Source organism: Vidua macroura, chromosome 2, assembly GCF_024509145.1.
Source record: "Vidua macroura isolate BioBank_ID:100142 chromosome 2, ASM2450914v1, whole genome shotgun sequence".
Taxonomy (NCBI): domain Eukaryota; kingdom Metazoa; phylum Chordata; class Aves; order Passeriformes; family Viduidae; genus Vidua; species Vidua macroura.
Genome location: NC_071572.1, coordinates 80,835,002 through 80,979,180, shown reverse-complemented (window position 1 = coordinate 80,979,180; position 144,179 = coordinate 80,835,002). Strand labels below are relative to the sequence as shown.

The 144,179-nt window shown below is 38.8% G+C and overlaps 2 protein-coding genes across 3 annotated transcripts; both read left to right on the top strand.

The window, feature by feature from the left end:
- The first annotated feature begins 39,116 nt into the window (after positions 1-39,116).
- Positions 39,117-55,523, top strand: CTSC (cathepsin C). Its single transcript, XM_053971685.1, has 7 exons — positions 39,117-39,292; positions 40,276-40,421; positions 48,274-48,440; positions 48,852-49,007; positions 51,031-51,146; positions 53,598-53,729; positions 54,482-55,523. Exons 1-7 carry the CDS (start codon positions 39,127-39,129, stop codon positions 54,982-54,984), a joined length of 1,386 nt encoding a protein of 461 aa, XP_053827660.1. The 5' UTR covers positions 39,117-39,126; the 3' UTR covers positions 54,985-55,523.
- Positions 55,524-70,484: 14,961 nt separating this feature from the next.
- On the top strand, positions 70,485-92,610 carry RAB38 (RAB38, member RAS oncogene family). Of its 2 annotated transcripts, XR_008436006.1 has the most exons (4): positions 70,485-70,689; positions 78,245-78,525; positions 88,247-89,552; positions 91,849-92,610. XR_008436006.1 is itself a non-coding variant. In XM_053971960.1 (3 exons), the coding sequence occupies exons 1-3, from the start codon at positions 70,485-70,487 to the stop codon at positions 88,397-88,399; spliced, it is 639 nt and encodes a 212-aa protein (XP_053827935.1). In that variant the 3' UTR covers positions 88,400-92,610. The 2 variants fall into 2 exon arrangements, 1 of the variants encoding a protein (XP_053827935.1); XM_053971960.1 differs by having other exon boundaries at positions 88,247-92,610.
- The last annotated feature ends 51,569 nt before the right edge of the window (positions 92,611-144,179 follow it).

Below are 144,179 nucleotides of genomic sequence, written 5' to 3'. Positions count from 1 at the left end.
GTAATCTATGTAGAAAGCATAAAAGCAGCATATAGCATATTGAGATAAATTGAGGAGAAAAAATAAGGAAAAGTACATCAAAATTAAAAACTCAAGACTGTATTATAAGTGAGATATTACTGGAGGAATAATTATGAATTTATGAAGTAATTAAAAGGCCAATGTAATTCTGGATCCCCACCTGAAAGCAAACCAGTGAAAAGTGCTAAGTATCACACTAGCATAAAGCAGACTTTATGGATGGGAGAGCAGTAAAGAGCAGGAAAGAAATGATGTAAAGATGTTATTGAGGTCACAGAATTTTCATGCTGGCATCATACAGAAATCCTATCATGGTTATAAACTGTGTTTATAAATGACATTATTTCCTAATAGATTATTTTGTCCCATTTTCTCTTCTGAGTCTTTGTTATTTGATGACCAGAAAGATGCTGAACAGTTAGATATTTAGCAAAGGAAAATCTGGCACCAAGTTAGCAGAATTGAAAAAACAAAGACTTGCCAGGCTCTTTGGTAAGAGGCTGGCCAGCACTGCCCATATGTGACTACCAAATATCAGAGAGTGCTCATCCAGACAGGCTTTACCAGGCTTTTGCTTCATCTTAAAGCAATATAACAGGGTGACTTGGCTTGTGCCACTTACAGTTCATCCCAGCTGCCTCACAAATAGCCCTGGGAGGCTTGGTCCATTAGGTCACAGAATACCAGGCTTCTTGATTGCACTGCTGCTCCAAAGCAAACTGCACCTGCTTAGGCTAGGGAAAAGCACAACAATAACCCAGTTATAATACAACATTCATGTCTCCAGTGAGTTAAAGCTCCCAACCACAAATGAAAACCCACAGCTGAACACAGCTACAGAGAACTCACATCTGATGCAAATACCCACAGAAATAAAGAGGAGCTCACTGGGCAATGACAGCTTGAATTCAGACAGAGGTGCACATTTCTTGTACCGTGCAGCAAAACTCTGCCTGTAGCTTTGTTAGAACAGTCTGAATGATAAAGGAAAGGAAAGAAATATAACATTGCATAGAAAAGTCCAGCACTACTGCTAAAGATTACATGAAAATATAGGAATTACCTTTGCCTCTATTATACCTCAGTTATCTGATAACAGACCATGGAACAGTGAGTTTTTAATTTCTTCTTGATCCTTTCAGTACCCCAATCATACAACAAATACATAACACAGTAACTGACAGGGAGTGCTTGATCATCTCACACTGCATCAACAGCAGATGTCTTCCAAATAGATTGGGAGATACAAGCAATGCATCGACACTGGCCCAGAGAGAACACAAAGCCATCTGAAGGAAGGAAAACATGTTCTACCAAACAAGGTAAAAAAGAGATTCAGATTACAGCAATATCAATCCTGAATAATTTCACTGAAAATACTGGTGATGAGTGTGAATGAGACTTATGAGTGTGTAGCAGATCAGGGTCTGAGGTTGTGTTCAGGATGGCTGGCAGTGTAATACTTCACGAATTTGTTTTTTCTTAGTATGTTTCCATAGCACAATTTTTCCAAAGAATTTGCATCTCTTGTTTACTAGAATTTTTTTCCCCAGCCTCTACATTTGATTATTTTCACTGTTTTCTTGGCTTTGAATTTCCTCAAAAAATTATCTACAAAAATCAGGGTACCTGAATTTCACTGAAAATCCCATTAAACCTTCTACTTGCATTATTTTAATCAATTCTTGGTAATTTTGTATTAGTACTGCCCATACTGGCTATTTTTTACTTAAGCAAAACCGCCGAAAAACAATTCCCAGTTCTAATTAAGTGAATGGGAATTCAGCCATAGAACTACTTAACCAGTGAATAAGCCTGGAGTTCATTGTTAAGCCCTCTCTGTGCTGGAGCTGGTAACAGCCCATGTGCATCAGCAGGGGCACTGTTCCTGGCCAATAACTGCTGAAGGGGGTAATTTTCTGCAGATTGCATGCTCACAAAAATACAGCTCCTGACTAGAGCTGGACTTCCTCCTGACTAATACACTGTTTTATTCTGCATCAATTACCTTTAATACTGCTTTCTGGGAGAATAAGTTCGCTAGGATAGTCAAAGATTACATCATGCCAGTCAATCTCAGTGTCAGGAAATGTTCCCATTAATCTTAAATTTACTAGAATAGAATAGATATAAAGCCATGCTCTCTGTTTCAGGACTTACATTTGAAACATGAATAGAATCAGGATAGAACACTAAGTGTTCACACAACTAGATCAAAAATGAATGATCACTGTCTTCTCAAAATCTTTCTCAATTAAACAAACTTCATGTCTCATTTCTTCTGTCCTGTGGGAAAGAGGGGAAGAGCTCCAATGCAGTATTCAAACCCATCCCCAAGGATTTTTTGCTGCAACTGCTGGGACATAAAACCACAGTCACCAGTACAACAGTTAAATTTCATTCTTGTCAGGGATGACAGTGTTTTCATTGCAGCTTTCAGGTTGTGGGAGGGTTAAAAATATGTTATTAATTCCTAATACCCCTGGCTCGCTCATAAACACATACTTCCCTATATTTTATATGCTTTTTTCACTGGGGATTTTGGCATACAGCTGGTCAAGATGGCATTTTATGCAGCCATCAGCAAATAACCAGGGCTGGTCTTCCTTACAGCACTTTGTGTTTTCCAAAGTTGCCATTTATGCAAACACTAGAATTGACTTCTTTAATTTATGATTTTTTTTTACACTAGACTGCTGTGAAAATATTCTATTTCTTCACTGCCTTTTGCTTTCCTGCCTTTTTTGACATCTTCTTAGCAGAGCAGACTGGTACCTCTTGAGGCTGTACTTCTACAGCCAGTCATCTCACACTGCACAGCACCCAACAGGCAAAGGATGTGACCTGCACTCAGAAACCCAGGGTTTTTTCCTCCACCCACACATCAAACTAAAAGACAGAATAGGTCAAATGTAATTATGGTTTGTGCGACGAAGTTACATTCTTCAAACATTTCTGTTTGTTAGTTCTTGATTCAGACTTGACAGATAAGATTTCTGGTATTCAAAGACACTGTGATATCATCTATGACAACAGAGTTTGGTATTTTCAGTGGCTGATTGTATCTGTATTCTCTGAATCGTTCTTTGTAATAAATATATTTGCATGAGAAGATAGATACAAAAAGTGGATTCCTTAAGTGGTAGAGCTTTTAAAAGGACTGTTTACTTGTTTTAGTAGTATTTTAATACTTTTGTCTTCAAAAAAGTTCCCTCAGTCATAAAGATGGAAAAGATAATGGGGTTTAGCTCATTTCTCTGCAAGATCACTTCCCCACTGACATCAATACACAGAGTTCCCAAGTGGCAAAATGTACTCTTCCAAACATTCTTCCCTGAACCTAAAGTTATATCACAAGTTTAAAACAGGTGTATGGTCTGCTATGCACCAGCCAAAATATAGTAATTCAGCAAGCTGATTGGTGCATGACAACCTCTCCAAAATGCAGAACAACCAAATTTCTTTCTTTCTAGCATTCCTTTTAACAAGAAAAAACTAATTCTCTCTTTAAATATTCAACATTATGGGAAGTCAAAAAATAAGCTGACAAGGAGTCACCAAGTTCCAAATTATTGTCTGCTAAAAGGAAGAGACTTCTGTTCCACTGTAAAAGAGACCAAAACATCAGGGGAAAGTATGACTAAAACGTGATATGTAACTTCTGCCTTTCTAATTCCATTAGCTGTGTTTCCACTTCTAAAAATGGTTACAAAATTTTGCTCTGCACTGATAGAGTTAGCACTGCAAAATCTGAGTGAAGACAAGGCAGTGATAACGCTTTATGCAGTGCAGCAAACTGAGGTCAACCCAGAGTGGATAATTGAAGGCTGACCCCAAACACATACTGTGAGCCACCCCTCATACCTCTCACTCAGTGGAATTTAGCTATTTAATTCTATGACTTGTAAAAAGACAGTCTTGTTCAGTAATTGGTGAGGATTTAATGGTCAGCCTAAAAGGTCTGAAACCATCTCATCCATCCTACTTCCTCAGCACAACTCTGTCCAGCTTCAGCTCCACTGGCAAAGTTTCTGACCCAGTGCAATAAATCTTACAGCTAAAACCTTAGCTTTGTCATTTCTACACTTCCTTTCTCAATTGCCACTTGGGTAAGTATTTGATAAAAAAAGAAAAAAAAAAGGGGCCTCTAAAGAAAAACATCTTGCAAAGCTCTTCCTGAGGGTTTTATTTCCAAATAGGGTTATTTAAGTACTATTTTTCCTCTGTCTAGCACAATCCTACTTCCAAATGTCAAAAATCCCTTTGGTGGAACAAGAATGGTGCTGGCTGTCAGCTCTGTGGATTTTACTGTCTTGTCACATCAGAGATAATCCTGTTATTTCTTCCTTGAAATTGCTTCATAAGGATGAAGAAAATGAAAAACTATAAACCAGGAAATATAAAAATTAAATAAAATGCACAACACATTACGGAGTAGAGAAACTTGCAAATATCAGCAAATTTTCAGGTGATACATTTCCTTCTAACCTGCTCAAGTCTTTTTATGCCTTATTACTTAATGGATGATCATTAGCTTCAGCACCTCCTCTCTGTTTCAATCAAACCTCTAATGAGATACAAGAGAGTAAGTTATTTCCCCCAATTCCTTTACAAAATCTCTGCAGAACAAAGAATTTAATTCATCCCAAATTTTAGGCAGCACACTTAACATATCTTCTCTAACCCAAATAAATCAATAACACTTTGGCTCTTTTGATTTGCTTGGAGCCAGTTAAAAATTATCACTGAATGCTCTACTAAAGCAACAGATTTTTTCCCATTACACACTTCTAGAGCTGCCAATTTAAACTTTACAAAGGAATACAGCAAAATCCTGTCAGAAATACTATATCCTGATCAGCAGCTATTATGTCTCCCTTTCATCCCCTTTTAGCTACTGTGATTGTTTTTTTTATATGAGAAATACTGCCATTACCATTTCACAATTGAATAAATACTCCAGTCTCAATGCAAACACATATATGGGTAGTTGAATCCTGGTAGATGTATTGTTTATTTATAGAATCATAGAAGGCTTTAGGTTGGAAAAAAACCCTAAAATTGTCAAGTCCTAACGTTAACCCAGCACTGCTAACCCCACCACTAAACCATGGTTTAAGTGACCCATACATCTGTTTTTTGAACACTTCCAGGCATGATGATTCTATCATTTCCCTGGCCAGCCTGTTCCAAACCCTGACTCACCCTTTCATTGAAGAAATTTTTCCTAACACCCAATCTAGACCACTCCTGGCACAACTTGAGGCCGTTTATTTCCTCTTGTCCTATCACACATTACTTGTGATAAGAGGCTGATCCCTACCTCACTACAACTTCCTTTCAGGTATTTGTAGAGAGCACCTACCATTATGCATCAATATCTACTCTTATTATGTCTCATATAAATGGTCCAGAAGTTCAAATTATAAAAATAAAACTTAAAAAAACTTTGTACATTGTCCTTTATGTCTATTGTGATCAAGATTATTCATCTCAGAAGACATTGCTAGCTATTATTCATTTTTCAGAGTGAATTAAAATACTTCTGCATTGTGCCCCTCTTTTTTTCCCCTGCATCTACAAAGTTATTATTGGCAAATGTAGACTGCTGTATGAACTGCTGCCCCTTATCAAATTGCATCAGCCACACTGAGTTAATGGACCATGTTTCAGCAGAGTGGGTGGGTGGCAAACCACACAGAGCTATTTGGCATTCAGGGAGCCTTTTCTTTCCTTCTTGTGTAAAACTGTTGCTTAAGCCTCTGCAGTGATCAAGAAGCAAGTGCCACTGGAACCTGTTTAGCCTACCTCTCTGGTACATCAGAAAAGACTTCAGGAAGGACAGTGTAACAAAAAGATTACTTCACAGTTCTCCACATTGCTGCTAATGCAGCAGAATGGGAGAAAGAAATCAAACAAAATTTAAAATGAAATAAAACTAAAAAGGACTGCTGAGAAGGAAAATACCCCCACTGAAGAAATACAGGATACAATGCTGTTCTGTTGACATTCTTTGTTCTCATCTACGACACTTATTGGGGGATACTGAATTGAGTTTACAACTAGAGGAAATGGCAGAAAGTACCACTTAATTCACCAGAATTGTATTGATTTACACCAGCTGGGTAATAGAAGAGGAAGTGAGATCAATTTTATTAACAACTCTAGTGAAAGACAGCTTGGTTTTCGTTTCTTTCAAGACAGCTTGGCCAAAAAGACCGTAATATATAAATAGGAAAGTCAGGAGGAGAAATAGAAAGCTCAGTCTGGGGAAGTGGTATATCCTCTGTTATGAAGCAGAGCTGCATTTAGCACTGTATCCTGCTGCTCACAGCACTGAGGTGTTTCTGTATCTGAGAAAGCTAAAACACCAGCCCAGAAACTGGCAGTAGTTCATCACAGGTACCACTGGATCTATCTGTGACCTTAGCAAACAGTTAAACCTCAGCTCATGCCATGTTTTTCATCATCACAGCTCATCTGGTATTGAAAAAGCCCTAGGTAGTTTATATCTAGGACAGATGTATCTGTGCCTCACTGCAGGTACACTGGTGATGCTGCCAAGGACTGCAGACACAACTCAGAAGATCAATTCCTTAAAATGGAGTTCTATCTCCCATTGCAAGCAACAAACACTGATGTCCAAGTAGCTTTTGAAATTGATTTATGAGCATGTGGGAAATTTTCTGCCTTTTCTGCATCCACATGGGGTCATCTGAAAGAGATTCTCCCTCATTTAACAAAACAAGATGCCTGAACCTCAGTACTGAACTCCTATCCTTATCACAGCAACAAATACTTCATCAAGAAGCAGACCTTTCTCTAACCTACTACATTTTCAGTTTCAAAATACTCCAAAAAATCTGCACAATATGAACAATCAAAACATTTTCAGTGGGAGATTTATTCACATTGTGGCTTTTTCCTGGATCAGAAGTACAGATGTTCATCCGTGATAATATGGTATCTCAGATCTTACTGCCTCCACCTGCTGTTTTGCATGTGTGCTATCACTTTCATCTCCAAAGCCTGAAAGAAAAAAAGTGTTTTGAAAAATAACATGGGTAAATCCCAGACCTCTAATAATAATGGGTATTAAAACTAACAGAGAAATTGAAAGAGCCCCATTTAACTTCCTTTGTCTTTTTTGGAATTTCCAGAAGACAGTATATCAACATCAAGCAAATTAAGGACCCTGTCACAACTCCTGCCACATCAGATACAGTGATACTGTTTTCTTGGCTTTGGAGAACATCTTGTGATGCATGAAACAAGCAGAACATGCTGATTCACATGTCTTTTATTGAGGTCATCCCATAGAGATCTGTCAGGAAATTTTCTAGGAGTGTTCAAATATTGTATCTAGTGATTATGATAAAATGTTAACTTATAATACTATGTAACTATGTACCTAATACTAAGTAACTCTGCAACTATCATGGGTATTGTATGAAAATCATCTTGTTTTGATAAAAAAGTATGGTAGTTGAGGTTCAAGTGGTCTTGAGGGTTCAATTCTCTTTTTTTTTTTTTTTAATTCCTTGAAATTAATGCCTTCCATCTAAGAAATGTTTCCTTATGTCATTACATTAATACTGTTGTATAGCAGAAGCAGAGAGACTTGACTGTGTCCATTCTCTTAAAAAGAAGATACTTATATCAGATTTCTGGTTCTGATTTTTTTTTTCCTACCATTAAAACAGAATGCAATTCTTCATTTCAGCTACTAGGCAACTAACAATTTTCACAACAGTTATCAAAATTATTCAGAGAGAGGAGGAAATCTAGTGAGGAGAGACATCAGATGTTTCTTAATGCTTTGCTTGCAAGTGAGGAGATAAAAAGTAATTGAAAAAAACACTGACTGTTTGTGATCATCCACTGCATAGCATATGCTGTCATAAAATAATTCATAGGTGTTAGGAGAATCAGCAAAGTAACTGCTTGATGGTTTAAATTGAAGGAATAGGGATGAGGAGCATGTTCTCCTGGGTTAAATATGTTTCACTGAGACTGTAAATCAAACATAATCAATAGAAAGAAACACTGGTGACAGGTTCTCAGGAGCCATAGAAGATTAATGTAAAAGAAGCAGTTTGGAAAGCCCTCCAGCTTAATACTTTAGAAGGTAGATTTCATGAACATGGATTTTTGGATCATTTTAATTGCTGAAAGTTACGCAAAACCACTTGGGTTTGCCAAGGACCAGATATGCAAACAGTAGTCCATCACAGAGATTGCTAACCTCATAAAATTAATTCTGTGACAAAATCAACAGTAAGTGGCACGATCAATTCTCTGCACAAAAGTACCAGCTTCAGGAAACCAAATTCTTCTTGCCTTCATTTCCAAATATAGGATGATCATGTATTTACCTTTCTACAAGATATTAGAAAGATGTTTGGAAAACATTCTGAATTACAAAAACACCTACATAAGCACTAAACATGCTTGAGAATATAATGGTGTAATGACTATTATTTTACCATTCTGTTCCTGTTACAGGCAACCTGATGTAGCATCCAACATTTTAAGACCACTTGAGATTATCTGATCATAAAATCTAACCTGACTGTTACAAGCAACACATTTTTTCTCAGATTTTCTTATATTGGGACTGGGAACTTATTTGAAGAAAAACTATTGTCACTGTTAAAACAACTCATCCAATTATCAGAACTTCAACTCTGGTGAATTACTTTCACAGACTCTGAATTATATGTAGGCCTGAAAAAACAATATTAATGATAAGGAATAAAATCCTTTCTCATTCTGCAGCTGAGAGTGTATTATAGTCCACTACTGGGAAAGTGAAAATATATAATAATTTTGGGATTTATCATATTCCACAGCAAGAATGAGTCTTAGAATACATTAGAATCAGGTGGTAGTCTGGTTTAATTGATCTTTATTTATTTGAGTTGGAAATTTAAACAATGCCTATATGATTTATATACAGTTGCTAACTCATTGTGTAACTGAGAATACCTCTGCCTGATGCCTCACTGGACATTTCAGTTAGTAGAAATGATCCATGGTTCATGGTTGTTGCTGGATAATTCTGAGCATCCCTTCAGTCCTCTATGCCTCATTACACCACTCTGCATGGAGATGGATCATACTATGGAAAGGTCTATTTATTTCTCTTAGAAAGAACCTAGGCAACTTGGTAGAGAGATTGTTTGGCATTTGAATTGACAAAATTGAGTGAATTCTCCAATTAAATCCCATATCTTGAGACTGACTGATTGAAGGCGAAGTAATGAAAGCTTGATAGCACTACCAAATATTTCAAAAAACGTCAAAGCTGTGCAAGAGACACTGACCTTGTGCCAAAGATTGTTTTACTGGGTGCCTTGTTTAGTCTGAAATGAGATTTGTTTTCAGTATGTGCTACAAAAAGTCATGGAATCACAGAATCATAAAATGGTTCAGGTTGGAAGGGACCCTCAAGATCTAGTTCCACCTCCCTGCCGTGAACAGGGACACCTTTCACTGGACCAGGTTTCTTAGAGTCCTGTACAATCTAGCTTTGAATACTTCCAGGGATGGGGACTTCACAAACCTGTTCTAGTGTCCCCACCGTCCTATTTTAATCTTGCTGAAATCCTGGTCTTCTTCTACTTCTTAGTTAATATTCTGTCTGAGAAAGTTTAAAATCTATCTTCAGATGGAAATCACAGTCTCCACTGTCACCTGATCTGTTTCTCCTTCATATGCTGTGCATTGCACAGTATTTGGATTTGGTTCTGCTTTGTGTTTTTATTTGATGTCATTCCCATTGCACAACTCTCCTTGGCAGCCATAGACTGTCCATCATGTGAAACAGACAACCACAAAACTTGTCTGTGTTTTCTGATCCAACAGATGAGTCAACACTGCCTCTTCACTCCTGTCTGTGTTGTCATTCCATCAGTCACTTTACTATCTATGCCATCTTCATGTTGTTTTGTGAGTACACATTTTGTGTTCATGTTCCTATGTGGTGTCAAGCTATTTAAATTTAGTGGCAGGTTCTATGACTCAGTGCTTCATTAGGATGGATGGGATATGCTGTCCTTGTTGTGCATGCCTTCAGCTTCTTGATGCCAGCTACAATCCACAGCAACAGATTTCTTTCTCATGGTAAAAATGCTACCAGTAAAAATTCCAGAACTCTGGATTTTCACTAGGTGAGAGTGTTCCTCCATTTACATTGACCACCTCCACAATCAAGATGAGATCACAGACTTTTTCATCCAGATGGTCTTGTTCAAAGATTAACAGAGGAATAGGAACGTTTGTCATTCAATATACTGTGTGACTTTTATTCTGGGTGAATTTAGTGGAATTTCTTTAGTCATTCATGATAAGCCCTGCTTTCATATTGTATGTTAACTGTCCTCCCACCAGAGTGACACACCTGTGCAATGTTACACTGCTATCATGCTCAGTGTTAAATTCTACAGGCATATTGTGACCCTTTGTAACCTTAAAGCTTCCCTTCAACTTGAAGGAATTGTTCTTGTGAGTGAGCCTAGGGACAGTTTGTGGAGTTTTAACTTTTGTTTGACCTCTGAATTTCCCCCTTGAAGCACACATTCTATTAAAATTTTGACCAAGCTTACTGTGATTTTTCCCTCTCTTCTCTGACATCAAGATTTTAGTTACACTAATAAACTAGTAACTAACCTGAAAGTTATTGAGTAATAAGCTTTATTGAAGATGCATTTTGCATGTGATGGTACTCTTCCATTTCATCCCTTATGAGCTTCAAGTTTTAATGTTTACTGCTCTTCCCCTTTGTTTCTTTTACTAACAGCTTCAGGCTGCTTGTATTTTGTATGCCCTTTACTTGGCTATATTTTCTCCAACCTAAAATCACCTTTTATCATTTTTGTGGGTTAATATTATGGCTAACTGCACAATCTATCAGCAAACAAATTGCTCTTTGATATAAAAACAAATCATAAAAAGCAGCATCCTTCTTCTTCAGTGTCAAGAGAACCTTGGGATCTGGCAAGCTTTTAACAAATGCTTTCTTCATACTGGTTAGTGAAGAAAGCAAGATTTCCTTCCTTCCTTCCTTCCTTCCTTCCTTCCTTCCTTCCTTCCTTCCTTCCTTCCTTCCTTCCTTCCTTCCTTCCTTCCTTCCTTCCTTCCTTCCTTCCTTCCTTCCTTCCTTCCTTCCTTCCTTCCTTCCTTCCTTCCTTCCTTCCTTCCTTCCGAACTTCCTTCCTTCCTTCCGAACTTCCTTCCGAACTTCCTTCCGAACTTCCTTCCGAACTTCCTTCCTTCCGAACTTCCTTCCTTCCTTCCCAGCTGAAGTACAAGACAGAAAAAAGCTTAGTAAAGCCAAGTAAGGAAAAATAAAAAAAAAAAAAGCCTGGATAATAAATACAAGTATACTGTATTTCTTGGCTTTAATTAGGAATATAAGTTCCTATAATGATCAATAGTGATGGCAATGATTTCACAGCAATTTTTTCCTAGGTTAACATCCATGTAAGAAAAGTTAAGTTTATATGGAAGTTGCAGTCCAGATAACAGCAAAGCATTCTCATCCCTCAGGGATGGCTGTTTCACTGTTTTGAACCATTTAAAGCTATTATAGCTACCAGTAACTGAGAAAATATATCATACACTCAGATCATCAGGCATTCAATATTCATCAATATCAAGATATACAAGAAGTACTGTGGTGCCAACAGAGTCTTGAAGTTGCTGTCAAAAAGGGACAGTCAAAACCTGGCAGATGACCATAATTATTTACAAGAATCCACAGAAAAACATTCATTACATGAATATGCATGTAATGTTTCAGGATAAATATAAAAAATGCCAGTGTGATGTTTGGGCCACCGTAAAGAGGAACGTAGTGAGTATGTGCTCTCAAAAGTAAGTGTGAGCCAAGTGTCTTCCTGGAAAAAAAATACCTTTAAATAGTTATGGAATTACAAATCCTACAATTACTTAAAATTAAGACAATAAGTCTGGTAATTGCAATATCAGAATCTGAAATCACTTCTGCTATGGGGTGGGGGCATTGCTGTGTGCTCTACCATTCAAACCCCACGCTTATGGAAAGTATCTACTGCATGACAATAAAGTCCAATATTCGGGAAAGAGGTTTCATTAATTTTTATATGGAAGACAGATTTCTGCAGCATATAGAAATACATTAGGTATTATAGCTTCTTTCATCTTTATGTATTATTGTGTTCCAGTCTTAGCTATTCCAGAATAATATATTCCAGATCTGTCATAGCCTTATTGCAATGGAGAAATTATCTACAATGCTGAACTATTATAACAGACGCTAGATGCAATCTCATGTATTTATGTAACATTTAAATGGATTTATTCAAATTGGTGAAAACCTTTCTTTAGTTCCTCCAAATAAAGAGCCATTAACTGTTATATTGACAAAAACTTATAGACTCTTCTGTGCTAATGCATTCCATTCTCAGTCTGCAGAGTGGGAACATTTTCATAGCATTTCTTCACAGATTAATTGTTCTAACTGCAATGAGGGCTCTTATCATTCCTCTGCCAGAGATGAATATTGCTGCTAATCATGATGCAATTGGTGCAATTGTGCTTCGCTATGAATAGCAGAGGAGAAATCATGTTTATGATGAGGTGGCCCTGAATTTAGTAAGGCCACTGTAAACAGAGGAGAAAAGAAGCAGCAGTAAGCCATTGTCATGGTTTAATCCCAGCTGACATTCAACCCCACATGGCCTCTTGTCCACTCTTCCACATCAGGATGGAAGAATAAAAGTAAAAAAATGTGTGGCTTGAGATAATTAATAGGGAAAGCAAAAGCCCTACAAGGAAGTCATTCATCTCTTTCCATGGGCAGGCAGGTGTTCAGTCATTCCCAGGAGAGCAGGGACCCACCATGTGTAACAGTGACTTGGGAAGACAAATGTCATCACCCTGAACCTCCCTCTTTTTCTTCTCCCTCCAGCTTTATCTGCTGAGCATGTCACCATGTGGTATGGAACGTCCCTTCAGTCAATTGGGCTGTGTTCCCTCTTTGTGTACCCCCAGCCTCCCTGCTGGTGGGATGGGGTGAGGAGCAGAAAAGGCCTTGACTCTGAGCACTGATCCACAGTAACTAAAACACCCTTGTATTATTAGCACTGTTTCCAACACAAGCTTGAAACACAGCTCCATACCAGCCACTATGGAAAAAATTAACTCCAACACAGCAGAAAAATAGGCAGATAAGAATCTAAAAGTATAGGCAGCATCTCTGGTAGATGAAGGCATTCTGATGTGTCTCTGTCAAGAAAGCAGCATCACCAGGGTACCACTTAGACTTCATTGGCAGCATCCCTGTTGCAGATGCTGTTAGTCAGCTCTGCAGGGAGACCTTTTGCTGTTGTTCCTTTGTTCCCATGCACTGCACAAGGTTGGACAAATATAAGTGGAGGGATTATTCTCCATATTGTCTGTCCTAGAGGAAAACTGTTCTACAGGATCAGAAGTCCGTGCCAATGGCAGGGATTAAGTCTCCAAGACTGATACTTTGTGCCTTTCTCCCTGTTTGCCACAGCTATGAGTAAAGCATAATGCCAACCAACATCAGTAGAACATTAAGGATATAAGAATGATTACAGCTTTTTTTTTATGTAAGGGAAAGGATAATTTCACTTATCTTCATAAAAACTAAAGGTGTTACTTCATTTGGATTCTACAGATCAGCAGTGTAAAGAGACAACCACTTCCAAGAGGAAATTAATCCCCTCACCTTAGAAATTTACATCAGGACAGGAAAAGTTGCTGTCCACAGATATCTCACACTCCTTTTTCCACATAACAGAGAAAATATATGACTTGAAGTAAAGTCTCCTCTTTAGACATTTAAAATCAAGTGAGGAGAATTACTTTTACTGTCAGTTTTCACTGGGAGGCAAATGTAGCCTTTCTGAAAATCTGACAGTAGCACCAATGGGAATGGAACTGATAACATATAAATCTGACTGCAATTCCTAAACCATTTAACTGTCAATTAGAAAGACTCAGTATGTTGCAGAGGGAAAAGAAATAACTCAGGTGACTGAATTGACTTCTTCAATAGTGAGGAGGACTCTTCAAAAGGAGAGAGCAGTGTCTCCCATTATTTCCTCACAGACAAACTAATGAAGTAAGGACTGCATAAGTAAACAGTGATGTGGATTGAAAATTGGCTGAATGCTGGACTCAAAGGGTTGTGATCAGCACTACAAAGTCCAACTGAAGAACAGTCACCAGTTGTGTACCCCAGCAGTCTGTACTCGAGTCAGCACTGCCTAACAGCTCTATTTAGGGATTGGGTGATGGGACAGGATGCACCCTCAGCAAGCCTGCAGGGAATATAATGTGGGAATAGGGCTTGATGCACCAGAGGATTGTGCTAACATTCGAAGGGACCTTACAGGCTGGAGGACTGGGACAAGAAGAACCTCCTGAAATCCAAGAAAGGAAAATGTCAACTCCTGCTCCTGGTGAGAAATAACCCCAAACACCACAGCAAAGTGTGGCTGACAGCTGGACAGCAGCTGTGCAGAGAAGGACCAGGGAGTCCTCATGAACACCAAACAGAATATAAGCTGGCAACCAACCCTCACAGCAAAGAAGGTCAACAGCCTTCTGGGCTGAATGGCACAGAGTGTTGCCAGCAGGTTGAGGGAGGTGATCCCTTCCCTCTGCTCAGCACTGATATCTGCAGTTCTGTGTTCATTTCTGGGCTTCCCAGTACAACAGATATGGACAAACTGGAGTGAGTTCAGGAAAGAGCCATGAAGATGTCTGAGACCTTTGGAAATCTGACATGTGAGGAGAGGCTGTGAGAACTGTGACTAATCGGCCCAAAAAGGAGAAAGCTCATGGGGAATCTTGACAATGTATAGAAGAACCAGGGATGGAGGAAAAAGAAACAGCCGAACCCTTCCCAATAACACTGAGTGATAGCACAAGACACAGAGGCCACAAACTGAAATACAAGAAATACTTAAATGGAAGACAAAACTCTTTCACAGTGAGTGTGTCAAACAATGGCACAGGTTGCACACAGAGATTGTGGTGTCTATTCTTGAAAATTTTTAAAACCCATCTAGGCAAGATGTTGGGAAACTAGTTTAGCTGACCCTACTTTGAACAGTGAGCCTAGGCAGTATCCAGACATGCCTTTCCATCTCAACTCTTCTGTGATTTGAAGTTTGTAGAATAGAAAAAAAACAAAGCCCTCTTTTGTCCTCAAACTATATGTTTTGAGGTAAAAAAGTGTCTTTAAAGACACAACTCAGAATTTCTAAGAAGAATTAGTTTGACTGTTTTTAACTGCACTTCTAAACACTGTTGCACACACTGAGCAGCCAAGCAAGAATAATTTAGCTTGTGTGGTTCTTCACATATTTAACTATTCACTAATGACTGCATCATTTGTGTGCTCTATTGTCTTAGTTTACCCTTAAGTCTTAGATATAGTAAAATGTTCTTTAAACTGAATGATTTGTCCAGGTTTTGCTTTCCTTTTCCCTTAAAAAGCTTTTTTAAAATCTCCATAACATGTTGTTCTTGGTCATAAAACGTCAGAGGAAAAAATGTTTTTGGGATTCTTGGTTATGAACTGTCTCTACTTTCCTACCTGTACCTTTGTTCTCTGTCTATCATGGATGTTTGCAGCACTAACACAATTGTTCCCACTGTCTTTTAATCACATAAGCTGTTTTGATCTGTTCTGGCTGTGGTGCACTTTGGACCTCATGGCTCTAGGAAGCCAACAGGACTGGATCTCTTACAGAAAGCAATTATTTTAACACCAATTATCCTCACTCTCAGTTTGATTTGATAGAGAAAACATTTTATTTTCTATAAATTTCCACTGTCTAAGTAGCTTGCTGATACTTCTCCAGAAGCCTATTTCTCTTTGTGTTTACTAGATCGAAGCAGTATATCCAAGTCACTCTCTGCTTTTTGTTACCTACAAGATCAGAAGTTTAGCTTTTCCAGCTGTCTTTGCTCGGCAACTGCAGTCAGGTGCAGTGGAAGGGAAGAGTTGTGTTTTGTCATTGCCTCCTCAAGGGTCTGAGCTATATCTAGTTCTTAGACAAAGGAAGAAGCAGTCAGTATTCTTCACAAAGGAAGAAGCAGTCAGTATTCTTCACAAACAAATTATGTGGGGGAAAAAACTCACCAAAAGTTTTTGGGTTCACTAATAATTTTGTTAAATTAGGTACCAGAGAATTTTGTCCCATAATGCCTAGGCTGTTTTGGTTCTTTGAAGTCATTTTACAGAGAAGCTCCAAACATCTGGAGCCTTTTGTTTTTATGACATTTCCTTTATTGACAGACCTGAAAATAGCTCATCAAGCTTAATGACAATGGGATAAGTTAAAATATAGTTTTAATGCCTCTTCTGAGATGCTTATGTCTATTTTGTAGCTGATAAATTCCCTGGGTTAAATTACACCCTTGGATAGGAAATGGCTATCACAAAAGCAATGGGAGTTTGACATGGCCATCAAGGGATTATAAATAGCCCTTGAGGAAAGCAATATAAACATATTGCTTCCTCTACTGCTTGAATCCACTAATTAGGAAATCAGAATGTGATATAAAAATGTTGATGGTGAGCAGATGCATTTGCTGAGTGATTATTGCAAGTCTGGTTACTAAAGCTAAAAAATATTGCAGAGCACTCAATATTTTGCCATGAACTTTAGAAGTCTATCAATTCTAAATCACCACAAGTGTGACAAACATTTTGCCAAAGGTCACCTTTATATATGAAACATTTTGTGTCTGACTTAGATGAAATATAGGTAATACATTGATCTCATTGGCACATTGCATTCTCCCCATCTGTCATGTCCACATGTTTTTCACAGTATATTGTAAATTTTTCAGGATGTTACAGAAGTGGCTGCAATTCCAGCAGACCTGCACACCATACATGAGATTCACTAATTTTAGGTATCTGTGGTATAAGACAACACTCCAACACATTAAATAGAACTGGGTTAGTCCTCCCAGACAACTGGTAACTGAGGCACATTAAAATTGAAGCTCATAATGAGCAGGAACTTGTCTCAATGTGAGAACAAAAAGATAAAGGTGATCTTTTTTTTCTCACATTGAGGTTGCTGAGAATTCTGAGTAAGCATTGAGTATCAGATCTGCCATAATGAAGTGTGTAAAAGAGATGAGCTTAAGTTAAGACACTTAGATTAGAAAACCCTGCTCTGCTGGGGCTCACCCCCAGACTGGGATGACTCCAAGAGATGGAAAAGTTTCTCATCTAACTTGTGTTTTTAAAGAAAGACTCAGTAGTCTTTAGTCGTCTGGTTTTAAGGTAGTTTATTGTATGTTATCTAAAAGATATTCTTCCTGAACTGCTGCGGTCCATTCAGCAGGTCAGACAAAGGCACACACACACACACTGACACTGTCTCTGACTCCGACTGCCCAGGGGGCTGGTGCCATCTTTTATATCATACATTATGTGTTAAATGTTTATAGTTTTTCTCTAATGCCTATTACTTATATTGAATGGTGATTTTCTACTCTAAACCAATCTGTGAGTGCCAACATCACCATGAACATGGAGATTAGGAAGGAGAAAGAAGGAGGACAGGGCACGCCCAAATCCCTCCATCTTAGCACTTCTGATCCCCATGTACAAAACTCAGACTCCTCTGTACAAGGCCTAAAACCCTCCTGTCCAGCACTCAAAGATTCTCCCTTTTACTTTGTGACTACTTCTACTATAATATCTAAACTTTTGTGATTTCTTGTTCTTCCTGCAAGGTTGGTAAATTGTTCCATGGGTCAGATTCAAAACCACAGGGATTTCCGCTGCATGCCAGGGTCTCAAATGCTTCTGACCTGGGCCCGGAACATCCAAGAGTGTCTGAGGAACACTTTGGGTTCCAACACTGCTCCAAAGCTAAAATCCCACCCATATTAATCAAATATGGCTTTGGGGTTTACTGCTTCTGAAGTCTTCTTGCTGTGTGCAATGACTCTTCAAAACTGCATAGGTCATCAAGCAATTTAAGAATACATGAGCAAGAGTGATATTTATTTTCTTGATCCAATAAAATTATGACAAATTGTCATTGGTTTTTATATTTATGCATTTCCTGATCTCTCGACAGGATACTACCCTTCAAGATGACCTGGATTCTCTTTATTCCAATTCTGTGTTTTCCTTTTAAACTGAGTGTATATAGAAGTATGATATGAATGGAAAATTTAAAAATATTTGCCTCCAGCTGAAACAGAATCAGAATCAGAGAGTGAGTGCCTTGTATTTCTTCCTTCCACTGGAACATGTCACTATCCAAATGGTCCGTGAACTTGACACATGTGAGATTACCTTGCTTTTATAAATTCTGTTGAATGGAAGTGATTGCTGTTGATGTTTGTTTTGCTGAAAGACATAATAACTGCAAACTTCCACATAAATATCTGTCAAAAACAATTGGAACATTTTGAACACCCATGTCCCAGACTGGTGCTGTAGTCACTGATATGAATTAGGAGCATCTTTACAAGGCTCTGAAACCAATTTTACAGTGAAGTAAATCTGGCCTGTGTGCTGGTAACAAAATATACTGCAACTGAATGTATTTCATGTCAAAAGTTGGACCCAATAATGAGTTAGGGTCAATGCTTAGAGTTCAGTCATAGTGAGTCACCTCCTCAAGGCTGAGAAATGAACTTCCCAAGCCAATAACAACCCACAGGTCCTGATCTTTCTCCAAAGAGTGCAAGGGCACAGGGAGCCTGTGAAATGTTCCACCTAACTGCATGCAGAGTGTAGTGGAAAATTCCACCTCTCACCATGAAGGTGAGGCTGGAATAACCCTAAAAGTCCTAAAACAGAAGTTAGTAAGGTATCACCTTTCAGGAAAGAGTGGTGATAAACAAGCACTCCTGTATACAAGTCTCTTCAACTGATAGTTTGTTTCTGCACATTTGAAACAGGCATATTTAAGACCCTTGATGACATTAACTTGTGGAGGAAAAAAATAGTTGATAAACCTTCTTTTCTTTAAGAAAAAGTAAGATACTGTCCTGGTAAAAAACTGATCTAGCATAGAAGCCCTGTGTCCTCACAGGGTTTATCTGTGATCTTTCATGCTTTCCTCTGCGCTTTTCTTTAGCTCAGGCCAGATTTAAAACTGAATATTCCCAAGGAAAAAAAGTAAATAAATTAATTGAACACTGTATAATGAGATAGATTATTGAATTTGTCTAAAAAAGTATTTAATCTCGAACTGAGATCCTTTCTTCTTTAAAATACTTTGTTCTGCATCCAGTGGTTTTTTTTTTTTTTTTATGGCCTGAAAGCTCATGTACTTTGTAGATCAGTCAGCTTCCTAGATCCCAGTGACTTGCAAAAGTTATTTGTTGGATCAGAATTGGATGAAGCATGGGAAACTGCAGACCTCCCTGAAAAAACAGACCTTGTCAGAAGTGGTTGGACTTTGAAGAATAGGTAGAGTTAAAAATTGGATCTTTAGTTGACTAGGGGTGTAGTAAATTATTCCTTAGGGACTCTAAATGGAGTCAGTGCCTACTCAATTCCAGAAAACAAGGTAAATGATCCGTGCTCCCTGGCTCCCTCTGCCCAATTGCAATATAAAGCCCATGTGCAACAGAAGCTGCCCTCTGACAGCAGTTTATAGGTCTTAAGTTATCTGTCTCACTTCCTTCATTTATTTAGGCTCACATCTTCACTTCCTTTAGAACTCTACAAGAGCCCTGTGCATTTCAACATCTCACACACAGAGATGAAAGTGAGCTCACCCAGAAAATTGAAACATATTTTAACAAGACAGGGTAACCTGCAAGATGGGGCAAAGGGTTTGGCCCAAGCTGTTAACCAGCCACTTGCTTATACATAACAAACTCCTTTTGTTCTCTTTTCTCCCCATTTTCCCAAGCTTGTTTTTTTCCAGCCCATTTTCATCTCCCTTTTCCTAGCTCCCTCTTCTCCCAAATAAACAATGCAACATGTTACTTTTCTACCTCTGTCCCATTTTTGCTACCTTTGTACCCAAATTTGGTACTTGTGATGCTGTTATCTCTATCATTTCAGCCATATGAGACACTGCTTGAAAGGGTTTTCCAGATGTTGCCACCTCAGCTCCCAGAGGTCCCTGTACCTCTCCAGAGATGTCAGTTGGATCTGGCTGCTTCTCAAACAATTCCCCCTTAAAAACCTGTAAAATTTGATTTTTAATCAATTTTTTAAAAATCCTTCATAGTGTTACCCATAGTTTTTGCCATCTCCTCTAACTATTAGTTGTTGCATCCACAGTTTCTCATGGTCTGTTTAGCTAAGCCTCAGGCTGGGGCCTAGCCTGCCCATCTTACCAGGGGCATTTTTATTGAAAAAAGTTAGCGTTGATCTTTAGAAATAAGACAGAGTCTGATGCAAAGTCATGAAGCTGTCTGATATCAGAATATTAGATTTTATCTGCACTTTGTCTTTCTTAGGAGCAAGATTTAGAACTGACAAAAACACATGATGGAAACTAGTAAAAAAAGAAACATGAGTGAACAATAAGATCACTTAAAATTTGACCCTAAAACCACTGATAAGTACTTCTGTTCTTTCATTGTGTGTCACTTCTTTGTTCCTCCTCCCTCTGAATTGCTGTTGAGGTCATGTGAAGACAGCTCTGAGACTCATTATCAGATAACCAGCACAGCCCCAGGCTTCAAAGTAAGGAAATTCTATCAACTTTATTTTGTCCTCAAATATTGATAGAGAAATTTTGTGTCAGTACGTTCTGAGTGATTTCTTTCTATGGCATCACTAATACCATGAACTGCGTGTCTTTCCCAGACTAAATTATTTTTTAAAAATTTAAAAATCCTCCAAGTGAGCTTTCAGTTAGATTTAGCAGAAGTATGATTGAGTGAAATGTTTTTATGTCTCATCCAATGGTAGTAGGTTCAATAACCAAGAAATCAGATCTTCTATACTGTTCATGGTTTGGCAACACAATTGCTGTAAAAACTCTGCATCAGCCACACAGGCTGCTAAAGAGCCTTTGGCCTCCTATTTCCTTATCTTAAATAACTGGTACTGTACCAAGGACATCAGAAAGACTTCTCCTAGAAACTCCCCGGGAATAGTCCTTGGAATAACTCTGACTGGGGGAGAAACATCCTGTGTTTATTAGCACCATTTGTAGAGTTCAGTGATAAGCAAAAAGCTCGTTGATGGAACAATTAGTAAACACCCTAGAAAAAGAAAGACACAGCCCCATAGGTTAATGAACATCCATCCCACCCATCTTGAGACTCTTAAGAGTAGATCTGTGAAGCTAAACAAGGAATGTGAAAAACCAAGCTGAAGTACTGGACCTATATGGTATGCACTGCTGGCTAACTCTCTCCTCCTGAGTTTCTTTTGTGCCATTCCAAATAGATGTCCCCATGAAATATCTGCAGCACAGAAAGCCAAATCCCAACAGTGTGAAGATGAGTTAGTAACAGGTGAATGATTTAGCAGTACAGTTTCATTTATGGGCTCAAGGTGATCACATGTTGACAACAGTCAAAAAAGAGCTCTCAATTCTAGGATCTGAGTTCCAATCTGATGGTTTCTTCTCCACTGACAAAGGATAGGAATGTGCTTTACAAACCTGTATTCCCAAGTACGGATTCTTTTTCCCACTGTATGAGAAGCCATTCCACACACAGATTTATTTGAACGCATTTAATATCTTTGCAGAGATGGGTGGTAGGTGATGAAGCCATAAAGTTGACACGTCTTCAGCATGCTAAGTGCTCATTTTTACACATTTCCACAATAAAAAAAAGTCATCTCCTCTTGTATATGCAACAACTTAAATCTACAGTCATTGGCTTGTCTTTCTCTGGTCTCTGTTTAAATATAAAGATAGAGTGTACACTGATTTTACTGTGCATGCCCTAAGAGGAAGGCACTTATGTAAATAAGGGGGAATGACAGCCTAGCAAATGGTTGTTCAGCAAAATTAAAGGCAGTAAATTACCTAGAGCAGGCAAGCAACAACCTGCCAGCAGTGCTACACAAGTTTTGTGTCCTGTAATAAGCATAAGAAAGAAGCTGCTCCATGTGAGTGTATGAGCCAAACCAGTGGTAAGGGCAGAAGAAAGCACTTGCAACATTTCTGTGAAAGCATGTAATAAGCACTTTCTGCTCGAAGCAGTGCACTGCACATCAGCACTCTTCCAGAGGAAGTGGCTGCTGGCTGCTGTCCCCAAAACCATGAATCAAGAGTTAATCACCCTCCTCACATCAGTCACAAGGCATTAAGCTGTGGTTTAAAAGTCTCAGCTCAGAGATCTTCTCTGAAACTTGGCTGCTAGGTAGCTTATTGCCTTTGCCTATTTTGAAGTCATTTAAATTGAGCAGCAATATTTCATGTAATAAGTACTACTAATTGTAAATGCAGGGTTTGGAGGATGCATGAATCACTTTTCTTTTTTTTTTGGACAAAATCTACAAAACTATCTGAAAAAGGAACACTAACATATTTATTACATTTGGTCTCTGTTTCAGTTGCCCTTCCTATTTTCATTTCTAAACCCTCATTTTGCAAAGCTACTTTAACAGACCTTCGCTCTTTATTTTCTTTTATTTCAAGTGTTCCTTTCTCTGGTTTCTGTTATTACACAGCAGCAATCACCAATGTGTATGAAGGCAGTCATCAGGTTCCAAGAAACACTTTATTTGCAGCTAAGCTTGTGTATATTGCACAAGCAATATACATTGAAGCACTGATGAATGAATAAATTTAATTATATTTTATGCTATCACTGTCAAATGACAGCCAAATGCTGCTTGAAAAACAAATAGGCAATAGGTCAGGAAAATCTATGACAGTATTGAGCAGAGCTGGCTAGTGCAGATGCCATGAATGCCTTCAGCTTGGCCATTCAGGTCTCACATTAAATGCTTGGTATTGTCTCTGCAAGGCAGAGGTAATGGCTTGGGCTCCAGCAGTGTCACTATGCTTTTGATAAATCCTTGTGGAAGATTCAGCTCTCAAGTAACAGGCAGAGATCACATTCCTCTATCTTTTCCCCCAGTTTGGGACCACCTATGAGAACATTTTTTGTTTCTCCCTTGATGAATTAAAATGTTAAAGCACTGTCCAGCTCCACCAATGGTGAACTTGCACAATTATATATGAGTTATACAAGGTCACATGAGGAGTTTGTGGCTTAGACAGATATCCTTCTCCCACTTCCTCCTCCCATCCAGACTAGGATGACTTCATGATACATGAGGTTTCCATGGAAGCTTTGCTCTGCTAAACACATAGAGCTGTGCGTGTGTAGCTCTCATTATTGTGAATGTGAATTGGCAGAGCACTCCAAAGGAGAATGAAATCCCCTGAGGTGTTACTCCAAATTGTTTTCCAAAAATGATTCTCTGTGCTATATCACCACACATTTTATCTTAAAAGAAAATAATTTTGTCATTACAGTCTTAGCTGGCAGCTCATTCTTTAGAAAAACCTGTGTTCATTATGATTTTTGAAATAAAACCAGTGACATCCCCAGCACCGGAAGCTGGAGCAAGGAGGGCCACCAAGATGATTAGAGGGATAGAGAACCTTTCCCAGAAGGAAAAGCTGATAGAATTGGGGCTGTTCAGCCTGAGAAAGAGAAGGATTAGGGGTGACCTAATTGCTGCCTTCCAGTACCTGAAGACATCCCACAGAAGAGAGGGTGATGAACTTTTTACAAGAGCATGCAGTGACAGAACAAGGGGGAATGGATTCAAACTGAAAGACGGTAGGTTTAGATTAGATATTAGGAAAGAATTCATTACTGTGAGGGTGGTGAGGCCCTGGTGTACATTGCCCAGGGAAGTTGTATATATCCCATCCCTGGAAGTGTTCAAGGCTAGATTGTATAGAACTCTGAAAACTGGTTCAGTGAAACATGTCCCTGTCCATGGCAGGGGGATTGGAACCAGATGATCTTGAAGGTCCCTTCCAATCCAGGCCATTTTGTGATTCCACAAAATATAGTTTAACTGAAAGCAATCTTTCACAGGGGTAGCCTGGGATCATGTTCTTGGTACCCTAGAAGTCAGCATGGCCCATAACTGTGATCTGGTTCCAGCTCCATGAGAAAAAGATCCAGTAGCAAATCAGGCACTGAGACCTTCTCAGCAAGGCACATGAACCATAAAACCACAGAGCTCTCTGTGATGCCAGTTAATCAGCAGAGCAGCAACCAGAAACTTCACACTTAATTGTTTGCACCAATACCCATGCTTCTGCAACAGGAATTTAAAAACTCACCGGATTGATGTTTCATATTCTCTGTGTACTGGTAAAAGTAAAAAGCAAGGGAACATCCAGACCAAGGGAATTTTACTGTACAAGCACTATTTTTAACTATAAAATAAATTTAAAAACACACTATCCAAAGAATCATCCACTGTTAACATTCATAACAGAAAAAGTGGAATCACTAGAAAGAAAAATAACAATTTAGGGAAGAGGTTAATAATGTGCTTTTATGTTCTACTAAAAAGAGTTCAGCTTTTCTAATGTAAATAGCCCAAATTCTTCTTTGAGTGCTTCATTTCTATGTTCACAATCTACCAAACACCCTGCCAAAATTCAGTCTGAAAGCCTTTTGTCAAGATTGTATGAAATCAGTTCTGAAGTTTTTAAGATTGTTGCAGAATTAATTTGGGTTTTTTTCTGCATGCAAAAGGTTCAGGCTTATTCCTCATAGTGAGATTATTTTTACTCTGTGTTAATGAACAATTCCAAGCCTCTGTGTTTTCTGCCCCACACACACTGAAAATGTTAACTTCAGGTTAACCTAATAGACTTTGTCCAATCTGGCTGCTGGGTAACTACAGCTGCTTCTGACAAGCCAAGAACACAAAAGAAGCACGTGCCACTGGATGAATTGTTGCTCTTTCAGCAGCAGCTCTCTCCATGACCAGGGAATGGTATTTTAAACCCCATGCACTCTGCTTTGCCCAAGACTTTGGAGCAGAGCTTAGCACTGCGCTCTGTTTTTGTGTTACTTATGCCAGGCTTTCCTTGCAAAGGAGGGAGCAACAGGAGAGCTCAGCCCAGGTGAGCAACTCTTCAGACAGAGCCATAGGGAATTCTCTGCTCACATAAATATCAGTGTGCTTCCCAAAGGCTGCTCAGCAATGTGCCTGGAAACTCAGATATCAAGTATCATTCAGTACCACTTCAGCATTTTAGTGCTACGCAATATTTTAAGGAGAGAAAAATACTAGCATTTTTATTGACTGCTTTAGGGAAACAAATCTCACATATGCACTTCTTTCTTGAGAAGGGCCATTATATTGAACATTAAATCCATGGAAATATATTTGAGTTCACATCTATCTGAAAGCTTTAAGCCATTCCTGAAGCTTGAGCTGCATGTTTTAATATGTAGTTGGATTATTTGAGCACTACAGCCACTTTCCTTGATGCCTGTGTCAAACCTTCTGTCCAGGTAAGCCACCCCTGCCACTCCAGCCTCAGCCTGAGCTCATATGCCAGGCTGTGGTCGAGCAAGCCTGTGATGTGTGTGTGTGCTGGGTGTATGTATCATACACGTCTGCCCTGCCAGCTCAGCTGAAACAGCAACAGTAACACCAGTGACATTCATCAGAGCACTAAGTTATACCTTTTTCATTTCTTCTCCCACCTATTATTTGTCCCAACTGTCTCTTTAGGTAATGAGATATCTGGGCATATCAGTTTGCCTGCAGCATCCAGATTCTGACAAGATATTAATAATCAATCTTCAAACTTCTTTGACGGCTATGTCTAAAAACAAAACACTGGTCTTTCTTGTTCTGCACTCACGGAATTTCCTGGTTTTCTTCATTTTGTGCATCATGAAACCAGTCTAACCAGGACTCAGGTGACTCTGTCCTGGACAGATGTAGTGAACTCTCTGCATGGGCAGCTTAGGCAGAGGATGCAACCCCTGCCTCAATTGTAAGCTAGTAGCCAGCAAAATTATAGATGACTGATAAAGAAGAAGTTAATCTAGTGTTGATAACACATGTATATGTCTTCTAATTTTGTTTTTCCATGCTTCCTTAAAAACAAAACTCAGGTCAAATCCAGTGACTGTAAAATAACTGCAGTGGAAACTGAAGTGAATGCCAATTCACTGAAGTGAATGCCATCCTGGAAAACAAAAACAAATACATTACAAAATTAGTCATGAGAAAGCCCTTAGTTTGCAATATGCATGTTTTACTAGACAAGATATTGCTTAATAAGTATGTGTCCAGATGACAAAAAAAATTCCTTATAATCTTCCTAAAATGAAGGCACATGCTGTGTTTCATGGACTTTAGCTTTTAATGCCAATGATTAACAAATACTTCCAACTAGGCAAGGAGCAATCATAGGATTGTAAAAGTAATCCTGATTGCTTAAATGCTCTAATACATTACACACACACACAAACTATATTTTTGGGCACCTATGCTAACCTCCAGATTGCAATAGGACTTGGGGGTTTCTTTCTTTGCTTTATAACTGTATCACATGGAGATTTAACCCTTCTGTTCTCACTCATACAAAGCTACGCTCACTGTCACAGGGAAAAATCCTTGCAGTATAGAACTTACAATGTCCCCTCCACACCAAAACTTCAGACCAACCAAAAAGCAAGGCATCACACACAGGGTAATCCCACTGGGTTGACAGGACACACCAGAAAACCTCCAAAGAGCTGTGCTTCAGAGGCCAGCTGGACACCTTGCTGGAGAGCAGTGCAGGAAGTTCATGTGTCTGCTCTTTCCATTCCCAGCACTGGAGAAAACACTCTCCTGTCCACAGAATGACAACAGTAAAAGAGACCTGATTGCTTTTCCATATCCTCAGGCAGATTCAGAACTGCTTAAAACTCACAGGCCTTCCTACAGTCTCCTTCTGCATCCAATCTGTCTCTGTCCCATGCATATAGGATAAAGAGATCACTGCAGCTGTAAATCAGGCAGGAATCATATGCCCCATGCCTTTGCAGCAGGCTAAGTAGAATGGTTTCATTGCCCCATTGCAGCAAGGTGATGGGCAAAGCTTTTCCTGTGGTGTCCTCATGAAAACAGAGCCATGGTCCCCATACGGGTACATGGTGGGAGAATGGCAGACAATATTCAGACTGAATATTAGGAACAGTTTTTTTCACCAAGAGGGCAGTCAGGCAGGGGAATATGGGCCCAGAGTTTCTGAACACTCTGTCCTTGCAGGTTTTTAAGACCCAACTGCCTAAAGCCATGAGCAACCTGACCTCATTTAGAGATGATTTTGCTTTGGCCAGGTTGTTAGGAGTGGAGATGCCCAAAGCCTTTCCCACCTTGAATCATTCCATGATCCCACATATTTTGGACATCTTCTTTTCCAAGGGAATGGAAGAGAAGTGTCCGAGTGCTGTTCATCAAAGCCTGCAATCTCCCTGTCCGTTCTGTGGCCCAGACAAGTTTCCCTGTGCATGGACATGGTCTCCTGCTCCTCCAGGAACCTATTGTCAGATTTTCATCCCTACCTGAAGAATGTTGAGAAGACCACAGTATTCAAGCAGAAAGCAGAGAAATCTCTGCTAAGATTTATTTTGTCTGATGTATTTGGGAAGTAAGAGAGAACAAAGAGAAGCCAACTTAGTCCAAGCGGTCACACTTGGTGGATGGTAGGTTAGAAGCCTAACTTCAGCAGAAGTTGGCAGGAGACAACACAACCTCTCTCCTTGCTTCCTTGCTATAGAAACTCACTCCTCCCACACACAGCAAGGACTTTGGGCCACAACTGCAAGAGGCACAGATGCATCCTTATGCAAATGAGAATGCAAGTATTGCTCTGAGGTGGTGAATATAAATATGTTTAGCAATCAAGTGCTTCCTCACATACACGTAAGTCCTGAGCAGAGCTTGACTGTTCTTTAAAATTATTTTATTCAAAAACTATGGCATCAAAGCAGTGCAAAACTCAGTGAGGAAAACCCAAACAAAGCTTCAAATAGCCGTTTCTGAAATATACTCTATCAGACATTATGTTAATTTAAGTGATAAATTACACTGTTTTTATGTGAACTAGCCATTGCCTTGAATTAGGACCATCAGGTAGCCTGGTCATCTTCTGGGGATATTCAACTTTTCTATCTTGTCTAGAAAAGGTTGGCCCATTCCTGTATTTGCGCTGTGCTGATAAATGGCAGACATCTGGTTTAAAAGCAAGATTAGATAACTGCAGTAAGATCATGGGAGCAGAGGCAAAAAGGCATCCTTCAGCTGCTGCAGAGCTGAGCAGGGTGATTGCAAGCCCTGTGCTTGGGCCAGCCCCTGTGTCCTCTGTGCATGTCCCTTGTGCTGGCTTGAGACTGCTGTTGAGCAGGACTTCAAGATGGTGACACCTCAGACTGCAAGTCCCAGAGCTCTGGCACAATGAGTATTGGTGCTATTTTGAAAGCATTGTTTTGTTGGTACCTCCTTGAAGAGATGTTGATACTGCCTTGAGGAAGTGCTAAAGACTACTGTGCAGATATGAGGAGACAAGAGGGTTTCTCTCTTGAACGGAGGTGTTACATTAATTCCAAATTATTCCAAATAACATTAAAATCTGAAAGTGCCATTTCAAGAGGCATTCAGCACACAAAAGAAAGTTGTTTTCATGTTCTGTGAGCTTTTTCAGCAAAGTTGGGAACTACCTGGAGAGAATGTCTGAATTCTTACTGCTTTGGTGACTAGGGGCATTTTAGTGTACACATTGTAAAACCAGAAATGAGGTCTGCATTATCTAAGCAAGATTTGGTTTCATCAGAACAAAAATCCCTATTCTTTGTTAAACGGTGTCAAGTGTTCTGAAAGAGAATCACCATATTCCTATATTAAAATCAGTCATGGCCTTGGAATTGCCATACTGAAATCATCAGTTGAGGTAACTATGAATCAAGTTATATTTGATACAAGCCTGAAAGATGTCCCTGACAGTGCCTTTCATAGGTTTCTGCGATGGGAAGTATTTCAGGATTGTGTTAATGTATTCTGCATTTTTAACTTCTCATGCAAGTATTCATGTACTGTGGGGCAGAGTGAAAATATGGATTTATACTGTCTCTTAAACAGATGGGCCAGACTCTGCTCCAGATTGCAGCTTCATGAATCTCTTTATACTAGTGTAAAATGGAAGTCAGATGCAAAAAAAATGTACCAGGGTATGGCTCAATGCTTCAGGCCTATTCCTCTTCTCCCACATCAACACTGCTGTTTTAGAAAATAAGGCAAGTGCAAATAAATGTAAATTCTCTATGAGATCATCACTGCACGTGTCTCCAGAGGCCACTGGGAGTTTCTAGTATGGGATGCCTTCTGAAGGTGTCTCTACTGAATGTGGATCAACACAAGAACATTATCACTATGAAAACAACCAGGTCTGCAGGGCTAAAGGCTGGAAAAGTTATGGATTTTCACTCTTACAGAAACCTCCTTTTCCTGTTTTGTGATTTTCAAACTTACATGTTATCCATTTTGAAAAACACATTAAAAAATGCATTGTTTATAGTGCAACAGTACCTAGGAGTTAATTGTTGGACTCTGTTGTGCAAGGTCCTGTACAAAAACAAAATCAAGTGACAACTCCTAATCTTTGTGCTCTGTACGTCTGTGATTGTTCATGTGCTAGACAAGATGAGAGGAAAGCCAATGTCTTTATAAATAATTTGATGGATGAAAGTGTGGATGTTAACATCTTTGAAATGGGTCTTAATGTCTCTATTGGCTTTGGGCAGCAGGTTCATTACAGAGCCCGACAGCTTGGCTCCTGAAACAACCAAGTGGGTCTGCACAAGCCTGAACTTCTGAACTTTGGGGTAAAATAGTAGGTTTAAGGGGGGATTATCTGGTAGGCAGTTCAGGAAGGTTGTACCCTCTGAGTACCTCAGCAATGGGGAAAGGAAGAGGGCAACATGTGGCCCGGAGTTTGGGATAAAAGGAGGCTGCGCCCTCCAAAACCTCAAAAGAGAAAACCCCGCAGATGTGTGCCCCAGAGGACTCTCTCCCTTTATTTAAATAAAATTGCAGGACTCCTCTGTCTCCCTTTTGGACATAAACCTCAGGTGTTTTTGGATTTTCCTGTCAAAGACAATAACTAGAGATAATAGATAGGGAGTACAAACAAAGATATAGTGGGAAACTGTCCCTCCATTTCTTACCGAGTGGTGTGAAGAAATCCTAAAGTTAATGCAAGCCCTGCAGCTCTGTAATAGGTCTGATATTGCTTCCAATAAGGCAAAAATTGCTTGCAAGAGGGAGCAATATAAGGAGAATCAAAGCAGAAATGAGAAGTGGAAAACTAGAACAACAAGATGAAGAAAAACCCACTAACCAAACCAACCAAACAAACAAAAAGGAAAAGAAAATGCACAAGGCAGAAAGGGAAAAAAACAGAAATGGTAGTTTTATAATTTTTAAGGTTCAAAATGATGCTGTGACATGTAACTCCAACTGCTGGAAAAAAAATTATATGTAAAATGCAAAATTTTGCATTTTTTTCTAAAAGAGTGAATAAAAAAAAGGCAGAGGTCTATCTCGGTGGGGATGGTACATCTGCTTTCTGGTGATTAACACATCTCTGCTGCATTACAGGTAAGTGAGGGTCTGCAGCACTTCCCTCGCTTTTGACATGGTACCAACTTCCACCCTCTGAACTGCCTCACACCTGACATGATTTGGAAAACAGGCTCAAATTTGGAGACCTGGAGCATCCTCTGCCCCATCCCTGCCTCCTCCTGCCCTGAATAATCAACCATGTTGATTTTAACACACAGGCTTCTTGTGCTTATGTGCTGTATTTTTTGTTTATGACAACTTCAGAGCAAATCACCTTTGAGTCAGGTTACCTCAAGCCATACAATGCAGATGTGATATTTCAGAATTTTGCAACTCAATGTATTTGCGTAATTTTGCATTTATAAATGCTAAAGCACCACTGTTCATAGGGGTATTGTCCAAAACCGTGTGTATTGTGATTGCCAAAAACCTTTGTGTGCGCTGATGTTCCAAAGACTTCTGTGGCACAAATTCAGAGCATTGGCATATATTAAGATGACTGGCACCTCAAAATAGGTGGAAATTCCTTTTAACTATCTCAGACATAACATTTTTGTTGATATTTTTGAAAATACATTTAGATAATATGGGACCATTTCCTTTTTTTATAAGAAAAAATGAATGAATATTCACTGAATGGCTTCCTGCAAGTGTATTTGAAGCTAAAAAAGCTCATGCTTAAAGATGAGATAGATTCATGACAACTGAGTGGCTTTACAGATTAGAAACAGAAGCAGCAGCTTCTGACACTCAATTGATTCTATTAAAACCAACACTATCTCAGTTAAGATTTTCCCTGAAGAGAAAATTTGGTCTCTTTAAAGGAAAAAAATATAATCTATTGAATAACAGAAATGAACAGCCTACCCTGATTTTCTTAGTTTAGCAGCATTCAGAAAATAGGCGATTTTAAACCCAGTGGCACAAGTTAGTGTGATTCTTTGGGTTCCCAGTTTGGGAAACAGTGGGAACAGAAAGAAAGAGGCTCTTTCAAAGGGTAATTCAAAACAGGAGCCTTAATTAGGCTATTTGCTCTTCATATGTTTTACATACTTACCGAGTTGAAAGCCTGGACATGTGCCTTTCAGTAACTGAGCTCAGACTGGGCTGTGGTAAACAGTCTTCTTGTAATCCTCCTAAAACAGGGCACTCCAAGTTTTCCCCCCTTCTTTAGGATAACCCAACAGCTTTCAGGTTAGGAACTGCTTTCTGATTTCCAAACTGAATTTTGACCTGGCCACTATGTGCCCATCTGCTGCTCTGCCAGTAGTCATTTGGCTTCAGGTTACACATGTCCTTGTCTCTGGTGTTACCTCCTCCAGTGCAGTAACAGCCAGCAATGTTGTGTCCTGCATTTCGTAATAGCCTAGATGCAAGGAGTGAATGGCAGAGCTGATAATTGACTCCTTTATCCCCTGTAAATGGAGACAAGCAAAGTGCACTTGCAAAACCTGCAATTTGGATTGAAGTCTGATTGCATCTGTGTCTCAAAAGAGCTAAGGAACAGTCTCAGATAAGAAGCTTTTTAATTTCATATGTAAAACAAGATGAAAGAGAAAGAGTAGAAGACAGACTGGGTTTTTTTTGTGGCCTGATAACAAAGGAGTGAAAAACAATTAGAAAATTAAGTTAGTGATAAACAGGAAGACAGCAACAAAAAGTTTTCTGGGAGAGGACATTATATCTCATTCCTGCCAGACTTCAGGTCTGATCAAAAATTGGAATATTTTCGGTTGCCAGCATTTCAGAAAAACATGCTACAAACTGACAAGCTCTTGACACATTTTTAAAATGCATTGATTGTATAATCCTCGGGCATATTGGAGTAACAAGGGAATAAGTAAAAAGAAAAAAAAAAGAAAAGAAAAACATTCAGTGTTTGTTTTCAAAACTCAGTGTGGAAAAGTAATACCAAATACTTGGCACAGTTCTTTGGTACACTTATAGTTTAACTGGCATTTAACTTGGACGTCACACCACAAAGTCACAACAGCCAGTTGCACATGTGTATTCACCCCCTGCAGATCTATTTCAAAACTAGGCAGGTCTTCAGCTGAATTATAGATAGTAATAATAGAAAGGATGGCTGCTAAGCATTTCTGATCACAAATATCTTTTGGTTTTCACTCTTCCTCCAATAGGAGCATACCTGATTCAGCTCTTGAAAGTTTCTCATGGCCTACAGGCAGCAATACATAGCAATTAACAGAGAATAGAGAGGTTTTGAGTGGGAGCTTACCTTGTTTCATCTCACTTTAGCAATTGATAGAGAAATTACACTTGACTGTCTGCTGTTCCCCAGCTCCTACTGGGCAGTAACAGCCTGTGGTGCATTGGAAATACCTTGTGGACCCACCTTGCTGCATTGAGAATGTCCTTGTCACTGACTTCTGCAGATGCTCAGCAGGGCAGAGAGAGCACTAAGTCAGCCTTCTGGGTGCTATGACCACACCTTGCATGGCCACAATTGAGGCAGCACTCAAACTCCATGGCACAAAACTGAATTGGTTTTGCAATGGACAGCAGAGCACCTCTCAAGAGCTGGGACATAAACCTCACCTCAAGGGTGAAGTGGATGGATGACCTTTTTACCTGGAATAGGAAGAACCATGTACCTAAATACCTAAATAAGTGATTTTAGCAAACTGCTGACTTGCATCTCAGAATAAAAAAACCTGCCAGAAGACTGGGAGAAATGGTTAGATCATTACTTAATTAGCCCTGTTATGGAGCGTAGTTCAATTCCACTACTGTTATGGTAGTGAAAGAAATGCTGCTGTTCCCCTCCTGCTTCTGCCTTCCATTGTGCTCAGAGATTGTTTAGACATGGGTTCAGTGATCTGATGCAATAGAAAAATACTTGGGTTTTTGTTGGGTTTTTTTGTTTTGTTTTGTTTTGTTTTATTTCGTTTTGTGAGAGCATGCTAGGGTTTTTTTTTTTTTTTTTTCTTTTTTTTTTCTTTTGTCTGGTCACCTTACTTGCCTGTGACTGCTCAGTCTCTGCCTTTGATGCCACAAAAGCACCTGCTGGGTCTGATGGAAGAGGTAGGAGGAGGCAGAGCAGGACTGTTTCTTGCTTTGGCAGCCTGCAATTACACCAGCTAAAGCCGAACATCAAACTGCAAACACACCCCAGGAAAGGGAAGTGAGTTACCATCTTAATTGTTTGACTATTTGAAAGTCGACTGGAAAGCCTATGTATAATGGATTTTCTTATTTTATTTCAACATGATACAGCTATATTGCTATCAGAATTTCTACTTTTTGTGGCCATTCAGTTTCCCATCTGATCTACACATTGTAAAATCAGCTTCCAAGACACTAAATTAATTTAACTTCTCTCTATTATTTTCCAGTTCCTAACAGTAGAAATAATAGTGTTTTGCTATGGGATGTGTAGATATTTAATTATTACAGGTTTGTAAAATCCTTTACCCTTTGAAGATTAAAATGCTGATAGGTACCAAGCATTCAGACAGAAAAACTGTTCATTTTTGAGATGAGATATTTCTGAAAATGGTATGTCTTTCAGATAAGACAACTCTAAGGTTGCTTACATTTTTTTGATCTTCTTCATCTTCTTTCAGTGAACCACAGGGCTGGAGGACTCTCCAAGAGGTCACCATCTATTCAATACCAGCTTATGTCTTCCAGTACATGCATGATGTGCTATGGGGTGATTGTGAACTCTCAGCACTTCACTTACATCTTTCTGTAAGTTATTACTCCAAAATCTTCCAGCTGACACCTTGATTTCTTGATGTCCTAATATTCCTCACATCTAAATACCTGAAGGAAAGAAATTTTTTAAAGTCAAGTTTCTTTATATTTAAACTTACTTATTACATTCCTGGAAGTTTTGAAGATAATAGGATTTTCATGTTGATTTTAATTACAGTGATATTTTCTGTTACTCTACCCAAATTGGAACATGATCTAGATATTTCAATAGTGTCTTAAACAACATGGAATTAACACTGTTATTTTAACAGTCATTACAATAACCAAAGCAATAGTTTCCAGGAAGCTTTCAATAAATTTCCTAAGTTTTTAAATAGGAGAAAAAAACCCCACCATTTAAATTATAACATGTTTTTCCAGGAACAAAGCACTTATATTTGTGCACACAAACACATACACACACAGGCCATGCAGACAAGTATTCTGTGTATCATCTTTCAGAAAAAAGTTGGCAGAAAAAATGTCCTCAGTGGACAAAAGCCAGGCAAACTAACTGAAAGGTGATATTTATGTTTGACTTATAGAATTGGATTCCACTAGGATTTTCAACTTTGCAGTGTGCTGTGGAAAAGAAGCCAAACTCTGCTGACATCCTTCTACAATTTGGGTGCTTCCACAGCAATTGCAGTGAACAGAGACTCTTTTCCCCTACATCCAAATTTTCCCAGCTCTGTGCTTCAGCAGGATGGTCTTCCAGGTGGACTAACACAACTGGTTTGGAGATGTGCTAAAGCCCAGCTTCATGAATTGATCTGCATTTAAGTTACCCTCCTATTATTCTTCTTTCTTTCCCTTTTGTTTTGTGGATTTTCTATTAAGCTGTATAATTTTCCTTGTGCATCTCACTATACTGCACTGCAGACAGGTATATTACAGTGCCTCAGAGGAATGATACTCTCAGTCAGAGAACTGATCAGATCATTAAACCATGTGTCTGTGCTTAAATCCCACCCCAATGCTATTTATTATTGCTAGGATTATTTTTAGTTAGGCTTTGGATAGCAACTTTTTGCCCACTGGAGCCAGTGAAGAAAATAATAAAAAACACCAAAAGAATATGAGGAACTATATGGTTTTTTCTAAAAAGAAAAAGTGAATGGAATTAATCAACACTCTTTTTGTTTGTTTTATTACTAATTCCTGCATCAAAATAAATAATGAATTCCCAGAAAAACCTTCAAAACCAACTTTCTGAAAAAAAACAAGTTTTTTTCCAGACAGCTGCAAACTTCAGTTGTTAATTTAGATCTCCTAGACAAAGTGCTGTACATCAAGTTGTACATGTACATCACGTTCATTCTGTTCACAAAATTAACTCACATAGCCGCTAGAAACTGCTTGATTTGTTCTGTAGAGCAAGTGTCTTCCCTTTAAACACGGTAAGTTTATAGTTGCAACAAATGAATACATATTATCTACCCACCTTCCAGAAACAGCCAGGAACAATTTCACTGCAAGGTAAACAGGATGTATAGAAGTATATAGTGCTAAACTGGTGTAAGTACTCTGCAGTAAAATAAAATGATCAAATTTTATAGTGAGATAATGATCATATATTAATTAATGCTCTGAAAAATAAGTCTTTGAGTACAGCTCTTCACTTTCTAAAGGCACATAAGTAGGACATTGCTCTTGCAAAGCCACCTGCAGAACAGCACCTACTGTCTCAGTAAGGAGTTAATTTCAGAGCCTGCACAGGACCATGCAAATGCTCATATTCTCACACCTTTCCAAAACAAGAAAAGGAAAAAGCAGTCCTCAGTTATGTTTAGGCTCTGAATTTTTTAAAATTACTCCCATTATACTATGCTAACCACTTCATCAGAGATAGGGATGATGACACACCAATGAAAGTGCAGCAGTGTTTTTAAGGAGATATCATTTTTTGGTTAGACAGATACCACTGAAATACATGGGTAGGTCTTACACACAAGGATTCTTTTTCTTTAATTTCGTTCACCCTAAAATCAGCTCTGTGAACCACTCCAGGCATGTAATCTTTGTGTTTTCCCCTGTAAAGTGGATAGCTGATTGCCACCAGGTCATGGTTAGCTCCCAGACTGGGGAACTGACTTGACTGAATAACAACCACCCCTGGGACTTTTGCTCCCAGGATTCTCTTCAGCCAGTTCATTTCCCACAGCACTTCACTATACAGTCACATACCACTTCTGCTTGTACAGACAGTGATAAGTCAAAGTGGCCAGGACTGAGTCTTGAAGTAAAAGGTTTATTTGTCATTATTTGTCAAAATTCTGTTTACAAGCAGTCGACATGTGGTGAGCCCATCCTCTCACATGTTGACACCGAAGGAAAATCTGCCTTTTCCCCATGCAATTATTGCTGATTGCTGTGAGCAAGGAGCCCTGGATCTTTTGTTGTGCTGATTCAACTCTCTAACCCAGCAGAAAGCTATTCACCTTTTGGAGGGAAGATTTTCACTGTTTATTTTTGAGGGGTTCCCCCCACCCTGTGATAGTGACTTCAATTACCTTACAAATAAGACTAGTGCATACCATAGCTATCAGGAGGTTAGTAGACCAACCACTCCCCTTGGGGACAATAAATCATCATACTGACCTGGTCACTCCTTGTCTAATTCTCCTTGGAAGTTTTGTAATATACTGATAAAACATATTTTTAGGGAGGTCTTATAAGTGATAAAATTTTGGCTTCAAGAAAGCAGTAACAGCATGACAAAGGACAAGCCTGCCACCAAACACAGATGTCCCATCTGATGTGTCTTACACACAGGGCGATACTAATTTAAGGCTGTGTTTCCCTGACAAATCCAGATATGTCAGCGCTTTTGACCCAGGAAGACTTTTTTTTCCCGTGGAAGTAATTAGCCTAGAATTACTATAGGAGAGAAGGCACAGGGAGTGCCTTTACCTTACACAGGTGAAATAAGTTACAGATGAAGAGTAGAACTGGAGTGAACTCAATAGGTCAGACTGAACCATCTCTGCCTGGTCACAATGACCATGGCACAACCTCATTATATAAAATACACCTCTGTTTTCTATAATCTATTGTTACTCTAAGGCAATTACAGAGAAACCCATATGGTTTTGTGCAATGACAGCCTGCAGTGGCTACAATTTGAAACTGAAAATTGAGACTCAAAGCACTGCAGAATGCAGAGGCAGGATCATACAACCAGAGGCATGGGGATGAGACAGAGATGCCACAGACCTTTTCTGCTCCTGCACATGAAACCAGAAGAACAGTAACAGAGGCTTCAAAAGGTCATTGGGAACTTTTGGATTGATCTCTGAAAATGTGGAGCCAGAAGAAAAAAAGTCATTGGTAAGGAAAAGAGACAGGATGATATAGCCACATCTCTTTAGAGAGGCTTGATCAGGAACAGTAAGGTGCATGCACTTGTATGCCATGACTAGAAAAATGTCCAGCTTGTATGTCATGTCCAGCTACCCTTGCAAAAAACTAACTAGAACTATTTTTTTAATACCATAGCACTACTGGACAACAGAATCTTAGTGAACAGAAACAGCATTTGTTTGGAACACGAGGAAATTCTGCTTTTCCAATTAAGTCAGTGCTTTAGAATCCTGAAAACACTGTATTAAACAAGAGATTTTATCTCTTTGTTGGTCTAAGTAAGAGCATCTGTCAGCTGGTTACTCTAAGAATCAGCAGCAAAATGTCAAGTTAATCCTTCCCCAAAAGGCTGAGAAGATGGCATAAAAAGAAAGTGATGGTCCTAAAATAATGTATTACTTAAAACAGTTTAAATTTACTGATGCAATTCCTAATCTCCTGATTTAAATCAATACAAAAATAGATTGGGATACTTACAGTTTTAACCTAGTTTAGCTCCTGAGTTATTTAAAGCTACACTTTTGAAATCTGTGATAAGCATCTACGTGCAGATTTATACCAGTTTTACAACATTTATTTTAAATTTATATCCATAGCCAAGCTAGTGCATCATTTTCATAGCCAAAATTTTCATACTATATGCACCTATTGTTCCCCAGAAAGGGATTATTTTTCATATAACTCTTTTTAAAATGAGGGTATATCTACTCATTAGCAAGCCCTTTAGCCTTCTAGATTGCACATATATCTTTGGGAATGTGAAATTAGGCACATTTTGCTTTTGGAGAGACAGATGGAAAAAGAGCCACTTCCCTGCACACCCAGCCATGCACCCAGGGTCTCACAGTTCGGTGGAGACATCTCTGTCCCCAACAGCATCTGTCCCCTGCAAACACTCCGCTTTTTGGACACGCAAGATTTTGCAGGTCACCAAAGCTTCCACTTTCAGGATGGCTTTTCTGTGCTTTTTGTCAACTGCTCATATGTGCAAGGGTCTCACAGGTGGTGCAGGGTTTTGGGGTTACACCCCGGGCAGGGTTCGTGCCGCATGGTTTCCTGGCTGTGATGCGTGGCTGCTGTGGAAACTCTGAGTCACTTTGTGCTGCTAAACCCCTGGCGAACAAGAGGCCCCGTCCTCCAGGGCAGCAAGACGTAGGTTTGCAGTGACACTGGGAACAAGCCCTGTTGGGGACTTGCCGGGGCTTCGGGTTGGGCAGAGGGGCTGAGCAGGAGGATGCCCCATGGGGTGTTAGGTGGGTTTTGGGAGCGGGGATGCCCTTTGGTGAGGTGTACGCGCTCTACAGAAGAGGACGACCTTCGGCAAGGACACCCTGTGGGGAGGAGGCCCGGCCGGGGCGGGCCCGGGCCCGGGGGCGGGGAGGCGGCGGCGGCCGGGCGCATTTGAGCGGCGCGGCGGCGGCGGGCGCGGTGCTATGGCGGGGTGGGCGCTGCGGGGCTTGGCGCTGGCGCTGCTGGCGGCGCTGCCCGCGGCCGTGCTGGGCGACACGCCGGCCAATTGCTCCTTCGCCGACCTGCTGGGCGCCTGGGAGCTCCGCGTCTGGCGGGCCGGCGGCCGCCACGGCAACTGCTCGCAGGCGGGTGAGAGCGCGGCGGGCCCCGGCCAGCTCCCGCCCCGCGGAGCTGCGGGCGGGCGAGAGGTGTTCCCGGGAGCGGGGCGGGGGGAGCGGCCGCTCCGTGCTCGGAGCCCCGGAGCCGGCATGGGCGGCGGCGAGGCGGCTTCCTGCGCTGTTGCAGTTCCGCCGTAGTGTGCGGTTTTCTCTGGTTTGTTCCGATGAGGACTCGACTAGGCCTCTCCATGGGCCCCATGGCTCATGCCGGCTCACTGCCCTTCTCTCACAGGTGCCTTCGTGCGAGGCTCTGCCTGCCCAGGCAGGGTGCTCCCAGCAGGAGAGGGTGGCAGTGCTGGTGACACCTGGGCACCTCCTGGGATGCTGTCAGAGCTGGCAGTCAGGGAAGCCTGACAGCATCCAGAGAGATAGAAATGCCACTTCCCTCGAGGGAATAATAGTAGTGGGTAGTTACTATTTAATGATTGTATGTCAGTGTCATTTTAAAAATAGTAGATGCTTTGCATTTTTCTGTGTCATCTGCTTTTTGATCAGAGGAGACAAGTGGCAGTGCCAGCAGTGGAAGTGAGGTGCGTGGTAGGGTTGGAGCACTGGTGTGAAGGAGTGTTGGATGAGTGGTGCCTTATCCCAGATGTTGTAGGGAAAGAGTTGTCATTGCAGACGCAGTGCCTAAATGACACAGCATCCAACACCTCTGTAGCTCTACAGCAAGTAGTGTTTAAATAAGCTGGTGTTTCCCAGTCAGCTGTTTGGTGCTGCTGGTAATAAAATGTACAGATATTGTCTAGCAGTGGAAAAAATGAGCATGTAGATCCACTAACAGGTAAGTAGAGGTCCTGAAGTGTCTCGATGCCCTTTTGCGGAAGACTGTACTCAACGAGTGTATTTTAGCATCCTGGGGAATAAAAGCAATGTTGCAACATCCTTTATACATTTGTTGTATTATTTTTCTCTTCCATACAGTAATCATGCCGTAATGTTTCTTTCTTTTAGGACCTGTGGAGAACAAGGTGGTTGTCAATCTTCAGAAGCTAGATGTGGCTCAGGATAGTCTGGGCAACTATGGTTTCTTCACTTTGATTTACAATCAAGGCTTTGAAATTGTGATAAATGACTACAAGTGGTTCGCATTTTTTAAGGTGAGTTAACCTGGTGTGTTCTACACCACTGGCTGTTGCCAGAATGGCCTGTAGTTAGGCTTCTCTTCAGTCTGTGGGTGCCACAGTGGGTCAGTTGGGACACTTGATTATCTTTGGCTCTAATGTTTGCCTGGATTATCAGATAAAGGATTTCTTCTTTTCATTTTTGAACATAAGGAAACAGCGATCAGTGGTTGGGTAGGGAGCAGAGAGAAGGAAGAGGTTTTCCACACTGGCTGTTATCTGAAAAAAATACAGATGGTGCTACTTTACCTTCTGAGCATGCTTAAAGCAATTGAAACTTCATGAAACTAACTTTCCTGGTAGCCTGGAATTTTTTTTCCTTTTTTTTTATTCTTTTTTGGCTCTGTGGACCCAAGTCAAATAGCAAATACCAGATTGCTTTTATCTTTCCTTACGGATGTTGTCAAATGCATGGACTCTTTAGAGCCATCTGTTCTCCTTGATGGAGGATTTCTGGGATCTATAAATTTTATTTCAGAATACTACTCTAATATCTAAGGAACCTTTCTCCTGCCTGTAATTATTCCTTTGGGGTAATACTGTTCTCTTCAGTCCCTGTTAATGCCTTCAGGTCAAGCTGAAAACAGTGATGGTAGGCAGGGATTAGACAGGAGAAAACACTCTTGTTAGGAGTGCTCTGCTGCTGTCCTGATGAGTGCATGATGAATCTGAAGGGTGGTTTGAAGTAATGTGTGCAGGATGGCTTTACTACCTGGAAGACAGATGCTTTGTGCAGCAGGGCTTCTCAGCTGGTGAGTGCAGCCCTGGGCAGGAACAATGAATGTGGTTTTGATTGTTTCAGGAAGCATGATCTTGTGAGTCAATAGTAATCATCCAGGCCTTGTCCAAGCATAAAATCTCTTAACTTTGGCTAGTACTAAGGAGGATGAAGAAATAAGTTTCGCTCTAAATTGTCTTTCTAGGAGCCATAGTAGGTGGTTTATTTTACAGCCACTATTTTAAAGTCAGTGTTTTCAGGTGTCAACAAAAGCAAGTGAGCCACTCTTTCAAGAGAACTGGAATCTTTACTGAACAAAAATTACATAGAAGGGTCCAGTTTAACTGCAAATGCCTTGCAGCTTCCATCTGTGCTGATTTGAGCTCATGTAAGGGAAAGGACTGTATAGACTTTTTAGCACAACTACTGGGGAAGTTATTTACATGCTCATTGTTTGTAGGTTAGTCCCAGTAAATAGCAAAGCACCACTCAGCCATCAGTGTGTTGGGGGAGTGAATTTTCTGTCAGAGCTGTCTGAAGGGTAGATGAGGCCTTGGTGCTGTGTTAGCACTGCTCAGCTAAACCAAAACATCCCTGCATTAACAACACTGTTTTCTTCACAAATCTGAAATGAGCCACTGTAAGTAAAATGAATTGTCAAGACCGAGTGCACTCTTATAACTGGAATTTTTTAAAATAAGAATGCAATCTTTTAAACAAGACAAGGTCTTGTACTTAAGCAGAAGCAAAGTATGAGAGAAACGCCTGATTGACATTCTCATCTATATAAGATAGTGAAATTATATTGCTGTGATGCGCATTCCGCATACATTTAGCAGGTGATACAGCAAAGACTGCACAGACACTGAAGGCTAATCTAACTGAGCAGAATTACTCTGAAACTTCTCAGTACACGTCAGGACACCTGTATGAGTTCACCTGCAATGGGAGGACCTGTCTCAAAAGTGGCAGGAATTGCTGCCTCTGTGAGGACAGCGGAGCACTGTATGCTGTAGTATTGTCCATGAACTTGGTTTTGAAGTGTCATCTCTGGCAGGGAAGATTTAGCAGTCATTGTTGGATTCATTTGAGGAGAATATAGTTGAACTAGCAGACTTTGGCCTGATATTTTGCACGGAAATATAGCGTTGCTTTACAAGCCAATATGCTAGGCAGTAAAAGAGTCACTGATTACCAAACAAATTCCTGAATGTGAGAAATTTAATCATAGAAACAGTGTGGCCTGCTCTAGGATATAAATGGATCTGTTAGTTGCTAACTGGAAGACAGCTGAGAGTCATTGAAGGCTGCTGCTCTCCATACCTTGTGAAATACATCCCCAGAAGATGAGCACTAAGTCAAGTGACTCATAAGCACTGATGTCATGTATTGCATTGATTTAATGTGTTGCACTGATTTGCAAAAGTACTCTTAAAACAGCATACCAAAACTGTTACAGAATAGTTTGTTGGTGGTCATGTGATTCATCTTGCTGCTCAAAACAAAGTAAGTCAAATATACACCTGAGCAGTCGTGTACACAATAGCTTGTATTTTGTGCTTATTAAATGTGTCTCAGCCCTTTGTAAGCTGATGGATTAATTCTTAGTTTTGAAGTTGCCTTCAGTATTAAGAAATAGCAAGCTTGTTTGGGTCATTTCTCAGTAATGAGGAATTCATCAGCAAGACATATTTAAGTTAAAGACTTCTTTGCTTAAACACCATAGGGAGGATTAGAGCCCAGGTCAGTTATCCTCTCTAATAATTTTGCTGCTGTAAAAAGAACAACAGATTACCAAGATGCAAGTCTATTGCTAAGAATCATGAGGAAATACCACAGCACTTACTAAATGCATTTTTTGCCACAGACAGCTACTTGCTGTTATTAGGCAACAACATGCAGTGTGTCTATCTGCAAAACTCCCAATTTCACAACTGTTAGTGGGCACTTGGAGGGTGGGAGTGGTTCCTTACAAAGTGCTTGTGACATATTTAACTGTGCATATCTGTTTACTTTTAATTCAGTAAATACTGCATTACATATGAAATAGAAATACAAGTCTGAGATTGATCAGAGGGAGGATTTGCCAGGTACAATGGGCAGCAGTGTTTAAGCCAATACAGTACTTTGTGAGTTTCAGGCATAGAAGTGCCACTTCTGCTAATTGAACCTCCAGTGTATTTTCTCCTAGTGTTAAAGAATTAAGCTGTTAATTACTGACAGGAATGCTGTGGGCTTGTCTAAGTGGTGACTTTATCAGAGATACTGTACTGTGTAGATATGGACACAGCCTGTTTGGCTGTGCATGTTTCAAGGAGTTTTTAATGGCTTTTTGTTCCTGTGGCTTACTAAACAGACACCCACTGAAACTTTTGTGGGGTCTCATTGCCTTTACAAGGTAGCTGTTCTTTCACTTGAGGCCTGTGGGGAAATGACTTTTAACATCAGAGGAATGGATTGAGTGAGCTTATCAATCCTATTTTTTCCTCTGTTTACTTTAGTATCTGAAATAAAGATGCTCTAACAGTGTTTTTTTTCTAATTATTGTTGTACATATAATTAGTTTGCCAAATTAAATGCAGCATCCTACTGCATTCTTGCGTTCTGCTTCTAGCACAAAATAAGTTGTTTAATGTGTGCTTCTGAAACATCTCTGTACTGAACTTGGATGTGACGTTAGTGTACTTACCCTGGCAGAAGCTTGATCATGTGCTTCTGCTGGATGATACAAGGATTCTTTAGGGTTATGCAATATATAAAGCTTTAACGATATTTTTTTTTTACCCCCAAGGGATGGCAAAAGAAATAGGAACAGCATAACATAAAAAGCTAGAGTGAGGCTGAAGGGAAAGTTGAGGCCAACTTGTTTCAATTACTTGATATCCTTGAGGTATTTATTTATTGTTAAGGCTACCACTTTGAGACAAGACAGTCTCATAAGTTTCTCACTGTTTGTCCCTTAAGCAAAGTGGTTCTACTTCAGACTCCTGAGATGCTCTTTAGCAAATACCAGAAGTCTGGCTTTTTTTTTCCATATTGAAACATTACAACTACTTCAGCAAGAAAAAAAAAAAAAAGATAGATTTTAGAATATTTCACCACTCAAGTTACTAATCTTTTCCAAACGGACTTGGTGACATCTTGTCATATCTTTTTCTCCCTTCACCAATGCTCCCAAATTTGGTTAAAATCAAGGACTGGTGTTCTGAAACAAACAGAAACAAGCTAGAAAAGTGACAGCAGTTAATGTTTAAGTTTTCAGGATATGGAAAAAAACCCCAAACCTGGATGCATTTTATTTCATGTTGCTAAAGTAAAAGTGCTAGAGTTGCTAATGCTATTTAATCATCCAGCAAATCAGTTGAAAGTCAGCTTTTAACCTGTCTAATTTGGGCTTGCTTAACTGGCAGTGAGCAACTTCTGCTTTCCCAAAGTGTAAATCTGAATGCACAAAACTCAGAATTGCAGTATGTTACCTAAAGTAAAGAAAATTCACCTGGAGTTGATATTTGCTTGCATTTTATATTGGGTAGCAAGATGCAGTAGTTTTTTCTGGTAACATCATCTACTGTATTTTTGTGTAGTAGGGCAGCTGCAAGTCTGCAGCTCTGTTCTCTTTCAATGTGTGCTTCCCATAGTAAAATGCATAGGCACTCTTGTAAACTTGAGAGATAAGTCTCTCCACCAGGTTTAATATGTAGGGTAGTCCTGCCTCCTGGAACTCAAGTTGTCTTATTACCTAGGCATTGCTTAAATTGAGAACAATAGATTTCAAAGAGGATGGGATGGCTGCCTCTCTATGTGGCACTGCTGAATTCTCATTAAAATGCTGTGACTAATAAGGTCTCCATCCTTTCTTGCTTTCCTCTTACTGAGATTAAAGATTTTAAAAAAGCTTTAAACAATTATCATTTTTACTGGGACTAGAATTGAACATGCAGTTAGATTGTCATGATGACCAACACAGGAAAGGTATTATTAAAAGTATACTTCAATGAAAAACTTACCTGGGTTCACATACCTAACAGCAAGCTTTGAAGTTTAGCTATGTGAAGGTTAGTGTTGGCATGGCTTGGCTAAATTTTGGCATTAGGCAAAACCACATGAGTTGTCAGGATTGAGAAAAATATGTATTTGAAATAGAATTAAATTTTACTGTTTTCAAAGCTCAGAATTGGAACTATGAATATAGTTTGGGTTCCTTTCTAAAGGAGTTTTCCTAGATTGGTCAGGTCTCTGGGTGGAGTTAATGCTGTAGATTTCATCAACTGATGAAATTATCATCAGCTGAGTGGTCTTAACTCAAAAATGAAAACCATCTTTAAAGTCTGCAGAGAAATGCGTGTAAGCAGTTGTCCAGCAATTGCTGGTGATCGCAGTTGTATGGCTCCATGAAAGATGCTGTTCTGGGGTGGGCTCTGTGGGTGTTCAGGTACTGTGCTGGCAGCTTCTGCTGAGTCTGATATTGTAATTCACATCCGCCTGAGTCAGTTGTTGCTTGTGCAGTGGTGCCATATCTCTGCCATATGACTTGCTGTTAGTTGGGCAGGTGTAGTCAGTCCTTTAAAACTGGTACAGTCGAATTTCCTAGATCTCGTCTGTCAGTCCTTCACTAGTAGAAATAAGAAATGCTGCATTTCTTAGGAAAGTTGTTTTAGCAATGATTTTATGGTGTACCTTCTGGTAAGCAGTGGATATCATTGTTATGGCACTAATGAGATTTTTTTGAAGGCTTGTCTGCCACTTGTCTACATCAGTGGTTCTCGATTAAAAGTCGGGGGGGAAGCAGTTGAGACCTTATGTAGGTATATTTTCATTTCCTAGATACGTTGTTTTTTGGAGTTGAAATTTCCTTTATCCAAATGTCAGTCATGTGTTATGGTCTCAAAGTATCCATGTCCACTTTTCAAAGTCATTTCAGTAGTAGCTTAGTCTGGCACTCTACAAAAAGATAGCTACAGAGGACTAGAATTGCCTAATTTTAGCTTTCTACACAGACTGTCTGAAGTTGGCTTTTATGTCTTGTTTATATTGAAGCATTGCTACTGGTTGTCCCTTCACCTCCTTTCTGATTTTGTTGATACATGTGAACTGAAAGAAGAGTGTAAGAAATTCGCTACATTCGCTTTTCTGAAAGATAAGTTGCACAAATGGTGTGAATGCTATTGTGATTATCTCTCTATGTCTTTAAAGAAGCAATGAATTTTGTCTCTGGAAAGAGAGAGAGATTTTTAGGAGAAAAACACTTTTTCTGTTGTTGTTTTAATTTGTTAGTTAGCAGATAACTCATTGCCTTTTTTTCCATGAAGATAAGCCCCAAATCTGTGTTATTTGTTTTGATTCAGATTAACACTTTGCAATGCAGGATTGTTGCAGGAAGCAGGCCTGTTCCTCTGATAATCTTCAGGTTTTCAAATTTAAGGCCTATGCTTATTGAGAATAGCTGTACTGTTTTAATCTGTGGCAGCATTTAGATAGGAAAGACCAGGTGTTAATTTCTATGGTCATGTAGAGCCAGAAAAGTGATCTCACAGTAACTTAGATGTGAAGTCACTACCTGTTGCTTTTGGAAGTGTGGATTTCTAGTTCTGCTGTTGTGAAAAGTGTGTGTCTCAAAAGTCATCTCTGGACCTTGCCCTTGGTATTTGGCCAAGTGTAGTTATTTCCCACATTGCACAATCTTGCACAGTAAGATAGGAAGAATAGAACAAGCTCAGCCTTCTAGTGCCCCTACCCTGCTCCAGCCAGCAAACACACTTGCTGGGTGTAGGTATGTTGTCTCTGCATCCTCCAGACTGGGGACAAAGCAAATTCCCATTGTTCCAAAACAGGCAGAGGATTAACCTTTAATTTTATTCTGCTGATCAATAAACCTAATTATTTCACTGTAAATTCTCCTCCAGATTTTTTCAAAAAACCTCAACATAGACACAAACCTCCCTGTCTCTTTAATTAATCTTTTTCATCTTGGGGCATTTCCATCACTGTAAGCCACCACCTTCTTCAGTAAAGAAGCTGAGCAAACATTTTGTTGAAACATAGTTACAGAATCCTGCTAGGATTGTACATGTGCAGCTCAAATAAGATGAGATTTAATGAAGTTTTCTTGGACTAAGAAACTTGAATTCTGTGTGATTTTTTTTTTTTTTTTTTTTGTGAATAGAAGAGTAAAATTAAAGCCTTTGTTGCATGGGGTTTTCAGGTGCCTTTGTAGTGTAACACAAAATACTAACCGTAAGAGATGAGTAATGAATAAAGAGCCACACACACCCCCATGGTGAGACATTCTGTTGTCAGAGAATTACTAATCCAGAAAATTTATGTAGCCGGGCAAAGTGTTAGTGGTACCTGTTGTATGAACACACATTTTGCTGAATATATTAAATTATTGCTCTTCAGTGGTAAAAGACTCATGTGGCTGAATTAGGACTCAGGCCTTGAGGCTTTAGTGGCAGTCTCTGCTACAATCTTTAAATGAGCTGTTCTCAAGAGATCATAATTTCTTACTGTCTCATTTTGCTAGTTCCTGTGAAATTGTTTCTTGATGCTTTGCCATGACAGCTCAAACCTAAAAAAGTGGCTGGGAGTTTCAACTTTGGTTTTGACTTGTGAAACAATAACAGTGCATAAATAGTACATAAATTTTAAAACAGAAATAGTGCATGTCTTCCTGTGAGGTTACTGGATGACAAACTTGCCATCCTCCCTGTCTTTGAGTCTTAGTTTCTCAAACTTCTGTGGCAATCCAGAGTTAACTTGACTGTCGTATGTTTGGCATAAGAAATCTCAGGGCCTTGAAGAGAAGGTTGAGTACTAAGAGGTGTTTTACATCTTACTGAGAAAGTAGCTGTTGAGCCCAAATAATTAGCCCAGGTTAGTTGATATTGATAGGAATGCACACTTTGTTTCTAAAAGTGCAAGTCACAACCCAATTGTCTTTTGCAGCTATTTGGTAAATAGCAGTTTCTTTCATCTTCTTAACATCTGGAGTGTGTTTGGCCACTTCCTGTGAAATACAGGCAGGAAGAAGCAGCAGTGAGTGGGTGGGGAGCTACGGCTGTGCTAACAAATGCATCTGCTCAACACAAGCACAACTTCTTCACATTGCAGTACAAAAAGGAAGGCCAGAATGTAACCAGCTATTGCAATGAGACCCTACCAGGATGGGTGCATGATGTACTTGGCCACAACTGGGCTTGTTTCGTAGGACACAAGATTTCTTCATCTGTATCCGATGTTCACATCAACGAGCTACCTCTCCAGAAGCCTAGGGGAAGGTAAGCAACAGATAAATGACCTTTTACTGGAATAAAATGTTTCATAACAGTGCTTGAGATTTTAGCTAAAATCATAAGAACCAGTTCCAGTACTGAGGACAAAGTTAATGCCAGCGATAATGTTGGAAATAAACCTGAATGCACAAGAACAGAGGAGGGTTTGCCTGTTGCATCACAGTTTCTCCTTCAGTCTGTGTTGAAGCCCTATTATAAAACTGGCATGTCTAAGGAAGATGGTTGTTATCTAGTCTGTCTCAAGTTTTAGAAACCTTGCCTTGATCCAGTAATTCCATTTCTTTATCAGTACCGACCAGAAAACATTTCCAGAGTTACATATTGAGTTTAGAGAACACCTTTCGTTTCAATCCCAGTCCTTTTCTTACTCCTTTACTTTGTTCCTTTTGTTTTCAGACTCTCTCACAGACGTTATGTGCACAACTTTGACTTCGTAAATGCTATCAATGCTCACCAGAAGTCATGGAGAGCGACAAGATACGAGGAGTATGAGAATTTTGCCCTGGAAGAACTAACTAAAAGAGCTGGGGGTCTCTATTCCAGAGCTTCAAGGTAATAATACACTTTGTTTTGCAACAAACCGCACTGCTGCCAAGAGTCTGCTTGTACTTGTCCTGTCTCTTAGCTGTGCTTAGTTCAGACGTTTAATCAAGTTTCAAGGACTTCCACTTCATGTTCATGGGGTGCAAACATATTTTTCAGTTGAATGATTATTCTGAGCATCTGTTGTCTCAAGCAGCTGGGACAAATAGAGTCACCTACCCTTGAGTCTTGCCCCGTAACTCACTGCTGAACTCATATGTACAGGGAAGAAGTTATCATCTCAGTGTAAGTCTCAGTTATCATCTCGCTGTCCTGTCTGCTCATCAGCTACTTGCCACAGTCAGAGTTTCTGCTTGTGCTTTATCTTGGTTCTGCTAGTTCATAATTGCAGTTGAAAAGCTGTGAAGTGCTCTTTGCTCCTAAACATGAGTATCAAAGATTTCTGAGGAAATTCCCTGGTTCCTTTGATAATTTGCCACGCCTGTAACAAAAGTCCTCCAGCAGAAGTGGAGTGTCTCAGTGAAGAAGGATGTAAGTAGCTCTGAGAATGCCTTCAGGGTCTTGCAGATCACTTAGCTGAGAGTGATAATGAGGATGGGTACATCATGCTCTACAAAATTTGAGAACTAGGGTTTGAAGATTCCCTTCTTTATAGCTGTCCTAGCATCTTCATAGTTTTGCTTTTTCAGCTCTTGCTATTTCTGTGACTAGGAATGCTACTTGCTTTTCCAAACTGCGGCAATCGTATGTTTGTTGAAGAAGGTCCTACTATAGAATAAAAATGCTGATGGGAATATCATGCAGATGTATAGACAGAAGTCACCTTGTAGATGATTTTAAATACAGTAACCCATTTGGAAGCTCTCTTCCACCCATGCACTACCATGACAGTATTTGTTTGGCCCTCTCCTGCTTTCAAAGAGACTCCAGAGTCTGGTGTTTGTGAATGGCACTGAGGACAAGCATCAGGTTATGTGAAAGTTGAATACAGGAAGCTCTTATTTTGCTGATAGGAGCATCACTTGCCTGGAGGTGGTAGATGAGGACAGGTAACATTCAATACTTCTTCAAAAGTCACAGTAAAAACTTGCTCCAGAGAAGTCTCCATGGCAAGCGAGACTGCAGTTAGTGAATTGTCAGTGTAAGCCATGCCTGTGCCTGAAATGAAACTGTAATTGCTGTCAGTGCAGGCTGCCAAGGCAAGATGGTTTCTGCAGTCAGATATTCTACATACTATGTGATTGCAGTAAAATAAGTGTTGTAGAACTGTGTTGCTATAGTTTCTGAGAGTTACCTCAGCACATAAGGTCTGTGTAAAAGTACTTGACCTCAGCAGCTCATGGATGTTAAAGAAACTCCCCTGTTGGACCACCCAGGAGCCGCTCTAGCAGTCACACTGGCACCACCTGAGCTGGGACCGAGGCCCCTTTGCAGCCACACCCCACACTTGCAGTCACACCAGCGTTCCTTATCTGCTTGACCCCCGGGTTCCCATGGCAGAGTCTCAGACATCCAGTTCTTTAAAATAATTTGATCTTGGTGCAATAACTAAATAAGAAAACAGCAGTTTGAACTGGGTCCCTCTGAGGAGGGACCACAAGCAAAGGAGCCCCTGGGCTTTTATACACCTAGTCTTAAGTGTGGGAAAGTCTGGGGTTCTTTCTGAGTGTCCTGTCACCTAGCTGGGTCACAGGTCCCTGCTCCCTTTGTTATACAAAAGGATTTTGCCACCCAGAGCTCTTTGAAGTTCACACTACAGTTTGCAAACTGAACTACCTGCGCTGAATGTATTCCTCAACAGTGGATAGTTAATAATATAGTTCCCTCAGGAAGCAATTTGAGTAGGTCTTGAATCCTGCTCAAGCTTATCTCTTCATATTGACACCCACTCAGTTTAGATGGAGACTATTTTAAATTGCATAGTGTGAAGCAAGTCCAACTAGTAGAAGCCAAAGATGAAAACTGAGTGTTATGTAATTGTTTCCTTGCCTGGAGTGTGATAAGTTTTTCAAAAGCATTTTCTTCTCTTTAGACCAAAGCCTGCACCTCTAACACCCGAGTTACTCAAGAAAGTTTCAAGCTTGCCAGAATCCTGGGACTGGAGAAATGTGAATGGTGTCAATTATGTCAGCCCTGTTCGGAATCAAGGTAAAAATGAATAAATAAAACCTCTGAATTCAAAGTTCTAAAGCTCCTTTGATGTAGTTTGTAATTTGCTGCTAACCAGAAGGTTTTGCCTAGTGTCTTGCAGCTGACAGGTTGCACCTTTACTGTGAATAATCTGTGGAAACTGGGTTGGAGTCCTAGCTAACAATGCTGTACCGAAATAGGTGGTGGTACTGGCTTGTCCAGACAGCGCTGACTTGCTGAAGTGAAAGCCTATTACCACCGTACCCTGCAAAAACACAGTTGTCAGGTTTTGTCCAAACAATCTTAGCCGTGATTTTCTGCACACTGACTGATGTACATTTAATTTTTTCCCTGATTTCTTTTGATGGAAAATTATCATGCAGCTTTAATGAATAAACCCATGAAAATTGTTTATACTGCCTCCAAATCTTATCACCCTGATAAATTCAGGTGTTACTTAACTGGCTAGTTACAAGAGGAGATATTAGTCACTATGAAAATTGCAGCCAATTTTAAAAATAAAATACTGGTAAGAACTTAGAAGGATACCATGCTGGTATGTGTTGATTCTGTAGGGAATGTTTGTAGCACTGTGGTGTGTGATGCCTAAATTATATGTTTATACAATGGGGGCTAGGAGTGAGCTCTGTTAATGTGTCCCCTGCCACCATAAACTTGCATCTATCTGGTGGCAGCTTTTGGGCGAAAGGAGCATAACATTAGCATGGTGGGAAAGGGATGGCTTAAATCACCAATCCCTCATTTATGACTTAGTTATTCTGACAAATTCTGCCAGCTGTACTCCTGGTAGCAGAAGCAGCATAGGAAGGCTTGTGGAATTTCTAGTTATGTGGAAGCGCTGGAAGATGGCAACAGGAAATTATATGGTCCTCTGTAATTGTGAGTCCTGTACTTTCTCCTGGTGTGAACTATGAATGTCCCAAGGTGTGAACTATGAATGTCTCTTTTATCTTCCAAACAATTGAACACTCAGTTCCAGACTTACCCTTTCTCTGCTGCTTCAAAGTTTCTCTAAATGAGAACTAGTCTGTTGTTTCCAATGAAATAGCTTCCTACACTTTTTATGTAATCTGAGGGTCCATGCTGAGTATGTTAAATGTCTGTGGAATATGCATTCTGCTCCATCAAATTAGAATTTTAGCTTTGAGGCTTTAAAAAAAAAACAAACAAAACTTACAAAAGAGGTCATTCTGTGGACTTAATAAATACCACTGAGGTAACAGAAAAGAAATTTAGCAGCCAATCCAGCAGACTTCAGACTGAAATGTTTGAGTGAATTGTATTTTTCATGTTTTTGCACACATAATGGAACAAAGTGTTCTACAATGCGGCCCATCTCAGATACTGCAACTGTACAGTGAGTGGGAGGCATCTTTCACTGCTTCACTTTGCCCTGCTGGGAAAAGAGTGTTGTTGTTCAGGCTGATTTTGTCCCTTCTCTTCAGAGGTGCATCTAACTGAGTGAAGGTGCAATTTCACAAAGTCTTGCTGTTGTAATAGCACTGCTTTTATACACCTACACAGTTCAAGAGAAAGTATTTTGTTTTGTTCCTCAAGGCTCTCACCTTTTCATAGCTCTGCAATATTTGACTTTCCCACCATCAGGAAACAAAAGGAAATCAGGTACCTTGATGACAATCAGTGGATAAAATAAGACCTCATCCAAGTAATCGTTCTTCCTGTGAGGCTTGTCATTCCATTTCCAAAGGCTTTTAATGAGTGAAAGGAAGGTCCTAGAGAGTGCAGAGGCCTAAAGCTAGAAGTGTTACTAAATTTTGATGCGAAAGTAAGGAGACTTAACTGTCTGCCAGAAAGCAGAAGGGAAATTAAGGTGCCTCTGAAAAGCCAGTGTACAATTACATGCCCTTAGGAAGCAAGGGGAGCGGGGATGAATCCATTATATTAAACATGCTATTTATACCACTATTCTCTTAAAAGTCAGTTATTTTAGAGGTAGCTGTAGAGGTGGAATATTTTTTCAACTGGAAATTATAGGACTAAATCCATTGGTAGGCTGAAATAAGAACAATATTGTCAGCATTCACTTCAAATAGTTAATTGCCCCATAGCATATGTGCTCCATAAAGGGTAGATAGAGCCTTCTCAGCCCTGCTAATGTGGTCCCTGAAGGTTCATTCTGGAGGAATAGGGTAATTGGATAGCTCTTAAGTGCTACTGCTGAAAAACACTGGAGCAGTACTTTGCCTCTTATTCTTGAATAAGCTCAGTGTTCCCTGAGAAGTTGTTAGAAGTGGGTTTGAATTACATGCATGAAAGCTAAATGAAGATTTAAAGTTTTTGCTCTATTGGTGTTCAAGTTCTAATCACTGGCTGGTATGTTTTAACTCCTTTCAGTGGACTTTAGGACTAGATATACCTTATGGTAGGTGACTAGCCTTTTTTATGTTAGTGACTGCTCCTTGTGGTTCCTTTTTCTCCCCTTCTCAGGCTCATGTGGCAGCTGTTACGCGTTTTCCTCCATGGCCATGCTGGAAGCGAGGATACGTATCCTCACAAACAACACTCAGAAACCAGTCTTCAGTCCCCAGCAGGTTGTGTCTTGCAGCCGGTATTCTCAGGGTAAGGATGATGGTGTATATAAAAACACCTTTCAAGTAATGATAATGTTGGAGAAGGAGACTAGTTTGAAAACTTCCATCCCTTCCCTATCACACACAAGTTACTTTTCGTAAAGTATTTGGTAAGATATACTTTAGTATTTTATTTGAAATTAAAAAATAACAAAAAACAGAGTGTCCAGCCCACCTCACTGGAGTAATGGGATTGAATAAGGAGAAGTCACCCTTATGCTCAGGATGTTACTGGATTTTACATCTATCTATGAGATGGGAAATATCTAACGAGTATGGCTCAAAAGGTAGCTGATTACAATGCTTACCTGGAAAGAATGGAACTAAATAGTAGCATATTCAGTAGCATATTCAGAGGGAGGGGGAAATGAGAGAAAGCAATGACTAAAGCTTTCTAGAGGACTGTATCCTTGTTAGAACGGATCCTTGTACTGCATGTAACTAGCTGTTCTTTCTGACAGGGATTGTCAGGAGCAATTGGATGAGAAAGGGTCCAAGTATTAGTGTGCCCAATATAGGTCCCACAGATGTGAGTTTTGCTGTGTGTTTCAGAAAGCTGACTGTAGCTAACTGGAGTTTCAGGATGATCTGGGTCACTGACGTGTGTTCAATACTGTATCTGAAAGAATTATGAAAGATTTAAGTGGGAGAGTCTCCCACCTCAAATAACAGAATTTCCAAGGGAAGGGAAGAAGCACTTTTTTTTGTTTGTTTTTTTTTTTATTTTTTTTTTTTGTTAAGGCTGTGATGGTGGCTTCCCATATCTCATTGGTGGAAAGTATGTCCAAGACTTTGGTGTGGTGGAAGAGGACTGCTTCCCTTACACAGCCCAAGACTCTCCGTGCCTTTTCAAGCGCAGCTGTTACCACTACTACACGTCTGAGTACCACTATGTTGGTGGTTTCTATGGAGGCTGCAATGAAGCCCTGATGAAACTTGAGCTTGTTCAGCATGGCCCAATGGCTGTTGCCTTTGAAGTTTATAATGATTTCATGCTTTATAAAGAGGGGATCTACCATCACACTGGGCTGCAGGATGATTTAAATCCTTTTGAATTGACCAATCATGCTGTCTTACTGGTGGGCTATGGTAAAGACCCAGAAAGTGGTGAGAAATTCTGGATTGTGAAGAACAGCTGGGGCACCTCATGGGGAGAAGATGGCTACTTCAGAATCCGCCGTGGCACTGATGAGTGTGCAATTGAAAGCATTGCAGTGGCTGCAACTCCTATTCCAAAGTTATAATGTAAAGGTCTTCATCCAGTGCCTTGTCCTGAGCCATAAGAATGCATTGATGGTTGAAGATTCTGGTTAAAATCTATTCCCTGGCTTGAAAAGGCAGCTTTAAGGAATTTTTCCACAATAGAGCAGTTTCCATATGTGAGAAGCTGTTAAATCTTCTCTGTGCACTGGAGGTTTCCTCTCAAGTCTGACAGTAGCTCACCCAGAAGGGCTGTTTTGGCGACAGTGGTGATTAGTTACTCATCATTGGATGTACCTTCAATTATCAGTTGCATTTTTTTCCTTGGGCAATCTTGACCTTCAGATCTCAGAGGGAAGTGTCTGCTATGATAATCTGTAACTGCTTTGAAGGGACGCTGTAGTGCCTTACTTCTCAGAAATCAGGAACTCACAGCAATTTGGAACATGAATATGTATTGGGGAGGAAATGAGCAATTATGCTGATGAAAATAAAATTCTAAAGCTTTAAGTGTCCTGCGAAAACTGCATGTGAAATTCTTATGACAATAAAAATCAATTCTATGTTTCAGGCTGTTACTAAATATTCTAGTCCTGGATTTTATTGCTGTGCTTCACTGTTGATCATTTCAGAGTTCAATAAAAAACACCCCACTCCTATAGGAGTTTGTATTTGTGGAAGAAGTTAGTTCTTTTGGTGACCTCTCTATAAGTTTTGAGCTTCCTGTCAAGAACTTTTTACTTCAGCAGAATCTAAACTGGTGGGAAAGAAGGATGAGAGGGTAGAAGAGCTAGTAATCTTGTGTCTGAAGCTAAGATCATCACAGCAGCATGAAGCAAGTTGTCCAGAAGTGCAGTAGCCTTTGCTGTGGATGTAGAACAATTCATTGAGTAAATTTGATAATTGCCCAGTAATCCTGTTTAAATCCTTTCTGTTATTCTGTTGCTCTATTTCTTTCAAATCTACTAGGTAGAAACATAGGGTTGGGAGGAGGGATTGCAACACTTGGAATTAACCATTTCTCAGCTGCAATACAGTACTTTGTTAGAGCAGCACTGGTCTTTGCTGTTCATCTGAGGAAGCAAAAATGACATAAAGGTGAGTGCCAGCTTCATACACAGAAGGTAAATTCGTTGGTAACCTTCTATTAAAATGTGACCGAAGTTACTTGGTATTTTTCTGTGTGAAATACAGTCTATTGGGTGGTTTTTCTAGGTGTAGGGAAATTCATAAAATGCAGAAAAACGAAACAGTTGTCTGTAATCAAACTATCCCATTTAACTTAGAAGGGAAAACTCACTTTTACTTCAGTAGCAGAATTCCACAAGAAATCCTGGATTTTAGTTTGCTCAAGTTGAGGGGCAGGGAAAGGATAGCTTCATGGTTTTTTCAGTCTCCTTTCAAAAAATATTAAGCCTGGTCCATGGCAAGTTGGACACAATTCTGCAATGCCCTTGTTGCCAGGAGGAGTTCTGGGGTGCATCAGGCACAGCATGGCCAGGCAGGCAAGGGAGGGGATTGTCCTGCTCTGCTCTGCACTGGGGTGGCCTCACCTTGAGTGCTGGGGCAGTTTTGAGTGCCAAAATATAAAAAAGACATTAGGCTATTAGAGAGTGCTCAAAGGATGGCCACAAAGGTGGTGAGGGGCCTTGAGGAGAAGCCATGTGAGGAGTGGCTGGGGTCGCTTGGTCTGTTCAGCCTGCAGGAAACTGAGGGGAGACCTCATTGCAGTCTGCAACTTCCTTGTGAGAGGAAGAGGAGGGGCAGGCACTGATCTCTTCTCTGGTGACCAGTGACAGGACCCAAGGGAATGGCCTGAAGCTGTGTCAGGGGAGGTTTAATGTTGGATATCAAGAAAAGGTTCTTCACCCAGAGGGTGCTTGGGCACTGGAACAGGCTCCCCAGGGCAGTGGTCACAGCACCAGCCTGACATTTTAAGAAGTGTTTGGACAGCACTCTCAGGCACATGGTGTATCTCTTGGGGTTGTCCTGTGCAGGGTTAAGAGTTGGACTCAATGATCCTTGTGGGTCCCTTCCAGCTTAACTTGTTCTATGGTTCTGTGCAGATGTGTTTGGAAATTTAGAACTTGTGTTTTGCCAGAAGTGGAACAAGGACTTCTGAAATAGGTTATAGTGTGCATTGAATTTAGCTTAGGGAGTTGGGGGGTGGGAGAGGAGCTAGATTCCTAGATTTTTTTAATAGCTGTAGTACATGAGATTAGCTTGAGAGTAAGAATATAAAAGCTAGATGTTTCTTTTTACTACCTTTCAGCCATTAGGAAATTGATTCCTTACCACCAAACTGTTGCTGACACTCATGACACTACAAAAACAAAACCACTTGCTGTTCACCATGCGTTGTATCATGTTAACTACATGTGTTTTAAATAGCATTGTGTTATTTTCTTAGCAATTCCTTCATCTGTCTGTCACTGCTTGTGTGTGGCAGCTGCACAGGTGCTAATAGGAAGATGGGAGTGTTCTCAGAGTGGTCTGTCACTGTCACTGCCCCCAGTGACTGTCATCAGATGTTTGCCTCTGGCTGACTGCGGTGTGTGAAGGTCCCCATTTCCTGTATTCCAGAGTTGCACAGAAGAATGTTAGTCAGCCTGATGGAGCTAGTATGTGGATGTAGATCTTTTATGTGGCTTCTTCCTATAAACAATGCATTAGCTGAAATGGAAAACATGCTATCACTCAGGAGAATAATTGTAGGGTTGGCAGGTATGTTTTGTAGTGAACATGTAAAGCCCTAATATATTAGACTTATCATGAAAGGTTAATAGATAATGTCATGACTGATAAATACTTTCATGGGAAATAAAGCTTATCATCAGCCTAGCAAACATAGATATTAAAAGTTTTGTGTTTTGAAAATTAGTACATACAGAAGACAAGAAAGATACATCTCTTTAGAAGTCAAAATCCTTAAAAATTTTTAAGAGCTGTGGTGGAGTCTCCATCACTGGAGTGGGATGATTTTTCAGTCTGAGGACTGCCCCTGACACTAGAATTGCTCAGAGACTCATCCAATTGGTTTATGAAGGAGACTTGGCAGGGTCATCATGACTCCTTGCTATGTGACCTGAGGACTTGAAACAAGGTTACAATTTAACTTACAAAGTTGTCAGTCTAACTTTGCAGTGTAAATAAAATTCATATGAAGCAAAAGCAGGGATTTTTTTTTTTTCTAGATTTGTTCAAAGTTATTAATTTAGGACTGAATAATTTTAAAGTTGTGTTGTTCCTGGGGTCTTGGGAAGACAGGAAAACCAGTGAACCAATGGAGTTTATTAAAACAGCAAGCTTAGGACAATATTATAACTTGATAGTGTCTTGCCTTTTTTTTTTTTTAATGAGTTACACTTTATCTATTGCTTTCTTATCCATTGCTAGAGCTTTAGAACTAGCTTTTAAAATGGAGTTAAGAACATTAGACTACTTTTGAGAGTTCTGCTAACATCAGGTTTCCTATGACCTCTGAAAATACTAAGATACATTTCTGAAGTACTTTGATTGAGATGTGATTAAAACAAGGCTGTAGGTGAGTCTGAAGGTATTGTTAATGGAATGTTTCCAGGGATGTCAAATGCAGAATTTTGAAAATCATTTTTCCTCAATTTTTGTATTTTAAAAAGGTCAAATGCTGAGGGAGGGGTGTTACTTATTTTAGAATACAAAAAGGAAGATGGACTAAAGAAGCATTTTTTCAGTGGTTTCTGTCTACAAAAGAGCATCTTTTACCAAGATTTTCAGTTTTCAGTTTTTCATTCTTCACTTTTAGGAAAAGAAAACCATCATAGCATGGGGCTTTTATCACCCATCAAATTATTAATTTCTTCAGAAAAGCCATTTCTGGTATGTGTTAAAAATCCTGTTAAAACATCAAAGCCATGACTGATTTTACTTTCACCTGAATGAGTGGGACTTATTTAACTCTGCTCTAGACAACCTGCAGGGATAGAGCTGCCTGATACCACTGGAACTGTCTCACTTTGTGTTAGTGTGGTCTCCACAATGCAATGAAGAGCATGATATAGTACCAGGAGCCTCTCAGGGATGTGGTGCAGCAGTGGGTGAGGAGGGGAGTTGAGGGGGAGTTTGCCCAGATCTGCTAGTGACTGTGGGAACTCCAGGGCATTGCAGGAGTGGGGAAGGGACATCTGGGGGGAATTCAGGCTGTGCAGAGGGGGTCTGTCCTGGGTGTCTGGCAACACAGCCTTACCAATGCTCTCATTTGCACCATGAGAGCAAAATAGCACTTGAGTTGTAAAATAAAATGTTAGTGAGGTCCAAAAGCCTGTGGGTGTGAACACTCTCTGGGTGTACCCAGACCAATTCATGGCTAACTCCCGTTTTCCTTACTGCTTTCTAACTCTTGCTTTCCTTACTAGTCCATAGATGTATCAAGTTACTTTAAAAGAAGTTTATTCAATTTGGACCTTGACTTTGAAATCTTGAGGAAGAGGCTAAGCATATTTAAAAGAAAACACAAGTCCTTTCCATATCCTGAGCAATATGGGGACAGCATGTCATAAACAAACAAAAGATGAAAGCTTTGACTGCAGTATGAGATAACGCAACATACTTGACTACCCCTTCTGAACAGTGAGTTTTTAGTGAAATGTCTTGCGTTCTCTAAGAGCCAGAGTATCTTATGTGCTGAGGAGAAGGTTTTGGAGACTGCAACTCAAGCAGGCTGAAATTTCTCTGCTGGTTACTATGGCTTCTGGATGTGCTGTTGGCTGAAGCAGTGTGAGCATGTGTATCTGTATGTTTAGGTTTCCAAAAAAGTATGAAGCATTTAATGGCAGTAAAATTATATTAGTAACCTGCAACTTTAGGAGGTGGTCAGGTTCAGGACATTAACAGAGCATCACTTTTTATCAGTTCCCTCTGAATGACAGGTGGTGCAGGAGGAGGAGAGGTTGAAGCCTTTCTTTACAGCCTATGTGCATAAGCAAAATTTTTCTATGTCTGTAATAGGAAAGGCACTGACACGTACTCCTGCCAATTACTCCTAATTGTTTCATTTGGATCAGCTGGATTGATCCAACAGATGCTATTTAGCATGAGATGCACAAGCTAAATTAAACTCTCATTTCATCTCTCTAACATTTCACTAGGCTCATAGTTTAGCTCACTCCTCTTCAAGCACATTTTGCTATTTGCACTGTAAGATATTTGTGCATGTTTATGCTTGAAGTGATCCTTGGGACCTCTGACTTACCTCATTAATTTAAGGGCTGTGTAGAAGGGCTGATATCACTTTAGCAATATGACAGGTGATAAATTGTAAGTACTGTCATAACCAGCAAAGATATTAAAAGGGATGTCTTTGCCCTACGAGGATTTCAGAATCTTGAAAAACATTGAATATTCTTAAATGCCCAGCAGTTCCAAACTTGACATTCTTTGTGTTAGATTGGAAAAACTTACCAAAACCATTAACTAACTGTACAGAACCCTTATAATTATATTTAGCAAAGGATACATAAGGATACAGTATGTGGATTTTTTAAAACTTCATTTAATTAACTTTTCTATTACTCTCTTATTTAACACTTGTAACACTAATATAAAATAATGGCCCCTTCTATCATTCTGTTTAGCATTTGCTGGAATTAATAGGATTTTTGGTCTGGTATACAGTGGGATTCCTTAAGGTTTTTTTTCTCATTAGCACTCATGACTGAAGGAAGCTGAATATCTCAGAAGGCAAATCTTCCTGAAAGCACACAGTCCATGACCTCTGAGAGACCATTACTTCACCTGGGAACAGTGATGCCCAAACCAACTGTCTCTTGACTTTTGACTCTGTACTCTGCTCTTGGTCTGAATGTGCCACTTCTTGCTCCCAGACAGTCCAGGAAACTCTGGAGTCTGGTTAAAATCCTGATCCTATTTTGGGACTCTCTCACTTCTCCCTGTGGGTGTTTAGGCATAAACAGGAATACTCCAAAAGTTTGACATTTGGGTGACTAAGTCTGTAGTCTGTACTATATTTTGCTTTCATAAAGATTTCCTTCTAAATCTCATATGTTAATAAAGCTGCTGAGTTTCATCACTCAGTTACATTTCTCTCTGCTTTTCTGAAACCCTCTGTTAACCTTGGGATTATATTTAAATTTAATTTTCAGGTTTAAATTTCAGCAGGATAATACCTGTATCCAGTTGTGGGAGGGGGTAAAAAATCAATTACAACAAAGACGAAAATGCCAAATCTAATACATAAAACTCAGCAGTGTGATGATGAAATATAAGCGATGAAATGGTCTTTTAACAGAATGTACTTATTTCCTATATTTGCTGCCTTGAGGAGAAGTGGAAATAGGGTGATTGCATTTTCATGATTGTTGGGGGCTGATTTTTAAGCTGTAACATTGAAAGGATAACTTTCTTTTTCTCTTTTTAATTAAAAAGGCTGGCAAACCAGAACTTGAGCTCCATCTTATCCTTTAGGATTATAGAAGTTTGTAATAGCAGCATTAAAACTTCTCCAAATGGAAAATGAATGGGACCATCAGGGTGTGGAAGAACCAGGAGGGATAACAGGAGATGAGCTATAGGAAAAGCAGGTGCTGATTATGGACACCCATAACAGGAAACAAGATTAAACAAAATAAACCAAGGGACATCCTGAAAAACAGACAATCTAAAGAAGAAAAAAGAAAAAAAAACATTCAGTGGTTTGGTGTGGTAGGGACCTTAAAGATCCAACTCCCTCTCCTCCCCCCTTAAGCATGTATGCCACAAGCTATCCCAGGTTGCACATCCAACCTGGCCTTGAACATTTCCAGGGATGGGACATCCACAACTTCCCTGGACAAGATGTGCCAGTGCCTCACCACTCTCACAGGAAAGAATGTCCAATCTAAATCTCTTTTTTTAATTTAAAACCCTATTGCTATCTACCCATGAAAAAGCCCCTCTCCCTCTTTTTTATAAGACCGCTTTAAGTACTGGAAGGCTGCAGTAAAGTCTCCCCAAAGTTTTCTCTTCCCCAGGCTGAACAACCCCAGCTCTCTCAGCCTGTCTTCATAGGAGGTGCTCCAGGCCCCAATCATTTCTGTGGCCTCCTCTGGGCTCGCTTCAAGACATCATCCTTGTGTTGAGGACTCCAGAACTGGACACAGTGATCCAGGTGGAGTCTCTCAAGGGCAGAGTAGAGAGACAGAATCCTCTCCCTTGCCTTGCTGGCCATGCAGCCCTGGATGTGGTTGGCTTTCTGCACTGTGAGCACACGTAGCCAGGTTATGTCCAGCTTTTCATACATGGGAACCCCTAAATGCCAGTTAAGAGGACAAACCCTCTTCAGCAGCTTCCAGGTAAAAAGACTAGATAAGCAAAACTTTATGCTTCATGGAAGTGGAACAGATATGAAGCAGTACAAGACTCTCCAAAAGCAGAACCTGAAGGCTAACCTAGGGATGAGGAGATGGTGGGGGCTGAGAAGCTGGCATCCATTTCAGTCCTGTTGCTGCAAGAAAACTTGGCCAAAGCACTGTGATATATGTGGGTATAGGTAAGTAGGATAATTTAACACAGAGCATGGCACTTGTGAGAAGGTGGGTGTCAGAGTGTTGATGTATGTTTTAAAATAGAATTGCTTTCCCCTTCTATAGGTGTTGGATTGAATTTTGCTGCACTGCTGCTAGAGAGAAGCAATGTTAATTACCACAAAATCTCTGGCTTAAGAGTTCAACTACAGGTCTCCAAGTACAGTTCCTTTCCTCAGTGTTAATTTGTGTGCTGTCTTGAACCCATGAACAATCACATATGTCAAAGCTCATGTTTACCCTCTGATTTGTTTACACCCTTCCCTGCTATCCCACTTCCACAAAGAAAAGAAATTCTGTCTCTACCAGGAGAGGTGATCAGCCTCTTCTGTTCTGTATCAGGTAAAAAAATCATTGCTGGGAGTCTGGTGACCAGTTGAGAAGGCAGCTGTCTCACTGCTAAGATAATTTCCAGAATGGGAGGGTTGTTTGGGTTTTTTTTTGTTTGTTTGTTTGTTTGGGTATTTTTTCTTTTTTTTGTTTGAAAAGAGTTCTAAAACCAGGATAAAAGTGTTCAAAAAATGTGAGAAAACTAAACCTTCCTGGTATTTCTGAATTACTTAGGGATTTTTTCTTATTTTGAAATGTATTCATAAAAAAGCTACAAAATGGGAAGACTTGAGAAAAATGCAAAGCTTCAGCCCTGACATTCCTTTTATATGTATATAGAAGAAATATATTCTGTGTATGCATATATACACAAACAGAAAGGATTGGAGTTTTTTTATTTTCTTGTAGCTGAGAACATTGACAAAAATCCCAGTCTGGAAACCTTTCACCAGATGAACTGAGATCCACACAGTGTTACTTATCCTCCTTATCTCTAATTGTCTTTCCTGCTCAGATAAGGCTTCCAGGAGCAGGCCTGGCCACCATCCAGGGTTGGAGCAGTATTCAGCACACAAGAGCCTTTCTTGCTGAGCCCTGAAGCGCTACTCTGATAGCAGGCTAAATAACAACTAGTAAAAGGTGGAAGGAACCCAAGCCCAGCACTGTCTTTATAAACACCTTTATTGTGTCACATTTCTGGAGTGTGTTGGTGACGCCCTCCTGTACAGATGAATTGGCTGATGAGGGAAGATGCTCTGCTGGACCACATACTTCCAGACTTACCACATACATACTTACCACATACTTACAAACAAGGCAGTACTGTACAGATGTGTGATAACTGGGGGCAGCTTTGGCTGGCAATCCTGAGAGAGTGGAGTTCAGGATTCTGAGAAGAGGGAAAAAAGCAAAAGTCAAGGTTCAAGCCTTGATTTCAGGAGAACAGATTCCAGCGTGTTCCTGCTTGGAAAAATCTTCTGGAAGGCCCTGGACTGAAGACGCATCAAGGAGAGCCAACTGATTTTCAAGAATAACCTCCTCCAAGTTCAAGAATGGTCCGTCTCCACATGTAGCAAATCAAGCAAAGGCAGCAGGAGGCCTGCAAGGATGCATAAGGAGCTTCTGACTAAACTCAAAAATAAAAAAGAAATATAGAAAAGAGATGGAAGGGACAGGTGACTGGGGATGGATATATATACAGTGTCTGAGCCTTGGTAAGATCTGATTATCAGAATTATTAGAGAGATGCCTCTGCCCAAATTATGGTGCAAATAAAACCATATGCTGAAATGAATAGTATTAATTCTATTTAACAGTAAATGTGAGGCAGAGAAAGAAAGAAGTATAAAAAAAGATGAGAAGGGAAAGAGAGTGTCAGAGAGACAGATTAAATAGAAAAATGTCACCACTCCGTGGATTCCAACAGCATCCCATTGGTCCTCTTCCTGTCTTTTCGATCACAGGGTCCCGCAAAACTCAGATTCAATGGACTAATGTATGTTCAGCCCAGGTAGGGGGTATCTTCAGATGCCAGGTATCTCCTGGTATCTTCAGGAAGAGAAAGAAGGAGAATCCATGGAACTACAGGCTGGTAAGCATCACCTTCATCACAGGAAAGATGATGGAGCAAATCCTCCTGGGAGTAGTTTCAAAACACAGGAAAGATGTGAATGTGACTTGGAGTAGTCAGTGTAGGTTTATCAAGGATATATCATACCTTACCAAACAGATGGCCACCTATGATGAATTCACACTGAGTGTGAATAAAGGGAGAACAGTGGATGATGAGTGCTCTGTCCAGTTCTGGGCTCCCCAGTAAAACAATTGAGGATAACTGAGTCCAGCAAAGGAATACAAAGATTATTAAGAATTTGGACCACCAAGGAGAGACAAGAGAGCTGGGACAGTTCATCTGGAGTAGAGAAGGCTCATGGAGATCTTAAAGAATCTGTAAAGAATACAGAAAAAAACCCTAAAATTCCACTTAAATATTAAGAAAATGCTTTTCATTGTTTGTGTGGTCAAACACTGAAACACATTGCCCAGAGATTGTGAAGTCTTTATGCCTGTTTTTACCTGCCCTGCTTTGAGGAGGGTATTGGGTTCAGTAATCTCCAGAAGTACTTTCCTGCCTCAGTGCCTTTGTGATATTTGAAATGACAATGAATACAAAAGAAACTCCTGATGAGCTTTTATCAGGTAAAGGTAGCATCTTTTGTTTTGTTCCATAGTTTCAATTTACAGTTACAATTATATAAGCCAATGCATATTAATTTTACCACATGATGTTGGTACTTCTGCATGAGCACCATTAAATATTGATAATCTTAAAAAAAATATTGATAATCTTAAATATTGATAATCTTAAATCTACATGAATTGGACAAAAGTTTCACTAATGTGATTCAGCCTGTTCTTAAAGATTTTCTCTGTGGAGGATAGGGTAGGCTATTCACTAAATTCCTCCTGTGGGGGTTTAAAATTGACCCTCATGAGAGGGGCATAATGCAGGTTATTGATTATCAGAACTATTCTAGCTTGACTTAGACGTGCCCGTGTGTAGCACTGTAACTGACTCTCATCACACAAGTACTCTTCAGTGCCTGAAAAGTGTTAAAACTGCTGCACTGTCAGTTTGGTCCAGGCTTTTGTGCAGCTCCATAGCAGCATTCCTGCAATGAGTGTAATGCTTCCATCTGCAGCCTCAGTGAGTGCTCTTACACTTCATTTATTGAATCTGAGGTACAACAAATTTCCTTTGGAACTGGCACATTTCAAACTAAATCTGTGCTGTATGATGCTTTCACTGCTGTCTGGCCTCGGGGACAAGCCGTTTTACTTTTCCCAGAGTATTACTGACCCCCCTGTTATTAGATTTTTATCTTTGGCAGACATTCTGGTCCTTGCTTTATTGCTTTTTGAGTTGCACTGTGTTCATGTATTCCCAGGTGACTGTTCAAATACACTTGGTGTAAAATGCACTGCAGTCCATCTAAGATTTTTGCTGCAGACTCCAAAGGATAGACTTTAACTTGGATTTTATTAGGCTGTATAATCTATATAAAAAATATCCTTGAGAGAGGGAATTATATCAAATTATTCATTTCTGAGCTTGTTGGAGTAGAAACATGCATCTGAGCATTGTCTGTGTTCACACAGGGCTGATGGATATGGAAGCTATGGTGGAATATGCAATAACTAGTAAAACTCGGTCACTTTATCAGACTAAGAGTTGCAATCCTGAGAGAGCCACAAACTCTCACTCTTAACACAATTCATGCACCAGTTAACTGTGTAGCTAACAACTCTGTATTTATTCCAGAGTTAATTAACCCCAGAGTTAATTGGAATACAAAGGTCTGGCAAAAAACTCTGTGCAGAATGTCAGTGTTTTGTATTTTTTTGAAGTAGGATACAAAATTATCTTATGGTCTGTGATATTGATTTGTATGTATATGTGTGTATATATATATGCATACACACAGATGTGTATTAGCATGTCTCTGGATTATGCTGTCATTTATATCATATTAGGTAAGATGAATATGATGGTGTAGGTCACTCCCTTCAAGACATTCAAAGCTGCTAGGTATAACATTAATAGCTGTGAAAACTCTACATAATTTTATATGGAAATCTTTGAATACATACATTTCTAATAATCTGAATTTTGGTCATGAAAATATAAGAAAATATATAAAACTATTAGAGACTATCCAAAAGAGGGCAGCAAAGATGGTGCAGGGCCTTGAGGGGAAGCCATATGAGGAGCAGCTGAGGTCACTTGTTCTGTTCAGCCTGGAGAAGAGACTGGGGAGACCTCAACGCAGTCTGCAACTTCCTTGTGAGGGAAAGAGTTAGGGCAAGTACTGATTTCTCTCTGGTGACTAGCGACAGGACTGGAGAGAATGGCCTGAAGTTGTGTCAAGGAAAGTTTAGGCTGCATATTAGGAAAAGGTTCTTCACCCAGAGGGTGGTTGGGCACTGAACAGGCTCCTGAGGGAAGTGGTCACAGCACCATCCTGACAGGGTTCAAGAAGCATTTGGACAATACTCTCAGGCACATGGTGTGACTCTTGGGGATGTCCTGTGCAGGGCCAGGAGTTGGACTCAATGATCCTTGTGGGTCCCTTCTGACTCAGCATCTCCCATGATTCTGTGAATGTCTTTTTTTTTTTTGCAAAAACTATTGCCTTGTAGTTTCATTATCTTAGACAATATTGTCATTTTAAAAGGTATGTTGTTAACAAATCTGGTGCTCAAGGTTGACATACTTTGCTGTGGTGTATGCCATGAGTGGAAGAATCCAGGATGCAGTTATGCTTTCCTTGATTATTGTCAATGTAATTGCATCTTCGATTTTATCTCTTCTCTCAGAGAAAAAGGTCTCTACTAATGACAGAGAAATTGTGAGGAATTTCTGAAAATTATCACTGTAAAATGTGTTTAATTTTTATCTAGAGCACAACACAGCCTGTAATACCTTAATTCGATGGAATTTTTAAAAATGTTATTATTTACAACTGAGATGTATAGATTTATCATAAATTCTGCCAATTAAAATAGAATTTTAATAGACTCTATTAATATTAATGTAGTATTAAAATACAATAATGGATAGGCAGAAAATACAAAAATAAAACAGCATAGATATACATAATGTCACATGGAATTTCAATTTTTTTTTTTTGCAATTATTTTATAAAGTTTAAAATATACATATACCAGAGAATACAGATAAATGAAATATAAACACAGAAATCTCAACCAGATTGCTGGCATGCTTTCATGTTCTTATTGCCTGGACAGCAGCAGAGTAAGGGCTCAGGGGCAACATCTGGTTCACCCAGCCAAACAAGTTACTTGGTGTCAGCTGAGTCCAGCTAACCACCTACCTGTGGGTGGCAAATGCAAGCTGGTATGGTTTATATTACCTGTCCTTAAGTATGGTCTCAGCTAAGACAGATTTCATTGCATCATCTCCAGGCTCAGTGTGCTTCCCTGGCCATCTCTGCCGGCAGGAGATTGTTGAGTTGCAGCAATCACCTGTTTGCAGGTTGCAAACAATTGCAGCAGGCACCTGTTTGTGTGCATGAAGGGATCAGCTGGCATCATCCAAATCTTGCAGTGATCCTCTAAGCCATAACCAGCCCAAATCATCTGCCTTCTCCTATGACAGTGCTGCAGCAGGGCTGCAAATTAATGATAGGTCCACACCTCCCCACCCCAGTGCCTTCAGATGGCAAGGAGGCCAAACCAGTACAGATACATGGTTCCAAAAAGGTGGAGCAAGGCAGGACATTTCAGGAGCATTTTAGCAGATGGTGCCTATAAAAGTTGGGAGGTCTGGGTACAGCTTTCACTCAGCAAGATGCTTCAGTCCATATTTCCCTTTAGGTCAGCAAATCATCCATCTAACTGCAACAATCCCTCCTCCATGCTCACCCCACAACTGAACACCTCACTGAACATCTCACTGGTAGCCCTACTGCCAGCCCAGGGTGACCTTGATTAAGGTTGTGAGGAGATCATTGTACCAGGGTACTGCTGGGGCCAAGAATTTAGCCACATTCAGAGAAGAATTGGAGATTTAAACAAGTAACACGATTATCCAGTGCTATTATAGCTAATTCTAACAAAAACTTTGGAAAAGAGATAAAGCCTCATGCTTCTGGGTATAGGCCAGCCTCTAACTACACTTACAAATAGCCTAAGACCTCCAGTTACCAAACATCTGCTTTCAGGGACCTTCCAAGCACTGTTCTCTGAGCAATGGCCATCATCAAAGAAGGATGAAACATCAGATATAATTTAAACCTTATCCAAAACACCAATTTCATTATTTCTGAAGTTGCTAAATCCTCTCAGCCTGTTCTTTGTTTAAGCTCTAAAAGGGGAAATCCTCAACTTTAGAGGGTAATGGTGAATGCTTAGAAGTACTCAAGTATTGGATCCTCTCAGGAAACAGAGGTGCTGTAAAGGCAAGAATTGAAATAGCACACACTACTAATAATAACAATAATAAGCTCAAATCATGCAAATTTACTAACTGATCAAACTGGTTGGCCTGTCAAGTTGTTGTCCATACCTAACAAGGCAAAGCCCTTTAAAATTTGTCTCCAAATGGGATACAAATGACAATTTGTTTTTGGAAAGACAATTTTTCTTACTGAAAAAAAAAATCCTCTTATTAAAAAAGGTTCTAGGAAAATAAGACATTTTTCGTCTCAAGTTACCTATTTCCACTTTGTGTGTTTGTATATATACACACACAAACACAAAATTAAAATTTGAGTTTAAGGACCGATTATAAAAGAATGCATAATATGAATGTTCTGGATTCTTTGTCTACTAAAATCCAGCTTTTTGGATAGATGAAAAAATTCTAATGCCATTTCAGTCCACGCTTGGATAAGAACTCCATCAAATAATATTACAATAAGTAAAAAATATGTTTTCATTTTCAAGAACATCAATAAATATAAAAATTATTCACTGATAAGTTGTACACAATATTAAAATTCTATAGGTTTTCTATCAAAGCTGTTAAAAGAATCAAACACCTCTAGGTAATGGGTAGAGTTTTCCAGCTAAACTGCCTAGGTAAAAGTCAAAATTAAGGGACAGGCACGTCAGTGGATTGATATACTCAAATGGGTTCAGTTGTTTGCAAGTTTGGTATCACTTGTTTTGGAAAACAGATGACTGTTGAGACTCTGGCATTCATATGCTCAAATGCTGTTATGCTTTCATAACTTCTGATTATCAGAGTCACGAGATAAACCTGGATTTTTTGCATTTTATAGTCCAGTTGTATGAAAAAAACAAAGCACAAGCTGCATGCTGCATTCAGATGGGATCATGCTTATAGGTATAGAGAGACAATTACAATTATGGTAACAAAATTTAAAAATATGTATCTGCTGTAATTAAATTTGTACAGCCCTCCTAGTAAGGACACAAGTAGAGCTGCTGTATATTGCTATAACTGCCACTTCTACTGATGTAACTGCATTCACACTAACTTACACAGATTAGAACCAAATTTCATCCAAAGCTGAAGTCACACTGATTTAATTTTTGCACTTTAGTGAAAAAATGAAGCCTCTGAAGGGAATTTTCAGGGTTTGTTTTTTTTTTTTTTTTTTGTTTTTTTTTTTGTTTTTGTTTTTTTTTTTTTTGTTTTTTTTTTCAGTGACTGGCATCTTAAAGACATCTGGAAACAAGCATTGGGTGATACATTATCACCAAGGCAGTGATTCAAAATGTACTGTGTGTAAAACTAGTACACAACAGAAACACTGTCCTTTCAGCAAGGAGCCAAACAGCATACAGGACTGTTGCATGAATTTTCCTGCAAAGTCTTTAGCAGCCACACTAATCCCAGACACAGCTCGTGCTGACCTTTATACACATACGCACAAAACTTTCTGGGAGACTTCCTTCCCCCAGTCCCTCCTTACTTCATCTCCCAGCAGGGCTGTCTGCTGGACCTGGTGATCCTGCTTCCGTAGGAAGGGAAAGAGCCTCCACCTACCTTGCTTTCCTTCCTTCCCTCCCCAGTTCCTCACCCCCTCTCTTCCCCTCTGGCTGGCAGGATTCCTCGGGCAGAGCATGCAATCAGTTTGCAGGGAGCAGCCGCAGCCACAGGAAGGATGCAGAAGCACAGCCAGAAGGAGCACCTCTACAAGCTGCTGGTGATCGGGGACCTGGGAGTGGGAAAAACCAGCATCATCAAGCGTTATGTCCACCAGAACTTCTCCCCCCACTACCGGGCCACCATCGGGGTGGACTTTGCTTTGAAGGTGCTGAACTGGGATGCTGAGACTGTGGTACGGCTGCAGCTCTGGGATATTGCGGGTAAGTAAAGAGGAGAGCCCTTTGCCCAATAAATCTATCAAAAAAACAATACAAAATATAGACCCCAATTCATTTGTACTGATCTGAAAACTGAAAACTTTAAGGACAGCTTGACATTTTGGACATTCCTTAAAATCAACAGACTCCGAAACTAGGGAAGTCAGAGCATCAGAGTGGAACCTGTGCTAGCTGATTTTTCTCCCCAGCCCTTGGACATCTTCAGGGACTCAGGCACCTCTCTCCAAATGCCCCAGTTGTTTCCCTGCAGCTGGCAATGTTCAGTTTTGCCTCCTTGGACTAAAAGATCTTCATGACAGGAGGAAGAATAACAAGAATGTTGTGTTAAATCTTTTTAATTTGGTGGAATAGATGAGGCATTCAGTAAGATGATTAAACTTTCTTTTATAGTTTAAAAAATCAAGATAATGTATATCTGTGTTAGTTTATCAAATACCTTCCTTCTTCCTCTCTCTCATACCTGCCCTCCTTCAGTCCAATGAAAGCAACTTCTTATGTGTTTTGGGAAGAGAATTTTTCTATTTGGTAATCATTCTGGTTGTTAAAAATATAATTACTCATATTTAAATACCCTTGTTCCAACATCAAGCAAAACAAAAGACGATTTACCCTCTGAAAGGAGAAAAAGAGTAAGGTAGTCCAGATATCCCCACATGCTTACATCATTAAAACCCACAGAATTTGACATTGTTGCTGTCAGTACTTCAGACATTTTTGATTTGGATTCAAATTAAACACACAACTTTTTTTTGCCACCCCCTTTCTGAAAATCAATCATTTTTGTTTCTGTCCATAAAATAAGTTTATCTTGACAGCATATATCCCATGTTGTAAGTAATCATTTTTCATTTAGTGAATGCAGGAATCAAATACATCTGTAACAATAGATTACAGCATAAAGGACGGAATTTAAAACTCAATTAAATTAAGAAATTACTTTCATTAAATAGGGAATAAAGGTGAACATCATATTAGCTGTTAGACAGCTGCACCAGCCTGTGGCCTGAGTTGTGAGCCCACTCAGGCTCATTGATCTAGTCTGGAACAGCACCGGGTAAAACTGGTGAAATGAAAAAATTCTTGACATTCTTATCAGTGGAGGGAGTGCTTTTCTGCTGCACTGAGCTGTCTCATGTCTGAGCTCTGAATTTGGCACTGAGGTACTAAAACTTATGCAACAACACTGCTTTATGTAAAACATATAAACACTGCTTTTCCACATGCTAATACAGTCTTGTGGTTTTATGGTTTTAAATACATATATGTTCAGTTTTCTTTATTAAAAGATAGAATAATGGGGAAAACATTTCTTTTACTGTTCACCAGTGGCTGATTGTAACAACAAATACATACACTGCCAGAAAAACATTTCTGCATGAGAAAAAAGCTTTTAATAGTAAATTCTGAATGTATCAAGGCCTTAAAGAATGTATTTTGCATGCCTTGTTTCAGAGATTTATTACACTACTAATCATGTGCTGGCAGATCATATGATGTAGCTTTCAGTCAGGCTGCAAAAGCAATTACACCTAGTTGTAGTACTGAATGACTAGCATGCTTTCTGAGTTATCACACATGACAGAGAGAATTACAGCACAGTACTAAATTTCATATGAATTGTCCAATTCAAAACATCATTGTGAAGGTCAAGACAGTGGTCAGTAATAAAAAGAGCTGCTGTCTTAGCTTTAATGACTTCTGATTAAGGAGCTTTAGCTGTTGCTGGCTGTACATAGAGAGCAAGTTCTGCAAGCAACACGCTGAATTTAGGTGATCGTGGTGCAGGCATAAAAGTTATCACGCATAAGGCATGTGGCTGGTGAGAGAAAAATAGGTTCAAAAATGAAAGAGAAGTAAAACTGATTGGAAATACGGAGAGAATGGAATTGGTTTCTCCTGACTGTGGCTGGTCATGTAACATCATTTGCAAAATACAAATGGGCAATGAGAAGAGGGAGGAAAATAAAATCTCTGGTCTAAGAACCTTTCTCTTTTGATGGACTCTCTGTTATCAGGTCAGTTTTATCTTTTGGGGTAAAAATAAAATTTCAGTCTCTGACCAAGCTGAAAGATGCTGGCTTAGCATGCAGAACACCTTGAATTGAAGCAGATTCTGCAAACACATAGACAATATTTTATATCAGTAATTATATATGAATACATATTTATATATGTATATATATACACATATCAGGTATTATTTTAGCTCTTATATCCTCTTCCCTCTCCATTATACAGGCAGTGAACCCCATACTAAGCATATGTGTACTCCTTCTTGCTTTTCATGGGTAGTAAATTGTTTAACAATCTAGAAATAATTTTCTTTAAAATATTGTGAGTAAAACTAGTGTCAAGCTTATCTACATTATTAGTAGGGTTTATGTACTTGGTGACTTCATCTGAGAAGTGATATTCCAACTGTGGTAGGACCAAGCAGTTTGGCCTGCTTTACCCTTACCTCACATAAGAAGAAAAAGTAAATTTGGTTCATCTGGTGCCATCTAATTAAATGTAATTAATATTTTTTGGTGTTTTTTAATTTTGTAAACAAAACTGTAATACAATTTAACAGCTAAATGCTGAAATTGCATTTATTTAGATGATAGAGAAATGCCAAAAAAACCAAGGATAACTAAGTATTACAAAAATTAATTCAGGGATAATGTAGGCTCTGCATCACACGTTGTTACTTTAAGGCAGTGATTTTAACACATACTCTATTCCTGAAACTGTGGGTGTTAGGCAGGAACAGTAGGATTAACCTTAATGCTATATGATGTTATGGTGTTTGTAACAACATGCTGTCATTAAAATCTATGAACTTATGTCTGATTCAGTGAAGTGCCTAAGCTTGAGGTGATTGAATGTTTAGTATTGAGTGTGGGAGGAGATATACATGATAAAATTTTCCTTTTCTTTAATTTCTTCACAACAATTCCATTTTGTTTCACCTTATGTCACAAATTATTAATTTTGGTGTTCCTGTTAAAGTGTGCCATCACCTCTACTGCTGTGTCATACAACATTAAATCTTGCTCCTCAATCAGTTTCTGTCTTTATCTTTTTATCTTTTCTGCTGCCTTTGTGTGCATATCTTTTAAAATCGTTAGCAAATTGTTAGAATAAAAGCTTTAAAGAAACTCTGAATCATATTTTGCACAAGGTTACTGTGGATGGGGTTGACCCTGTAGATGCAGGCTGGCACACCGCTTCTGAAGAAAACAGCTGTTGCAGACAGCAGATCTGGGTGTATTTGCTATTCCCTTCTCTGCAAGGCTGCTCTCTGTGCTACTGTCTATGTTTTGTGCCCAAACAGCCCAGAGATTTCTCTGAAGACCAGCTTTATCCATAGATTTGCTGCAGGGAGGAGCTTTGAACATCAGAGAGCAGAGAGCAGCACATCAGAGCCTGCTCCCTGCTCCTTTTCCACAGCCATGTCAGCATCCTCTTTATCACTCCTTCTGCATTTGAGTGGGCTGGGTTATTTACTGCTACTAAAAAGATATTGGTTTGTGTTTAAAAATCTGGTTCTCATCTCATAAATAGTTGGACCAATGCTCTGGGGAAAGACCAGTTCCATTTCCTTTCCCAGTCACTTTCACCTTCAGAAGCAGCAGTCTTCCCACAGATATAGACAAGTATCTGCAGTTGTAAAGTTTTTAGGATTGTTATGCTGCAGGGGGAGTAAGCGGAAACCTGTTCACTAATGCCAGGCACAGCACGTCCTCTGCATTTCAGGCTTTGGGCAGCTGCTAAGCATTGCAGCACATATGCATAAATAAGATAGTCATGGTGATTTCTAGGCTAAGTTACCTTGAAATTACTGTTCTGCAAACATAAATAAGTCTCTTGCTGTGAGGGTTTTATTTCCGTAGAGATTGGTGCTGGAATCTGTGGGCCAGATCCTGCTGACAGCCTGCTTTTCCTCATTCTGGGGTGGTGAACATCAGCTCAAGGGTTGCTTAAGCTTCAGTCCATAAAGACAATTATTTGAAGTCAAGTGTGAATATTCTGAAAGATATTTTGAAGTGAAAGGTAAAAGATGTTTAAATCCTCTCCACAGTTTCCAGCTTCTCAGTGTTGGCTAAAGGCTGTCTGTAAAGCAAGGTGGCTCCCAAAAGCATTTTCTCTTAAGACAGTGGCAAGAAGTAGAATGCATGATAAAATTCAGCACTGGGCAATTTCAATCAGTTTTTAATTTAAATTTTTGTGCCACATTTCAGATGCTGTGGTCAAGATTGTGGAAATTATCTGAGTTTCAGCACTTTATCATTACTTTTTGTACCTTTATTAGAGATGATAGTGGTTAGTGAAAATTGTAGATTACTGTACAAATTTATTTGGGGTAAATTTTTATAAGCTATGAAAGTCCAGCTGATGGTTGCTTTAAACCCATGAACTGATAGCTTTGCCTGCTGCAGAGGTGCCACTGAGATTAGGATACATGTGCAGGCAGCTGCCCTTCAGACAGGGAATGCTTCCCTTTAGTAGAAATCTTGCTGCTTTATCACCTTGTTCTCACTGGGTTCGCTTCCAAGTAGAGTAAGATTCATCTAAATTAACAATCAGACATTTCTTCTCAGTCTCCAACTACAAAGGGATCCTAACATTCAGTACTCCCAGTTAATTTAGTTAATTTTTTAAATCTAGGGCTGATAATCCCAGCATAAAGGACCATCTCAGTGGGCAAAGGCCATTGGAATTTTGGGGTTAGATGCCAAATGCCAGTGGTCTTGTAAGGGATGCAGTAAAGTACTATGGGCCAGATCAAATATTTCCCAAGCTTCTGACCCTTCCAGTAAAAAGCAAAACCAATCTTTCCCAGTCGGTGTTGCAGTAAAGCAGATTCTAATGTTCAAGGCTGCCTGTGAGATACAACTGAATACCTAATGGTTGATCTATTTTCTAGCCTAATTCCTGCCTAAGATTGCTGAAAACCTAAGGCAAGATTTTGACATCTTTAATACATCAAGCAGTGCCTATTATTACAAGCAATTCTGCTAAACAAAAAGGTTTTAGGAACCTCATCTATTAATATAGGATTTTGTCCACGTAAGCAAGAATCTGTGGAGAAAAAGCGTACTTCTGCAACCTTAGACATATTATTTAGTTCTCCAAGCTCAATGCAAATACTAGAGATCACTTTTTCCACAGTTTAAATGAAATAAAAGTCATTATGCAAAGGTCATAAAACTAAAACTCTGATTTATAAAGCACCTCTTTTTCCATTCAAACTGGCCTAACGCCTTTCTGTCAAGTATATTGATACATTAATTATAACTGATGGAGAAAAAGACCACTTCAAAAATAGTTTAGACAGTTAATCATGCAGCTCCATTCTTTCTCTTTCTTTGAAGTGGTTGGTGATGGAAATTGGTTATCCCCGTCTTTCTGCAAAATGCTGCTTTTACAAACATACTGGCTTTTCTGTGCAGTGAAAATCCCGTGTATCTGAAAAAGCAGCTGGAAGCCAGAGGAAGAATCAGTGTCATACAATTTGTCGGAAATTTGTGGGCCACCACAAGGCAGAAGATCACAATTTAGGAGCATTTTATTCCTTTAGTAACTTCCTTCATGGTGAATTATTTCATGCTGCAAATGAATAATTTAGTTGATGTTCTGTGACACTGTCCCACCTATCTCAACGATCTGTGTCCTAATAAATATGTGTGGGGCCTGAGTTGAAGTGCTCTTGTATCACCCACAGTGTAAGCATCTCAAGAACTTTGTATGAGAAGTATAAAGTATCAATGAAATACAATATCCATCAGAAACTATTTGAATATGTTGCTGCTTACCTCAGTGCCATGTTTCTAATCAGACCTTGGCTTTTGGTGGAAGGCACCTTCTTGCAGATGAAAAAAGAATTTCTCAACAAGGAGATTATTGAATAGCACATGACTTAGCCATTCATCTGATTAGCCCACTGACAGGAATCATAAGACATTTGAATAAAAATATAGATGAAAGAAATTTTGAATATGACCTCTTCTTTCCCAGAAATAATCTATTTCTATCTTGCTTTATCAATAGAACACAGTGTTTCTTTAAGATAAAAAAATTTGACATGAATTTGGAGAAGACAAGCTTCTTCTTTGGTTTCTGTATCATGTGAAGGACTGTCTCCTTGCTGCCACAGTGCTTAAAACCAAAGATAAACATCACAAACTGATAGTGTTGACCCCCTAAATGGGTTCATTGCTATTTCCATTAAGTGAAAGTGCATGGTCTAGAAGCCCAGCAATTGGTACTTTTCCCTTCTCAGCCCTCCCTTATATTTGACAGCAAAATTTCCATCAGACAAATTCTCCACAGATAACCTTCCTGGGGTCAGGGGCAGACTGCCAATCTTCTTGTCTTCCTAACCTACTCAAAATTGCTCACGTTGAGAAAATAAGGCTAGAAACAGGTTTGCATTCAATGCTTCTATTTCCGTAGCACATTTCCCAGCTATGGAAGCACGTACAGGAGTTGTCTTGCTTAAAAACTGCTATTGTTGTGAAATGTTTCTTCTTTGGATCACAGCTCTGCTGCAGACATTAGTATAAAATCTATTTTTTATTTTCAAGAAAAGTTTTGTGTAATATATTTTTTCAGAGTTCCCATGAAAACAGCAGATATATTAACAAACCCACAGCTGATCAATATACCATATCCTGATGTCATGTGTTAATTTGTTCATACTTTTAGTCATATAAAATGATAGATATTTACAAACGTCTCTGTTTGACTATACTAATGTACTGTTAACTCCCAAAAAATTCTGTCCTTTCCCAGAAAGCACTTTGAATATCAGCAAATAAAACCATGATGCTTCTGAACAGATCAAGTATGAAACTCTCCTCACAGATCTTTTCACTGGAGCAATGCAGCTCTTCATATTGCTACTGATGTGCTATTTCTTAGAGAACTTTCCATGTTTGTAAGGTTTTAAATTCACCTTCCTCACCTCTGTGCTTTAAAAATAAAAATAAACTTGTAATTACTCTGGTGGCTGGTATGGCTCCAGAACTATATTATGGTACTGCTGGTTATTATAATTTGCATGAGAATATGTAGGATCCTCTTTCATGCGTGAGGAGTTCAGTTGTGGTAGATGTTTTAGACAAAATACCATAGTACCAAGGAGTTTCCAGTCTGGTACCTATATTTTTTATGACTTTTTTTGAAAGTCCTGTAATGTACCCAAAGACTCTTGGTACTGTCCACAGACTGAGAAATCTGCAGCCTAATAAGACCATACACTTATTATTCACTTACTGCACTTATTATCCACTTGTAATGAACTTCATTAAATTTCCTTGGGTGTTGGCTTGAAAATTCTTTTTTCATGCAATACTCTCCTGCATCTTCATACAAATTATTCTAGCATGGTACTTATTTAGGCAAAGAGTAGTTTCCCAGGGATTCATAAAATGAAGTCCTGCCTTCAGGAATGTTATCTTAGAAAACCTGCTGTGTGAAATACTAACCTAAACTGGAAGCCCTAATTTTTACAAGGTAATGCTTTTTTCCCCTCCTACTTTCTTCATTACAGGACAGGAAAGATTTGGAAACATGACCAGGGTGTATTACAGAGAGGCTATGGGGGCGTTTATTGTCTTTGATGTTACAAGACCTGCGACGTTTGAAGCAGTGACAAAATGGAAAGAGGATTTGGACTCTAAGTTGGTTCTTCCAAATGGCAAACCTGTGCCAGCAGTCCTATTAGCAAACAAATGTGACCAGGGAATAGATGTTCTTATGAACAACGGCATCAAGATGGATCAGTTCTGCAAAGAGAATGGGTTCGTGGGCTGGTTTGAAACATCAGCCAAGGTAATGTTTCCATTTCTTCTCAAACATTTCTAAGGACAGAGAAATCAGCTCCTAAAATAGATCATTTGGTCTAAATGCGCACCTTGAAAAGCTCCTCTCTTGGTGGTATTGGTTAAAGATAGATTTGTAAATATATAGTATACATTTCTATTTATTTTAGGTCTTTTATTGCAACATTTTGAAATGCGGCTGCTGGGATATGATAGGCCAGCAGTAAAGTATGTACCCAGTCAACAGGTTACTGCACAATAGTCTGGGGAGGAGGATGACCTCAGGCAAGGCATAAAAGCTACGTCTTGTGAATGATATGAGGATGTTTTTCGTCATTCTTAACATTCAATATTATCTCTAAATATTTATATAACCACTTTGCCTGAGAAATGCTGATTTGAGACAATAGCTTCATTGCCTTAGATTCCAGAAATGAAGTCAGTCTATTGTAGTGCTTGTACAATGTTCACTGTTATAAGCTCTCATTCTCAATAGCCTTTTCAAAAAAATCACTTGTCTGGGGAGGAAGGAAATATCAGTGGTCAAAGTGCTGAATGAGCTGTTCTGAGGTTCAATTCTTTGCCTTGGTACAGATTTCCTGAGTGCATGGAATGGTGAGATAAAAATCAGAAAGGGCACCCAGACTTTCAAATTACAAAGGCTGAAAGTACATTGGTACTGTAGATCAATTTGAGATGTCTCAGATAATTTCAGTTCATGCAGGATTTGGAGAGCTGGCATGTGAAATATTGATTTGAACACAACAATTCAGTGGCTATTGTGTTGATTGTACCCACCTATTAGGAAAGCTTGTGTCATCATTGACAACTCTGGGGAACTTTTGGATGTTTGAAATGTAAACAGTTTGGTTCTGGTTTAACCTATTTCTAGTAGTCTGGAAGCGAAAATGCTACATTTGATTGTTTAATTTCTTTTAAACACTTTATGTAAGGTACATAAGAACTTTTAGGGTGTATATTTGTGTTTTACTTTTCTGGTCTTGACACATTCTTTAAGCATTAATATTTAAAAGATGTTCCACTAGTAATCAGCAGAAGTAACAGCAGAGGAATAGCAGCATATCCCAGACTGCCTTAAGCATTGCTTGAACTCTGGGCTGAGATTGCAGCTTTTCAGTACTTAAGGGTGCTTATAACAAAGATGGGGACAAATCTGTCATGAAAGCCTGTTGTCCTAGGGGTAGTGGTTTTAAGAGGTAGTGGTTTTAAACTAAAAGAAGGTAGATTTACACTAGAGATAAGAAATAATTTTTTCTGACAAGGATGGTGAAACACTGGAACAAGTCGCCCAGACATGGTGGATGCTCCATCCCTGGAAACATTCAAGGCTAAATTGGATTTGGTTCTGAGCAACCCAGTCTAGCTGATGAAGTCCCTGCCCTGGAAGGCAGGTTAGACAAGATGACTTGAAGAGGTCCGTTCCAACCCAAATCATTCTATGATTCTGTGTCTTTGTAATTAATGTCTTTGCTTCTCTACTGAATGGGTCTCAAATCTAGCCACTGTTAAGATGCAATTTACAGGGAGAAATGTTGGTCTAGGTAAGTGTGTGAACTATCTTGCTCCACAACAGGGTACTTCCTATTCCTTCCTTTGTATTTAGGTCTGTGGTTCATCTGCTGATTTATGTTGGGTGAGGCCATGAGAATCCAGTGTTCCTCTTTATGATAAACTACATTTTACTATAAGAATGGAATCTGTACCATGAAGTCCATACATTAGTCCCCAGTAAGCACATGTCCACCACTCAAAAAGGTCAACCACATTTATTGTGCTAAGGGCCATTGCAAGTCATGAGAGAAAATTAATATGCAAACAATTTCAAAGATCACAGAGAGGTTTTATGATGATGATGGAGCCAGTCTGGGGCAGAACTATGGAAGTAAAAAAGACGTATAGAGAACATAATTTTTTTTTAAAGTCATAACAGAGGAAATTTTTCCAAGTTTCTCTAAACTGCATAGAATTAAGAATTTCTGTTATTTTATACATGGTAAATATCTAGATTCTTCTTAGGTTCTTTAACTCCAAAACCCAAGCAATCCCCAGATTGACAATGCAATCATGTAGGAACAGAGAAAAAATCCAGCTATGACAAGACTTGCTTTCAAAAGCCACTCTGAAGAGAATGATAAGAGTTGAGGGCACAGAGCTGTTATCACACTATTCTCTGCTTTGGGTCCGAAAAAAAAAAAAAAAACTAACTCAGTTTGCTACAGAGAATAGAAACTCTTCTGAAGCAGAATAGCACGGACAAAGGAGTCATCATATTGCAGCTATCAATTTTAGCAGTTCAAATAAGTAATAACTCTCTTTTTGTGGTATCCTGGAATAATTAGATCTCCAGAGGTTTTCTGGAGATGTGCTTGGAAATATTAAAGCCTTGAGAGCAAACTGAATATGATTTATGCATTTTGGAAAAACAAAGGTGATTACTTATAAGAAGAACATCTTTTCGTTCTGGTTGCCTTGCAGAAAGTAGCTTGCTATATATGTACCTACCATATTTCAAGCTGCCAATGGTTTTAAGCTTTTGTCTGTAGCGCTGGAAGATTACACAAAAAAAAAAAAAAAATCACTGTATTATTGCCTGGTGCTATTTTTGTAAGTTAACAGCTCCAATATAAAACATTTGAGCCACCTAACACAGTCTTATGTATTAGTTTTGATTCTTACATTAATCTGAAGGAAATAACCTTCTTTCAGTCTTCTCTCTACAAAGACAGAAGGTTTTGTTTGGATAGTTTTCCTTGTGAGAAGGGCCTTATTGGGCAACACCACCTCATAGTACAGTCACAAGTTACACTGTTGCCATATATCCATCCGGTGGTGAGCCTGGTCTCTTTTATATCTGCATATTTACTTCACCCATATTAATTGCAGTCTAAGAGGCACATCCCCAGACAGTCACTAAATAACCCTTAATAGTAAATTCTTTAATAAATTTCATGACCACAAATATTGCGAAAGATTCATTCTTTTAAAGGAAGGAAATTTCTCCTTCCTGTCACACATTTAATTATCCACAACATGGCCAGAGCAGCTGAGAACTCCACTCACATTTCCAAGCCTTTAAACTGTTTTCAACACCATGCCTAGTTCAAAGAGGTGAGCTTTTGACTTGGATTAGAGAAGGAGCAATTTCAAGCTTATTATCACTTCATAATGAAAATGGAACTTGTGCAACAAAATAGACAAGTCAGGCAAAACTAAATGTTCTTGAAAGTACCTAGTTCAGAAATAACTTGAAATACCTTACAACTGGCCATGGTTGTGCTGTTATTATGCCCGAGTTCCTCTTTTCCCTGCTGTAATTCTACTGTCAGCAATAGAGAATAAGATGAAAAGACATTCATGTTTTGTCCAAATTGCCCAAAAATTTGCTGGTAGCTGTGCTTTTCAGATCCTTACAAAACTAGGTTAAGCACACAGCTCCTTGTCTCCTGAGCATCATGACCTAGAGACTGATGAGCAGGCTGAATCTCTGGGCTATTTGGATACATCCTATTTGGACCAGGACAGTGTTATGCTTCTGCCTCTAAGAAATGTGGATAATAAGATGTCCTTTATTCAGCTTTTGCTTGACAGGCAGTCCATGGTATGTCACCATAGATTCAGAATGAGTTGTGTTGGAAGAGACCTTAAAAATAATCTAGTTCCAACCCTCTACAGGATCCAAATGCCGGACTAGCAATCAAAAGTCTTCTTTGCCATTGCTATGTTACCTTCAGAAAGCCATTCTCTGTTCCAGCCTTTCTTGCAAAAAGCAAGGACATTAATTCTTCCTATCTTACCAGGGAATTCTGTGAATAATCCAAGCTCTACTAGCCTTGTTTAAATCACAGATTCTTCAGTTCTTTTGACTGGACAAGTATTATGAAAGATGAAAAGAGCAAGCTATGCAGTAGATTTGCAGAGGAACTGGATAAGCAGTTCTGATTTCCATAAAGCAAAACAAGGCTTGGACATGTATTTGAATTAGGCTGGCACTCTAAACTAATCTGCTGATCTGGTAACTTAAATCTAAGCAATCTATTTGAGACTGCCAGACTCAGTTAGAGGTGTGTGGCTCCCTAGATTGTCTTTGTAATTCACTCAAAAAACATCTAACCAATCTCACGGTACAGTCTTAGAAAATATTTCAGATTCTGCCACAAAGCAAGAAAAAAGCTGACACTTAAGGCACGAAATGCCACTTCAGATGTACAGTCACTCTGCGCAGAATCCTCTGCAGAGTTTGTTTCCTGTAATTAAAAGGAGTCTATTCAGATTATCCTATGGATATTAGAGCTGTCCTGTAGCTCTCTGGATCACTTTTATGAAATGCATTATTTAGTACTGTCCCAAATCTGGAAATTCAGAGAAATACAAAATTGTTGAAATCAGAAGGTCATTAAGTGAAATAATTTTGTTGCAGGATATTCGACCAGCTGTAAGAATTCAATCACAGAAATGATCTTGTTCTCAGAGTTGCAGTCACTGCAGTTGACATCTATGAATTTCATGTTCATGCATCCAGATGGCTTTTAACTTGTGTGGCTGCATTTTCCTAGAAACACCACTGCAGGAGTACAGCACACCATCTTAATAAGGCTCTGTTCCCAGCAGTTTCCAGGGAGTTCTGCTAAGGGAGCATGTGGAGCCATTCCCTCAGAGTGCTAGCTTGAGGTTTGCTTGCTCCTGGATTTTAGTGCAGTATGGAAATAAAATGTGGAAGCTATGAGCTTCTCACTAGGCTCCTATCTTATACCTGAATATTTCACAATTTGTAAATGTTTGCTTATGGGAAGTCAATTTCCTTCAACTGCAGTAGTAGTCTAAGGTCATGTCTCTAGGCAGCACTGATTTAGAGCTCCCCAAGTGCTCTGTGCCTGCATACACACTATTCTTCACCCTGGTTTACAAGGTAAGACTCAGAAACTTCAGCTTCAGTAAGAGGAAAAAACTGTGAGTGTAAAAAGCAAAAGCATTCTATCAGAAAACAACCAGATAGTCAAATCTAAGATATGTGCATGGTAAAGAAACAAAAAGTTGTTTCATCTGAAAGTGAGACAGGCCCTTAAAACTTGTCAGGGCCTTTATTCTTTTACAAAGAGCTAGGAGCCAGTCTAATCTGTGGGAACTTGTTTCATATATTAAAATTGAATGCCCTAAATGTTAATGTTCTGCATCTGCAGTAGAGATGGCAGATAAGGGGGAAGTTAACCCAGAATCAAAAACAATTGCTGAGCTTGTGTACTTCTTTGAGTCACATTCAATAATGTATTTATTTTCCCTTTAGTTGATTGTTGCTTACAAGACATTATTTCCAATAGCTATCGGTTCAAGGGTTTTAAATAATGCAGCTCTCTTTCCCTGCCCTCAGTTGCTATCCTTTCCATAAAAGTGCCCTTTGAAAGGATATATTTTAATAAAATTGATCTAGAAAGCAAACACTAATTTCATTTATGTCCTTCAGTGTTCCTTTCTGGAATTCAGAGATTAGTCAGAGTTATTTTCTTTGCCTTCTTTCGTTTGGTAATAGAACAAAGAGTAGCGTGTTCTGATTTTCACTTTTCCATTCCTTCTTGATGAAGCCAGGAGAACGACTAGCACAAGTAGTCAGACATTGTCACAGAAGCAGGGTTCAGGTCCTTGCTCTGGCAGATTTAGGCAGGTTAATGCAGGATAAATCACTTAGGGATGGATTCACAACTCAGCTTTTGCACTGACTGGGATAGTGTATCAGATGCTGGGGCTTACTGAGCCACACAGAAATGGGTTAGGCACCTCAGGGGACAGGGCAAGGCAAGATGCTTGGGAAAGGCTATTATAAAGGCTGGCATGCTGAATCAGGCATACAAGATTGATAAAGACACCATAATGTCAGTAAGATCCTTTTTGGCCTTGCAGTAAAAGCTCTCTCTTGGGAAAGAGCTTTTCTTGAGAAAGTGTTGCATTCTTACCTTATCATGTGAAGAATTCATCCTATGCTATCTCCCACTTTCCGACTAGCCACCACATGCTGGACCAGAATTCATGTGGCTCTGCATTTTCTCCTTTTGACAAATGGCCATAGCAGCACTTCCCTATCATAGAAAAATGCTGTCCAGATAAACACATCAAAGATGCAGTGCTGAGTAATACCAGCCTTAAAAGCAATATAGGGAGACAAAGTGTCTCCTGTATTTGGAGAACTGTGCTTCTCCAAAGTAAAGGTAAAAGTGGCTTCAGAGGAGGCTGGATAACAAGCACTGCAGGAGAGGAGAGGAGAGGAGAGGAGAGGAGAGGAGAGGAGAGGAGAGGAGAGGAGAGGAGAGGAGAGGAGAGGAGAGGAGAGGAGAGGAGAGGAGAGGAGAGGAGAGGAGAGGAGAGGAGAGGAGAGGAGAGGAGAGGAGAGGAGAGGAGAGGAGAGGAGAGGAGAGGAGAGGAGAGGAGAGGAGAGGAGAGGAGAGGAGAGGAGAGGAGAGGAGAGGAGAGGAGAGGAGAGGAGAGGAGAGAGGAGAGGGGAGGAGAGGAGAGGAGAGGAGAGGAGAGAGGAGAGGGGAGGAGAGGAGAGGAGAGGAGAGGGAGAGGGAGAGGAGAGAAAATTAACTTCAGCAATCATCACAATTCCTGTGGTGTTCTTTTGTAGGACAAAGCCATATGGGAGGTGACAGTTATGGCATTGCAATAGAGACCCACTGAAAGATATATTTTCACTCCACTGTCTCACCTATATTTTCTTGCTTTTTTGAAACATAATTCATTTTATTTTCAGGTATAATTGAGGTCGTTTCCATGTCTCAATACCATTAGCAGGGTGTCTATGATTTTTCCTCTCTGTCCAATCTTACGCTCTGATTGTTGGTTTCTTTGTGTTTGAGTGGATTTTCACTTTCTCTTTTTTCTCTTTCCTCCCCTTGATTGCCTTTCAACACTTCATGGCCTAAAATCACCAGGCCTTTGGATGTCTGTGTTTGGATAGCAGATCACCTTCTACTGTCTGTAGCTTTTTCACTGCCTAGCTGAATACAGATTTTTCTTTTGCAAAACACACTATAGGAGGAGAGGTGGAGAAATCAATATTTCATTAATCAGACCAGAATACAGCAATGTCTGATCTGCAGGTCTAGGATGCCACAGGATTAAGGTTGTAACAAAAGGCAGCAGTAGCCTCCGAAAGGAAGTGGTCAAGGCAAGGATCTGGGACAGCAGGAATTGTTTTGTTGGCATGACCACAGGCTCCTTGCAGCAGGTGACTTAACATATTGCTTCTCATCCATACTGTGTGCCAGTTGTCATCTGAACCACAGAAGCATGCTTGAGCTAGACACAAACTCAAAACTGGCTGTGCTATCTGCCAGGCTCACCCTTCCTCTTCCTCCTGTTGTAACCCAGCTGAAATTGTCATCCACACATCTTAAAGAGTTCATATAAGTGTTAAAGATGAGAAACTGCCTCTCTAGACTCAGGACAGCAGGACAGGACTTTTTATTCCCTCTCTCCCTCCCCCTCTCCCCCCCTTCTCTCCCCGCCTCCCTCTTTTTTTTTTTTTTTTTTTTTCTTGTTTGAGTACTGGCTGGAGCATTTTTTTTTTCTTCTGCATTTTTAGGCTCATGTCTGGCACATGGATTTCCATCTATCACCAGCAGGGATGAGGGATGTCCACATATTCCCATTTTATGCTATTGTTGGCTTGGTTTCTTTCCCCTTTCCCAATGCTGTAAAATGGTAGCCTCTGACAAAGATGGCTGCTGTTAATACATTTGAACATTAATCAGTTTGTCCAGAATCCTAGATAAGACCTTACTGAATAAACACATTCTGCCATTTCAACACAGAAGCAGCACATGGGCAAATGAAATGTTTACCAGTCCATCAGTAAAGACAAACGCAATGTAAAAAAATTTACATTTTTGTTTTTGTACATGTAACAATCCTGTTTTGGCTTCAGTTTTCTGAGCAGTGCTGAGAGTTATTTTTCATTGTCTGGGTTTTTTTTCATAAAATTTCACAGTGCTCTGAAAAGGGTTTTCAGTGCATGCTTGAGGAATTTTCTAGTCTGATCTGAGAGAGCCATGTGATACAGCAGAATTTTAACATCTCAGTAAAGAGACGATTCCCAGCCCCCTATTACTTTCTAGCAGTTACTATGTACATTAATATGTACTTCTCTAAAGTATTGGGGGTTTACAACTTACTGTTATTCTTTACATGCAAAATATTTAAGTTCATGTATGTCATTGAAGAAACCTCTGAAAATCTTGCACTAATTAACATTTTCAGTTAGATCCACAGATTTCAGCCCTTTACTATGGTGCAAAGGGATGGACAATGGAATTTGTGGAGTTTTGACATTGATTTCAAGGGGATTGGACAAAGTCAATCTCACAGAATCCATTCCTTTAGCTTTTGATTTTCCTATAAATGTGTCTTCTCTACTGAAACACACACATTTCTTTCTTAGCTAGTTTATGGCCTCAGTACAGCAGGCTCCAGGTTGCCATCCAGAGGGACCTGGACATGCTGAAGAATTGGGACTAGATGGCATTTAAATGTCCCTTCCAATCAAAACTATTCTATGACTCAGTGATTCAGCTTGAAAACCTGGGTAATCGTAGGCTGCAAATAAAACAATATCTTTAATGAGCAAAAGTAGTGTGTGCATAGACACAAATGTATGCCTATATATTGGTATGCATTTCTATATGGATGTATGTGGTGTGTGATACAATTTCCTAGAAGATTGAAGCTACAGTGAAGTTTCTATCTCCTGTCTTGTAAAATAAGTAATCAATGACAATAGTTACACTAGAAGAGTGCCTTTTATGCCAGAAAGCCTGAATTTTCATTCCAAACATATTGGTGGCTGTTATTTACAAAAAGAAAGAAAAAAACTTTACTCAGTTCTACAGCTTATTTTCTATGCTGCATTGAGCTGTGTCTCACTGATCAAGCTGTTTCAGCTTTACTTATTCTACAAACAGGGTAAGGCCTGCTGCAAGTAAAATGTGCCATTGATATCGGGCACCTATAGGAAAAGATGTGCTTTGGCTTTCATTTTAAACTCCTAGAGTGAGGATTTCTGTCCTACAAATGAAACCAGTGGTGATATATTTCTTCTGAATCAGTGCATTGGAGATGCAGTGCATTGCAGTCATCCTCAACAAAAAATAAGGGAGGACTCCAAATTATACAGAACCTTTTTACTGTTTTGTGAGTAATTTGAGATGATATCATTTATTCAATGAAACTGATCTATCACAGGTTTCATTGTGAGCATTGCATACAGAAATCTTCTTGAAATCGTGGGAAAGGCTTTAAAAAATAAGTGCTATGCATGGCTGTAATTACTGGTAGGTAATTAATTATTTGGAATTGGGTGACCATTATTCAAGCAGTGAAATATGGTCTTTGGAGCTTTACTTCAGGCATTGGTCTCCAACACCTCTCTGGCATTTGTTTTTTTAGTTTGTTGAAGCAATCAAATCACCAAGAGATTGAGGTAATTTAAAATCAGCGCTGTATACATTTTAAAAGCTATATTAATCATAATATATATAAAACTTAACCAACTTCAAAACTCCAGTTTTAACTGGAAATTTAACACAGTCAATTTTTGAAAACTCTTTATTATGGTAAGTAAAGTTTTGATGTTACTGATAGAAAAAATTAATTATGCACAAGAAATATGCAACATGTTTTTATTATTATTGACTAATCAACCTCTCTTTCTGTTTCATTTGCAGGAAAATATAAACATCAACGAAGCTTCCAGATGCTTGGTGAAACACATAATTGCTAGTGAGAGTGATCCAGTTCAGTCAGTTGAACCAGATATTATAAAACCACACTTGAATTCCTCCAAGATTGTCAGTTGTTCAGCTTGCTTTAAATCCTAAGAGACTTCCAGACTATTAGAAGAGCTGAACAACTATGATTCACAATTTATACTTTATTCAACGAAACAAGCCTGCCCATATTGTCCCTAAGCAGATTGTAATTTTCTCAAAAGTATATTTAAATTTTCCTTTTTTTTTTTTTTTCAGCTAAAATTTATTATGAGGTGTTCATTGATAGCAACTATTCAAAACTCTCTATGGCTACTGGTCAAGTAAGACTCACAGTGATGGCTGTGTTTTCCTATTTGGGTGGGACCAGTGATATCAAAACCCATTTCTTTGCCATGTGGTTTCTGAAAATTCGTATTTGTGATGGGACTGCAGCAGCACCCTACTTGTCCATTGATTTCCAGACTGTTTTCCCAATACCTTGACCAGGCAAATGTCATCTTTGCACTCTTTGTCACCCCTCAGACTTGAATGATCTTGTTTCATATGAGGAAGATTATGATGAAAATGAAAATTGAGCTGTTCAGAAAGAGACACCAAGAATGCTCACAATTAAATATTCCAATTGCAAGTTCAGTCTCCTGGATGTAGTGACAGGACTGAACATGCAGGAACATTTCACATCCTTCAGTTCTCCAGAAGATCTGAGCTTCCAAGACTGATGAAGAATTGGCTGCCTCTTTCTGAGGAGTTGCATTCTTATGGTTGATAGCATTATCTTAGATGAAGCAAAATAGAACAAGTCAAGGGTAGGGGGTGACAAAACAGGCAATCAGGGATACAGTCTCCTGGGTAAGCAGATCAGGGTTTTCAGAAAGGGTTATTGATTCTATAAAGCCAGCGTTTCCTCTGGAAAACCCACATTGATTTTTTTCCTTCCTCTCTCATGCCACAGATATCCCCATGTGTTTAAACTGTGTGTATTCTGTAAGTCCTAACATGCATCCCTTCATTATGTTTATTCTCATGGGAAAATTCACTATCCACACTCTAAGATACCAGCAGAACTTTTCAGGAATCCATCTGTGTTGAGTAGAAGGGTATTTGCTTTCTGAAAACATTCTTCTAAAATGTATATGAATCATCACAGGAAGCAAGCAAAATGAAACAGTCTTAAGAGACACTTCTGGAAGATATGAAGAATTTATTGAGCCATACTGTGGAAATGAAATTGTTGATTTTCAGCATCTCACAAAAAATGCAGGTTGGTGGAGTCATTCAGAGAAGTGTGTCAAGGCAAGTCTTGACATCTGGCTGCAAGCCCCTTCAAGACAAACTTTGCCTCTATCCTGCCACAGACAAATCACTTGCATTTTCTGTTCAGACTTTTCCTTCCTAAGCTGTGAACTCTCAGTTGCAGGAGCTGTCTTCAGAGATAACTTTCCTCTTCTTAGAGACATGTAACAGCATGGAAGGGAAGAAGCAAAATCACATGCCACCTTATGTTTGCAGATGTCACTTCAGTACTTTACTGAACACTTAGCTGGAAATGCAGGGGTGCAATTCTCAGTCTAGTGAATACCTGCTGCATAGGAAAAATAAAAAAAAAAAGAAAAAAAAAAAAAGAAAAATTTCCTCAAGCTGACCTTATACTGTGGGACCTATGAGGTGCATGTACCTGTAAAATTCATCCTACTTGGCAATGTAAGGTGTATGTTTGGGCTCAAAGTTCTTTTCCAGCCTAAATGGTTCTATGACTTTGTGCCTCTTCAACTAAACGCACTGTTACTATACAGGCACTGCAGACAAGAGATATGTTTCACTCCCTGGAGAACCAAGGACAGAGACATAGCTCTTTATGTGCTCTTCCTAAAGCCTTCCATTTTTTCTCACAGAATTTTGGAATAAGAAAACAAGGTCTCTAATTTTAAAAATAAAAATTCACATCCAGAATTAATCTGCACAGACATAGATGTATGGATACATATATATAATGAGCTGTCTTTTTTGAGAGTAATTCTCAAGTTGTCTTGAATGCTGTGTCATCCTTTAATACCTGTGTTAAACATTCTTTAACTCCTGCTGTGATCTGTGTCAAATACCTTAAGCTTCCTGCCTCAGTTTCCTCAGCTGTAAAACAGGGATCTATGTACACACCTACCTCTCAGCACTCCCTGACAGTTACTGTTGGCGCCGTGCTTTGGGGATACACGTTCTACAAATGCCAAGCTCTGATACTGCTCAGAACGAAATATGAGTGCCCTCTAGCATAAATACATGGTGCTGTAAAGCCTTAGTGTTCTAAATCTATCAAAGGCTTGCCTGTGCTACAAAAATTAGCTTCAATTATTCCACCTCAGTTAAGCTGGTCAAGGTTATAAAGCAACGTGTGATTTCATGGGCTGATCAGATTGGCTGCAGATGGTTTGCAAATGGAAACTGTGGCTGCACAGATGTCATGGCACTAGTTTAATAATCTCAGCAACAAAGCTGCAATTCAGAACTAGTGCCACATCAGTTATTTCAAATTTAAAGCATCATTTAAGTCAAGTCATATGGGTGCATTATTAAGGATAACAATTCATATCTTGAGCCAACACTGTGGAGACTACAAGGAACTAGATATTTCAGATAGCTTCTAAAGGGCTAATTTTTCATGAGTTGGGCCTTGTACTTCACTTATGAATCTGTGGGTCTCAGGTGAAGCAGAGGAAATTGCCATTTCATCCAAAAATACTCGCAACAAACCTAGCAGTTCCTAATGTGTTTTGCTTATCTTCATATCACCTTCATTTGCTGGCTTCTAGCAAAATCACTAAGCATACTGGGAAATTCCACAAGACTTTGAGAGCTATGGCTAAAGATCTGGTATACCAGTAATTAAAACAACCCTGCATAAATAAAACACTTAAATGACATATAGAGATATTTTTGTTCTGCACTCTATTGTGCAATAAATAATCTTTAAAATATGGGCTCATTATCTGTTCCATAATGTTTGTCATATCAGGTTCCACTGCAGTCACTTCTTGGGCAAATTTCCAACACAGGTAGATGGAGGACAGTGTGGCCAATTGCTAGACTAAGGACTCAAAAATCAGTCCTCCTTAGGAGGTTACATAATTACATATGTTCATTTTTATTTGTACTAAAGTGATAAAAATCTGTCAAGTCTTTTTCTATAACTCAGTAAATGTGTGAATGCAACCTGAATATCTAGCAAACAGAGCCTTTTTAGAGGAGGATTTGTAGGCAGGCCAGAATAAAAGCTTTAATTTAGAATTAATGAGCTCAGTTTTTGCCAATACCCTTTCAAGAAATGTAAAGTTTAATTATACTGTGTCAGTCCCTAACAGCTTGGATTTCCTTAGGTTTTTTGATGCACTCTGTGTTATGTCCTCTTTGCTGATCACCAGGGACCAGGCATCTTAATCACACGTTCATTTCAAAATTAAACATTTTCCCTTTCTGTTTGCAATAAGTAATGAATAATCAGTCTCTATGGCCTTGCAAATGGGCAAAGGTACTGCAAGTGGAATTAAAATTCATTTTCATTCTAGTTCTCCAAATACACCCCTCTGGATGTCCCAGCACTTCAAACCACAGGTTGATGAGCAAGGGAGGTGCTGGACATGAGAGATCACCCCAAAACACTCAAAGAACACAGTGGTTGAACATCTTCACCCCCAGACTTCATCTGCAACACCAGTAATGACAGAATGTCTTTCATTTTCTGTATTGAAACTCCGTACAAATAAAACCTCATGACCCTAAATACTTTGGGTATCACAGACATATTGCTGATAGGAAAATGGATGGAGTGAAAGATAATTATTCAGTTATTCCAGAAAGATCATAATTTAATTGACCAGGTTCATCTTTCAATAGAAAGATATTTGGAAATCTGAAAATCAGGCTTTGTTATTCTTACACACCTTTTTTTTTAGATAATGCATTTTCAATATTTTTTCTATTCAGGAATAGCTGTTCCAACACTACTTTATGCATTCAGCTTTAATTGTTGTACATCAATATTTTCTCTTCGAATTTCTTTTTCTGTTTTAACCTATGTGACTCTATAAAATGTGGAGGGAGGGAGAGAGGGAAGGAGAATGTGCACCTTTAAACAGCAATGTTGTTTTATTTCTTGAAACACCTTTTCTAGCTGGATCAAGTGAAACTGGTAAACATATGTGAGAAATGAATTTAGTGTCAATTGCCAGGAAACAGCCAATCAAAATATCTTTTACTGCACCAATATTTATGCATGTGACCGCAGGCTCTATTGTAATAAAAGATGGTATTTCTGACAAAACATGGAATATGAGTAATTTGTAAAATTCATTCATTAGCCAAACTAGGCACATACAAGTAGCCATAAGCTAATTCAGCTTTCCTCATATGTAGCCAGGCAGAATTTTTGGCTCACAAATAGATGCATCATCAGTTTGGAGGCTCATAAGTAATCACAGGCTCAGTTCTTGGAAGTCTGACTGGTTAAAAAATGGCCTAAATATGTAAAATGGCACCTGCCTGTCTAGGATATAGTAAATTCAATTTTCTTCAGCTGTCAGAACAAGCTGGTACCTGCAGCAGTGTTACATACTTGACTTTTCATGATTCCCTAAATTAGATTGTTTTATTAATTAAAAAAAAAAAAAAAAAAAAAAAAAAAGGACATTGCATACAGTGTAGGTCTAGTATTTATTTTACACTATTTATTTTACAGCAGCGTCTCTGCTACAAAACCAAAAATATTAGCATTCTGGTTTCATTTGCTTCTTTAATGATGCGACCTGACACTCTCACACACCATGGCTGAGGGTGCTACAAGACCCTCAACAAATCCCCAGTACTTGATGGCACAGTTGTAGCTACACTGACTGCATCTCTCAACAAGGAAATATATTTGACTGCACAATTTGGGAATGTTAATTTCCTGAAAATGATCCCCTTTACAGTTGCAGTGCATCAGATGCCTAATTAAGATTGGAACCTCTGTGACCTATGTTTCAAATTCAGCAGTAATAGTTTACAAAGATGAGATATTAAACTGAGAAAAGCCACAGCACACTAATCCAAGGAGTGGAAGCTGACCAAATGAAAATTTCCTGGTAGGCTTCTCTGCAGGTCAATGACAGAAAGTTCTTCTAGTTTGGTATTTGCCTGGTTTCTTCCAGGAAATGAACTTTCTGTTAAGCTATAGTAGCTTAATTCCACAGCAAGTGGTAATAGTTGCACCTGACATCTACAGAGTTTACGTAGTTTTGAAAGTTCAAATTTCAGAAATGGCATCTTTGTTAAAGGTTTAAAAGTCAGTGGTGTCTAACTAGTGGTAGATAAAGCTTAATTTGCTGTACCATGCAAATTCCATGCAAATCCATCCATGTATTCTCTGTTTCCATTGATCCATGTGTTTAGTCTTCAGGAATCATGAAAGGAAAGGGCCACTGCAAGATGTTCCTTCAACAGTGATGCTTCAGCCACATGCAAAATCCTGCAAAGGAGATGAACAAAATGAATGGGGAAGCAAGAAATAGCAAGCAACCAGGGTCAGGGTGAACAGAAACATCTGGGACTGATCCAGGACCAATTCAAGAAGCATTGATGCTTGACAATTTCCTCAGCAAGACGTTTTATGAAAATCTGACACAGCATGAAGTTTTTATCACTTAGAGGTATATGAATTTTCTAGGGCACAAATTGCTGTTTTTACCTTGTGCCTTGAATTTTGCTTCTTTACTGGCTACCTTGCCAAAAATGTCTAGTTTATTTCAGGATTTTTCTCTCTTTGGCCTTTGGTGCCATCTTGTCTCTTTTACTTGACACTGGGTGAGGAGCTTTTATCAGAGTCATTAAGACTGAGGCTGTTACTTTTTAGTTTCTGTCAGGTTTCTAAGGTTTTTAATTTATTTAAATGTCAGCTATGCTCAGACAAAGGACGCATAGCCTCATACTAGCTACTGTGAAGAAAATTAATTCTATCCCAGGCAAAACCAGAACAGAGGTTCGTCCAGATCACAGAGACCAAGAGAGTTGCTGTTGCTTATTCTGGAGAAGAGAAGGCGCTAAGGTGACCTTTTGTGGCCTGTCAGCACCTAAAGGGGTTTACAAGAAAGTTCGAGAGGGGCATTTTACAAGGAAGCCTAGTGACAATGCAAGGGGGAATGACTTCAAACTGAAAAGAGTAGGTTTAGATTAGCAATTAGGAAGAAATTCTTTACTGTGAGGATGGTGAGGCACTGGCAAAGGTTGCCCAGAGAAGCTGTGAGCACCCCATCCCTAAAAGTGTTCAAGACCAGGTTGGATGGGGCTCTGTGCAACCTAATCCTTTTGAAGATGTCCCTGCACATGGTAGGGGGATTGGAACAGGATGATCTTGAAGGTCCCTTCCAACCCAACGCATTCTATGTTTCTATGATCCTGTGATTCTATATTCCATACCATGTGACATCTCGCTCAGCAATGAACTAGAGAGAAGGTTAGTGGTGGGGGGTGGGCGTCTCTGCTGGACAACTTTCTCAGCATCAGTTGATTGGTGGTGAGAAATTATTTTCATTTCCACTGCTTGGTTTTTTTTTTTTTTAACTTTTATTTCACTCTGTTATTTTCTTATTCATTACAAATTATTGTTGTTATTGTTGATCTGGAGGCACAGATGAGTTAGGAAAACAGAGGCAATAAGGGGCAATAAAACAAAAAAATGCAACATTGTGGGGTTTGTAACCTTTGCTTAATTGTAATGTCAGACTGTTTGCTGGGTATATGCTCACACATGGAGAAATTTTTGTGTTGTATTTTTTCATGTGAATGCACTAAGAATTAATGTTAGAGTCTGATAAAAATTTTTATTTTGCACCAGTGGTTCTGGGTAACTACCCAAAAGTGATCTGTCGTTAGGTCTCAACTTCATCATGTCTTTTCAACTTCAGTCTATCAGAAAAGATTCACTACCTGGGAAAGGTGACAAAATTGAGATACCCTCAACATATAGTCACAGTGGAACAGAAAGAGGAGGAATTCTGCCAGCAGCCTTGCTGATGAAATTGAGAAAGGAGCCGAGCTGAGAGGAAAGGGAGCCAGTCTCTAGAAACAGTTACCCCAAATGGATTATAAAAGCTCTTTATTTCAGGTAGTTCAGACAGTAACAAATCCAGCCTGCAGAAAGCCTTCAGGGAAAGTGATGAGTGGGGTTGCCTGAGATTAATGAAAACTACACAAATAGAGCAAATTGGCAGAAGTAGGGGTAAGAGTCTGCCCTTTCATAATTCTCATAGTTATTAACATTAAGAATCTGACATTACAGTAGATGCCTTTGATGTTCTAAGGTCTCCAAGGCCAAGAATTATGCTTCTTCCTCTTGTCTCCATCTCTATCCAAGTGCAGACATTAGACTAATGGAAAAAAGTGAAATGCTCTGTCCAAAAGAGGCTTATAATCAAAACACTCAAAAATATACAGATAGTGATTGGAAATATTGCAAACTCTATGACCAGCATAATAAAACAAGATGAATATTTATCATGTTCACTAGGCCTACTTCTCCATCTACCCATTTTATATGCCTCTTCCTGCAGTCTTTATTTGTTTGGCTGTATGTATACATAGAAATGGCAATCATTTTAGGATTTCCATCTCAATAAGCTCACATGCATTTTTTGCCTGGGTCACCCTCCATCTTCATGCCCTAAGCTGCAATCTAGTGTGGGAATGCAGAGCAATATACCTGGAAACACCATGTCTTGGGGCAGCTGGGGGCTTGCAATGTTGTGGCAAATCCTCTCTGCTGGAGCTCACATTCTCTGCTTGTTCAAGGGAAATACAAGCCCCAGGCAGTGCTTTGGGTTCCTGGCAAGTGGAGACAAGGGCTGCAGCCACACAGCTTTAGCCCAAGTATGCAGCTGAAGAGGACATAACTCCTATCTCCTGATAAAGCCAGCACAGGCTTTATCCTTTGGACCCCAGGAATGGGTCCAAACTGCCACACAAAGCAGCAGTTCACGTCTCCTGTGAAGCCTCACCTGAGCTTTGATAGCACAGCCCCACACGACTTGAAATGCATACTTACCCACCACTGATTAAACTCTTTAAGGAAAGCCAGATTTAAAATGGGATGTAATCACTTAGTGGATGACAAAGTTTGATATCCACCCTCGTGGTCTTCAAAATGCAGAGGCAACTGCCAGCCCTGAGCTGTCCAGCTCTGCAGTGCCTCAGCTCCTGGCAGCTGCAGTGCTCCAGCTGCCTCAGCTCTGCCTCCTGGCATGCTCATGGATGCCCCTGAGCTGACAAGACTGAGAAGTTAGGACCCAACTAATGCTCAGTTTTTTTCCCCCACATAGTTCCTTTTCTCACTTTTCCACTTGCTGCTCTCTTCTCCCCACCTCTCCTGCTGTAGGGGCAGTGAGCAAGTGGCTGTGTCATGTTTGGTTGCTGGCTGGGACTGAACATCCATGTGGCTTTATAAAAAAGAGAAAAAGCACAGGATCTTATGTCTCCCATTCCTGGCCTGCTGCAATAACCAACGTGGTACAAATGCACATGGCCAAAGGTTTGCTGTTTCTTAATAAATCCTGAACTGCATGATGAAGGGTGAAAGCTTCATCACAGCTTTTACAAGCCTTATACCTCAGGTCAAGAATCCCATGGCCCAGTGATCTGGGGATTGCTGTGGAAATACAGCTAAGAATCAAGCTTAAGATTGAGAGGTACAAGGTCTCTGAAATCTATAAAATATCCTCTGTGGTTTTATAAGCACTGTCTCTTTTCATTTTTATATATTGCCTCTGTGTGTTTATGCATCACAAGTAAATTTTGTGAATAGAAATGAAATCGCTTCAATTTGCATTTCTGTAAAGCCAAGTTTGATTGAAGAAATACAAAAACTATAAGCACATCTGGATGCACATTGGTCCTCTGCTGTGAAAGCAATAAAGGCATTTGTGATGTAATCTACCATTGAATAAAGAAATTAAGGGGGACAATAAAAATTTAAAAATGTGAACAGGGAGAAATTAATTTCAAAATATCTCTTGAGTATTAATAAAGGTATAAGGGATAATCTTGCAAAGGAGATTCATAAAAGGATACTCTTATTAAGTAAATAATTGGAAATCTGAACAAGTACATATGTCAAATGGATGGGACTATCAGCAAGAACATGGTGGAGCAATGTGTTGAGGTGATTAAAGGAAAAACATGGAATATAGGAAATAACATGATGAAATTTTTAAAAATTACATGGGGAAGAAAGACAACATTTCAAATTCACAAAGGAAACAAGAAGGGATTATAGCTCTTCTTATGACTCTTTGAGCAAACCTGCATCAGCAATACCAAATTATCCCAAGCAGACGACATTTATAAGAGGGGAAATCATTGTGCCATGCATTTGTGCAGATGACATCAAAATCATAGACTGAAAATCCATGACTCAGATTTGTATATGCTCACTGTCCACAGAATAGATACACACAGTGTATCTGTTTCCAAGAACTGAAGTAAAAATAGACTGAATTCTGGAACTGTGGGAGCCCTGCAGGGCCTCTTGAGCTGTTGGTGGGTGTGTTTCTGTTATACAAGGGAGACACAGAAAATACAAAATCAACAACAATGCTTATCAAGTATTCAAAAGTCATGAGGAAAAAATGTCCCCAAATACAAGCCTATTGGTTTCAGAGTCATGAGATTCTTAAAAAAAAAAAAAAAATACACCCTTCTTTTCTGATTTCTGAACTCTGAAGGCTTCATACATTTTTTTTCTTCCAGCTTTTCTCATCAAACAAAATCAGGAATATCGTTTTTTTTGAAAAAGGCAATGAAAATTCCCACAGACCTATATGATTACAGAAACTAGAGGCCCAGCAAAAGCATTGCCACTAACTTGTATTAACTAGTGGCTTTCAGTGACTGTCCAAATTCAACTGTCATTTCTGAAAATATTTGCTTTAGTACAACATATAGTACTATACATATGTATATATAATTTATAGTAATAATACTCTGTATACATGTAGTATGCACTTTTGGTATTATCTATATAGCTTGCTTAGTACAAATACAGCCAATTTGTATGCAACGGTGGCTGTAGGGATGCTAAATTTCCTAAGAGAAAGCTCCTGCCAGAAAACCTGCTCTGGTCCTAACTTTCCTTAGGCTGCAGCTTCTTTCATAGCTCTGGGATCCTCCAGGGGCTCCACCTTGCACCTCCATGGGCTGCAGGGGCACAGCTGCCTCACCATGGTCTGCACTGGGGCCTGCAGGGAAGTCTGTGCTCTGGTGCCTAGAGCACCTCCTGCCCCTCCTTCTGCACTCACCTTGGCGTCTGCAGAGCTGTTCCTCTCACATATTCTTACTCCTCTCTCCCAGCTGCTGTGCAGCATTTTGCCCCTTTCCTCAAATTTCTTTTTACAGAAGCATCAACAACATCAATGATGGGTCTAGTTTTGGCCAGTGGTGTGTCCATCTTGGAGCCAGCTGGAACTGTGCGTATGTGCGTGATATGGGGGCAGCTTGTGGTGTCTTCTCACAAAAGAGGGTCCCCTCAGACAGACCTATAAAGTCAGAAAACTAGGACAGATCCAGGAAATGGAAAGCTCAGTGGAAGGTAGTATTTTACATCATAACTCGCTGATTAAAATATCTTCATAAAATGTAAGAAAGGGCAGCTCATTGTAGTCTCTTGGGAAGTACCAATCTTAGCATGCTACAGAAAGAGTGATTCTTTCCTATTTCTTGGTGACTCTTATACAAGAGCTATAGGGTGAAGATCAATGAAAACCACCCTCTTAGAATCTAAGTCTCAAGTGTATCTTTCCTTCCTAGGTAAGGAAGATAGAATACCAAGGGGAATGACTCAGCAGCTGAGCTGCTGAAGTGTAACCATCATTCAGTACATGAACCAATTCTGTGAGAATTGCCCAGTAAAGCATTTAAATATCCATTTCCCAGAGGCCACACTTCAAACCAACAGCTGAATTGCTTTTTCACACCTTTTCTTATGCCCATTTTTTGCAGTGACATACAGGCACCAGTGAATGACTGGCCTCAAAGAAATCTTCACTAAAACCTGAGGTGGTCTGTCAGCCGCAGAAATCATTGTCATTTGATTGAGTCATTAGGCTGTCTAAGATTTCAGTCATTAGTAAGAAATCTTCTCATTTTCTTGTAACAATGACAACAAAAATAAGCTCTAACAAAGCAAGAATCTCAGGGCAACAAGGCTGTATAAGAGCCAGAGAAGACTTCATGTGCATTCAGAGACCAGAAAAACTAGAGGGAGTAGAATCCACTGAAGAACCACAAGCAGCTTTAGATGTTCTTGAGATAAGAATAGTTAATAGCTGAGACAATATCACTGGCTTACACATTTCTTGCTCTCTCTCTGTTGCTTTTTTGATAGTTAGTGAGAATAGGGCACTAGACTCTTAGTCTGAGTCCTGATTGAACTTTTTTATGTTATTCAGTAAGTGAAATGAAGACAGCTGAAATCTTTTGGTGTTGGGGGGATAACAAGCCTTCAAGTAATAGGAATCCAGGATAATTGGGCAACAACTTTTTTGCCTTCAGAGATAATGCAGTACTGTGTTTTAGGAAAATTTGGAGCAATTTGACAGTCTGAGTATTTAAATTGTAATTCTTAGCATGAGGTAAAATGCTCCTATGCATAGCATGTTATGGCTGACTGCCAGGTGCTCACCAAGCCACTCTATCACTCCCCTTCTCAACTGCATGGGGCAGGGGAGAAAATGTGATAGAAAAGCTCAGTGGTCAAGATAAGGACAGAAGCATGACCCAGAAGTTATTGCCACAGGCAAACAGATTTGACTTGGGGAAGTTAATTAAATTTATTGGCAGTTATTATTAAAGTAGGATAGTGAGAAGTAAGAACAAATCTTAAAGCACTTTCTGCCCACCTTCTCTCTTCTTCCCAGGCTCAAACTCACTTTAAATTTTTTTACTTTCTTTACTTTACTTTCTCCCCTCACTACTCCCACAAGTAGTACAGGGGGATGGGGAATGGGATTTGTAGTCCGTTCATAACACTTCATGTCTGCCACTCCCAACTCTTCCAAAGATGCCAATATCTACTCTGAGCTTGTTTCCTTTTCTGCCTTTGGACTGTGGAGAACAAGAAAGACATCCCAAGAGAAGGATACATTGTTTAGGTTTAGGAAGCCAGGAACCGTCTTTGGATATGATTTAACACTAGATCTGGCAGAAACACACATAATCAGCACAAATACCTGGCTGACCTATAGCAAACATTTGGGTGACATGCATTATCAAGTGTTCTAGTAAGTCTGCCTTCAACAAATAAAACTGAAATGTAGAGTAGTTTAATTGAAAAAAGATAAGGAATATACCAAAAATATGGAAAATTAGATAACATGAAACAATTCTCTTTCTTCTAATAATCCTAGGTTAACAGTAAGTCCTGTAAGGAAATTTTAATTTTATATCTATCTTTAATATTTTGAAAATATCTTGGTTTTTGCCAGGAACTATAGCTTTTCTGAGACAAATGAGTTTAGATTTCTCTTTTCTTGTCCATATACTCTTAGTTTCCTTTCCTATTTGAAATGGCTTGTCTTCCTTGCATCTTCTTTGATGCCCTTTTACAAGACAAAGTGAGACATCAGTTTATGGTGGTTGTTTTTTATTAGGAGTCAATTGTTTTTTTCTTGATGCTATCTTGCCTTTGTCTATTTTATCTTTCATCAAAGAGAGTAATGAAGGTAACGAACACAATTTTTTTCTTTTCCAGCTGAGATTTTACCCAATTTCAACCAGTATTCATGCTGCAACAAACGATCCCCTCCAGGTCATTTGGTAGAAGACATACTGCCATTTCTAGATGATTATAAGCATGTTAATCTTTTCATAACTCATTTATGAGGTTTCAGCTAGTTAATCTATAATAACACATTTTATCGGCCAACAAATCGATATAAGTTTTGTCTCTGTTGCATTCTATTTTTCCCCATCTTTGTTTCAATGTTTGTCCCATTTGTGATCTGTAGTCTTGACAGTTTGTGGTTGACCCCATTACACTGATATAATTGATGACCACTTGAATTTTGATGACAAAGCAGCTGTATTAATCATGTAACACATCTGACTTTTACCACATTAGCCCTCTGGGAAATCCTTTAGCAAATTATATCCACATGTTAAGCTCCTCTGAACAATCAGTCCTGCTAAAGCCTTAGCCACCAAAATCCATTTCTTTCCTTTAGAAATCAGTCTCTTAATTTCTAGCAACTTAGCCTTTTTTCCACCAGGTTATAATCAAATTATATATGAACATTTCATGCACAAAGAACAGTCATTTTAGTACAGGCAAGTGGAATTAACACAGAAACTGTCAAATCATTTGAATTGTAAGTACATAACAGCAGCTTGCAAGCTTGAAAAGCTTCAGTGTTCTTTCTTTTTCCTATGTGCAGAAAATTACTTGGAATATTTAAGTCCATCCCTTCTTTGTAGCTTCTCCAGTGCTCAGAGTTCTGCCTGACAGGAAGTCCTAGAAATAGACTCATTAAGGAGAGATTTAGAAAGAATTGGGTTGTAACTAGTGAAAACTACCATCTCACTCCACCAGTCAGATGTTAAGTGAATTAGAAAGAAATGGCAAAAGTACTGATTTCCTTAGGGCAATTTTAAGAATTCAATTCCAATAGAGTTTCACAAATCTGCTAATCCTTCACAGACACAAAGGTTGCTATTGCTCAAACACAAGAGTATTACTCAGTAGGTGAACCAACAGCCTGTTTAGGTGGGATAAAATCTCTGTTATTATTTATCTTTATACAATGAAGGTAGCCCTAACAGGTGTTAATCAAAAGTTATAGGTCTTGTCTTGACAGATTTGTGATATATTTACTGTCTGCACTCAAGCATGTGGCCACAAAAGTGTGATAGCAGTAAGTTTACACATCTACTTTATTGCTGGCTTTTATTTCAATTATAAGTGGCTTTAATACTTTTCACTCTGTATAACAGGTCACATAATGGAGCTACTCCTACAGGAACATTTGAAATATCAGGAATAATCCAGTATGTTAAAATATTTTTTTCAGACTTTGTAGCGGAAATTTTTTTTTGCAGTTTCTGTGGATAGTTCTCTGAAATGATTTAGTTTTATTATTCCACCTACCAGAATCATATAAATTGCATTAAAATGTTAGATCAGGGTATTTTCTGATAATGAAATATCTTGTATGCATATGTGTTGTGTTCAGTGAATCAGAAGACTATGAAATGTGTTTCAGGAAGTTCTTGTGCACCTAGGCAAGTGAACAATTTAACCTACTGCTGTAAAATACAGTGGTTTTCTCAGTAAGGAATGCTGATGGAAAAACATCTCTATACAAAGCATACAAAAAAGAAATGCTGACACTGTAAGCGATCTACCCCACTACCTTAAAATGCTGACTTTAACTCCCACTGTGCCTCAGAAGCAAGAAATACTGTGAGAATTTTCAAAAGACATTCTCGTGACATTCATTACATTGATTACTTCATAAGGTTTTCCTTTCTGCCCTCGTTAAACTGTAAAGGATGCTGCTGCCTCACTGTCTGCCCTTGGGGCTCAATGTACCACACAGCTCGCAATGTCTGGATGCCACCAGGTCACAGAATCATAGAATCATAGAACAATTTGGGTTGGAAGTAACATTAAAGATCATCTATGTCTAAACACCCTACCATGAACAGGAAACCTCCCACCAGACCAGGTTATTCAGAGCCCAATCCAACCTGTCTTTGAACACTTCCAGGGACAGGGAGTCCACACATTCTCTGGTCAACAAACAGCAATCTGAAAGACAAATCTCTTTATATGACAGAGTAGCAAGTCTGTTTAGGGTGAAGTCTAGAGAAATCTCTTTCAAATTTTCCTCCTGAGAAGCCATATTTTGGCATCCAAGAGAGATTTTTCTAGGACACACAGCATTGAACTCAGTTACATTCACCACAGGTTTTAACAAATGCATAATTTTCCTTTTCACAATGCACTGAACATACTTCTCTCCTGTACTGCATTGCCTCTGAGCTGCAAGAGGAAGGGATGCAAAAAGTACAATTGCCTTGAGATCTGTCTGGGGTCTCTCACTGCCCCAAGAATCTTCTTGGGAGCATACTACATTTGAGTTTTTGGGGACAATAAACCTTCAAGAAAGAAACAAATTTCCTGAGAAGGATAGCCATCTAGATCAGTAGATAAACATTATGATACATTACTACCAGGAGAGTAGTCATTACTACCAGAAGAGACAACCAAGGCTTGCCAAGGGGCCTTATATCCAACTTCATTTTAACACAGAAAAAAACAAATCTTCCACTGACTGTCCCACAGGAAGATGTGTGTCTAGTCTTTTTCTCCGTGTGGCTCCATTTGCCTAATCATACATTACTTCATGGAAAAACAAATGCTCAGTAGTTCTGCACTAGCAGACTTCCACCCTGTGTGCTGTCCACCTGATCATGTTTCTTTGTGTATATTTATTCTTACCAGGGTCATTAACGCAAGATTAGATGTTTCAGCCAATGTTAACAGAAAAAGATGTGCTGCTGTTTTCCCTATAGCACTTCTTTGCTTTCCTTATCTTAGAGAGGAAAACAAAAGAGGCTAGAGTGCAAGAAACCACCAAACTAAAAAGCTTTAGACCATTAGTAATGCTGGAATTAAAAGATTAAAACACTTGTTTCAAGTGCTAAGTAGTCATGTTCTCTTATTAATGTTACACTCTACTAAGCATTATGCCATACTTTGTAATGCATGGATTCATCCCACACATTCTGTACAGAAAAGTGCTTTGGGCTTGTGTTTAAATTTGGGTGCTTTCCTAAATCAGGATTCCAGGATTTATACTCTCGGACATTAATTTCCTCCTCCTATTCCCCCCAAACCCAGTTTTCTGTGCTCTCAAATGCGTTTACTTCGAAAACAACATAAAACTCAGCTATTTTATGAACACTCAGAGTAGGCACTTAATCTAGAGACATCTCCAGACATCATATGCCCCAATGCTTCATTGAGTCAGGCCTACTGGGCCTTAAAGGGATTCTGCACTTGCAGTTCTTGCTGAGGTATTTCTGTCTATGTTCCTGCAGAGGCATTTTCAACATCCGTCTGCATTGCCTGTGCTGCATAGCTGGATCTGACAGACTCTCTGAGACAGACATTTATCACTCCTGCATTACCCTACTCTGTTCTTGCTGCACTGTGGGGACGAGCCTTACTTTTCACATTAAAAATGCAAGGAACAATTAAAGAATCCCATTCTTAATCAGATGGTACTTCTCCCATCAATTTTAAGCAATGAATATTGCAAACTCCCTTTTCAAGCAAGTTAGACTAGTACTCACAACTCTCTGCTGTCAAGGATAGAAGCTCCCTCTGAAATGTGCTGAGCTCCTGACACTGGCAGGATCTGCACTGAGTCTAAGTGTTGGGTGGCTGTCACATCTAAATAATGTCAATCCAGTCCAGGGATCCTACCTCTAAGTCACGGTCCTTGGCCAGAAAATGCTTTTCTAACTAGAATACAGGATTGTAATTCACTGAACATATAAAATACAGGACTTGCCAATTTATGAAGGGGCAGGGAGAGCTAGACAAATTTCTATTTAAAAATGTCTAATTTTTTTTGCTATGGAAATGAATGTATGTGAAATGATTTAAATGTTGGAGATCTTAGGCAGAAATGTTTGTGAAAATGCTATAGACCTTGGGGGAAGAAAATCTTCATCATGAAAGGATGTGTTCGTCTCTGATAAAATATACAACCAAAACAGGTATCAGAGAATATACAGCATTAATTTCTGCACTAATCAAGTGAGCCAGCAGTGTGTAACTCATCACTGTTCATTCTAGAGGTAGCTACTGCAAGTGTTCAAGAGACTGAAATAAAGCATCCTTCAACTTTGTAAACAAAAGGAGGATTGTGAAGCCATGATGTTTCTCTGAACACTGAATTGATCTAGCTGGATTGTGCATGGTCCTGTAGAATCAGAATAATGCAGGAACAAAGTTCAGTCCTGAACTTCAGTGTTGAGGGAAAATGTAATTCCTGCTACCGAAGCATATTCAGTCTGTTTTCTAATCAAGTTGTATATTCATATTTGTAATTGCAACCTGTGTATAATTTATATATATATATATATACATATATGTGTAAAACCTTTTACAGTCTTTCAGCATGGATAATATTGCAGAAAAGGAACAGATTATTATGAATAAAGTTACTTCTTTTAATGATAACTTTCAAAAAATGAGTAGAACAGGGTTGTTTGCTAATAATCTCTATGAAAATTTATGACATTGTGTGGGTATTCTCAGCTCAGTCAGAGAGAAAGAGAAAGGTTTTCTAACCAGGCAAGAGCCTGGGAAGCAGTTGGGAAAGAATGTAAATAATTCTCTAATCTATCTTGTTATTCATATTGTTTATAGATATGTTCTGCCTCTGTGCGTCATTCACTGCACACCAGTGGTGTGACATGTTTTCACTCTAAGACCAATGAAATTAATCTTCTCGATGTTCTCTATATATAGAGCGGTGCATTTGAAATAAAGGAGAGAGTTCATTTTCTTTGCCTTCTGATCTGGAGTTCTTTGTTCACGTCCTGCTTAACGGCATCAACATTGTTCAAAGTATGAACAGAGATCTCAGACTGTGCATGTCTATGGAATTCTGAAGGGAATGACAACAGGAAAGCAATTGGCCAAGCACTGTTCAGAGAAAGTGCTTTCATTGCATCAAGGTTTGGATTCCTACTTGGAATAATTTAGGTGGGAAGTGACCTTTGTATCCCTTTTAGTCCACCTGCCTCCTCAAAGGAAGTCTGATTTCAAACTTAGAGGAGAATTCTCAGGGTATTTACTGGTCAAATTTTGAAAATCTTTAAGGATGACAGTTCCACCAACTAACTTAAAAATTTTCCTTGCTGGAAATCTGGAAGCTGTGTTTCTTGCTGCTTGTCTTTGATTGTGCACCTTGGAGAAGGGTGTGGTGCTGTTTTCACTACCTCCCTTAAGACCATTTAGGATACAATCAGGGTGTCATCTCCTGAATTATTCTGCAGAGATGCTAACACACCTTTGGGACCGGTTCAGGCAGCAAATTTAACGCAACTTTCCAGAAGCAAATGAACAGAAACAAAGACATCATTGCAGGGAGATAGGATTTTAAAAGCAATAGTCTCTCTAGTTATGCAGAAAATATACATCTCATATTGAATTCAAACATTCAGTGAAAACAATTAGAGATGGCTGTCACTGTTAAATGCAATGAAAAATGCCTTCAGTTTAGGCAGCATCACATAAGATGATAACTGTTAAATTGCTTAAAGTTAAATGTACTTTTATTGCCAGTATTCTCGAGTCCAAATGGGAACACATCCAAACCCAAACTTGTGGACTTCATTTCTACAGGAAAACTCCCTCAAGTGGAGGATGTCTGTAACTAAGATGGCAATTTTCTTCTGCAAATTCATCATGGTAAAGCAATTCTTTTGCTCATATATTAAACTTGTTATAATCTGTGGACCGTAAAATCCAAGAAATTCTCACATTCCTTTTGTACTGTGGGACCTAGAGCTGGATACAACACTCCAAGTGGGGTCTCCCTAGAGCAGAGGAGAGGGGAAGAACCAACTCTTTTGACCTGTTGGTCTCCTTCCTTTTGATGCAGCCCAGGACACATCTGGCTTTACAGGCTGCAAGAGCACATTGCTGAATCATGTTATTCTTTTGGTCCACCAACACCCGCAAGTCTTTCTACCCAGGACTAATCTTAACCTATCCTCTGCTCAGCCTGTATTTGTGCTTAATTTAATACATAGGCGTGGAATTTTGATACCACGCATGCCTTCCATTTGGTGTGTGTGTATATGTGTGATCTTTGTTTTTTTTTGTTTTTCTCCCTTGTTTCTTTGTTTGGGATCTCATTTATTTGGTTTTGGGTTTTGTTGTTCATTTTTATGTGTTTTTCTGGAAGAACACATGCATATATTCTCCCAGAAAAACACATAAAAAGTCCTGTTCTCCAAGACTACAGTCTTTTCTACTGAAGTCCTTTGGGTTTGAGTTCAACTTCCTGCACCTTGGGCCAGTGAGCTTTACAGAATTCTGTGTTGGTAAAGAGATTCACTAATGATATGGCAAAGAGGGCTAGCAAGGAAATGTAACACCATAGGAGAAAAATGTGTGAGGAGATAAGACCCACAAAACCTGAAGAGTTTTACAGCTCTTGTATAACACCCAGACAATTCTACTTGCAGATTAGCCACTGCCAAACCCTTCAGGCTTAGCAACATCTAGGGACTTCAGACAGGTTAAATTGGTATTACTAACAGTTCACAGCACACTACAACAGAAAGAAAAAAATAGAGTGTTGCAAAATCTTCATTCATTTGATTCCAGAGCTGATATTAAACATCTGTCAGGTATTGCCAGCAAGGGCATAACATGTAGAAAGTATTTAGAACATGTATGCACTATGTATGTGTACATACCTAAATATATATAGCTGGTTTATGCTTTAGGATAATATTATATATAACGTATTCTTTCTAAATTAGCTTTGGTATTCCTTCTTTCAACCTTGGCTATAAGATTTTTCCTGTAAGCTTTTGCCCCTGCTGATTTGCTGTAGGTCTCTATGCCTGAAAAAGCCAAACTTGATTTTCACACTAAGTTGCGCCATGACTGTGGGGTTTATGGGACCCCTTTTGAGACATAATAATGGTGGTCTATTCTTGTGCAATAATGTCACCATTATTTTTTGTCATTCTTATCTCTATAGATTTCTATAAAATATGCTCATAAAACTCAAGCAGAAATCTGAAATTTCTATATTTCCCATTCCTTTTAAAGGTTATCTAGAAACATCTGTAGCACAATAACAGTAAACTATCACACACCTAAGAATACTTGCTGTAAACTGCTCCATTGTGCCAATTAAATGCAATATGAACTCTACACAGGGGAGCACTTTATTGCTTCATTATTGCTTTTATATAATTTTAAATCCTGTTCACTGCAGCAACAAACATCCAAGCAAATATTTAAAAAGCTAAATGGAGAAATGTAGAACAAGTTAATCTGCTACTGTAAACTTTAATGTGTGCAACTCCATATATGGTGTTTCTGAGCTCAGAGGGCAATAAAATATTTTCAAAGGCACAAAGAAAATGGCACATTTGCCATTTTAATACATGCAATTAGACATAATGGGAAGGGATCTAACTGGTACTGTAGACTGAGATAGCAACTTGTGCTGGTGTTACAAATATTGCATTGATAGTTTAGGAGAAGCATAAATCTAGAAAGGTCAAATTCACTGTAACAAAAAGCATGGTTGTGTGGGAGCACAAGGCATTATCTGTTAAATAAAGAATTTTGCCAGCAACGTAATTCATCAACACTGCAGCAGGTTGAAAATTTCTGTCAACGATTGCCTTTGGTGCAATTAAGATTTGAGCAAAAGTAGATATGTTTTGAAGTTATTTCCTTTACAAGTCTCCAACTGTCTGAGTTTGGAGAGTCAGAGCCCTTGAGCTGCTATTGAAAAGCCAGTGAGGTGTCACAGCTGATGTCTTTCTTGTGTGATTAATGACAAAACTGGAGGGCTTAAACAGCAGGTGCCTCAGAACTGTAATGATGATGACAATTGAGTTTCATTGTTTCATTAGAATGTTGTCTCTGCTCTTTTTGTTATTTTATTATAGGGTTTTTTTGCCAAAGCCTTTCAGCTTTTAGTCTGCATGGTCATAGAATCATAGAAGAGTTTAGGTTGGAAGAGCATCTTGTTCCAACCCCCTTGCCACAGGCAGGGACATCTTCCACTAGACCAGGTTACTCAGAGCCCCATCCAATCTGGCCTTGAACACTTCCAGGGTTGGGACATCCACAGCTTCTCTGGTGAACCTGTTCCTATGCCTCACCACCTTCATACTAAATAATTTCTTCCCTATACCTAACCTAAATTTCCCTTCTTTCAGTTTGAACCCATTAGTCCTGCTCCTTAACACTACAGTTCCTGATGAAGAGTCTCTCTCCAGCTTCTTTATAGGTCCATTAAATGTCCTGTCATGCCCTAGTACAAACAGCAATCCAGGAAGACATAATTTAATATGAAATGCTGCAAATAAATTCTGCAAAGAACTATTTCTGTTTCTGGAGTAATTTATGCATGAGTTCGGCATTTTTAAACTACTTTTCTTTTTGTAGGATTACACTATATCTACATCAGATCCTCCAACATGGTGTTTCCTCTGAATTGTCATGTTCTGGATAAATTTAGTCCATTTAGCCACAAATTGAAGAAATGAATGCTTCTCCTTGGCAGCAAGACTGTGCCAATACTTCACCAGATTTCCCAAACTTCCCTAGCAACCCTGTAAAACAGATGAAATTCAGTTCAAGAGGGAAAAGTGAGTGGGAAAATGCAATGAGGATATTAATGATACACAGTGGAATGCAACCAACTTGGCTCTCTCTGTGTAATCCCTGTAGGCTTTCTGCTTTGAAATAAAAGTAATTCATTCAGAAATGCACAAAGCCACTTCATGACAAGAACATCTATTTTAGGATTACACCACTTTGATTTCAGAATGCAGTGGCCACTTGAGGGCAATTTGAAAGCAGATATGAAGCAACACCTGATGATGACAAGGTCATAGCATCACTTGCCACCAGGAAATATCAAATAACCTCATAAAACTACATTTCACTGTGTTTATGGTACTATTTCTTGCTCACCTAAACAAGGCCCTTATGTATCTATTCAGCATTAGTTACTACAGCCACCTTTTAGGGAGTTAGTTAAAAAAAAACTTGTAGAAAATTCATGTTATTAAGATCCCAAAGGGTTTTGAAAGAAAGAGGTGAAGATACAATCAAAGGATACACCAAGAAATCAAGAGGTCTTAGCGGTTGAACAGAGCACTGAATTTTGGTTTAGGGTAGGAAGGAAAAGGAAAAGAAGCAGCAGTGAACTTGCTCTGTACCATAGCCCAGAGCTTAGAAACACAGATTCAGCTGCATATTTCTGTTTTCCAAGCAGGTAGAATATGGCTCATGCCACATCTTTTCAAGGTGAACCACTGAAGGGTTGAAAGAGAAACATCAAGAGAGAAATGTGCTTGGTATGGTAACTCAGAATTGAGACAGTAGGGCGTTCTTGCTCTTGATCTAGTGTGTCCGAGATTGAGCAAGATGTTTTCTATTGCCATCTGTATAGCAGTTGTCTTCTATGCAGTTTTCCTTATTTCCTGTTAATGGACCCATCAATGTCTTGCCACATGACTCAGAGATAACTCCCTCCAGGAGCCATTTTCTGTTTAACAGGTAATCAAGGACGCACCACATGACTCAGAATGACATCAGCCCATTGTGAGATGCTCTGCCCAGGGAGGAGGAGCTAAGCGTCCCCACCTAGATATATTCTGGGATTTTGGACAGAGCAGGCAGCCTTTCCACAGGTTTCCAAGAGGAGACAGCTGGGGTTTCCACTGGATAACTACACCTTTTCTACAGGACCGCTGCTCCAACAGAACCACATCTGCCACTCCAGGAGGACTGCAGCCACTCCAATTTGGACTGCTACCAACACGCTGGCCTGTAGCAGTCAGAGGCCCTGCAAGGCCTCCATGGCAGTCACTAGCCTAAGATAAGAAATGCAGAGTCATGATGAGTGGACCAGAGCTGCCCCTCTTCCGCACTCAGACCCCTGTTATCTCTCTGTAAGGCTGTAGGTTGTATTCTCTTCAACCCTAGCTATTGGACAATTTCCAATCCCCCAGTAGCCTACTTAAACCCTCACCTCTGCCCAGTTCAGCAGAAGAGCTGTCACTGGAACCCTTTGCAGAAGCTGCCAATGAAGACATCTCCGCAGAACTCCACACAGCCTTCACCTCTGTCCATCCCTGCGTCTGCTGAGGCACTTTGTGAGCACAGAACTGAAATCACTGAGAGCTGAACTCACTAGAGCTGAAATCACTCCACAAGTGCTCGTTAAAGTTGCCTGTGGCTGGGAGCTAGCCGGGGGGCCCAGACAGGCTGCCCCTCATCAGCACAGTGCTATCCGGGACACCTACGGCGGCTACTGCCCCAGGGGCTGGACGAACCTCCGGGACCCCAGGCTGCCATACTGGCCAAAGGGGTGTCAGGTTGTATTCTGACTTTGTCAGTGGTTTTCCTTTTGTATTATTGCATGTGTTTTGTTTATTTTCCCTTTTCCCAATAAATTGTATTTCTGACTTAGAGTCTCTCACTGGTTTTGCTTTCAAACCAGAACATAGTGTTTATTCACCTGAGCAGATTCTCAATGCTCCTACTCCCAGGTGTAAGCTACTTTCAGATTTCCTTTTCTGTATTTACAGATATAAGGAAGAAATTCTTTACTATAATGGTGGTGAAACACTGGAACTGATTGCCCAGAGAAGTTGTGGGCTCCCCATCCTTGGAGGTGTTCAAAATCAGGCTGGATGGGGCTCTGAGCAACTTGGTCTAGAGGAAAATGTCCCTGTCCATGAGAGTGGGGGTGGAACTAGATGGTCTTTAAGGTCCTTTCCAACCCAAAGCATTCTATTATTCTATGATATTTTCAAATAATTTAATCTGTCACAGTGAATAGCACTACTTCATTTTTTCATTTATAAAAGATTATTATCTTTGAATATTTGCCGCAGTCCCCATGATCTCAGAGGAACAAAAAAGGAAAGAGGCAATCTCATTATTTTACTGCCAGTATCTGCCCAAGAAAAATTTAAGCACTCTTTCTGTATGATGTGATTATAATTGAGCTGAATTAGATTTTAATCTCTGAAGGAAACAAGAAAAATGTAATTGAAGCCAATAGTTAATTTGCATTTTACTGTGTGGTAGAGGTCAGGACCTACCTTCTTTAGTACTGGTTTACCAAGTACAAAATCTGCAGTCGGAACACATGCTTTTAAAATAATTTAAAATAATGGTTTAAAATTTTTAAATAATGGTTTTACCCTCCTTGGCTGGCCAGTTTGTCTACAGGATACAAAGCGGGGGTTCAGACCTGTGCCCCACAGATGAATTTCCGTTATTTCTGTATTGAAACTATCTCAATACTCTGATAGTAGCTTCACTCACACAAAACAAAGCACATATTCAAGTAATGACGCATATTTAATGTTAGGTCTCTGTTTCCAATTTACTTCATCCTGTAGCTAATTGCCTCATTGCAGACTGCCAATTAGTTTGACTCCCAGCTGTATTCAGGAAGCCAAGTGGGAATGCCTGCATAAGCCTTTGAAGTCCTTTACATTATCTGCTACTCTAAAAAGCTTATCAACACAGCATTTGAGAGGAAGAAATGAATAGTTATGAAAAAACATTAATCTTCTTGAAGCTTTAGAAACTGCTTTGACACAACAGGAGATGCTAAAGTGAGGCTTTGTCCCCAGGCCACTTCTCTATTCTGTCAGGATGCTCCGATAACATTGAAAATATAAAAAAAAAACCTGCTGTTATAAACAATTCTCTAGATACTCATGAAATTCAGTAACAATATCAGAAGGAGCAACAGGATGTTTTTGTTAACCTGTGCTGATCATCAGCACTGATAAACTGTAGACTCGACTGGTTGAAGAGTTACAACCGTACTTGACATTTTGTGCCTCAGAGACAGGGCCACATTAAAGGCAGGTGAGAAAGTGCCGGGAGGCTGGGAAGAGTCTTGAGCTATTTGACCTGAAGGTGGAACATTTATTTTCTATTTTTCTTTAGTAGCAACAGTAAATAGAAAGATAGATATGCTCACTGTGAAGCCCTAAATTCTAAACTTATTTCTGCTGATTATTCCCCTACAGTCATGTTTTCCTCCAACAAAAACAAAAGCTCTCACATCTGCTTATGTATGCTATGGGCTGATGGTGAGTGTATAATTAACTAATAATGATATTACACTTCAATAATATTAGATTTGGTTGGCCGAAGGCTATTGCAGTATCCTCAGTAAATTCAAGCAGCTGGTTGGGGGTTAGGTCCTCCTAACTTTGATGAGGCTTACAAAAAATACCACAGGCCCAATAAAAGCTTCCTGTGGTTCATAGGCTCAGAACACTCTTTTCTGAGGTCTCAGGAAATGAGGAAGGGTATGAGCTTTTGGAGAAACTTCTCCTCTGCCCTATAAGTAAGGAAATCGAGAAGGTTAGATTGGTAAGGATGCAAAACGGCATTTCTACTTTTCATTGCTTCTGGTCACTGCTTCAATGTTCTTTCTTGCTGTACTAGCTTGGTTTGCTTTCAAACATCATTCAGTTCTGTCAACATCATGTATATCATGTTCTTATTGTTATTTCCCTTTCTCAAATCTACTGAGTCAGAAGCAAATCCTTTTATTAGCTGCTGGGAAGACCTTAGTGTTGGTATTTTTGTTTTCTTTCTAGTGTTTTTTTTTCAGTCATTTCTAGGCATTAGTCAGTCATATGTGAAGGAGGGTTCCTGAAGGAGGTACAAAGTTAAACACATAATTGTGATCTCTTGCAGATGTTTATCTTTCTCCATTATTGTTGTTTCCTTTGAACAAATTATCCAAAGTTGTTTAAACTGGAAGTCGGCAATCACGCTTTGTCAATGGAAAAACAAATTGATTTTGGTCCTGGAGTAAGTGATTCACCTTGCAAACACAGGAGTGTGAGTAGAAGGAAAAATACTACAAAATTTAAAAATGTTTTCTTTCTGTTCGTCATGAATTATTCCTTCCCAACACCTTTTTTCTTCATTTTAAATCTCTGCCTTCTCTTTTCTTCATTTTTCACTATTAGTTCATATCTCTGCTTCACATGTTCATATCTTTACTTTTGCATTTACTGTTGTTATCTCAAATTAAATAATATTATATAACTATGGGAAAGAAACTTTCTCTTTCCAAGTTGTTTGTATTTGCTTCCATCATGGAGAGATGGATACATGGGTAGATTGACAGACTAACAGATACATAGGCATTTGTGGACCACTGCAGAATACACATTAACATATCACATTAAAAATCTTTCAGTTTTGCATATTAATATATGCCACATAAATGTTCTGTTATACACAGACTTGAAATTAAAATGAGAAAGAAGAAAAGTAGGTACAGTGTGGCAGAATGAGGCACTGGGCTAGAAGTTAGAAACAAAGTGAGTTTCAAGCTCCTTGAAGTATTCTCCTGGTGTAAAAAATGAATGTTTTTGCTGAGCAGTCCCATTTGATGGGAAATGGTGTGAAGCTATGCTTTTTGCAAGTGATAACCTGTAATTCCCTGGGCTCAGAAAATGAAACGGGCAGCTCTGGAAAGTCATTGGACCACAAGGCAATACTTTTGTGAATGGTTAAAAAACAGAGGACCTATGGTATTCATAGCCTCTGTTACTTGAAAGTTGAGAATAAGTAACAGTTAAGGTGTGATTTCTTTCATCACTAACTAATTTTTTTAAGTGACTGGCAATTTGTATTACAAGAAATCTTACTCACAATTAAAGCACCACTGTAATTTGTCTTTCCCTGGCATGTAATTTATGGTGTTCAAGCAGAGGAAGAAAGAAGAATGGAGACTACAAAAATCACTTTCCCTATGCAGAGGGAAAACCAGTAGCAGGGATGCATCTTAATCCTGATGTCTCCCAGATTGGGTGGAATAAGAGCACTGTTGTTGGTAAGAAGCTTCATACAGAACGATATGAGATACAAAAAGTTCCAAGACCTAAAAAATATTTCAGGTATATGCTAATTGTGCTGTTGTCTCTGCAAGTTAGAAAGTTAGTGACACTTAGAAAGTCTTGTTTTAAAGTTTGAAATCATGTGGACAGACTTATTCACATAGAATGTATATAATTCACAAAAAGTGCATACATACTATCATGCTTATGAAATTAATTTTATAGGCTAGAATAGGAGCTCCTTCAATTAGAAAGTTATGACCATTGAATTAAAAAAAAACCACATCACACACATACAAAAATTCATTGATGACATTGGACCAGCTTAATAATGACTCAGGGAACTGTTACGATTCCATCTGTAATGATCCCAATGGTTCAGGTAGTGAACCATTCAGCAGAAGATGCTTGTGAAGAAATCCTAATTATACAGCCTGGACAGTTTTTAAGACTTTCAGGATGAATGAGAATAGCAACCTGTTTCTATTCTAAAAGGAAAGGAAAAAATGAAAATAATTAACAGAATCAGAGCCTTGCTAGGCTCTGAAAAAACAGCTGCTGTCTTTCCAGGGTTACTCTTCAAAACATGCTGTCTAAAGAATAGTCTTTTCATAAATAAAGTTGGAATACTTTGACAGAAATAGCCAGAGATCTTCCAACGAGTTGCAGCAGATGGCAGTTCAAAAGATAGAGGACATCTGTTTATGATTCATCTGACTTTGCAAAAGATGATGAGAATTTGAGATAGCGCTCTCAGCAGAGTTTTTATTCCTCATAGGTGAGAATGGAGTCACCTCCATCTGGCAAAAGGTCTAACAGTGATGCCAATTTGCCAAGCAATGCTCATTAGTGATCAAGAAGTTACCTTAGGCAATATGCAGGTCTTCAGGGAAAAGTTCCAAGATGTGGATGTGCAATGCTTTCAGACAGAATACTTTGCTCCTACAGACAAAATCTGCTTTCAGAAAGTTTTCCCCTTTCCTTTTGTAAATGGATAAAGAAGAGCCATGAAGTCAGCTAGAAAAAGATTCTTTCACAAATGTTTCATTTGTAGTAACAGAAATTATGAAACAAACTATTGTTGGTGGAGTTGCAAAACTGCAGTGATTCAATGATAATGATTGTGTCAACTATTTTGCTTCTCCATTCGAAGCATCACTGACAGCTGAAAAATATAATTTGGTACCATGCCAAAATAACTGGGACTTTGCTATGAAAGGATACCAAGAAATTTTCCACAATCTACAATGATTTTATCTCTTGCCAGCTGGTCTCATGCATTTCAAAAACGGTATATTTAAACCCATTTACTAGAGTTAACTGTATTCAATGTACATAGACAGGGCTGCATAAGACAATGAAGTTAAATAACAATGACAGAAAGTTTATTCTCAGAATTTCTCCACAGATGTGCTAATTAACTTCAGTAGATTTAAGACATGACCTCAGGTAGGCAGAGCAGCTGTCGGATGACCACACAATTTTAATGTCTTGTAGACTGAATAACTGTTTCTCGAGTGTAGACAAACCAAAGACAGAGGTAGAGAGGATGTGACTGTTTTCTGGAGATATGTAACAGTGGGGATAAAAAAGGATTATGCTATCTCCCAGTTTACACATGCTCATGGATTTTATTGGTTTATTTACCTATTTTCACAAATGTACAGTAGTCTAATTGATGTATAACATTTTGACTATTTTTACTTTTGATTACTTTTACTTTGTGCAGGAAGTTAATAATTTCTTTTTAGATGTGACCAATGTGTAACAGATTTACTTTTTCCTAAATATGTAAATGACGTGACAACATGAAAATTGTAATAAACCATAAGTTTTGAACCAGCAGCTGAACTGCATGACTGAATTTGTCTATTCTAATCCTGTCAAGTGGCAAATACTGTAGGTACAGTGGTAGCATCATCATATTGTAGAATCATAGAATAGCCAAGGCTGGAAGGGACCTTGAAAGATCCTTTGGTTCAACTTTTCATGGGAAAGAGAATCTGTATGCAATGATCTAGGCTCTGTCAAATGGCAGTTCAAAACTTTTAGTGATGGAGACTCTACCACATCCCTGGTGATGGTCATTCCCTTCGTTCAGTTAGTGACTGTTCTTACTGCAAAAAATGTCTTTCTTACACTAAGGTAAAACTGCTGGTGCAACTTCTACCCATTGTCCTTTGTCTTCTGCCTTGTGGAAACAGAGCTTCTATTCTCTTTTTAGCTCCCCTTGAAGTACTGAAAACTGTGATAAGATCCTTCCTGATCCTTCTCCAGAGAGGAGAGATCCAACATCTTCAGTCTTTCCTCACAGAGCAGTTCTTCAGGCCTTTGGTCATCTTTGTAGCTCCCCTTTAGACCTCCAGTCTATCCTTGTCTTTCTTGAATTGTGGGGCCCAGAAATTGAGTCAATACTCCAGGTATGGCCTGACAAATGCCGAGTAGAGTCAAATGATCATGTCTCTACCCTTGCTTGAAATGAGATAAACATCATCTGTTGCATCCACTGCACTTCCCATATAAATGCAAGATGTTATTTTGGTGTAAAAAGGGATTCAAGTCAGTCTGGCTTGATTTGTACTTGGCAAATCCCTCCTGTTTTTTCCAAATAATCTGCTTCTTCCGGTTAGTAGTACTTTTTAGAGAACTCATCCCAGGAACTGAAGTTAGGCTGATGGGTCAGTAGTTTCCTGGGTCCTCTTCTGGGCACTTTGTGTAGATGGGTATGACATATTTCATACTGCTGGTCCACTCCTGCTATGACAAACTACTTGCTAATCTTAATGTAGCCTAAACTAGGTGTCTTAATATCATACTTAATCTTGTGAAATTGTGGCTCTGTTAAGCATAACTTAAACCAAGACCCAAGTGATATTCAAGTTTATGTCACAACACATAACTGTCAGATTTTCAAACAAACAAACAACAAAAAAACCCCAACTGTCTTTCCTTGATGACTTTCTTCAGAATTCCAGATGACAGAGGAAGGTCAGGTTGGATGAGGCCTTGGGAAACCTGGTCTAGTGGAAGGGGTCCCTGAAATGGCAGGGGTGGAACTGCATGATCTAGAAGGTCCCTTCCAGCACAAACCATTCTGTGAGTGTTAGTTGTTGGTTTTTCTACCCCAGGAAAATGAAAGCTGGTCACATTCATTAGGAATGTCTGAGCTCACATCTGAAACAAAAGTAATATTTTTTGCAGAAAAGTTTTCTGGAAGGAATTCTATCTGAAATTGAAAATTCAGAGTATAGTCATTCCTACTGAACACATATGGAAATAAAAAAAACATATATAATTTATAGATTCACACAAATACACACAGCTACTTGTGAAACTGACCTGACGGTTTGGTTTGCTTTGTTTTTGCAGCGCAGTTCATGATTGTATATTGTACAGCAGTAACAAACATCCCAATGCAGATAGTTTAATGGAGCACTCCCATTGTGCAGGTATCACAAGAAAGAAAACAATTACACAGGACTGATATACCTTCTGTGAATTAGTACAAGCTATTTATGAGCACTATACATCTGTGGAAAGATTATTTCTCTGTATGTATTGACTGGCTCCTTACTTTTTTAAAAAAGGAATAAATAATACTTTCTATTCAGCTCATTTGAAGGAAGACAGAACGAGTATGCAGTTATGAGCTTTGAATAATTTTACTGCTTCTGTTTCTCTGGCAATAAAACGATCTACTATAATAGACCATTATATAAAAACTTTTTTGACAAGTGCTTTTATGAAAATTGAGCAGTAGAAAATTTCTATGCTTGTAGTTTCCCTTGGGAAGAAAAAATGGTAGGAAATCCTTTCAATCTTGTCAGCACAATAAAATACAGCATTTCATATATGCAAATAATGTGAAGAAATTACTGCAAAATGCAACCCAACTTGGATGTGTATAAAATTGAGAGAATCAATCAGAAATGCTTCTATCTTGATGTTCCAAAATAAATGCAAGCAATAAACATTCCATTTTCAAATTAGTTCATGATAATAATGCATCTTTACGGAACTCACATAAGGAAATGAATTATTTGGTATAAACACAGAGAGCAGCACAGAATGCGCAATGTATCAGGATAGAATGTTCATAGGAATTCATTCGAACTGGGAGGTATTTCATAGTGAGAATTAATACAGAAAACAATCTACAGTCAATTGTGTTAAGAAGAGAACAACAGACAAAATTGAGGCTGGTGGAACCTGTTATCCCATTCCTATTGAAGTAACACACTTTTCTTCCATTCTAAGCCTCCCACTACATCATTAACTCATTGCAACATGGAACAGAGTCCCACTTAACATACTAACAGATCCTAATATCATATTAATATGAAGATATTAAAAAACTGAATATATCTGTCTAAAAGAAAATTCTTTTCACATATATCTATATATTTACACTTTTTTCTCTTCATTGCTCTGTAACACCAGGATGCACACAAATGCACTATATAAGATGCATTTTACCAATGTTATTTCATTGTTCTCTTCATTACCTCTAAACGTAGTTTTGTCCAATTACAGATATGAATTTTTTAGCTGATTATTACTGAATAGTTTATAGTATGGAGTCTACAGTGCCAGATTTTGCCCCATTTCCTGCCTGCCAGAATTTTTCTGTACTGATTATTGTGTTAGAGTCATAAATATCTCATTCTATCTAAAGCAGCTGCTTGCTACTGCTATCTACATAAAGTTGTAGTTGTACCACACTAAGATAAAAGAAAAAAAAGTAATGGAGTGACAGTCAGAGACTGTGTCTAAAACAGCACTTAATGCTCCTACATTAAAATTGCAGACTTCAGGAACTAAGCTCATTTATAAAGTCATTATATTGAGGTTAGACAAGAGATAGGATGGATTTGGCCTGAAGTTCACTAATTGCAAAAAACCTCTTTGTGAATGTATGTAAGTGCAAACCCATATAGTAAAATACCTGAGAAAGGAACCTAAACAGGTATTTGGGGTATTTGAACTGAATGAGAAAGGGAATATTTTGCAATGTGTAATTTTTCTCATTCTGTAGTCTTACGGTCTAACAATATCTTATGAAAAGACTTTGTGCCTGAGAGTTCTTCCAATCACAGCAACATGCAGAGTTGATTTGGATCAGGAGAAAGAAGGCACCCTCACAGTCATAAGAAGATAAAGCTGACATCTGCCTCATCATCATCTGTTTGCCATTCTGCTTTTCTATACAAATAACAGTGAAAAATACTTCTATCTGTACCTTAAGGGCCAAAGAGAAGTCAGCTTCTCACTGTAATCCTGAATGAGAAGGCATGGTCAGTCTGTGTGAGTCATGGGAAGGATTTGGTAAGGGAAACAATGGAAGGAAGAATGAGTGTTGGAGAGAAGGGCAGGTGGGTATAGCGGAGAGGCAGAGGTGCAGCATCTCTGATGCCATTATAGAGAAAATGGGAATTAGGTGGAAATTACCTATAGCAAATTTGAATATGACATTGTAAAGCAGAAGAGAAGGAGGGCAAGCACTAGTAGGATCAAAGTGGAAAATTCAAGGCTTTAGGACTAAGTCTCACTATGGAGGCAAGGACATGACTTAAAGGAGGAGGGAATAATCATTATTTTCTCCCTGCAGACAGACGAAAGCAATTGCAACCACCATAGGGTTGTTGCTTTTGTCCTGCCTTCCCGAGACAGTAGAAAAATGCTTTCTCCTATTCAGGATGTTGAAAAGTGGAAATCACAACATGAAAGAGAACAGTGTATGCAGGAAAATATGATACCTATTTACAGTTTGTGTTGGAATGTCAAATCTTCATCTCTCATCTTTTCTATTTCATCTCTGAAATAGAAAAGAAGCTAGAAAATCCATGAGCAGGTTTGTACAGTCCTGCAGCCATCACTAAGAGAGAAACAGCTCTGTGTATGAAAACTACTGTGTTTTTTTTTGCAATCTGGCTTCTCCAGAGCACCAGTATTGAGGAAAGTTTTTATTCCTTTGTTGAAGACAAATAGTTAAAAAGGAAGGTTCACTATCCAAAATGGGGCAAGCTGCAGGGAAATAGTAGTTCTTATCTCCCTCCTTCCACAGAACCCAAAAAAAAAAGTAACAAAGCATAACCTAAACATATCTGACAATAATAATCAATCCAGGGGGAAAAAGATTTTGAGAAATGAGAAGTGCATGCAACATTGTGAAAGATCTAAAATACTCTGACTTACACAGAATTTCAGAGTCACACAATAGCTGGGGCTAGAAGGAGCCTCTGGAGGTCATCTGCTCAAATCTCACTGCTTTGGCAGGGCCACCTGAAGCCCTGCCCAGGACTACAATGATTTCCAATTACAACAGATATCAGCAGTGTTCAGGATGAAAGGGAACTGTAGTAAGGAAAGCTGAATATAATGCATGCTTTTTGCATTAAGCAGGGTACATGATAACTTTCTACAATGAGGTGACTAGCTTGGTTGATAAGAGGGGAGGAGGGACATTTTTTATACAGTATCTTGTTGAATGGCTTAAATGAGAATCCCACTGTTTTTCTTAGTAATGGTTATTTGGAAAACTGGTGCAACTTTTCTTGGTACACAGGTTTTTCTCATTTCAGGGTACAAAAGAGAATTAATAAGGACTGGCATCTTCCCAAAACAAAATGTATTACCATTGTTCAATGTGAATTAAAGACATTTTTATGAGTAAAATAATGATTTCAAGGGCTGAAACTTTTGTCCCTGTGAATAGGCAATCTTAGGAAAGCAGTAAGAAATGGATAATGCTGCTGTCTGATTTCTACAGAAGACAAATAAAATACCTAAAGAAAAGCTGGATGACTCATCACACAGCCTGGAGGTTTTTCTAAAGTAGCCTGAAGACAAAAAAAGAGTTTAGTCACTATAGCCTCCCAGAGAAAGCAGAGATGTGAACATACAGGGTAAAGAAGAAAACACACACAATACCAACTGTACCAAACATGTCAGGGAATTTGGCAATACCAATTGATTGTTTCTTTTTCCACAGAAATTCTTGGCTGAACTTGCTTTCTGAAGATATCTTTGACACCTGTATTTCACTTATAATGTTAGTTTAAATTGCAATTAAGTTTTGATAGCTCTAATTTTCCTTTCTAGACAGTAAAGGGCTTTCTGAAATGAGTCCAACTGGCGTTGAATCTGTGACAAAATATCTTCAAATCTACATTCAGCCCTTACAGTAGATTATTGTAAACACAGAGATCGCCAAACTGTGACTTCACACATTATTCAAAAACTTTTAAATACTTGCACCAGAAATGTTTGATTATTTATTTCATGTTTGTTCAAACAATACAAAACATGATACATTGTGGATTAGACAGCATCACAACCTTTCTTGGTAAGTAGTTATTGAAGTGAGGGAGAAAATCCAGTACATTTTCTTCCAAGTGGGGCATGAAAACAGTAGAAAGATCATCTTGGCAGTGAGAAACTAGATGTCCAGGGCGGATGGTCATGCTCACCAATGGGCAGGAGTCGGAGTGTAATAGTGGAAAAGCTCACTTCAGCCTACACTGAGTCACTCCCATTATATCAAATAGTAAGACAAAAAAAAGATCATACCAAACCTTTGGGTTCTAACAAGCCCCTCTGCAGTCTCAACATTAACAAGCAGTCTACAGTAGAGATTCATGTACCTGAAAAAACACTTGAACGAACTCAGGCAAATTAAACATCATAATAAAACAATAGCTTCTTTCTACTCCAGAGAAAAATGAGGAATAAGGTACTAAATGAGCCAGACACTTGATGTGAAATGGCCCAAACAAATGCTGAAAGCCCAAGAATGACAATCAGTCATTTGTCTCCTGATGCCTAATGGAGATATTGGAGTTCCGTAAACTTCCTGAAGAAGGAATAAAACCTTTCTAAAGAACGTTTTATTCTGCTAAAAGTTTTATTGCAGAGACACTGTCATAACATCACAAATACTCATTGGAAGTACCACCACAGTACAAGAGGAATTTTGTCTTCCAAAACTATATGCTTTTAGTCATCTATCCAGGGATTAGGACTTCAGTCTTTATGGCTGCTACTTCCACAAATATAGTAGAATGAAATTCTGCCTTTCAAAATTAAAATGGTTAGGGTTAGAAGAGATGTTAAAGATCATTTGGTTCCAACCTTCCTACCACTGTCAGGGATGCCACTGTCTAGATCAGGTTGCTCACGGCCCCATAAAATCCCATTCAACCTTGAACACTTCCAGCTATGGAGCATCCACAGCACCTCTGGGCAAGTTATTCCAGTGTTTCACCATCCTCTGGGCAAAGAATTTCTTCCTAAGATCTAACGTAAACCTGCAGTCTTTCAGTTTAAAATGTTGTCCCTTGTCCTGTCACTATTGCATGTATAAAAAGACCCACTCCCCACTTTTTACAAGCTCCCTTTAGGTACTGAAAGGCCACAGTGAGGTCTTTCTTGAACCTTTCTCTCTCCAGGCAAAACCCCAGATGTCTAAACCTGACTTCATAGGAGAGGTGTTACAACCCTCTGATCTTTGTGGCCTCCCCTGGACCCACTCCAACAGCTGGCTTTCCTGTGCAGAGGACCCCAGAGCTGGATGCAGTATTCCAGGTGGGGTCTCACAAGAGCAGAGGCCCCTCTCTGGTGGCCACGCTGATGCAGCCCAGGACGTGCTTGGCTTTCTGGGATGTAAGTGCACGTTGTTGGTGACAGATTTGTCTTCTGATGCTTATGATTTATCTTCAGTGATGCCACAAGTGCCAAGAAAGATACTGACAATATTATTGCTCTCTCAGAAGGAGAACAAGATTATCAAAGGCAATTTCACATGCATATAGATTGTGGCTTTTGTCCCACGTAATCCAATTTTAGCAGATAATTGTGGTTCAAGGGAAAGGAAAATCATACAAGTCTGTGACTACCCAGATTTTTCAAAAGAGAGAAAAAGAGATATGGAGAATTTTTTTGTTAATTTAATATCTCACAGAAAACAATGTAGTAGACCTATTTGTACTATGACAAAAGAAACTGGTCTTTTCTGTGAAGATTAGTAAATGAAGACAGGTTCTAGTACATAAGAAATGTAGTATCAGACTTTCTATTGAATGAAAAAAAATGTATCTGACAGAGAAAAATGAGACTGTTCTGATTATAAGCTAGCATGTCACAGAAAATTAAGAGGGGAAAAAAAAGAAAATTTAATCAATTTAATTGCCAAACATCAAAAGTATTTCAATGTGACAATAAGAGTAAAGGATGAGGAGCACTAGAAAAAAAAAGTTATACTGTACTTTCTATAAAGCATGAGACCACTGAAAAATCTAGTATGTGTATTTATTCAGAAATAAGAGGGAAATGTGTTAAAGATGTTGCAAGCTCATATCTGACTGTGAAGCGTGCAAGCAGATCTCATCCAGCTTCAGACTGCAAATGGGAACCAATTGGCCTTCATTTCCTGGTTATTTACAGAACAGCTGGAGGCATACTCACTTATTAAAACTAAAAAGTGTTTAACATTTCAAAACACTCTAATTTAAAACATGAGATATGAAATAAACTGTAAAATATTAATGAAGTGCTTTTAAATATCTTTTCTTTAAAGGGAATGGTGGTGGCATTTCCTCACTGATATAATGTTCCCAGTAACTGTGAACCTTACAAAATGTTCACTGGGATTTCTGCATACAAGCGGGAAAGCAGCATCTGACCACTTCATTGGAATATTTGTGGTGGTATCAAGATATTTGGAGTGAATTTATCAGTCTAGTGATGTCTATAGTGTAAATGTCTGCATTCAACCATGTCTCCTTTGAATTCCTTTTTAGGCAATAGATCTGGTCACTTATGTGAGTCATCTGACCAACTGTGGGATTTAATAAGTCACATCTTAGGTGTATAAACTGTCCTGTATAATCTATAAACAGATTCCAGGGTCCTGATCTTGTATAAAGATATTTACATGGAAATTTCATAGGGTGTGTTCAGAAGGGGCCCTTAGGATCTCTACTATAGTCATCTCTCCTGACCATCTACTTTTTAGGCCTCAGAAGCCACCAAAAATATAGGGTAGGAATGTGTTAAGAGGTTGTGGGTTTTTTTAATCCCCATTTTCATGGGAAATCTCTGTGCTACTTAAGCACTGGGATATGATTGGATATGAAGGTGCCATCTGTCAGACACAGGCAGGAAGAAGATTCTCCTCACCCATAGGCAGAGTCAGTTTGTTGCAAAGTGTCAGCAAAGCCAGGCACAGACTTGGATGACATTGGTGAGAAGTGGCAGGGTGGAGAGGACACACTTCAATTGCAAGTGAAACTTGTTTGGCTTTCTGTAGAAAATACAGAGGATGATAGCCTGCTTCCCTCAGAGTTCTGAGATCTAGACAGTTCATAAATTAAAGCAGGCATGGAAAGTTTGGGTATCTCCAGATTCCTGTTTAAGACTATTTAAGCATATGTTGAATGATTTGGAAACAACTAGAAAAGGGGTGTTGAGTCTTCAATCCAGGATCATTAAATCATAAAGTTATAAAAAACCTCTAAGATCACTGAGTCCAACTAATGTTTGGTTAACCCAACACCACAATATTGACCACTAAACCATGCCCCCAAATGCCACTATATGGTTTCAGCATTACAATGATCAATATATCCTTCTGGTCTGGTTCATGGTGGCACCTCTTTTGTCATAAGCTCCAAGTGAGATCTTCCAAGAATATTGTCCTGACTTTGAGACAACTGACCTAGTATGGTCAGGCATTTGGAGAAACAAATGTCTTTTATGACTGGAAGTTACAATTTCTTGGAAGTAAGGTGGTGTATTTTCATTGGGACCAATAATAACATTGAAACAAATTCCTGAAACAGCTTTGGGTTGACAAAGCAAGAGAGCAAAGAAAGCTCCACAGTCAGCCGTAGCAGTGAGGGTGATGGTGTTCAAGGGAAATACTGGCAATGTTTGAAACAAAGTGGATATTCAGTTTATGCTTTGGGGGACAATCCTAGCTACCAGTAAAGCATGCTACAGGCAGCACAAGATCACAGTGCAGGACTTCTAAATCTTATGCATCTCTATATCTTCTGTATCTTTGCAGTGCTAGAACTAGAAAAATCCCTGGAAAAACTAGACATGTCTCACAATTTGTGTTGACTTCACACAGAGATAGTCACTGGAATGAGAAATATTTAAGACCATTGTTTTGTCTTCAATCCATTTTATATGTCAAGAGAGATTTATATAATGCTGCTTTTAAAGGAAACAAAATTTTGGAAAGCACATTGCCAATTTATGCCAAATTGGTGACAAGTTGTAAGTCTAAATGAACTATTCCTGACAGCAGACATCTCAATATGCAAAGAGGTATCAGACTATTCAATATGCTTATTCAAGGTATTCAAAAGAGATTACAAATAAAGGAATAGACAACCTGTTGATTCAGTACTTTACTGAAATACAGACTTTGGACAAATAGCAGCTTCTGCAAACAGAATTCTGCAATAAAATGCAATGTTACTCTTCTGGCCTAGTACTGCTGCTTTTGAAAAGTTAAGAAATACTTCACAGAGAAGAATAACTATGGTGTGTGCTGTTATTGTGGCTAAAGAAAAGAATTTGGAATTACCGAGAAAATATATCAACAATACAAGCTGATAAAAATGGGGAAAACAGTGATAGAAATACAATTGGAAAGAAACACTCAATGGCATGTCAAGACATTCAGCTTTATTGTTTGGATGTAAAGATCTCTACCAGACCACCACAGAAGCTTTGACTGACATTATTTTCACAGATGTTTTTGGAATGAATAAACTACAAGGACGTGATGGGCAACAGGAGCCTGAAGGAGATTTTCTCCCATATGTCCAAACATTTGCACTGGTCTTTTAACAACCAGTAATAACCTTCGATAACTGTATAATATGTACAAGGAAACTGCATCACTTTTTCATGATGTAGAAAAAGTATTCTTTTTGGAGAAAAATACGTTTTTGAGAATTTAATTACAATGCATGCTGACTTTACACAAAATGTATAATGGAGTCATAATTATTCTAAAGACAGTTGTTTGACTGTATTGATTGCATTACACACAGCAGAGGTTCAAATTTTGGCAAAACAAATCAGAAATCTCTTGAGGTATTATTAATAAACCATTGTAAATGTTGATAAATAGCCCACAAAAAAGTGAGGTAGGTGGAATCTTCATTACAGCATAAGAATTAGCTAATATTTGGTTTAATAACACATTAATCAACAGGGATGAAAAATGGACACAGACATGCCAGTCATTTAACATGGTCCAGCAATATTATGAACCTGATAGAAACATGTGGAAAAAGAAAATGCAGACAAAAATATTCTGCTCTGCTTTCCATAAGTTTTGCAGTTATCTGCTATGAAATAAGACAAACAAAACCAAGAAAAAATTTAAAGTATATGGTTTCTTTTTATAAAAATGCACTCATCAGGATAGCAGGATATTCAGCTTAATTATGAAGCTAAAGACTCGACTATCAAATGAGAGTATAAAATATGTTCAGCTGTACTATTTTCAGACAAACTGAGATCTTTATTTTGACACCTGCTTCTTATCTGCAGAGATTTCATCTATGCCAAGAAAAACGTACATAACATAATTACAATGTGCAAAGAAAAGGGCTTAGAGAAAAGGCTGATACCTCTTACTGAAATTGTTGCATACTGATCTCCAGCCTATCTCCAGTGACAGGCATTCATAAGGACAGTATAAACCCCCGATTAGCCACATCATTCAAGAGTCAACCAGAGCTACCTCTTGATTACATAAACCACATGAGCCAATGGAAACTGAACAGGAAGGTCCTGGAGCAACGGGAGAGATGTCCATAAATTCTTCCCAGGGGTGCTCCTTGAGAGCCAGCCAAAGGGGAGGTTGTGAGCTTAATAATGCAGTAGTGATGTAGGATGTCCAAAAGCACCCTCTATATGCCCTGCCTGAAGCATGGAACTATGGAAATCCTAACCACCTACAGGAATGTGGCCAATGCTGGGCACATTACATACATCAGCAAAGAAAAATCAGGTTTCAGACACACGCTTTGCTTGATAACGGCTAGGATTTGACCTAACAAAACTTACCAAAAAGCCATGGGTTTAGAATTTTCTATAGTTTTAAGATTTCCCCCATGGAATTAAGAAGACTATGAGAAATGAGCATCTACCAGCACAAATCAAGATAATCTCTTGGAATTCATCCAAGAACAAACAGCTCCACTTGTTCTGGAATGACACATACAGGACAGGCTGAAGGTGGAAGCATTTTATGGCATTCTGCAGCAGGAACAAATCAATGAGACAGCTTGCTTTGATTTCTCAAGATATAAGGGAAAGGAAAGCAAAATACTCTGAACGTATTGAAAACATAAAAGAGCACTAACCTGCATGTAAGGCATTTAACTTTATAGCACATGTATAAAGCCGTGATATAGTGCAGACTGGCGATTTTACTATAAAACAATGTGCATAATTTTCTCCATCTCTATTAAAACAATACCTTTTTTGGGGGTAAAATTACACTTCACTGAAAAAAATATATGTTTTAGGAAAAATAGCAACATCAGAGAAGGCTTTTTGATTATTTGGGCTTTAAGAAGTAAGGGAAAAATGTTTGGTTGTGTGTATAGATGCAAGGTATAGTCTCAAATCTTGGAAATCACCAGTCCAAAGACAGATGCTATGACTTTGCGGCTTCCAAATTGAGTATAGGCGATTATGAACAGAAATTTTTGTAAATGGTTTGACCTAATGGTTTGCTGCAAGGCCAGCAAAATAAATGCTCAGTCAAAAAGTCAAAAAATATTTCTCTATTTGCAGACACCTGCTATAAATATTCTGTGTCAGGTGAAAAGGAAAAGAATTCTGAAAGAGAAAGCAGATAAATTCTTTACAAATAATATATATTAGCTTTAGCAAAGAGAAAAAAGTATATGTTTAGACAATTTGGTAATCCAAGATATTATTTGGTTTAGTGATTTGGTAATCAGAGATACTAAAATTGTAACTGATTAAATTAAAATTAATATTTGCTTTCATATGAAACTCTCTGGTTAGTATTTATATCTATTCTGTTGTGATGAAGAACAAAGGACAGAACCCAGTGATGAAAAATTCATCATATAAATTTAAGCAGAAGCCAGTTTTCACCATCTAAATGCTTGCAGGAAATGAAGATTAGGATGAACACAATAGGTGAGGAAGTACACATGGCCTGTCTTTGCCCTTGGCCTCAGTGGATACATACAGAGTTCTCTTTGGAAAAGAGGAATAATTATTTCTACATTTTAAAATAAAAATAATTATTGGATGGATGTCTTACCATGGGTGGAAAGAGTTCATAATAAATTAGATTGCTGTGGTATCATAATTATCCAGAAAAAAAATTTAAATGGTGCTAACATTGTAGTGTGTCAATCCTTTATCTATGCAGTTTTTGTCCAAAAAAAAAAAAAAAAAAAAAAAAAAAAAGAAAGGATTGAATATAAATCTTTTTTGCACAGTATCTGCATTTCACATGATACTCTGATATAAAACTGTTACAGAACAACCATTCAGAGAACAGGAACAGTGATGAAAATTCAGAAAGTTTATTAACACTGCAGCCCTTCAGCCCTACATGAAACATCAGCAGAAGCCCACTACTGTAATAATAGTGCCAGTGGCCTCATATACCATATATATAACATCTTTATTGTACAAATACTTAATAAAATATGGGAATTATTATATGATGATTATAAAATTTCTGGTCTCCATGTGTTAAAATGGCTGGAGAAATGGAAATGCCTTGCTGTATAGCTCACTCTTGATTAAACTGATCAGGGACCTGGTGTCTGCTCAGACTTTTGTAACCTTTTTAAGTGCTTTGATCTAAAACACATAATCATCTTTCCTCAAAGCATAAGATGTGCAAATAGCAACAACTATTTTTGCAGCACTAATGAAAAATGCCAAAGGCATGTACACCACATTTTTTAAAATATATCACCTGATACTTTTCACTGCAGCACAAAAAAAATCTCTAGCAGAACTCTTTGGGAGAAAATTACTTATGTTCAGTTTCAGAACAAGTTCTCTTCAAGCAGCCTTTCAAGCAGAAAGGTGCAGAAATAAATCAATGAAGAAACATCATCATCCCATACAAGAGCAGATTACTGAAACTTCAAGCAAACAGGTTTCAAAAGGTTTGTGCACACTTACTGCAGAGACAGGATTTTTAAAATCAGTCTAAAACATCATATATTGTATCAATTTCCAAATGGTGGAAAATAAGATACTGGGAACTATTTCCCTCTTTATTCTCTAGATAATATAAAAATGCCTCAACCAGACTGTTGGTCCTTTCATAAATACTGTAGTCCAGAAGGGAACTTGGCAAAATCCAGCCATCCCTGAACAGAAAGTGCTTATTTCATTTATAAAGAATACTTTTAAAATATTTCTCTAATTTTACTTTGTTCTAGAGGCAAATTAGAAAATCCTGCATTATAAAAAGTTATGTTTTTAGGAAGTAAACCAGTGGAAGGAAAAATAAAAACAAGATAATAGATCTGTTAGATTTTATTCAGCAAAATATCTTGACCCTGAAAATGGATGTTCTAACCCTGCAGGTCATGGGTTCACTTTCTGTGTAATGACAAAGGTGGTAGTTATTATGTTTGCAATGGATTAGTAATTACACTTGTTGGCTTTGCTTAATACATAACAATTAGAACCTCATGCTCAACAGTTTTTCTCTGTTAAACCACCTTTCACAGTATCCATTCAAAATAATATATAGTGTTGGGACTAAAATGTACCACACAATTGTTGTCTCATATTATTAAACTCTTTCAAAGTGGGAAACCAAAGAAAGCTCGGTTTCTTTGCCCCAGTAGTCCCCATTTTGTGATCTGTTTTGTGAGTTATTGCAATTGCCAGGATTCTTAAAATACAGTCTTCTATATTCCTGTTGTGAGAAGTTTCAACTAAAAGAAAAAAATGAAATTAAGAAGCTGGTAATGAAAATAGATACTAAGAAGCTGTTAAAAAACACACTGAAAAGTTTTGAAATGAAAAGTAAAAACCTTATCCCATCTGGGTTAAATCCAGGTCCATTGCAATGTGACTGAGAGGTATTATGATCTGTGTGAAATGAACTGACTTATGGACATGGATTCCTTTCACAAAAATGTCCTTGTTTGCTCTAGAAATGTTCTGAAAATGCACTTAGTGCTAACCCAGGTCATCAACTATTGCAAACAGTAACTGATGCTCCTTGAAAGTTCAGCAGCTAGGGAAAAGCTTGTGAAAATGTCTACAAGTTCACTGACAAGGAAGGGCTGTGTAAAGAAATAGGGCAGCAGAGCTGTTAGAGCCTCTACTGTTTTCTGTGCAAGAGGGCACCTTGCAATGTGCTCCAAACCCGTCTGCACATTGAAGGAGCCATGGTCTGTAGGTAGCCCCTTGCTGAGCCAGCAATCCCAACATTTCTAAACCACACTGTAACCAAGGGCAATAGCCAACGAGGCTCTACCAAGCACATCCTGCTTCAGTTACAACTGGAAATTAGCCTCTGCTCCAGCTCGCTGCTGAAGTTGTAGCAATCCACACACTGAGCAAAGAACACAACTGAGCTAATTCAGCATCATCTCACCCCTTCCAATTGGAAACATTGAAATTTAAACTAAAATTCCTACAAATGAAAACTTTGGGAGATTTAAAGCAATGTGAGGGTTGCAGGAAATCATCCAAGTTCTAATTCATGACCGTCAATAGCTTGAGGCCTTTGCAATGTGATTTTTAATAGGATAAAATATGTTATTACTACTGTATTATCTGAATTTATTTGATTTATGTTTGTTATGTACATGATAGTATTAAATATTTGTAAAAAAGAAAACTTTACTTTTGACAATGAGAAAAAAATATATGTTAATATATTTCTCCTATAAAAAGCATTGCCTAAACACATTCTTATGACGTATTTTCTGTTTTTATGATGCTGGCTTTCCCTTTGAAAAAGGTTTCTGTGAAATGTTTAAAATATTCTTTCATCTATTAACCAACACAAGAGGAACAGCGGAAGACCACTTCCTTGAATAATGGAACAAAGTTAAAATCAAAATTGTCCAAAGTAAAATAAACACTTCAGCAGCCTTTAATTGAAAACTAGCCTGCCTGATACAGATTCATGTACTTGCAGCACTCAAATACACACAGCCTGTTCAACTTTTGCATAATAGTAGACCAACCTAGAAAATTATAATAGTACAAATTGGGTTGCTGTACCAATTCAGGTAAAAGACCCTACAAGAGAAAGAGGTGAAAGAACTGAGAGGAATCCACATCAGAGCCATCACAAAGATTTACTAGACAAGATGATAACACCCTGCCTTATTACTGCATAAACTTCATTGAGGATGACATGATTAGGATACTATTTTAGGGATATATATGTGAATTTTTATTTATTTCCCACTCTACACAGCAAAAGCAGAAAAAGGTCTTTTTTCAAGTATACATACCTGAAAGCTCCTATGAATTATAGCAGAAGGACATTTGATCACCATGCAGTCAGAAAAAGTCAATTATCTATACTATTACCGAGGAGCTTAATTGAAAGTCCAGAGTAGAAAACTCAAGAAAACATCAGCTGAAGGGCTCAAACTAGTGTTTATTAGCTACGGTTTTGCTTTTCTTAAGAATTCAAGAGAATTAAATATTTATAAAGAAGGATTTTATCAACATTGGGTTTTGCTTACAGCATAAATGAACTTGTAAAAATATAGTATGTTTTAGAAAGTATAGTTTGGACTCCTAAGCTGTGATATCTAAGCTGTAAACCTATACTTTAATTTTTTACCTAATATTTGATATATTCTTATTTGATATATTTACCTATATATGATATATTCTACGGTTTTTATACCACAATCACTGCTGAACTTCAAATACATGCCAAGATCAAAAAGGCACCATGAGAACTGTTTCTGCCCTGTCTCTTAAGAAATAATGTGTTACATTATTGCCTCTTAATAAGATAATTTTATTAGATTTTTAAATGTGACTTTTTAATGTATGGGAGAGGCTCTAAGTCATAAATTGAAATTTTCCATCTAAAGGCTGGGCCAAGATACAAAATTATGTTTCTGGTACTTTTTCAGGGGTCTTTACTGCAGAATAATCATAATCATAATCATAATCATAAATCACAAATGTAGAGTTAAAAAATATATCTCGCATTTTAGAGGCAATAGCACACTGCATTGACCTAATAGATGAAATTTATGATTGAGTGACAGTGGTACAGTATCTTCCAGATTAATATGCATTGATACCAAGAATAGAAAGTATTTTTGCATATTTTTAAGCAAGAAAGTCTTTCTTTGAGTGCCGAGCCGTGGGGGCTTGTAGCCACTCGGCACGAAGCTCGGATAGCTGGTACATCTGAGGGTCCACCAGAAGAACGGGAGGGACACTCGGGCTGCTGAAATCCTGCTCGTTTATTGAAGGGTCGCAGAAGGGGCAGACAGGGAGACCACGAAGCAGAAGGGAGGCAGATTCCGAGAGCCCCGAGGGGCGGGGTGAGGGATCTTTTAACTGCGTAAGGGTAGGAGGGTTTAGCATACGAGGGTACAATCGGGAGAAGGCTAAAGGGAGGGGAGATATAACATTAACCAGTGGGGAAAAGGGAAAGGAGTGTCCTTGGTGGAAGAACCAAAGGGAAAACGTGGAACAGAGAAGATTCTAGGCTAAGGGGCAGACTTGAACAATAACTGACAGGACAGGGGGAGGGTACAATTCTCTTACAAAAGGGGGTGGGGAACTCATACAACTGCTGTTTCCCATGGCAACCCTAGACTGCCTTCCCCAACCCCTCCTCTTACATTTGAGTAAGATATTTTCCAGGACACACAGACTGAGAAACTATGACATTTCCTCTGCTCCCTGCCTAGTTAATTATTCTCTACTAGACTCAAAAGAAAGCTACAATGGATTTACAGATCTTCTTGATTTAAGCTGGAAAGTCCCTCATTACTTTCAATTTATACAGCCTCTAGACCTCTTAGTAACAGAGTTGTTATGTCACAAAGGCCTAAGGATACCAACATGGCAGCAATTTTAAGAAGATGTAGTAAGCTTTATGAGACTGCTCTAGCTAGGAAAAGAAAGGAGAAGTATTCTGATGTGCCAACTTGTCCTTAAATCTCTTTCTTGGCTTTCTTGTCCATTTTCCCCCAAGTATATTATCCAACTTAATGGAAAGTGTTAATCTCCTACAAACATTGCCTAGCTAGTAAAGTAGATACTTCTTAAGTTACAAGCAAACCCCTGGTTGTCTACAACTGAATAGTCCAGATATTGCTATAAGTTTCAATCAGAGTCCATGTCTGAATAAATCTTATCTCTTTAACACATCTTGACTTTAGGATTGCAGTATAAAGAGAAGTTTGGCCATACAGAGCTGTGACTCTGTGTAATTGCTGCAAAACGCCTTCAAGACAGCTTATATAGTTTCATATGATTTTAATGAATAATTAAACCATTTTCTTTATAAAGTGGGTCCATTTGTAACAATATTGGTGGATTGATTTCTCTCCATTGACTTCAGTTTTCAGGTAGGTTTGGGCCTGTTTAACCTTCTTTGGAGCTCTTAAACTTCGTTGGGTTGTTCAGTCAACATCAGAAATATTAACTGGTCATTTGAAATGGTAGATAAAATATGACTGGGAAGATGAAAATATGTGTGTGGAGCCTGAAAGAAAATATGCATTTTAACTATTCTTCTTTTATTTAACTACTCTTTTTATATTTACCTTTACTAAGATCTCCAGTCAATCAATAATTTTGAATCTCACATTTTAAGACCTGTAAAATCTGGCAGAAATATTTTTAACATATTGCATATCACCCTTGAGACTGCAATATGTAGGAGCTGGAACTGACTAGTCATGTTTAAAAAAAGCATTTGCAAAAACCTCCAGTACTAAAATATTTATGGTCTTCCCTCAATTAGAATATGAAAAGCATTTCAAACCAACTTCCTTAGTACATGGCAGCTTTTGATGTGTTACTGAAACATAGAAGATAAAAATAATATAAAATTAAAACTGAGGTGAAATACAAATAGTTTGTCATTCTAAAGAATATATGAAAAACTTTGAATAGGTTATTTTTAAGGAAATTTGCTAGAGATCTGAAAACTCTCAAGTTTTCTGGGGAACACTGCTCTTGAAAGAAGGGTGAGTTACATGCCTCTGAGTAGCATTCTTCCCTAAGTTTCTGGTTTAGATATTGGTGAGAACACAGTAACAGATTTTGATAAAACAAAGGATTATTTGCTTAACTCCACCAACTGTCATAAACTAGTCAGTGCTGTACCGAACCACTGAAGAATTAGGGGTTTTTTTATGCTATGGGAGACAGTCTTGAAACATTCACTTTTTACGCAAAATGGAGTGTGTTATTTTTTTCATCTATAACTTTTTGAACAGCGTAGAAGTTTATCATTGAGCTGTGTCTTTAAGATACAGCCTTCCTCAGAGAGAACTTCTAATCCAGTCCAGACAACAGGTTTTGATCAGTCTGAAGGTAGCAGTTTTGCCTTAAATGAAGTACTAAAGCAGAATAGAGTAAGAATATTTTCGTATGTTTTTCTCATAAAAATTAAAAAGTAGCCTCTCCAGAGTCTTTTAAACTCTCCAGACATTTTTAAAAATCTTGGTGAGTTAAAACTGTGATATGCTAAGAAACTTTCAGGATGTTCAACTTTGAGTGATGTTCTGAAAAGCTCAGGTATTTCTCTGTTTCTTGAACAATTCACTACATCAGTAAGTACAATCTACACAGAATTTAATCTCTTTGCATTGTCTCTAGCAAGAAAGGTGGAAGGAGACACAAGCCTTGAGAGAAGACATCTTGTACTGAGTAAGGAATCCAAGTCTACTTTACACAAGAACCATTCTGGATAATCTTTGTGGTTCCAGATTGATTGACTATTATTTGTTCTTCATAATATAATACTAAGTTCTTACTAGCCAGTCAAAAGTCATAAGCAGTTTAAAGACAGTTGGTAGAGTCCTCTCTCTAAACCTCTAGCAAGTGTCCTCTGTTGTGTTTTCTGTCTTTTGAAAATTCTCAGTGAGTACACCTGAGCTGTCTTTAGCCATTGTTGGTTTGGGGATTTTTATGTTTTGCTGTATTGTTTTGTTTGTTTCGTTTTGTTCCTTAATATTTGCTTATTCACCTTTCACTGCTATATAACATTTAATTGGATAAATTAAAAACTGCCGTTTGGTATTAGTGAGATAGGGAGAGAGAGAGAGAGAGAGAGAGAAATAAGGAAAGCCTAGAGAGAGATCTTTCATGTCATTGTTTCAAAAATATAATTCTTTTTTATATTCACTCAGAAACAGATTAAATGTGCACATTTTCTTTCCTACTAGATATATAACTCCTGATAAAGAAATATTTGGCAGCTTTGTGACTATTACTTTTTCTTCAACTTCTTTTTCAGTCTTTACTACACTCAGTCTTGCAACTGCTCAGGTTTAGTCACTTCATTTGTTGCTAATGTGAACATGCAAATACATGATGAGAACCTTCATTTAAGCATGTATACAAGGCTTTATATACACAAAATAATTATGCAACTACACTAAGCAAGAAGAGATTTACAAACTCAAACAGGTGTGCAACTTTTCCCTTGCCTGAACATCTGTTAGGATTTTTAAAATCACATCAAAATTAGATATAGAGTGTGCATTTTGTTTGCGTATGCAAAATCTGTAGCACTTCTAGAGGCAGCTTTAATGGATTATAAACCATGAAGGAATGGAAGATATTACAGGCAGACCCATGAATATCTACATACACATAAATAAATATGTGTGTGTATATATATTTATATGGCATAAAAATTGGTCCTGTTTTTCTTCTTATTAACATGAACAGAAAATAGAGTTGCAAATACTGTGTCTTTTGGGCAGGGGGAGTATTTTTAAGGTACAGTTTTTCTTGTAGCTTTGACTTAAATTTGCTTCCGTAACTTATATAATTAAGAGAAAATTGTAAAGAAAATTACCCTCTCATTCTGTTAATTAAGTATCAGAGAGGGATCTTCTGCTCTCATGTTGGAGATTCACGGAACAGCGGCACCATCTGAACAGTTGCTGAATGCTGCTTTCATAGACATTGGGCAGAGACAGGGTTCAGCAAAACTGGGTTCAAATTTGGCTTCATACTGTGTTTTTCTCTAAAAGCAACATTTAGACAAGTAGCTTTCATATGGATGTCTAATGAAGGACTGTACCCTTCCATATTTGTCTACTACTAACACACTTTTTTTTTTTTTTTTTTTTTCCCCTGGAAGAGAAAATGGTCTCTTCAAGTAATCTAAATGACAAGAACTAATGACTGCTGAACAGAGTTTACCCTGCTCCTGTCATGGAAATATATGAAAACTTTATGTTGGGTTTTTTTACAGAAACTAGAAACAAGATCACTGTGCCATCATTGAAATCAGTTCTTCTCAGAAATCAAATAGCTGTCTCATGATGATTCTGTATTCAAATTAATACAACTTAGAGGAAGATTCTGCTTTTCCAGCACAGCCTTGAACAATTTAAGATGAGGTGCCCAAAATCTTCAAAGTTGCCTTGACTCTTCACATAAATCAATAAAAATGTTTCTATTATTTATTTCATCTGGATTTTACGAGTGCTTTTGCTGATCATGTGCCCGCTCAGAATAACATCAAATAGCCTTTAGTCCACACAGCTGCTTTCTCAGCTCTCTGTGGAGAGGCTATTCAGCCATTTACAAAAATACTCAAATCTTTGTAACAGGCAACAAATATTTCTGGGCATGCTTTCATAACTATCGCAGAATAAAAGATTGTGGAGAGAGATTTGTTTTTAAAGCTTTTATATGTCAATATGCTCTTAAAACTGTTTATATAAGGTTTACTTTTCTATCAGGAGAACACTGGAATAAAACAATTTTGGGGGAATCTTTTTTACCTGTATTACAGTGTAATCACTTACATAAATGGAATACTTGATTTAAAAACAAATTTCTTTAATTTAACACAAAGACAGCAGCCTTAGAAAAAAAAACCCAACAACCCACATAGAAATCTCACTTACTTTTCCCAGAAAACTTTTTTTCTTACAGAATACAAGAAAAATTACAAAACAAAATGAAGGGAAAGAAGTCAAATTCAAAAGCTCTTTCATATCCTCTGGCTACTTTGCTGCATTCTAGTTCTGCAAGGAGATATAGTGCTCTTTCTTATTAGCTGGCACTGCAAGAATTTAAGTGACCCAGCAGTCAACATTTCCCACTGTGGCAAAAACAGTTTTGTAATTGTCCTGTGAATTAGGGAAGTGAACTCTAGGAGGATTCTCTCATCGGGTATTTTCTTGGGCGATGATGTGGAAATAATAGATTTAATGAGAACAGTGTAACGATGTGGAATACAATTTCATTCTTGAGTAAATTTCACGTCTTTTCCAACCAGAAAGTGGATTAACGTAAAGCTTCAAGCAGGGGACTAACTTGGGAATCCTGTGGCTAAACACAAATAACTGAATGGCCAGATTTGCATTTCAGCAGATGTGGATACAACAAAGGAAAAAAATAAACAGGAAACTGTGAAGTGGTGAAGTGGTAAAACTGTGAAGAGGCAGAAACAACTGCTTTTTTTTCATGCTGTGGGATTCATTCATGTAACTACCCCACTACTGACAACGAAAATTGCTTGATAGGATCTGACCCCCCCACTCCAAAACTGTACCTCAACATGTGCAGTAATAAACTAGGAATTATGCCTGTATAAATCCTGTACCGTAGGAGCACCTGTACTCCAATTACCCAGCAGTGTCTGGGTGAGTGGGGTGTACCAAAAGATTAAACATAAAGAATCACTGAGTGCCCTCTGCTGTTACCTCAGTCACACTGGGACAATATTCCTACTCTTGCTGTACACATGCATTAGTCATTGCAGTGAAGTGCCAAAGACTCAGCAAAATGTATTCACAGGAAAATTCAGGAATGGAGCTTTCCATAATGAAGGCATGGCTCTGCACTGTGGTTGCTCTGCCCTGCATGGGGAAATTTTGATTGTCCCTCCATGAAATCCATAAATTCCCCCACAGAAGCAGATGCCATGGCTGCATCCCTTTTCCTTGCCACCTGCAAGTCCCCTGTCTTCTGGCAGCCCATCTGGCTACATCCCACACCAAGGATTAGGAGCAAAGCTGGTTTCCTAAGCAGTTTATGCAATTCATCTTATCCCTTATCAGGCCATGTAAATGGGAGAAACAGGGACAAGCAAGACCAAGGCCTACTGTCCTGTGTTCTTCCTTGGCTGCACAGCCTGGAGTGGGCGTGCATGTACCAGGCATTGCATGCAGAAACATTGGTTTCTGAAGTACCGGCTTCTTCTCTGTGCAACTTTCTGACCTCAACAGCAGATAAATATCCAGGAAGATGACCAGAAAAGGAACTAGAAAAATGGGGAGGAGGCTTGTGAACTTCTCAGTCCTCTAGTGTGGACATTCATTTCATACGTGATAGCCAGCAGGATAAGAGTCCTCTACCTGGTTTACAGGTGCCCAGACTGTAGTGATGATGGAGATATATGTCTACACATTCCCACTAATTAGGTTAACATTTGGGCCATGTTGATTTGAATAAGGTACAAGACCCAAAGGCATAACTCTAGTCTTGGTATGTTCTACTGAGAGCAAGGAATTGGCTGGGAAAATACACACAGTGAGCCACAGTTGTTTTAAGATTACAGAAGAAATCTTGTTTTGAACAGCTCTAGAAAATTGGCATGCGTTAGTTTTATCTTGGTTGTTATGCTCCACAGGATAATGTCCATGACAGCCTGATCCTATTTCTTTGGAAGAATTCTAATAAAAGAGCTCAGGTCCTTTTATTCAGTGTATTTCCTTTAAATTATTATTCTGACTGGCTGTTTACTGCAATGAAATTATACTTAGCATGTAAACCTTGTCATACTGGGTACAGAAGAAAAGTTTCAGTAAACAAGTTTTTGGAGTTGCTGAGGATATTTAGGCCTCTCAGAACTGTAAGTCTCAAAAAAAAAAAAAAAAATTAAAACAGTAACATGAGAAAATTGTCCCTTCTCTGGAAATGATAAAGTTAAATGCTCTAAAACAGATTTTCAGACTTTCTGTCCTGTGTGACAGGAACACTGAAGTTATTTGGGAAAAAAATATTTCTACCTTTGCATGCTTGGTATAAATTTGTTGACCTTTCAAGTATGAAAGACTGATTTTTACAAGTGGTAAGATATGGAGTATTACCTTTAATATGAAAGATGGCATGTTTAGACTAGATATTGGGAAGAAACTCTTTTCTGTGGGGATGGTGAAGCACCGGCATAGGTTGCTCAGAGAAGTTTGGACTGTATTATCCCTGGAAGTGTTCAAGGCCAGGTTCAATGGTGATTTAAGTAACCTGTCTAAGTGGAAAATCTCTCTGCTGATGGCAGAAGGTTGGAATTCTATGTTCTTTAAGGTCTCTTCCAACCCAATTCAGTCCATGATTATATGCTTTATAGGTAGATACAACGAATTTTGAAATTCTAGCTGCTTGTCAAGTCCTTCCTGTCATCTGCTTCAATGTATTCTAAAGCTGATGCCAAAAAAAAAAAAAAAAAAAGTCAGAAGATCAAGAGCAACTGAGGAGTCAGACTACATTAACAATCTGCCATCAAATCACAAGGACATTGCTCTTGATTAAAGAGAGGAGGCAATGCACAGACCCTTGAACCATCTTCATAGCAAATGCTGTGACATTCAGTACAGTTTGAGTGCTTTAACTTCATCTATGATCAAAGTCTGATAAAAAATACTTCTTATTTTCTCCAGATATTTCTTCCCGTTGTTTAGTGCTGTCAGCCAGGGTACATACTGATGTGACTGCTTAGACAACAGACAGCACAGACCTTGCAGCTGTTCAAGCCTCTTCTCGCAAATCAGTGGTATATGCAGGAGAATCAAAGGCATTTAACTCGAATGAAAGTCTTTTTGAAAGCTCCTGAGATTTGTATCAGGAAACCCTTAGATCCTGAAACAGCAGCCCAAGCACTTCTAGTAACTAAGAAAATACCAAAAGGCTGTCAGCAACAAGAACATCACCATTCTCTTTCTCAGCCTTCTGGCCATCGGTGGCATCACTCATCTGTCATGCCTCACTGCTAATTTTCATTCCAAGGCCAACAAAACAGGAAACATTGACACACAAAAAAGCAAGTTAATGATTGTGAAGTAGATCAGAGCAGCTGGATTTGCCTTGGAAGCACATTTCTCCTCTTATTTGGTGGAGTAAGGCCAGCACAATCTGAAATTAGAACTGGAATTGGAATGTGAAAGGAGGTAGGAATATCAAAACATGTTCTGGTAAGATGTCTGTCTAATGAACTTATAGAAACTAATGACCTAGGCTTATACTTTGGGAGAACAGCTCTTTCCTAGAAAATCTTTAAGAAAACCTGAGAGGAAACAAAGAGAAAACAAACCTATAAACAATGTCAGTTGAGTTTTAACAGATTTGAGGGCCACATACTAGTTCTTATAGAATAAATGTAATGTGCTACCTATATGGCTTTGATAAATTGTTTCTAGTAAAGCTAATTCTAGTAATTAATACATCTTTGCACATCACACAATCAGAGCCCTACATCTGTGCTGGGCAGTGACTGTTCAGTTTTATGGTTCTTGTGTATAATCAGCCTCAGTCTGATTCAGTGTATAGTACTGCAAATCAAGTTTCATTACAGAACATTTAAACATCCTCAGGACCGCTGTATTAGTCTTCTTTTAGTCTTCCTCCAAACTGTCCTGTAGTTTGCCAGATTTTTAGACAGTGAATGGCTACAGAGCTGGACTCCCTTTAGAGGCAATAGACAGAAAACATTTAAAGAGCATCTCCTTCCTTTTTAAATCAGCTTTTGAAAAGAGGCCAGATTTGTTGCCTGCCAAGGGGTATTTCTTTCTCCCACTGATCTAAAAAGGAATCAAGGTAACTACGTCATGTGCAGCCCTCCACACAGGAAAGCCCCAAAATTAGATGAAATGAGTAATTACTTGAATAAACCATGAACATCTGCATCTTTCTGATGTCTGTCATTTTGGGGCTATTCAGCTATTCATATGTAAATTCTTTGGGCCACAGAAAGGTACCTTTGCCTGCAGTGACTGACATTGGGATCCTGTACAGCATTAAGACACAGAACCACAATGATACAAGGCTAGTAGCAAGTTATTTAATTGACAGTGATGTTAAACCAGATAGACATTAAAAACATAATCTGTAGGCTCATAATGGAAAACAAAATAAGAGATAGAGTCAGTAAACCAGAATTGCATCATTTCCCTTACTTTTAACACAGAAAAACAACCACTTTCCTCCAATTCATGTCCCCCCCTCCCAAAAAGAAGATTCTTGATCTAAAGTAATCTAGTAATACAAGCAACTAGCACTTGCATACCACTTTTCCACTTTAAGTGATTTTGTAGATGTTACTAAGTTAGTTAATATTCTCCTGAGAAGGAGGTACAGGAGGTAACATTGCCAGTATTAAGATGTGCAAGTAATATATTTCAGGTTATATTAAATTTTTGGCTTTCAGCTCTAAGCAGTTTATAAGTAAAAATATCCCAGTTTATGTCACAGGCAGTTTGCGTATTTCTGATATTTGAGTCAAAAATTGTCAAAAGTAAGATTTTAAAATCATTACATTCTATATCATATTAAATGTATAAACTTTCTATTCCTTAGTTATCATCTTTATCCTCCCAAGATGTCTTGATACAAGTCTTATAAACCCTTTAATGGGAAATATTCCTAGCAAATTTAACATGAATTTTCCAATATGTGAAAAACAAGAAAGATTAGGACAGAATTCCACAGTCAGTAGAAACCCTCCCAGCTTAGTATCTCATTTGAGAGAAAGATTCCTCTTGCACAAAATGTGGATTGGAAGCCTTATTCTGTTTTGGGGAATATTTTGGTATCTATTTTCCTCCAGAGTAAAATAATGCGAATGAACTACTGATTCCCTACAGTGAACTCTAAAGGTCTGTATTTTGCCGTTTGCATCATGTTTATGTATTTTAAATAAAGAGCATTTAAGCTAAATTTTATTCTCAATACAACAAGCTTATAAAAAGTTTATCTGGGAAGCTGACACATAGACGTTGGCACTGTCTTGTCTTTAAGTAGTGTAGCACCACTTAATGACAACCACAGCATCCATGAAATGCATCAGATTTCTGACTACAGCAAATGGTAAGCGTATACGTTTCAATGAGAATTAGGGAATTATTTTCTCAAAACATAACCTTTGTCATTTTCTCTTTCACAGCTGAAAGATGCTAAAATGTCACCTAAAATCATTATTTGCCTCATGGTTTTAATAAATACTTACAAAGAAATTAAGCAGCCTACACACTGAATCATGACCAGCTTTTTCCATCTATTTATTAACAGATGCCCAACAGTGTTAAGTAGGGAGAGTTCTGCCTTCTCTCAGCATAATTTACCATATGCAAAAATCCTGTGTTTTGCAGGAGATGCTTCTTATGGAGTAAATCTCACCATGATATTAAAAAAAACCCTCACATACCCAAAGTCTAAACTCTATGCAGTAATAAGATTTTAATAGAGCTTATACAACTTGTGTGCACTCAACAGAGAAATTACTAAAGATTGATTTGGATAAATTCTGGAGTTTTAAAACAAAGAAAAAAATAATTTAGTGTTTCCTTGATAGTAACTATAGACTATACCATGCTTGGCCAAACAGGTTTCAGTTTGTTGACACAAATCAGAGGTGGAAATAAGATTGTAACAAAAAATATTTTACTCAAAAAATCCCATTCTAAGTAAGAGTCTAAATGGTGTCAATTAAATGACAGTCAAGTTATAAATGAGTGAAAAGTAGGAAACTGAAGTTAGTTTTTGGCTTATAATTGTGATGCATCCCTGCACAGCCATGCACTAAGGTCATAAATTCCCTGAGTTGTCCAGGAGCTGGCCATCTAAAGGGATGTGCCTATGGAATGGTTTGAGACAAAGAACCAGCTTGCTGATTGCCTGAACTGTCACAGCTGAGTACTGTTACAGGTGGCAATTTTAGACACTTTTAGACATTCCCTGGGCAGGTCCTGCTGTTTCCAGC

Bases quoted from the DNA above. Each gene is read 5' to 3' on its own strand.
- RAB38 (XM_053971960.1), top strand. From the start codon at position 70,485: ATGCAGAAGCACAGCCAGAAGGAGCACCTCTACAAGCTGCTGGTGATC. The intron at 70,690-78,244 runs GTAAGTAAAGAG...TCTTCATTACAG, and splicing joins GCAGCTCTGGGATATTGCGG to GACAGGAAAGATTTGGAAAC. The intron at 78,526-88,246 runs GTAATGTTTCCA...TTTCATTTGCAG, and splicing joins GGTTTGAAACATCAGCCAAG to GAAAATATAAACATCAACGA.
- CTSC (XM_053971685.1), top strand. From the start codon at position 39,127: ATGGCGGGGTGGGCGCTGCGGGGCTTGGCGCTGGCGCTGCTGGCGGCG. The intron at 40,422-48,273 runs GTGAGTTAACCT...TTCACATTGCAG, and splicing joins AGTGGTTCGCATTTTTTAAG to TACAAAAAGGAAGGCCAGAA. The intron at 49,008-51,030 runs GTAATAATACAC...TCTTCTCTTTAG, and splicing joins CTCTATTCCAGAGCTTCAAG to ACCAAAGCCTGCACCTCTAA.